At 40.1% G+C, this 144,179-nt stretch overlaps 1 protein-coding gene and 1 non-coding gene across 2 annotated transcripts; one reads left to right on the top strand and one right to left on the bottom strand.

Annotated features, from left to right (window-relative positions):
* The first annotated feature begins 79,626 nt into the window (after positions 1-79,626).
* LOC125080221 (U6 spliceosomal RNA) lies at positions 79,627-79,733 on the top strand. Its single transcript, XR_007121254.1, has one exon. It is a non-coding gene; the product is annotated as a U6 spliceosomal RNA (small nuclear RNA).
* A 4,498-nt stretch (positions 79,734-84,231) lies between these two features.
* Positions 84,232-143,755, bottom strand: RAB38 (RAB38, member RAS oncogene family). The gene is made up of 3 exons (XM_047693464.1): positions 143,386-143,755; positions 117,209-117,489; positions 84,232-85,123 (listed from the first exon to the last, which is right to left on the bottom strand). The coding sequence occupies exons 1-3, from the start codon at positions 143,585-143,587 to the stop codon at positions 84,971-84,973; spliced, it is 636 nt and encodes a 211-aa protein (XP_047549420.1). The 5' UTR covers positions 143,588-143,755; the 3' UTR covers positions 84,232-84,970.
* Positions 143,756-144,179: the final 424 nt, after the last annotated feature.

The following is a 144,179-nucleotide window of genomic DNA, read 5'->3' as shown; positions in this document are numbered from 1 at the left end:
GTAGCACCGAATTTCACACCTGGGTCTCTTTTCTTCAAGAGCTTATTTAGATCCTGTCCATATGCTTCCTTAGGTCTCCATTGGAATTCTACCAAACAGATAATCTCTTATGTAAAATGTGAGGTGAAAGGTGTTATTTGGCCCTCATAATTTCTTCCATTCTCAAAAGTTCCTGACTGAACTATTGATGCAGCATTAACAACAATATTATGAGCAATCTCCCTGAAAAGTATTTGTTGTTTGTTTGTTTAGGGGGTGGGCAAAAGGAAAAGGAGTGAATCTTAAGCAGGTTCCACACACATCATGGAGCCAGATGTGGACCTCCATCCCACAGCCCTGAGGTCATGACCAGCACTGAAATCAAGAGTCAGACACTCAACTGACTGAGCCACCTAGGTGTCCAAAAGCTCTTTTTTAGATAGATGAAAATCTCCGGGGATCTAAAAGACACTGAAACCCACCTCTGAAAATCAGGATGGAAAGCTTTTAGAGTGTAGTGTCGCTTCACTTGCTGGTTCTTCAGCCAATAAAAAAACAGGGTGCATGTGTAAATGTGAAGTATGTATAGGTGCCAGCAGTGCATCTGAGGAAACTATCAACACAAAAGTCACTGGAAAGTCGTGTCGATGACAAAGGTGCATTTCTAAAAACCAGCAGGAGCGTCATTCACATTCGTAAGAAAATTAAATTAGGGAGTTGAGGGAAATTGGAAGGAGAGGTGAACCATGAGAGACTATGGACTCTGAAAAACAATCTGAGGGTTTTGAAGGGGTGGGGGGTGGGAGGTTGGGGGAACAAGGTGGTGGGTATTAGAGAGGGCACAGATTGCATGGAGCACTGGGTGTGGTGCAAAAACAATGAATACTGTTATGCTGAAAAGAAATGAAAAAATAATAATAATTAAAAATTAAATTAAAAACCAAGTGAAACCAAAATATTAACCAATAGGATCCAACAGTACATTAAAAGAATTATTTACCGTGATCAAGTGGGATTTATTCTTGGGCCGTGAGGTTTGTTCAATATCCGCAAATCAATCAATGTTATACAATATATGAATAAAAGAAAGAACAAGAACGATATAATACTCTCCATAGATGCTGAAAGAGCATTTGACAAAGTACATCATACTTTCTTGATCAAAACTCTTCAAAGTGTAGGGATAGAGTGTCCATACCTCAATATCATCAAAGTCATCTATGAAAAACACACAGTGAATATCATTCTCAATGGAGAAAAACTGAGATCTTTTCTGCTAAGGTCAGGAACATGGCAGAGATGTCCATTATCACCACTGCTATTCTATGTAGTACTAGAAGTCCTAGCCTCAACAATCAGACAACAAAAAGAAATTGAAGATATCTGAATCAGCAAAGAAGAAGTCAAACTGACACTTTTGCAAATGGTATGATACTTTATGTGGAAAGCCCAAAAGACTCCACTCCAAAACTGCTAGAATTCATACAGGAATTCAGAATATAAAGACAATACACAGAAATCAGTTGCATTTCTATACACCAACAACAAGACAGAAGAAAGAGAAATTAAGACATCAATCCCATTTACAATTGCACCCCAATCCACAAGATACCTAGGAATAAAATTAACCAAAGAGGCAAAGAATCTGTACTCAGAAAACTATAAAGTACTCATGAAAGAAATTGAGGAAGACAAAAAGAAATGGAAAAGCATTCCATGCTCATGGACTGGAAGAACAAATTTTGTGAAAATGTCTATGCTACCTAGAGCAATCTACACATTTAATACATTCCCTATCAAAATACCATCAACTTTTTTCAAAGAGATGGAACAAATAATCCTAAAATTTATGTGGAACCAGAAAAGACCGCAACTAGCCAGAGGAATGTTGAAAAAGAAAACCAAAGTTGGTGGCATCACAATTCCAGACTTCAAACTCTATTACAAAGCTGTCATCATCAAGACAGTATGGTACTGGCACAAAAACAGACACATAGATCAATGGAACAGAATAGACAGCCCAGAAATAGATCCTCAACTCTATGGTCAACTAATCTTTGACAAAGCAGGAAAGAATGTCCAATGGAAAAGACAGTCTCTTCAACAAATGGTGTTGGGAAGATTGGACAGCCACATGCAGAAAAATGAAACTGTACCATTTCCTTATACCACACACAAAAACAGACTTGAAATGGATGAAAGACCTCAATATGAGACAGGAATCCATAAAAATCCTTGAGGGGAACACAAGCAGCAACCTCTTCGACCTCAGCCACAGCAACTTCCTCCTAGAAACATGGGCAAAGGCAAGGGAAGCAAGGACAAAAATGAACTATTGGGACTGCATCAAGATCAAAAGCTTTTGCACAGCAAAGGAAACAGTCAACAAAACCAAAAGACTACTGACAGAATGGGAGAAGATATTCACAAATGACATATCCGATAAAGGGCTAGTATCCAAAATCTATAAAGAACTTATCAAACTCAACACCCAAAGAACAAATAATCCAATCAATAAATGGGCAGAGAACATGAACAGACATTTCAGCAAAGAAGATGTCCAGGTGGCCAACAGACACATGACAAAGTGCTCCACATCACTCAGCATCAGGGAAGTACAAATTGAAACCACAGTGAGATATCACCTCACACCAGTCAGAATGGCTAAAATTAACAAGTCAGGAAATGACAGGTGTTGGTCAGGATGCAGAGAAAGGGGAATGCTCCTACACTGTTGGTGGGAAGGCAAACTGGTGCAACCACTCTGGAAAACAGCATGGAGGTTCCTCAAATTGTTGAAAATAGAGCTACCCTATGATCCAGCAATCACACTACTGGGTATTTACCCTACAGATACAAATGTAGTGACCCATAGGGGCATGTGTACTCAAATGTTTATAGCAGCAATGTCCCCAATAGCCAAACTATGCAAAGAACCTAGATGTCCATCAACAGATGAATGGATAAAGAAGATGTGGAATACTATGCAACCATCAAAAGAAATGAAATCTTGCTCTTTGCAATGACATGGATGGAACTAAAGTGAAGTAAATCAGAGAAAGACAAATATCATATGATCTCCCTGTTATGAGAAATTTGAGAGGCGGTGGGGAGGGGGTTGGGAGGTAGGGAAGGAAAAAATGAAACAAGATGAGATTGGGAGGGAGACAAACCATAAAAGACTCAATCTCACAAAACAAACTGAGGGTTGCTGGAGGGGAGGGAGGTAATGGAGAGGGTGGTTGGTTATGGACACTGGAGAGGGTATGTGCTATGGTGAGTGCTGTAAAGTGTGTTTAAAGTAAAGTTTATTAAAGTTTAAATGTTTATTAAAGTTTAAAGTAATGTTTATTACTGACTATTCACAAACCTGTACCCCTGGGGCAAATAATACATTACATGTTAATAAAATAATTAATTTTAAAAAATTAATAAAAAAAAATAATTAATAAAAAAATGGTATCAGGAGGATGGGACCATAAGACCAAGCCAGAGAACTTCAATAAATTTATCAAAGTAAGTCTGCCAAGGACAAATAGCCAGTTTTGTTCTCAAAAGGGTGCCATGTTATATAAAAGGGTTAAGCATTTTCTTCTCACAGCAAAGCCAATGGTGGCGCAGGGAAGGAGGATATGAATGAGTGGCTGAGATGAGAAAAACATTCCTATTTATGTCACTGCTCATATAGGGAACAAAGGTCATGTGGTATAGCAGAAAGCATATCCATCTTGAAATCAGGACTCTGTAAAGCTCTCATCTCCCATTATACATGAACTTAGGGAAGCCATTATCCCTCTGTCTTGAACTCACTTTCACAGACTGTGAAGGATGAAGATAGCATGCTGCCTCACACAACTGTTTTAAAAATTAATGCACCAGGTCCTACCTCTTTGAGCTTGGATATTCTGAAGGGGCCATATTTCTTGCACATGGATGGGCGGTTACCCTCATTTGAAAGACCTTTCATCTCTACCTTGCTTGGTGAGTCTTGAAGAACTAGGCTAGGATGAAACCAGATCTCTTTGAGTTCATTACATCTGGGTAGTTTCCTGCATTCCAACAGCCTCAAACCTTATATGTTATGTAGAGAAATAAAATAATACTTCCATTTCCTGGCTTTGAAATACTTCAATGAAGCAAATTGTTCACCTGGATAGGAGTATAAATTTTAGAAAAAAAAAAAAAAAGAAGGCAAAAGGGTAATATCACCCAGTTGTGCATCTAACACAGTTTTAAGTATAAGAACCCTAGAGATAGTCTAACTTGAGATTTACTGAGCACCTACTGGATAAGAGAGCCTTCTGTCCTCTAGCTTCCTCTAGCACACCTGAGGAGGCAAAAATCTCTCTAGATACTCCAGTGTGATAAATCCAGCAATGGAAAGATATCCAAGGAACAGAGGTGACATGCAGGAAGCCGCTAACTTTGTTCAGGAGAGCAGGTATGCTTCCCAGAAAAAGTGGTATCTAGACACAAAGGTGTGTAGGGTTTCTCAGGATAGAAATGGGAACAGGCTTTCCAGGCAAGAGGAACAGCTTACACAAGAGCACACAGCCAAGTGATGGCAAGGAGGTATCAGGAGATCTCCTTAAATCTACCATGTTCCCAGAGTGAAACCATTAGGATGAGAATCCATTTCCCCAGGCTCTGGATTGTCTGCTTCTAAATTTTGCCCAGCTGGGATAATCTGGGGGAAAATATGCAAACAAAAGACCTAGGCTAACTATTTGATCTTGGGCAAACCACTCTGGGTATTAGTTTCTTTATCTATCATTTGCTACTTCATACAGCTGTTGTGGGGTGGTGTGCTGATAGGAAAGCATTCTTTAAATGCTTATGTTTATTACTCTGGATATTACTTTAGATATGGTCACTTATAAATCAGTCATATTCAATTATTCTTAAGCAGTGACATTTATAAAGCAATAGATACACAGTGTCCTGAATAATAGTAAATAATATGAGGCTGCCACTGAAACGTACTAGGAATTGATGTAGGTAGGACAAGTCTAGATGTTTTGAATCACTTTCAAGATGTTTAGTGACTAGAAAGAGAAACATCCATCACTTACGACTTCCCATCTGCAAAGTGTGAGGGAAGAGATTTCGCATGAAAGAAGGATTATGATAGAAAAGTAGAATAAGGTGAGAAAGCTTAAGAAGATACTTGAATGCATGATTTATTTTAAAAACATGATAGAAAACCTTCAGAGTGAGACATCTCGTGTTCAGACATCAGGAGCTCAGAAGAGGTGCCAGAAGGCTTTAAGAAGAAACTTCTACAAGGAGAGATTATGGGGGAGGCCCGGGAGGTCCAAGGATAGATACCAACCTGTTCTGTTTCACTGCCTTTAAAGCCTCTCACACTGTTTCTTAGGTGCCATTTCAGAACTTTTGTGATTTTTTTTCTTTCCTTTGGGGTGTGTATATGTGTAAGGAGAGGGCAGTTTATATGTACTAATTTGCTTCAAGAATATGGCAAGGTATTTTTTTAGTTTTCCTCTGGATAATGACTCCCCCCCAAAAACTTGTAAATCATCCGACATGATAAATAAGAGCAGCTAAAATATTTAATTAATTGATAAATTAATTCTTTCTTTCTCTGTTAACACACCAACCCTACTTCACGCCAGCTCTTGGATGGATGCCATGAATAGGAAGGTGAGGAGGGATCCACTGCCTATGCCTGCAGCCTGCTTACTCTGGGATGCTTTGGGAGGAGCGGGAAGGTTGACCAGGTGACCAGCAATTACAAGATAGCTCAGTGCTGCTCTGATAGGAGACATACAATGTTGCAACAATCCTGGTAGAAATGTTGTGTTTAGTTTGGGGCAGGAGTGGATTGGAGTAAGCATTACTGCCTTAATAATGGATTTTTTAATGCAAATATATAATGAGTATTTCAAGTTTCATGCCTATTTGGGGTACATAGAAAGTACCAAATCTAGGGATGCTTGGGTGGCTCAGTCAGTTAACCGTCTGCCTTTGGCTCAGGTCATGGTCCCAGAGTCCTGGGATCGAGTCCTGCATCAGGCTCCTTGCTTTATTGGGGCCTGCTTCTCCCTCTGCCTGCAGCTCCCCCTACTTCTGCTTTCTCTCTGACAAACAAATAAAATCTTTAAAAAAGAGAGAGAGACTACCAAACTACCAAATCTAATGCATTAACTTCAAGTTTCTTCCATGATTCATGTGTTGATCCAGTGAATAGTTAATGAACGCCACTTCCTTCTGTGGACCAGGCACTGGGGTATACAGCAACAAACAAGACGGACCTGATCCCCTCCCTCACTGAGCTTAAGTGTAGCTCATCAAAATCTTCAGGGCACAACTAGAGAAATGCTTAAGCCGAAAGGAAAAGTTATCACTAGTTAAAAGTGGAGACCTTCCCTTCCCTGGGAAAGCGTGTCCAGCACACAAGCTTGAAAACAGCCTGAGAAATCATGGGGCCTTTTCCTCTGCCTGCACAAAGGACACAAACATTCAACCAGGTAATTCCTGGGTAGAACGTGCTTCCCTACTCCCCAAAACCAAGCACAGAACACGCAGGTTCACTTTGAAGGCCTCCTTAGACCTTCAGGGCCCTAATGCATGAGAGAAAGAGCATGTGTGAAGACTGAGTTAGGTTGAAGTCTCAGCCTCAAAGCTTCACAGCTGCGTGGCCCTGAGTGAAGAGTGGATTTCCTCTAGCCTTGCTCTCATCTGCCTGAAAAAGTGGGGCGGGTGGGGGGCGAAGCTCAGCAGTCTTCTGGACTTGTGGTGAAGATTCAGGAGACTAATCTAAATAAAGAACACCACATGCAGTGTTCAGTAAATGTTTCCTTGTGCTTCGAAATCCTGTCCAAGTGTCAACTCTTGTATTAAAACTTTCATTTCCCTTGGCCCGTGTATGTAACTGTACTCCCATCATGACTTGAATGCAATTTAAAAAAATGAAATTTGTATGTTTCCTTACCAAGCTATGAACTCCGGGAAGATACAAAGTATGTGTATAACTCTGCCCTTGTTCAGTGCTTGGAACCTTTTGATTGCTCTTTACCTCCCTCCTCTGCACCATTACCATGACTTTCCCATTAACAGGAGGTGGAAACGACAGGAGATCAGGGAATTCCTTCAAGCATCCTCTCAAATGGAAAAATCCCTTGGCAAATCTCTGACTCAGTCAGAGGTGCTTACCTGAGGTGTAAAGTTCAATAAACTTCCAGGTGAGTGGCCATACACTTCTGGCAGCCAAAACAAATCAGGAGCTCTAACTATTTATATAATTTGATGTGCAAAAGAGGAAAACAAACCAGAGGCATTAGTAAGAACACAATTATCTCTGGTATTAAAACCAGAGAACCATTTGTCTGGGGCCTCACACAGAGGACACTGCTTAATTTAATTAACAATGCCCACAAGACCATCCTTGCTGTAAATAAAACATACAACAAAATGAGTGTAACCGTGAAATCCAGGGACATTCCGCTGGTCCTTTGCAATCTAGAGATAGATTTTATAGTACCTAGAGGATCAAATGGACAGAATCGTCTCAGACAGTCCTGCATAAGCACTTATTTATCAGAGCCAATGTGATGTGCCTGGAGCATCCATGACTTTGAGAAGCTGTTCTACAAATAGTAGAGCAGCAGCATTGAACAGGGATTAAGAATCCAGGCTCTAGATTCATACCGACCTACTAGTCACAATTAATTCTAGAACCTTCGGCAAATCCTTTAACCTCTCTGAGTCTTGATTTTTTTCATCAATAGAATGGGGATAACAATAGGATCTATACCTTAGGTTGCTGTGAGCATAAAGCAAAATGTGTGAAAAGCACTTAGCTCAGTGTGTGGGATATGGGAAGCATTTAATAAATATTAATTATTAACACATGATTTGGAATGAAAAATCATTGATTCTCATGACTAGTTATTTCCTTCAATTGAGTTTGCTTATACTTTGCTCTGGTTTGTAATTCCTATTTATTCTAATAGGGGTTTCCTTCAGAATCACTGCTGATTTGAGGAATAGAATCTACTTGATGATGTACTTATCCCCTTTATGTGAAACCTTAAGACTTGAGTCTTGGAAGAGGCGTTGTCCTTCAGGAATGTTTCTATAGTAGACCTGACTCATGCAGCTCAAAGGCCTCCACTTATCCCAAACTCCTGTGGGAAGAGACCACCTTGGTCTCTGCCTAGAGTGCTCTCCCCCTCCCCACAGGGATCACAGTCAAATGTTACTAGACCCACTCAGGAATATTCTGCTTCAGATTTTCTGTGTATTCATCCAGTAATTATTTATTAAGCACTACTGTGTGTCTGGTGCTACATTTGGTCCTAAGTCTGTTACAGCGAATGAGATGGCATGCTTGTTCTCAGGCTCCCAGGACAGGATCCTTGGCTCCCATCCACCATAGTGGATATATTCCAAGAACCTGGTCCAGCTCATGACCAGCACTGGGGCTGGCCTTGAAGAGGGCCCAGTGGGTTGCAGTGGACGCACACAGGCATGCCCACCCACTGTATTGTGTCTTGATTTTCTGGATGCTCACATTCTTCTTTGCAGACTCTAGCCTCATTATAACAATCTTGGTAAAAGTAAGCCTTTGTGATTTCATGAAATCAATTAAGCAAACATTCAATTTTGTGGTACTCACCGAGCTCAGGAAATGGATGGAATTGACATCTTTTCTGTTAGCACTTTTGCATGCTTTGGTTTCTCTTAAAGCTATCTCCTTGAAAGGCAGAGGCTAAAGTGTTCAGAGTGGCCACAAATAAGCACAATATTTGTTTTTCTTCTCTTTCTGTAAGCACAATTTTGATGAGGACTTTATGTTTCCAAAGAACACGCAGATCCCTGAGTTTTATTAAGATCCCAAAATCCCTGGGTACTGTAACAAGAATCCTTGCTTTTATCTATCTCACTGGGTCTAGATTCTTATGACATTTTATGTCAGAAAGAACTTTTGAAAGCACAGAGGAGTCAAGCAACTTTTCCAAGGTCACAAAGCAAGTGAACAGTTGTTCACTTGGGACTTAGGACTAGAACCTAGGTCTGACCCCAAAGCCATATTTTCTGCTATACCAGGGTCTCTCAACCTTGGTAATATTATCATTCAGGGCCAGAAGATTCTTTCGTGTTGTATGTCTGACATATTTTAGGATGTGTAACAGCACCCCAGATGTATACTAACTAACTGCCAGGAGTACTCTCCATTTGTGAAAGCCAAAATTTTCTCCAGACATTGCCAAAAGTTCCCTGAGTTAAAAACCATGGTCCTGGTTTTTTGAGTTGGGGAAACCATTCATCCAACCTAAGTAGTGAACCTCCTGAAAATTGCTGAAATATCAAATTACATACAGTAATCTCTTAGAGACTATGGGGATGCCAAAGTGCATGAAAGGAACTTAATTAAAAAAGCTTTGGGATAAAGAAAACGAAGTTGGAATTGCATCTGAGAAAATTGACGCTAAGAGAAATAAAATTGCTTGCTTCGGGGGCAACTGGGTGGCTCAGTTGGTGAAATGCCTGACTTAATTTCCACTCAGGTCATGATCTCAAGGTTGTGAGAACAAGCCCCAAGTCAGGTTGCATGCTGGGCATGAAGTCTGCTTAAGATTCTCTCCCTCCCTTTGTCCTACCTTAACACCATTCACTTCTCTCTCTCTAAAAAATAAAATAAGAAAATTAAACTAAAATAAACTGCTTCAGATGAGGCAGCTGTAAAGAGAAAAAGCCAGGATGGGGACCCATGTCTGTACCATTCTGACCAGCATTCAAGGGGATCCCCAGTGGTGGACGTCACAGATGCTGCAAGAGACCCAAGTGTAAGCAATTGGCAGAAGCTTCGGGAATAAAGTGAAAATAGCAAATTAGCCATGAGTTGCAGTGCTGAACAAAATGAGAATATTAATCATACATATTTGGAAAAGACATCCCAGATGTCTTGTGCCATTAACCTATTTATATATCATAAATGAAGACATCACTTTATTCATGATCATCTAAGAATCAAATTGCAATATATGTGTGACTCAAAAAGAGGGCTGATTCTAACTAGAAATATATTACATTAGAGAAAATTAGAAACATTAAGACAATGCAAATATGCTTTTTTATTTTTATTATTTTTTAAAGATTTTTTAAAAATTTATTTGTCAGAGACCACAAGTGGGGGAAGCAGCAGCAGAGAGAAGCAGGCTCCCTGCTGAGCAAGGAATCCCATGCGGGACTACATCCCAGGACCCTGGGATCATGACCAGAGCTGAAGGCAGATGCTTAACCAACTAAGCCATCCAGAAAATGCACTTTTTTAAAACATAAGCTTAATTGCCTATAGGAAAAAAGCTTCAAATGTTATAATATCTTATCCTAGCTTGTTCATAGGCTGAATCCACTCTGGAGATTTTTCTGCCCTTTGTGCTTATGAGAAATGTCTGGCTGTAAAGACTTGCTCTGGGTGGTTTGGCACAGGGCTGAGGCCTGATTTCCTCTCACGTTATGACTCACACAGCATGCGTGGAAGGGTTGCCCATCCATTGTGCCAGGAGGTCCATCTGGCACCATGCAGAGCTGTAACTGTGAGAGTAAATGGTCAGGCTCACTTTGTTCTCATCTCATGGGTCTGCAAGTCTTCATTTTAGTGACTACACAAAGTCTTGATGCAGTCCACCCTGAAACAGGGTCTTTTTTAATTGAAATATTTTATAGTTTTGGTTAGAGGAAGATCTATTACCATTTAAACAGATGCCACTAAAAGTGTTTAAGGACTAAGGGGAATGTTTTAAGTATATATAACAGAAGGAGAAATATTGCTAATACATACAACAAAAAAGGACCAAAGATTTCTAATACATAAAGAGCTTTCATCAACCTGGAAGACAAAATGAATCACTCAATAGAAAGTGGGCATGTTGCATAAAGAAAACATTGACACATAAATACATGAAAAATATGTTTACCATCACAAATTTTTAAAGTTAAGATGAGGCACATTTTGTATGTAATAGGTTTGTATGAATTCAAGTTATACATACATATGAAAAAAGGTCTTTTGTTTGCTTTAATGCCTTTTCCATTTCACTGTTCTGGGATTTTTCTTTTTCCTTTTTTAAAAAGATTTTATTATTTATTTGACAGAGAGAGAGATCACAAGTAGGCAGCGCAAAAAGGGGAAGCAGGCTCCCTGCTGAGCAGAGAGCCTGATGCGGGGCTTGATCCCAGGATCCCGAGATCATGACCTGAGCCTAAGGCAGAGGCTTAACCCACTGACCCACCCAATCACCTCTGTTCTAGGATTTTTCATTCCAAATTTCCACCTTTTTGGAATTGCAGATTGACACAGCCTTTAGTTTTTCCTTTATTAAATATAATTTTAAAAAGAAGAAAATTTCAATAAATAAAGAAAATTAAAGTAAAAATATTTGAAGAAATGGATTGGGAGGAGGTGCCTAGCTGGCTTAATCAGAAGAAAATGTGACTCTTGATCTCAGGGTCTTGAGTTCAAGCCCCATGTTGGATGTAGAGATTATTTATATAAATAAAACTAAAAAGAAAGAAATATAGAAATATAGATAGATAGATGATAGATATTGGACAGTTAAATACTAACTTTATGACTTCAATTGTCATAAATACAAATTATTTCTGTTTTGTAAATCTCATCCCTCCAGAATCACCTTAAGGCTCCTTATGGAAGGTAGCATTTGCTTTTCCTAAAACAATGATAAACATATAGCAGTTTCCTAATTTAATCACAGGGCCAAAGTGTGACATAGAAGAACTAGACAAGAATCCCACGACTTCTGTTTCAAGTGCAGGGCTTCCCACTAATGATTTGTGATCTTTACCAAGTCACTGAGCTTCTCAGGTTGCATTTGTGTCACCTGGTAAATAAGTTTTGGGTGCATTAACTATGCATAACTTATTCCCCCTGAGTCTACAGTAATGTAAGGACTATAGAGTCACAGAGTTTAGTCAAACCTTAGCTATTAGGCTTTATTTAAACATATTTAACTTCAACTTGCTCAGCTGTTACATGAGGAGAATTACAGTACCTAATTCACAAGGCTGTCATATGACTTAAAGACTGTCACATACAGCATGCTCAGTCCATTCTAGTTAACAGCAGCAGTAGCAGAGACAGTTCTATTGAGAAGCTTTTAATATACATAGCAGTCCTGACCCCTATCACTTTTCCATACTTCCCCTCTTCCCTAAACACAGGACCACATGAGGAAAGATGATTTCCAGTGCAAAAGAAGTAAGGAGGAATTACCATTTCCATGGTATGTTATTCCTGACCAACAAGCGGGTGTTACTCATTATTGGCACTTCAGGACCTTCTTTCTATCAGACAATAATTTCATGATGAGGACCCTAGATAGGTTTTTGCTTTCAGTTATTAGGAATCCAGCAACAAAAGCATTAAGCATACATTTATTAAACACTGCATCTTACCACACATTTATCATTGTTTTAGGCAATGAGACACAATGATGAAAAAGAGAGAGAAGACTTCCTTTTTTATTTAAAGATTTATTTATTTATTTGAGAAAGAAAGAGCGCATGTTATGAGTGGGGGGAGGGTCAGAAGGAGAGACTCTTGAAGCAGACTTCCCATCGAGTGCAGAGCCTGACCTAGGGACTGATCCCACAATCCATGAGATCATTACCTGAATGGAGACCAAGAGTTGGATGCTCAACAAAATAAGCCACCCAGGTGCCCCAAGAGGTAAGATTTCTGACTTCATGTTGAAAACATCAAAGAGATACAGAACAAAAATAACTAATGGGTTTGTAAATTGTTGTGCCAGGAAGGGGGAAAAAAAAAAAAGCCTGAAATACAGTCTTAGGGAAGACCCACTGAAAAGATTGGTTGGTAATTCAATATACTCAAATACTATGTTAAATATTTAAAGTAAATGTCTATGGGATTTTCTTCCTCAAACATCTTACATGTTGCCTGAGAAAGAAAATTCTGTGTTCAAATAGTTGAAAAGACTGTAGTTAAGCAATATATACATTCCTTTTCTGCAGTACTTAGCAGAGCATATATTTATTCATTTACATTAGTTTTCCATAAGAAAGCTATAGGATACACTGCTTTCCCAACTTACTTGACTATAGAATCATATTCTCATGAAACATTTTTAATAGGACAAGTGACTCATTAACATATTCTGGAAATTATAGCTTTAGAAGTACCATATCAAACTGAAGAAATACATTATATTAAATGATGTTTTAAAAACTGTTTTTGAAACATTCTGAAAACTGTTTTGCTACTAACATCATAGAGAGACCACCAGACAGTTTGTACTCCAACATTGCATGTGAAATATTCTGGATTTGCTGCCTATGCAGTCTAACAAAATTCTATAACATAGCACCTTAAAACAGCACACACTAAACTATGTCATTGTTTCTGTGGATTGGGATTTAGGTGTGGATTAGCTGAGCTCAATGCTTAAGATTTCTCACAAGGTGTGGACAACACCAAAGACTACACTCCAAAACTGCTAGAACTCATACAGGAATTCAGTAAAGCATCAGGATATAAAATCAATGCACAGAAGTCAGTTGCATTTCTATACACCAAGAACAAGACAGAAGAAAGAGAAATTAAGGAGTTGATTTCATTTATAGTTGCACCCAAAACTATAAGATGCCTAGGAATAAATCTAACCAAAGAGGCAAAGAATCTGTACTCAGAGAATTATAGAGTGCTCATGAAAGAAATTGAGGAAGACACAAAGAAATGGAAAAACGTTCCATGTTCATGGATTGGAAGAACAAATATTGTTAAAGTGTCTATGCTACCTAGAGCAATCTACAGATTCAATGCAATCCCTATCAAAATACCATCAACTTTTTTCAAATAGATGGAACAAATAATCCTAAAATTTATATGGAACTAGTAAAGACTCCAAATAGCCAGAGAAATGTTGAAAAAGAAAACCAAAGTTGGTGCCATCACAATTCCAGACTTCAAGCTCTATTACAAAGCTGTCATCATCAAGACAGTATGGTACTGGCACAAAAACAGACACATAGATCAATGGAACACAATGGAGAGCCCAGAAATAGACCCTCAACTCTATGGTCAACTAATCTTTGACAAAGCAGGAAAGAATGTCCAATGGAAAAAAGACAGTCTCTTCAACAAATAGTGTTGGGAAAATTGGACAGCCACATGTACAAGAATGAAACTGGCCCATTTTTTAATACCACTCACAAAAATAGACCCAAAATGGATGAAAGACCTCAATGTGAGATAGGAATTGATCAAAATCCTTGAGGAGAACACAGTCAGCAACCTCTTCGACTTCAGCTGCAGCAACTTCTTTCTAGAAACATCACCAAGGCAAGGGAAGAAAGAGCAAAAATTAACAATTAGGACTTCATCAAGATCAAAAGCTTTTGCACAGCGAAGGAAACAGTTAACAAAACCAAGAGACAACTGACAGAATGGGAGAAGATATTTGCAAACAACATATCAGATAAAGGGCTAGTATCCAAAATCTATAAAGAACTTAGCAAACTCAACACCCAAAGAACAAATAATCCAATCAAGAAATGGGCAGAAGGGGGGCGCCTGGGTGGCTCAGTGGGTTAAGCCGCTGCCTTCAGCTCAGGTCATGATCTCAGGGTCCTGGGATCGAGTCCCACATCGGGCTCTCTGCTCAGCAAGAAGCCTGCTTCCCTCTCTCTCTCTCTCTCTCTCTCTCTCTCTCTGCCTTCCTCTCCGTCTACTTGTGATCTCTCTCTGTCAAATAAATAAATAAAATCTTAAAAAAAAAAAAAAAAAGAAAGAAATGGGCAGAAGACACGGACAGACATTTCTGCAAAGACAACATGCAGATGGCCAACAGACACATCACAAAGTGCTCAACATCACTCAGCCATCAGGGAATATCAAAACCACAGTGAGATATCACCTCACACCAGTCAGAATGGCTAAACTTAACCAGTCAGGAAACAACAGGTGTTGGTCAGGATGTGGAGAAAGGGGAATGCTCCTACACTGTCAGTGAGAATGCAAGCTGGTGCAGCCACTCTGGAAAACAGTATGGAGTTTCCTCAAAAAGTTGAAAATAAAGCTACCCTATGTCCCAGCAATCTCACTACTGAGTATTTACCCTCAAGATACAAATGTAGTGATCCGAAGGGGCATGTGCACCTGAATGTTTATAGCAGCAATGTCCACAATAGCCAAACTATGAAAAGAGCCTAGATTTCCATCAACAGATGAATGGATAAAGAAGATGTGGTATAAGTTTACAATGGAATATTATATGGTCATCAAAAAACCGAAATCTTGCCGTTTGCTACAATGTGGATGGAACTAAAGAGTGTTATGCTAAGCAAAATAAGTCAATCAGAGAAAGACAATTATCATATGATCTCACTGATATGAGGAATTTGAGAAACAAGACAGAGGATCATAGAGGAATGGAGGGAAAAACAAAACAAGAAGAAACCAGACAGGGAGAAAAACCATAAGAAACTCTTAATCTCAGAAAACAGGAGGGGCTCTTAATCTATGCTAAGACATAGATTTGTGCTAAGACAAACCATAAGAAACTCTTAATCTCAGGAATCCCTGGAGGGGTGGAAGGTAGGAGGGGGTGGCTGGGTGATGGGCATTGGGAAGGGTATGTGCTATGGTGAGTGCTGTGAATTGTGTAAGACTGATGATTCACAGACCTATACCCCGAAACAAATAATACATTATATGTTAATTAAAACACACACACACACACACACACACACACACCAAAAAACATGGAGTTAGGATTCAACTTCAAAAAAAAAAAAAAAAAGAGTTTCTCACAAGGTTGCAATCCAGGTGTTGGCTGGGCTGGGTTTTCATCTGGAGACTCAACTGGGGCAAAGCCTACTCCAAGATCATTCAAGTCTCTGACAGAATTTATTTCCTTGTGTATGTACAAATGAGTGGCTAGTTGGCAACTGGCAGTTTACTAGAGGCTGCCCTTAGGTCCTAACAGCCACCAACAGCTATTGGAAGCCATGTGTAGTGTAGTAGAGTTTGTCACACAAACTCTCTCAACATGGCTGCTTATGTGATTAGAGCAAGAAGGAGAATCTCTTACTTCTAGCCAGCTACAAAAGAATCTTAAATAATGTCACCTAATTACAGGAGTAACATCTCATCACCTTTACCATACTCTATTCTTTAGAAGTAAGTCACAATCCTTTGCACACTCAAGGGAAGGAAATTACACAAAGGCATGAGCATCATAAGGTGACAGCTATTTGGGATCACACTAGGGCCTGTCCATCATGTATTCCTTCCAAAAAAGTAAACTGAACTCTGACCAAGTCTCTTACTCTAATTACCAATTTACAGATGAACAAGTGATAAGGGAACATATTAAACATCAACACAGAGTTCCAAACAATACAACCAAACTATTAAAAAAATTTGCATAATGAAGGATCTCTTTCTTCACCAATTAAATGATGAGGAGAAAAAAAATTAAGAAGAATCTCAAGTTATATTAATCAATTGCAATGAATGAACCTCATTTTGACCTTAAATCAAACAAATAAGAAAAAGGTACCCAACTTACAAGATATTTGATATTAGGAAGTTACTGCTTTTTAAAGTATGAACATTCTTGGCTATGTTTTTTTTTAAATTCTCTCTTTATGATGCATATTGAAATATTTATGGACAAGCGATCTGCTATCTAAGCTTTGCTTCAAAACCATAATGTGTTGATTGTGGGATCTTGTGGGTAAGGGTATAGAAAACAAGATTGGCCATGTGTTAAAGATTGTTAAACCTGGATAATAGGATTAGAATGGTTCATTATGGTTCATTATTGATGAAAGTGTCCAGTAAAATTACTTAGTTGAATAAAATATCTTAAAGAATAGATCTATTCATACTTGTCTAAATGTAGCTCCACTTACATCAAGAAAGAGTCATGCTGGAATGGGAAGAAAAATAATAAAACATATTTTAAAATTATATCCATAATAGAACTTTCACTGTAGTTAGAAGCAAATGGAACATCTTGGAACCCAATATATCAAACCTTATTAAGTTTTTTAGGTAACTGTACTGTCAAAGAAAGCATCTCTCCCCTTAAGTCCACCCCTTCCCCTCCCCCCGCCAAAATCCTCACAAGGTTATTTAAGTTTTGTCATTACCCTTAGGTTCCCAATTTTCCATAAGTAGAAGGCAGATTTTGAAGTCTCTATAGTCCTCGAGGAGAGCACACACCCTGTATCCACTTGAGAACAGCCAAGGAGAAAAATATGCAGAGGATCTTCTCTTTAGTAAGGCCTCAGAGAACAATGGGCAAGAGAGCAAGAAAACTTCCATCAGAAAGCAAAATCAGGGCCTAATGAAGGATGACCCCTACTCTTAGGGTAGGGGGGCTTCCTAGCATGTGCTCAGTGAGATTTCACAGTTGATATGGATCAGTGACTGCTGTGTCCATTTTGAAATGGAGCTGTTTATTTTTGTTATCCTGGTCATGTCCCACCATTGCAAATGGCTATACTGGGAGCCAGTAACTATAAAGAGCCACATTAGGGACTCAGAGAAGGAATTCATCAATGGATATTATAAGCTTTGAGATGCATGCAGTGCTGTGATCAGAAGAAACTTTGGTTTATTGCCTTATGGATATGCTGAGAATATTCTATGTATGTTAGAAAAAGCTTAATGAGTATTTGGTGCTCAAAACAATGAAATGTAACACAGTGGATAAATGCTTACAATTTTCCCTTCTTCCTAATGGGCAGACAGGAAGAGTATATTCTCAGCTCCTCTTCTAGTTAGGTTGGAACCACATGACTGGCTTCTGGCCAATGGTATGTGGGAGAAAGTGATAAATTATATTTCTAGGACTGGCACTGCTATGACTTATAGGAACTTCTTTATGTTTTCTCTCTCTCACCCACACTACCGGAAGTGATGTGTAAGACTCTGAGATGGAAGGAGCTTGGATCCCTGAGTTATCAAAAGAAAAAGAGCAACACAGAAGATCCTTCTGCCCACATCAGTCTATAACATATATAAGAAAAAGACATTCTGCTAAGTCACTGAGATTTAGGGAATATTTATTGAAGCAGCTAGCATGAATTATCTTAGAGTCACTTCTGGAATGAAGCATATCTCTTTAAGTGGCTTTCCCAGGAGTAATACAGGAATGCCATATAATTTGAGATATTGTGTACTTGTGATTACCTTTGAACTAAACATTTGGGACATTCTTTGGTCACAAGCTTTTGCTTTTTTTCTCAACGTTTTGTCCAACAGACTTTCAACAAGCATTTTTGGAGTTTTTTCTATTTGTCAAACACTGTTGTTGGTGCTGGGAATTCCTAAGGAAAAAATCAGGTTGTTCCTGCTCATCTAAGGCTTACAGTCCAGTAGAGAAGTCTTCTGGATCTTATAAATTATCATTTTCAAGGATTTGTTGAAGTCTCTGGGATATGGTTTCTTACCTTGTGCTGTTGCATTTGTTCCTGGGCCCTGTGACTCTGGTCTTGTCTTTCCTAATATTTCCTTAGTGATTTTTAAATGGGCAGAGCTCTGTCAAGGCCACATTTAGTAGGCTTGCAGGATTTCTCTCTCAGATCCAGATACAAAGGGCAAATTTTTGTGTTTATTTCCCAGGTCCATGTGTGATGCCCAGATGTACACTTGCTTTATGAATACAGAATCTCTTCTACACAATGCCCACAATAGTGGGTTCTATAATTTTGATTGAAATTATGGTTTCACTTACAATTTTATGATCAGTCTAGTACAAGATAGATCACATGACCTGGCATCTAATACTGCTAATATTCTTCCTGCCTTAGACCCAGGTTTTAATGGCCTTGCTTCTGTCTGCAATGCTTTTAGACTCTGGGTTTGAAGGGATGTTTGGGAATGAGAGGGTGCTCAAAGGGACAGGATAAAATGACTAGCTCTAACTAGTTGACCAGGGCCAGTGCAATCCCAGAAACATCACAGTAGAGACAGGAGACTAGATCAACATGTTTTTCTCATTTGGTAGGGGAAGGGAGAGAATATTTGGCAATTGGGAATGGAGAGAGCAGTAAAAGAGGCCTGAATCTTGGCTCTCCCCTCTACAGTTGGGTGATGTGTGTCCTTGGGCAAATCAATTAACCTAGCTAACACATTTTAATTTATGAATGGGCATATTAATAGCAGATTTCTCGGAGGGTTGCTATGAGTATTAAATGAGCATATAAAGTGCTTTGCATTAATATTGGGTTTTAGAGGGTGAGCTACACAGGTGACAGCACAATAAGGCATTTTTCAGTTTATATTCATCATGACACAGAGGAAGAATGTCCCTTTGATTCAATCAATTGTCCTTCTGCTGCATTTACATTGCAGATTCAGTTTTCTGTATATTTATGGCCATTATGCTGGGAAGTTGGGAGGAGAAATACCAAGCAAGGTTATTATTGTCAATTTAAAAGCTGCTGCTTCATTTAAGGAAGAAATAACCCTGAAGTGACCCAAGCCCTCCAAAGACACTGCAGACAGCTTTGTTTTGCAATCACCAAAATAGCAAGAAACCTTTGCTGACATTTTTTATTTGGAAATTTAAACATATGCTTTGTAACCAAGGGTGAGATAACAGGCTTGCTCAATTGCTAAAACCCCATCTTAGAGATACTGCTGATTCCTTGCTGGTTCACTGCACAGAAGATGTTGGCAGTTTTCATACTACAAGATGCATGGACCTACCATGAATATGCTGCCTGAGGTTACCATCACTGAAACAGTGCTCTCAAAATTTCCCAAATTTCTTGGAAACACATGCTGACAAGGAAGAGGAACTGAGTCCACTAGATGGGTACTGGAGGGTAACATTGTCCTAGCTTAAGATTTTGGAATAGATAGGTTTTCTTTGTAGAGTTTTATCCAAAATATGGGATTCCTCTCCCCTGTCAGAAGTCAGGGCATTTGAAAACGTTTTTCTCTGCTTCAGTCTGTATGATACAGATACGAAGGATCAGATAAGTGAAACCACAAACCATGGGTTAGGATATACCTGCCTCAACAGAAGACGCATAGTGTGGTGGTGAGGGGGCTGGGCTGTGTGCTTGAACATGCCTGGATTTGATTTTGGTGCTGTCAGCAGTAAATGGGCACTTGAATAAATTACCTGAACATTCAGGTCCCTGGTTTTTTCATGTGAAAATAGTTTTAATTTTTTTTTCTATGCCACAGGATGTTTCTAAAAAGATTAATTTTTTCCTCTCAATTTTTCATTGAAGTGTATAATTTGGCTTTTTTTGAAATACCCTTGTTTTCTTTGGACAGTTGATGAGTTTTTCAAATGCTTTTAGACTTCTATCAAGATAGAGCCCATTTTCATTACCTCAGAAACTTCCTTTAGTTTCCCTCCCAGCTAAAGCCCTGAGTGTCCCACCTCAGAGGCAACAACTGGTCTGATTTCTTTTATTACAAGTTAGCTTTTCCTTTAAAGAAGACTAAGTTTGAAATGAAATAATGTCTGTAAAGAGCTTAAAATATTTCTGGGTATCTAGTGAGTATTCAATACATTATGACAATTAAGACAAGTAATTGTTCTGCACAGAGTCACCATTGGGATAATGGATGCACAGCAGACACTAGAGGAAAAAAGTCCAAACTGATTGGGGATGAGTTGTTTAAAAAAAAAAATTAAGAAAAGGGAAAAAGAAAGTTTAGAAGAAAATGTGAAAGCAAGATATTTCTTAACAGTCATTGAATTCTTTTGGATGCCAGTGTTATGCCAAGAGTTTATGCTATTTAATCTCCAGGATACTTTAAAAGATATCAGCCCTCTCCCCCATTAACAAAGAGGAAAGCAGTGGTGCCAGCAAGTTATGTAGCTTCCTAATATCACAAAGCACTGTTCACTAATAGGGCTGAAAGTGAAGATTCTGTCCAGCTCTAGAATTACACTCATTCTGATAGACCACCATGATCCCTATTTTAAAAGACACATAAAAGGAAAGAAAAATGACATTGATTCATAAAATGGCAATGTCTTAAGTTTGGTGCTTCTCACACATTATCTCATTTAATCTTCAAAAAGCATATTCCTTTTCCCCCATACCCACTATCAGCACACACACACACACACACACACACACACACACACACACACACTGTATATTTGAGGAGTGAGAATTAAAATTTTAGTCTAACTTCAAGTAACAATATCTTCCCAGTGTCTGTCAAAAGAAAATACTTGGGCTAAATCAGGCCACACATACTTAGATCTCCCAAACCATTTCACAAAAGGGCCAACTGAAATCTCAATATTTAGATTTGAGGTTAAAGAAGGTGACTGAAGACTAAAGTTGGAAAATATGGTATGATGTCTGGTCTAGGCAGGTACACTCCTACACACTGTATATACATTTCAAATCATGGGTGGGTTTGCATAAAATATCTTGATGTCGCTAATTGAACCATAGTTACTTTGGGTGCTCTATACTCTGAGTTTTTGTAGCTATTTTTTCTAAAGATTTCATTTATTTATTTATTTGAGAGAGAGAGAGAGCACATACAAGCACGGGGAAGGGCAGAGGGAGAGGGAGAGGCCGTCTCTCCATTGAGTAGGGAGCCTGACTCAGGGCTCCATCCCAGGACTCTGGGATCATGACGAGAGCCAAAGGCAGACACTTAACTGACTGAGCCACCCAGGTGCCCCTTTTGCAGCTATTTTTAAAATTCTGTAGTACTCGCTTTGGCAACACATATACTAAAATTCTGTTATTTCTTTTATATATGCAGTCTTTTGATCTTGGGATCTAGAAATAAAGCAATCGATAACTCAAAAAAAACCCCACATATAATCTTAAAAGAAATGCCTTTTAAAACAGTAAATTTCAAGGCTGGGATGCAAGTTGGAGAACGAAACAGAGAATTTGGGACTCTTAGACATCATGAAATGTCACTGCATAAACCATAAGTGTGTTCCTATTTATTCAACTGATATTTAATCAAAACAAAACATTGTGATACTTTCACACTGAAAGATTTTTATAAAGCTATTATAGAAATACATTGATCCAAATCAGCATCTTATAATCAAGCATACACTTCCCTTAAAATGACAAGTCAATCTTTCCAATCAGACTGTATAAACAAAGTACTGCTGTCTATAAAGGAATTATAAAGTCAAGTAATTTGGGAGACCAACTGAAGTCAAAGGGTATCCAACCCTGGCATCAACCCATTCCATCTGATGAAAATAAATACATTGAGGTAATTTTCTCAGTTCACACACAGTTATCTTAAGTAGGTCATTAGAAGGCAACATGGGCCTGACCTATTTTAAGAACTTTCTCAGAAATTAAAAATATGGATATCCTCCAGGCAATGTTTTCCTAAGTTTTAATACCAGAAAGAGAGAGAGAGAGAAATACCCTGAGGAACTGGGTCAAGAATGATATACTATTATTTTTTGATTACCAGACATCAGGATATCAAGATCAGTGCAATGGACAAAAATGTCACTTTTACTCTGGATGGAAAAAGCAGACAGAGAATGGTACTCCCATGCAAACAACAAGAAAAGAACAATCTACAAAATTATAACTTCTCTTGAGCTCATCAGATAGCAGAGGTTGCAAGACAGTAAGACCTGGAATGAATATCAGAGGGATAAGCTCCTTCAGGGAGAGACAGAACACATGAACTGTGTCAGTTTGTAGAACATGGGAAAAAGTAGTTTCCATAATGTTGGTAAGAAAACTTCAAAAGTGAGTTGGGGGAAATCGGAAGGGGAGACAAACCATGAGAGACTGTGGACTCTGAGAAACAAACTGAGGGTTTTGGAGGGGAGGGGAGTGGGAGCTTGGGTGAGCCTTGTGGTGGGTATTATGGAGGGCATTTATTGCATGGAGCACTAGGTGTGGTGCATAAACAGTGAATTTTGGAACACTGAAAAAAAATTAAAATTAAAAACAAAACAAAACAGAAAAAGAATTTGCTCTGCCAAATAAAAAGAAAGAAAGGAAGAAAAAAAAAAAGGAAAACTTCAGGTAAGATTTAATGGATTTCTAAAGGCCAACTACAGGCTAGCATGAAAGTTTAAAATAACAAGAAGCCCAAAAGACTCAGGAAGAGTTTGCAAGTGCACACTCAAAAGTTCATTTTTATGGGGCTTAACTAGATGCTCAAAGTAAAGATGGAGTTAGGTCAGGTAAGTGGAGACAGCCCTGCTAGGTGATGCAGGCATTCAAGTCATGATCCCTGCCATTGGAAGACAAGCCCAAAACATTTCCTGCCTTCCAGGACACATAGAAGGCAAATGCTTTAACCCGTTGAGGGAAGGGGCAGGGAAACTTCACACACACACACACACATACTCACTCACTTACTCACTACCTCCTGGTCATCAGTGAACTGTGAGACAGTAGCAGCGGTCTTATATACATGTAATTGAATTTCCAGGAGAAGAGAGATCTGGGTGGATCTGTTGGTTAAGCAACCAACTCTTTGTTTTGGCTCAGGTCATGATCTCAGGGTCCTGAGATCAAGTCTGGTGTGGGGCTCTGGCTCAGTGCGGAGTCTGCTTCAGTTTCTCTCTCCCTTTCCCTCTTCCCCTCCCCCTGTGCATGCTCTCTCTCTCTCTCTCACTCTGGGATAAGAATTTCCAAAATTAATTACAACAAGATTCTCTGGAAATCTAGATCCATCATATTCAAATTTTTGACAAAGATAAAAAGAAAATTTTAAAGCCATAGAAAATAAAGAGACATTACATAAGATAGAACAAATCACATATTAAGTGTTCTTACCACAATAAAATAAAAGATATGAGAATTAGAGTCAACTTCAGAAATCATTTAAGAAAACAATGGAAAAACATCTTTAAAGTACTAAAAGAAAAGAAAAAGAACTGCCATTTCAGAATTCTATACGAAGTAAAAATATACTTTAAAGATAAAAATAAAAAAATGTCTTAGACAAAGAGAGATTTAATTCATTGCTAGAAGATCAGTACTCCTAAGAGATGTTAAAAATAATTTCTTCAGGGGTGCCTGGGTGGCTCAGTGGGTTAAAGCCTCTGCCTTTAGCTAAGGTCATGATCCCAGAGTTCTGGGATCGAGCCCCGCATCGGGCTCTCTGCTCGGCAGGGAGCCTGCTTCCTCCTCTCTCTCTCTGCCTGCCTCTCTGCCTACTTGTGATCTCTGTCTGTCAAATAAATAAATAAAATCTTTAAAAAAAAATTTCTTCAGTAGGAAGGAACATAATACTAGGTGAAAATTTAGATTTATACAAATAAATCAAATGCCAGATACAGTAAAAATTAGGATAAATATGAAAGATATCCTTTTCTTATTTGTTGTAAAGGAAATTGACTTTCTAAAGCAGTCAGAGCAACAATATACCATGGAATATATATATATATATATATATATATATATATATATATATTTATCTATCTATCTATCTATATCTATATCTACATCTATCTATCTATATATATATATATATATATATATATATATGGAGAGAGAGAGAGAGAAATAGGATATATACCCACAATGGTAAAAAGGATGGGGGTAATGACTGTTGAGCATTCTGTTATGTTTCTGAAATGATTCAGGAAGTGATGAAATATAATTTGAAAGTAGATACTTAAGTTAAAGATGTGTACTGTAAACGCTGGACTAAGCACTAAAAGTTGAAAGCACAGAGATATAATGACTATGCTAATGCTAGAGATAAAACAAAATCATAAAAATATCCCATTACTCAAGAAGAACTGAAGAATAAGATAAAAAAGTAATAGGTGGAATAAACAAAAAATTTAGCAAGGTGTTTTACTTAAATGCAAATGTATCAATAATTTTGTTATACATAAATATTCTAAACAACCAAATTAAAAGGCAGATATTGTCTGATATTATGAAGAGATTCAACTATATATGCTAGTGTTCAGATTATAAAGAATAAAATTAAGAGTTCTTGGTAGTAAAATGAAGTCTTAGGAGCAGTATTAAAATATAGGTCCTATCCCAATGACACCTAGCCTCCTGATATTGTACCTATTATTAATAGGAAGCACAGTTCAATGCATACAGCTCTTAATAAATTTAAGAAGACTGAAATCACATGAAGCTTGTTTTCTGACCATAGTGGCATAAAAATAGAAATCAAGTATAAGGAAACTGCAAAATCTACAAATACATAGAGATTAAACAACATGTTCCTGAGCCACCAATGAGTCAAAGAAAAATCAAAAGAGAAATTAAAAAAAAAATCTTGAGAAAAATGAAAATGGAAGTGCAACATGCCAAAACCTTTGGGATGCAGAAAACACAGTCCTAAGGCGGAAGTTGAGAGCAATAAACTCTTACATTAAGAAAAAAGAAAAATCTCAAAATAAACAGTCTAATTTTACACTTCAAGGAACTGGGAAAAGAGGAAAAAGCTAAGTCAAAGTTAGTAAAAGAAAGGAAATAACAAAGAACAGAGCAGAAATAAATGGAATAGGAGTCAGAGTCAAGATGGCAGAGGGGTACAAGACTGAGATGACATCAGGTCGCAAGAGTTCAGCTACATAGTTATCATACCACTCCAAACACTTACAAACCCAACAGGAGATGGAAGAGAAAAAGAGCAGCAATTCTAGAAACAGATAATCAACCACTTTCTGAAAGGTAGGACATGCAAAGAAGTGAATATGAAGCAATGGGAAGATAGACTGTGGGGAGAGCGGTCGGCTCCTGGCAAGTGGCAGAGCAGCAGAGCACAAAATCCCAACTTTTAGAAGTCTGCTCCACTGAGGGACATCGCTCCAGAGGCTAAGCAGGGGTGGAGCTATCGCAGGGACAGTGTGGTCTCAGGTCCCATGGGGGTTACAGAAGGATTGGGGGTGTCTGAGTGTAGCAGAGCTCACAAGTATCAGAGCAGAGAAGCCGGCTACAGAGATAGAGCCAAGGAGCTCTCAACTTGGGGTTACCTTAAACTGTGAATCTGTGGCACAGTCAGATCACTGCTCTTTGAGCAGGGACCCCACAAGTGGCAGATCTGGGGAGACCCACCTTCATCCACTGGAAAAGCAGAGCAGCAGGAATCTCCTGGGTTTGGAGAATCCAAATGGCGCTGTGTGCCAGAGACAGAAATGCTTGGTCACAGGCCAGGTGAGCTCCAAGGAATGCCAGAGACCAGGGAGACAGGAGTGATTGAGCGCTTTTCTCTGAGGGTGCACTGAAGAGTGGGGACCCGAGCTCTCTCCTCCTCTGGGCTGGAGATTGGGAGGCTGCTATTTTCATTCCCATCCTCCAGAGCACTACAGAAATCAGAAATCGTTCAGGGAACAAAAGCTCCCAAGAGCGAACTCGAGCAGATTACTTAGCCCTGCCCCTGGCAAGGGTGGCGCGATTCTGTCTCCAGCAAAGAATTTGAGAATCACTATAACAGGCCCCTCCCCCACAAGATCAGCAAGAACATCCAGCCAAGACTAAGCTCACTGATCAAGGAGAACAGCGGAATTCCTGAGGAAGGGAAAGCAAAGCATGGAATTCATGGCTTTCTCCCCATGATTCTTTAACTTGTAAAGTTAATTAAATTTTTTTAATTTTATTTTTTTCTTATTCTAATTCTTTTGACTTTTTGTCTTTCCTCTTTTAACATTTTTTAACTAGTTTATCTTAACAATACCTTTCTTAAAAAAATCTTTTTAAACCTTCATTATTACAGTCATATTTTATCCCTCATTGTATCTAACTTTATTTTTTGTATGCATATAGGGTTTTTTCTTCTAAAAAATTTTGGGATACAACTTCTTCTAATAGATCAAAATGCACCCTAAATCTACCATAGGGCTTTGTTCCAGTCTCCAGCCTGAGTAAATTCTCTCCACTTTCTTTTTCTTTTTTTCTCAACCAACTTATCAATTCCTTTCTTATAGTTTTTTTTAATCTTCATCTTTACAGTCATATACCATTCCTTCATCATATTTACCCTTATTTTTTATATATAACATATATATAAATTATATTTTTATATATAAGTTATACATATATTTTTTATATAAACTTATATATATTTTTCTTTTGTGAAAATCTTGGGAGGTAGTTTTTTCTAAGAGACCAAAATACACCCAAAATCAAGTGGGTGGCTCTGTTCTATTCACCAGTCTGATATATATTTTTAAAAATTTTTTTTAAACTTCCTTTTACCCCTTTTCTTCTCCCCCAGATTTGGGGTCTCTTCTGATTTGGTTAGTGTACATTTTTCTGGGGTCCTTGCCACCCTTTTAGTCTTTTATTCTCTCGTTCGTATATTCTTATCTGGATAAAATGACAAGGCAGAAAAACTCACCACAAAAAAAAAAAAAAAAAAAAAAAAAAGAACAAGAGACAGTACCAAAAGCTAGGGACCTAACCAATATGGACATTGGTAATATGTCAGATCTAGAGTTCAAAATGACAATTCTCAAGGTGCTAATTGGGCTTGAAAAAGGCATGGAAGATATTAGAGAAACCTTTCTAGAGAAATAAAAACGCTTTCTGGTGGAAATAAAAGAACTAAAATTGAACCAAGTTGAAATTAAAAAAGCTATTAATGAGGTGCAATAAAAAATGGAGGCTCTTGCTGCTAGGATAAATGAGGCAGAAAAGAGAACTAGTGATATAGAAGCCCAAAGGATGGAGAATAAAGAAGCTGAGCAAAAGAGAGACAAAGAACTACCAGACCATGAGGGGAGAATTCAAGAGATAAGTGATACTATAAGATGAAACAATATTAGAATAATTGGGATTCCAGAAGGAAAAGAAAGAGAGAGGCAGAAGGAATATTGGAACAAATTATAGTAGAGATTTTCCCTAATATGGCAAAGGGAACAAGCATCAAAATCCAGGAAGCACAGAGAATCTCCCCCTCAAAAGCAATAAAAATAGGTCCACACCCCATCATCTAATAGTAAAACTTACAAGTCTTAGTGACTGCCGCACCCGCACCAGCGACTGTGCAGCATGGCAAGCAAATCGCTTCAATGGCTGCTAATCCAGGGGTACGTGCCTGAAGTGGCTAAGCCCTCTGGTATTGGGTCGCAGAAGCTCCCAAGAAGCTGTGTTCCACTCCTGGGGACCTGCCAGGCCGCATTCAGCACCTGGGTGCTTCTTATCACCATTGCTTTAGGCTTATTGTTTCTTGGCAATCGCTCTCAAACAACAGAACTGTTACAAATAAAGACTCTGATCTAGGTCAAGCTTTAATCATTATGCTTAAGAATTCTTTGGGGTCTTTTGGGGAAATTTTAGACGCCTTACAAAAGTTAGAACTAGGAAAACTTACAAGAAATAGGAATAAGAGATCCACACAAAGTGAAACTAAAAGTAAGCACGATAAGGATGAAGATTATTATAAACATTTAGGATTAAAAGTACGTCGGGGAAATCACACATTGCAAGTAAAGATTGAGGGAAAATGATGGACGCCTGGCACGTATACAAGTCCTTATAAATTGCAACCCACTAATGCACTAATTCCTTACACAGGAATATATGATTCAAGCCTCACGCGGTGGGTTACTCATAAGGGAAGGAAAGTAAAATATAGTTCCCTAAATAGATGGACAAAGGTACAATTAATCAATATCCGTTAGGTCGGTTCGCCCCGCTGAAGGGACTAAATAGACAATAGGAAACTAGTCAAAACCGCATGTCTAGCAAGTATAACCTCAGGCTAAAAGGTCATTACGCAATTCTGCTGAATGGCTATTATTTAGGCTAACTTTAGGCTAATACGTAACCAAATGTTAGGCTATTCTGAGTGAGATAAACATCATATTTGATCCTGTGCCAATGTTTCATGTACAATGCATATAAAAACTGATACTCACCGCAATAAATCGCAGCAGCTGATACACACCTTGAGTGTGCCTCTCTGTCTGTCGCGCCAAATCCACCCCATACCTGCTTATCCAAGGACCCCCGTGCAGACTCACCGCTGACAGTCCGCGGCAAGTGACAAAGAGAAAATCTTGAAAACAGCCCCAAACAAGAAGTCTGTAGCATACAATGGTAGAAATATTTGATTGGCAGCAGATTTATCCACGGAGACCTGGCAGGCCAGAAAGAACTAGCATGATATATTCAGAGTACTAAATGAAAAAATTATGCAGCCAAGAATACTATATCCAGCCAGGCTATCATTGAAAATAGAAACAGATATAAAAAGCTTCCAGGACAAACAAAAACTGAAAGAATTTGCAAACACCAAACCAGCCCTACAGGAAATATTGAAAAGGGTCCTCTAATCAAAGAGAGAGCCTAAAAGTAGTAAACCAGAAAGGAACAGAGACAATTTACAATAACAGTCACCTCCCAGGCAATACACTGGCACTAAATTCATATCTTTCAATATTTACCCTGAATGTAAATGGGCTAAATGCCCCAGTCAAAAGACACAGGGTATCAGAATGGATCAAAAAACAAAACCTATCTATATGTTGCCTACAAGAAACTCATTTTAGACCCAAAGACACCTCCAAATTTAATGTGTAGGTGTGGGAAAGAATTTACCATGCTAATGGACATCAAAAGAAAGCTGGGGTGGCAATCCTTATATCAGATCAATTAGATTTTAAGCCAAAGACTATAATAAGAGATGAGAAAGGACACAAGATCATACTCAAAGGGTCTGTCCAACAAGAAGATCTAACAATTTTAAATATCTATGGCCCTAACATGGGAGCAGCCAACTATATAAACCAACTAATAACAAATTCAAAGAAACACATAGACAATAATACAATAATAATAGTAGGGGACTTTAACACCCACATCACTGAAATGGACAGATCATCCAAGCAAAAGATCAACAAGGAAATAAAGGCCTTAAATGACACATTGGACCAGATGGACATATATTCAGAACATTCCTTCCCAAAGCAACAGAACACACATTCTTCTCTGGTGCACATGGAACATTCTCCAGAATAGATCACACCACAAATCAGGTCTCAACCGGTACCAAAAGATTGGGATCATTCCCTGCATATTTTCAGACCACGACGTTCTGAAGCTAGAACTCAATCACAAGAGGAAATTTGGAAGAAACCCAAATACACGGAGGCTAAATAGCATCCTACTAAAGAATGAATTGGTTAACCAAGAAGTTAAAGAAGAATTGAAAAAATTCATGGAAACAAATAATGAAAACACAACTGTTCAAATCTGCAGGACACAGCAAAGGCAGTCCTGAGAGGAAAATATATAGTGATACAAGTTTTTCTCAAGAAACAAGAAAGGTCTCAAATACACAACCTAACCCTATACCTAAAGGAGCCGAGAAAGAACAGCAAAGAAAGCCTAAACCCAGTAGGAAAAGAGAAATCATAAACATCAGAGCAGAAATCAATGAAATAGAAACCAAAAAAACCATAGAACAAATCAATGAAACTAGGAGCTGGTTCTTTGAAAGAATTAATAAGATTGATAAACCCCTGTCCAGATTTATCAAAAAGAAAAGAGAAAGGACCCAAATAAATAAAATAATGAATGAAGAGGAGAGATCACAACCAACACCAAAGAAATACAGACAATTATAAGAACATACTATGAGCAGCTCTACGCCAACAAATTTGACAATCTGGAAGAAATGGATGCATTCCTAGAGACTTACAAACTACCAAAACTAAACTAGGAAGAAATAGAAAACCTGAACAGACCCATAACCAGTAAGGAAATTGAAGCAGTCATCAAAAATCTCCCAAGAACAGATGGTTTCCCAGGAGAATTCTATCAAACACTTAAAGAGGAGTTAATACCTATTCTCCTGAAACTATTCAAAAACATAGAAATGGAAAGAAAACTTTCAAACTCATTTTATGTAACCAGGATTACCTTGATCCCAAAACCAGACAAAGACCCCATCAAAAAAGAGAATTATAGACCAATATCCTTGATGAACACAGATGTGAAAATCCTCACCAAAATACTAGCCAATAGAATCCAATAGTACATTAAAAGGATTATTCACCACAACCAAGTGGAATTTATTCCAGGGCTGCAAGTTGGTTCAATATCTGCAAATCAATCAGTGTGTTACAATACATTAATAAAAGAAAGAACAAGAACCATAGGATACTCTCCATAGATGCTGAAAAAGCATTTTACAAAGTATAGCATCCTTTCTTGATCAAAACTCTTCTAAGTGTAGGGATAGAGGGTCCATACCTCAATATCATCAAAGCCATCTATGAAAAACCCACCACGAATATCATTCTCAATGGAGAAAAACAGAGTTTTTCTGCTAAGGTCAGGAACATGGCAGGGATGTCCATTATCACCACTACTTTCAACATAGTACTAGAAGTCCTAGACTCAGCAGTCAGACAACAAAAAGAAATTAAAGGCATCCAAATCAGCAAAGAGGAATTCAAACTCTCACTCTTTGCAGATGATATGATACTTTATGTGGAAAACCCAAAAGACTCCACTCCAAATCTGCTAGAACTTGTACAGGAATTCAGTAGTGAGGATATAAAATCAATGCACAGAAATCAGTTGCATTTCTATACACCAACAACAAGACAGAAGAAAGAGAAATTAAGGAGTCAATCCCATTTACAGTTGCACCCAAAACTATAAGATACCTAGGAATAAACTTAACCAAACAGGCAAAGAATGTATACTCAGAAAACTATAAAGTACTCATGAAAGAAACTGAGGAAGACACAAATAAATGGAAAGGCATTCCATGCTCATATTGGAAGAACAAATTTTGTGAAAATGCCTATGCTACCTAGAGCAATCTACACATTTAATACATTCCCTATCAAAATACCATCAACTTTTTTCAAAGAAATGGAACAAATAATCCTAAAATTTATGTGGAACCAGAAAAGACCCTGAATAGCCAGAGGAATGTTGAAAAAGAAAACCAAAGTTGGTGCCATCACAATTCCAGACTTTAAGCTCTATTACAAAGCTGTCATCATCAAGACAGTATGGTACTGGCACAAAAACAGACACATAGATCAATGGAACAGAATAGAGAGCCCAGAAATGGACCCTCAATTCTATGGTCAACTAATCTTTGACAAAGCAGGAAAGAATGCCCAATGGAAAAAAGACAGCTTATTCAACAAATGGTGTTGGGAAAATTGGACAGCCACATGTAGAAGAATAAAATTGGACCATTTCCTTATACCACACACAAAAATAGACTCCAAATGGATGAAAGACCTCAATATCAGATAGGAATCCATCAAAATCCTTGAGGAGAACACAGGCAGCAACCTCTTTGACTTCAGCCACAGCAACTTCTTCCTAGAAACATAGCCAAAGGCAAGGGAAGCAAGGGCAAAAATGAACTCTTGGGACTTCGTCAAGATCAAATGCTTTTGCACAGCAAAGGAAACAGTCAACAAAACCAAAAGACAACTGACAGAATGGGAGAAGGTATTTGCAAATGATATATCAGATAAAGGGCTAGTATCCAAAATCTATAAAGAACTTATCAAACTCAGCACCCAAAGAACAAATAATCCAATCAAGAAATGGGCAGAGGACATGAACAGACATTTCTGCAAAGAAGACATCCAGATAGCGAACAGACATATGAAAAACTGCTCCACATCATTTGGCATCAGGGAAATACAAATCAAAACCCAATAAGATATCACCTCACACCAGTCAGAATGGCTAAAATTAACAAGTCAGGAAATGACAGATGCTGTCCAGGATGCAGAGAAAGGGGAATGCTCCTACACTGTTGGTGGGAATGCAAGCTGGTGCAGCTTCTTTGGAAAACAGCATAGAGGGTCCTCAAAATGTTGAAAATAGAGCTACCCTATGACCCAGCAATCGCACTACTGGGTATTTACCCTAAAAATACAAATGTAGTGATCCAAAGGGGCACGTGCACCTGAATGTTTATAGCAGCAATGTCCACAATAGCCAAACTATGGAAAGAACCTAGATGTCCATCAACAGATGAATGGATAAAGAGGTGGTATATATATACAATGGAATACTATGCAGCCATCAAGAGAAATGAAATCTTGCTATTTGCAATGACATGGATGGAACTAGAGGGTATTATACTGAGAAAAATAAGTCAATCAGAGAGACAATTCTCGTATGATCTCTCTCATATGAGGAATTTGAGAGGCAGGATGGGAGGTTGTGGTGGGTAATGAAGGAAAAAATGAAACAAGATGGGATTGGGAGGGAGACAAATCATAAGAGACTCTTAATCTCACAAAACAAACTGAGGATTGCTGGGGAGAGGGATGGTTGGGTTATGGACCTTGGGGAGGGTATGGGTTATGGTGAGTGCTATGAAGTGTGTAAGCTGAAGATTCACAGACCTGTACCCCTGGGGCTAATAATACATTATATGTTAATAAAAAAAAAATTTTTTTTAAAGAAAGAAATCGGGCGCCTGGGTGGCTCAGTGGGTTAAGCCGTTGCCTTCAGCTCAGGTCATGATCTCGGAGTCCTGGGATCAAGTCCCGCATCAGGCTCTCTGCTCAGCGGGGAGCCTGCTTCCTCCTGTCTCTCTGCCTGCCTCTCTGCCTGCTTGTGATCTCTCTCTGTCAAATAAATAAATAAATAATCTTTTAAAAAAATAAATAAATAAATAAAAGAAAGAAATGGAATAGACTATAAAGATAATGGAAAAGGTCAATAAGACTATGAACTGGTTTTTTGTTAATGTAAACAAAATACAAAAAAACTTTAACTAAACTTACCCAGAAAAAAAAAATGTTAGTGACTAAGTTAAATTATAAATAAGTGACTTTATGACTGATAGCACACAAATACAAAGGATCATAAGAGACTACTATGACAAGAAATTATCCCAAATCTGACAGCTAAAAATGACAGAAATTTATTCTTTCGTGGTTATGGAGGCCAGGAGGCTAAAATCAAGGTTTTGATAGAGTTGATTCCTCTTGGAGACTCAAAGGAAAATACATCCCAGCTCTCTATCCAATTTCTGGTGGCTGTCTATAATCCTTTGTACTCCTTGAATTGTAGATACATCACTCCAATCTCTGCATCTGTCTTTACTTGGCCACCTCCCCTCCGTGTCCCTGAGTGTCTTTTCCTTTTCCATCTTTTATAAGGACACTCATTATTGGACTTAGGGCCACCCTATCCAAGATGATCTTATTTCAATATAGTTACCTTAATTATATCTGCATAGGGCTTTATTCCAAATAAGTTCACATTCTGAGGTACTAAGTAGACATGCCTTTTGGAAGGCCACTACTCAATCTATTATAGTGGCTTTATTCATAATCACCAAAATCTGGAAAAGCCCAAATTTTCTTAAACTGGAGAATGGATCAATAAATTATGGAACATGCCTACAGCTCAGTAATAAAATGGAACAAACTCCAACTTACATGTAACAAAATGGATGGATCTCAAATCCTTAGCTAAGTGAGACATTCCAGACTCAAAAGCTATATACTCTGTGATTCCATCTTTACAACATCCTAGAAAAAGCTAAGATTTAGGGACAAAATCAGGTCAGTCATTGTCAGGGGATGACATGGGAGATGGGAATTGAGCACAAGAAAGAACTTTGGGGGAAGATAGAACACTAAAATGATCAACGTTTTAACTGTGGTGGTTACATATCTGTATATACTTGCCAGCACTCATAGTTTAGGCCTGTCAGTGGTCAGGCCAAGGAGAGTCAATTAAATTTAATAAGCAATGGCTAAAGACGTTTAAAGTTTTTGAACAAAGATGTTAATCACTCCTGTGGTATACATATAATGGAATATTATTCAGCCATTAAAAAAAGAATGAAATCTTGCCATTTACAACAACATGGATGGAGCCAGAACATATAATGCTAAGTGAAATAAGTCAAAGAAAGACAAATACCATATGATTACACTCATATGTGGAATCTAAGAAACAAATGAACAAAGGGGGAAAAAAAGACAAATCAAAAAACACGCTCTTAACTATAGATAGCTACTGTTACCAGAGGAGAGGTGGGTGGGGGGAGTCAGTGAAAGAGGTGAAGGGGATTAAGGAGTGCACTGAGTAATGTATGGAATTGTTGAATCACTGTATTGTACACTTGAAATTAATTTAACAGTGTATGCTAATTATACTGGAATTAAAATTTTAAAATAATAAACATGTTAATCACCTTAATCTTAAAATGAAAAAATAATAATTTGTTGAATGAATCAGGAAAAGCAAGGTCTAGGGAGAAGGAGACCAATTTTAAGAATCTAAGCAAGAAAAGTGTCAGTCCGGCAGAGGAAGTGTGAAGTAAACAGTGTCAGAAAACATAACCACTGGGATACCTAAAAGGAATTTCAAATCTAAGCTAGCCAAACCTAACCTCTTCATCCTCCCCAACAAACATGCTTCTCTCATAAACTACCTTATCTTGGGAAACAGCAGCTCCACTTTTCCAGGGTTCCTGATAAAAAACAGAGGTGTCATCATTGACTCTTTAACCTCAACCTCACATCTTGGTCATCAGCAAATCCCAAAACTCCATCTTTAATACTTGCTCAAAGTCCCCCATTTCTTAACTAACTTCATTGAAGGCATCCAGGTCCAAGCCACCAGCACCCCATTCCTGAATTTTCCCATTGCTCCCTAACTGGCCCCTAGCATCATCCTCTCCAATCTTTACTCCATCCATTAGCCAGAGTCATTCTTTTAAAACATAAGTCAGATCATTTAATTTCTCTGTGCAAAAACCTCCAACCATTATGTGTTGCACTAGTAAAAGCAAAGGTTCTACATTAGCCTACAAGATCTATATAACCTGGCCTTCTATTCCTCCTGACCTCATCTCCTACTACCCTTTAGCTTACTTCCACCCCCCTACCCCCAGTTATACTAGCCACTTCACTGTACCTTGAGAATGAATAGATATACTCTTCCCTCAGGGCTCTTGTATTTACTGTTCTCTTTGTTGATCTGCTCTTCCTTCAGATGTCTGCAAGGCTAACTTCCCTTGAAAATATCATCTCTGTAATGGAACATCTTTGAAGACCTTATTTAAAATTACAGCCCTCATTCCCAGCTCTCCTTATCCATTTTCTCTACTTAAATTTTCTCCTTGGCACGTTCCAATATCTGAGATATTACATGCATTTACATTACTGAATTTCATTGATCTAAAGATGCAAAAATTCATATTTTAACACATTTTAACATCTTGAAATCAAAAATATCTCATAATTGATAGTCTCTTATTTTAATTAGTAGCATTTTTGTGGTGATGCATAAATTAATGATGTATTTGATAGTTATTGGTCTCTTAGATTCAGTTACATATGGCAACATTTATTGTCTATTTATTTTCATTTGGCTATAAATTCTAAGAATTGTTTCTCTTGCTTACTACTATATCCCTAACTTCTAGAAATATCTCTGGCTAATAGTAAGTGTTCAATGAATAGTTATCCAATGAATACTGGATAAGAGTATTATATGAATGAATGGCTATTTCAGACAAGTGTACAGAGGAAGTATCTGGCAACAGATAACAAGTTGAAAGCAGTATTATGTGTAACAATAGTTAATGTAAGTCCTGCAGCCCAGGTACCTGGATATACAATCAGTTACCAGTAATAGGGAAGTTGGGAGGAGAAGCTTCCCTGTGGTTGAAGGGAAGGGAGTATAAGGAATTTTGTGCTATGTTGTATTGAGAATCTGGGGCTAGAGTTCAGACAAAAAGTAAAAGCTAGAGAACTGACCCCATCTGCTCAGAAAGGAGAGGAAATATAGAAGTGAATGGGAGCTCCCAGAGGGCTACAGTAAAAAAAGGGGGGGGGGAGATAAAATCACACTGAAGAATAACTGTTATAATGAGGAAAAAGGAAAATGATCTGGCAAAGGATTTAGAGATTGATCAGAAAAGAAGAAGTCAAGATTGCTTGGTCAGTGAGGTCATACTTCTACCTGAAAAATCCCTGGATCATTGTATCTATTTTGACTGAGAGTCTATTTTTCCCTCCAAGACCAGACTGCATAATCAGGATCCTGCTCTGAGCTTCCCTGCTTCCCTTACACATTTCCCTTTCTTGTTGTGTTGCTTTCTTCACCCTCTGATAGTAGCATTGTCTTTATAGCAATCTGTTATTTTGTGTGTTTCTTCTCAGCTCTTTGGAAATTTTTGAGGTTGCCACATCTTGATCATCATGGTAGCACTAGTGCCTACTACAGGGCCTGGAACGTAATTGTGCTGAATGGGTGTTTGCTTAACAAAGTATTATAAGAACAAACAAAAGTACAAAGAAACATATCCTTCTGGGCCTGGTGGGAAATAGATAACATACTCAAAATGGACAATTTGATAAGAGTGTAGTAACAGGACAATTTTTAAAGAATGGACAGGTGTAAAGAATCACAAGGGATACAGCATATACCTAGTGCATAATGGTTACTAGAACCAGAAGAAAGAGACTCTTAAAGGGACTGCCTTTACAGAAGGAATGATATCCTGGCAAGGCAATCCACCAGCCCTTGATGACCCTACAAGGAGCTAAACAACCTCACTCATCTCTCTTACTTTTATCTCTTCTTGATTCTCCCCACAGGTCAAATCCAGCTGAAAGCCAGAAGGCATGAAGTCTCATGAATGCAGTTATTAGAGGTAGCCCTCCAAGGGCAAGGAGCAGGTAAAGAGTAGAGGGTGTATCTGAAGGAGCAATGGGAAAATGCCACAAGAAACCAAGTGACTTTTAAAGTCACAAAGCTCAAATATGACAAATGCAGTACTCAAACTCAGATATTCTGGCTCCAAACCTAATTATATTTCTATTAAATTATGTCACCACTTGGTGCCAAATGCTATAAAGACATTAAACATTATGATGAAGGCTGAGAAAACTGCATTAACTTTAAGTTATGTCTCTGAGGAAAATAGTGTCAGCAATCCATAGGGTTATAAGGAATAAGTGGTAATTTCTTATTCTAAAAAGGAATAAGAGAGATCATTGGGCAAGATCATTGGAAGATATCTTTATACTAGTAGTCAACTATAGCCCACAATCCAAATTCACCTGTCACTTACTTTTAAAATAAAGTTTTATTGGAACACAACTTATTTTCTTTTGTTTATGTAATTTACTATGGCTGCTTTTGTACTACAGCTGTAGAGTTGAGTAGTTAGGACAGAGACTATAAAGCATGTGAGGCCTAGAGTATTTTCTGTTTGATTCTTTACAGAAAAAGTTTGACAACCCCTGTTTTACAGAGGATATGAGTTGAAGCTGTTCTTATCCCTGAACCTACCTTTCTTGGTAGACTCGGGGGTAAAGTCCAGAGGCAGGCATTAACTTTTAAGAAGGCAGGTTAATGTAGCATTGTAGCAACTAGAGTCAGGAGGCTGGTTGAATTCTAGCTCCACAACCTACTAACTGTACAATCTTGAGTAAACTACTTAACCTTTCTAGGCTTCTATTTCTTTATTTCAAAAATGTGATATAATATTAAGACTTATTTTATAAGGTTATTGTGAGAACTAAATGATACATGAATTTTAGGAAGTCCTAAATCATGATTGTGATTCTGCTGCCTTAGGAGATAATTAGAATAGGTAGGAATCATAAAGTATTACAAATATTATTTTAATAAATTTTAATTTCTCACTTAACAAAACTTCAGAAGCATACTAAAATCCAATGATATTTTGTTATACCAAGAATTAGCAGATGAGCCAATAAGAAATAAATCCTGCTTTACCATAGCAAATTCTTGAGTGAGTCAACTGAAGAGAAGTACGGCAGCCTAGAAGGTGAGAGGGAAGAAAAATACTATTAAGTGAAGCCTTAGTTGGGGACGTGGGCTGTCTGGTATACGCTCTCCTTATTGACTTCCTTCCTTCCTTATACAGCTTCTCAGCCTTTCCCAAAGAAGTTCAATAGCTGCTATGTCAATGGTCCAGTAAGAGTCATTAATATATCATCCAACAAAAGTCAAACTTTCAGTGAGGAAGTAAAGCAATCATTATGCAAGGAGGATATGTGAAAACAGGGGTTGATGCTGTCACTTCTTCCTAGACCCTTGCACAAAGTAAATGGTCCTCTGCCTCAACAGTTAAGTGTTAAGGTTTAAGATATTAAGATTTCCTAGTTCTGTTGAGTCTTGATGAGACCTGACATAAGCATACCAATTACTGGGCCTTAAGTTTTTCAAAGAGCTGGGTGTTAGAGTTGGGATATAAGCCAGGGTAAGATTCCGAGTCACAGAGTTTTTGGATTGATTAATCAAATGACCAATCCTGTGGTTGAACTTCCTTAACACCCTAGTAAACAGCACAGGAATTTGGTGTCAACTAGATTGCCAAGCAGGAAAATACAGATAAATAGTTAGATAAATAGAGTGTTTCTTTTGGCTTTTCCACTGTCTTTTTCTAGGAGTAGCTGTAGTTTAAGTTCCAAACCCTCTGAGATATGGAAGCAGGGCACTTTTTTATTTCTAGGTAACTCAGACTTTTCTGGGACAAAGTGAAGAGTTTGTCACAGTTCCAGCTCCCAAAACCTGGGAAGCATTCAATATGTGATATCTATTATTTTTACAGAATAAATGAAATTTTAAAAGTGGGCTAGACAATGTTATGGGAACAATGGGGAGGGATGTCCATAAAAAGATGTCGTATAATATAACTTTTAATACAGCTAAGGGTGTAAGAGTGGATGAAGAAGAGAGAGGAAGGACATTTGTCAATTTTGCCTTTCCTCTGAAAGGCATCATATGCTTTGTTGAGCAGAATGTGCCTAGAACATAATACCTAATTCTCAAGCCTCTTTTCTGAGGTCATCTGTCACATGATGAACTCTGGGTGAAGATCTACTTGCCACCAGGCCCAGAGCAAGGGAAAAGCCCAGGCTTTGCTATTTACTATATTGTTTCATGTTCTTTAAATACTTTATCCTAAAGAATATGTTATGTAGGTAGATGCTAGTTAATTCTAGTTTCATAGGTATCATAAATTAATAAAAGAATTCATCCCTAGTCAAGAATACACTCTTCAAGGTGAGTGATTAACATCTGACATCCTTTACTCAGAAGTCTGTATTTCAAAGGTAGTATACAAATGTGTAAATTTTAAGAAAAGATGCCTAAAGTCACAAGAGTTCATTTTAAGTATATATAAGATCACAAAAGAAGATAGGACTTTCTTTCACACAGCCAGACCTCATGAAGAGTGGAAGGATTCTAGAATTGGGAGATCACACAAGATACAAAGGATGTCTTGACACCTATTTTAGGGCTCCATTTTGTGGTTGAACAAAAAAAAAAAATTCTTTTGTTTCCAGCACCACCAGTTAACCAGCTTTCTCACTATACTTTTTAAGTTTAGACTTCTTCAAAGGAAATTTGATTGGTTTATTGAGACAGTTGATTGGGTCCCCAGGGCCCCTATGGCCAGTTTACTCACTAGGCAACCTCACAGACTTTGGGCTAGCCTAAACAGACTGACCACCTTTGGGTGAGATGTTTACCTCAGATCTATCTACAATAACCAGAAGAGTGAATTTATATGGTGCACATCAGTTCTACCTATAGCTAAAAATCTGCTCAGTTCTGTGGGCTCTGGGTATTGCAGGCATTCAGAATATAATAGGCTTCTCTCTATCACATACTGTATTTTCCTTGAAGTGTGAAATGATCATATGTGCTCAACATCCTTGGTGTGTTTAGCAACACCCACCTCCCATCTTCTCCTATACTTTGTCTCTAACTCTACTCCTGTGGGCCATAACAGTAAAGATTAGATATTCAGGGTTTAATGTTTAAACCCATGTTATGCCAGGGTTCAACTATAAAGAGCCCAGCTACTTCTTTCTTTTTGGAAATCTGCCATCCCCAGTGGTCATTTATGCTTATCCTTGCTTCCTGAACTCCCACACCTGTCACTAGCTTCTCTGTTTTATACTTGTGCCTAATAACATGATCTTGATTGCTACTAGTGTTTTTAATTTATATTGATCTTGACTTCTGTATTTCTGACTTTGGTCCTGAAGTCCTAACTTAGTTTAACTCCTTGTCATATCCTTAGAAGGAAGAGACATATGTCCCCAAGGCTCACTTTTCTTTTGATTCTTGACATGTTTTGAAAAATAACCAATAATAATAATTTTTAAAATCTGTATTGTTAAAATAGAAATCCACTTTGGATTTGGAAAGATTTTAAGAAATACAAACTTTGTATAAGGATAATTTTCTCAAAAATTGCTTTTATTTTCCAAAGGAACTCTAAATAATTTATTTTCATTTCCTCTAGGAAAATACTTACAAAAGATTCCATTTGGACCTTTCAGGAAACATGGGATGGATGATGTTGCACATTTTACATCCACCATCAAAAGTCAGCCTTAATTGGAGAGTCTGGAAAATGGCCATGGGATAGGAGGACCCTAGGCCCACCTGATCCCATGAATATAATTAGATAACTATCAAATCACCCTAAATACCCCAGAAATTGACCTGAAGACATGCAGAACAATCTCCACAACTAGAGGTTAGAAGAGGCCCTATCAAAGAAGGTGGGAAGTATGGAGACACAGTTTGGGAAAGAAACAGATTGTGACCGCTGGGGTGGGGAGGGAAATGCTGTCACAGAGAGGGGGGAGAGATGACTAACACATGGGGAAGCATATGGGAAAAATGAATCCCTATGGCAACTGGCTTGTAAAGTAAGAGGGTCTGAATTTCATGAGTTCTTGAAATTAGCAGGGTTTAAAGCCTAAATTTCTAAAGGTCAGCAGACTCAGCTCAGGGAGAACCTGGAGGATATTGTGCTGCTCTCAGAGAGAGGACAGGCAAAGAACCCATGGACATCCAGCCTAGAAAGTGATCTGAAGAGCACCAGGGGCACACAGTGGGAAGGTTATCTGCTCATCTCAGAGAATGATCCTGAGAGGCAACATTCATGGAGAGACCCCTCCAGGAAAAAAAGGAACTAACAGGCACCATTTCCCTGACCTGCTCCTCATCATAAATACAGATCTACCTGAAAGGACTAACACAGTGCTTACACTCATCACCTAACTTTTTACACCAAGCCCTGACCCCACACTCCAATGGAACTGCCCTTAGCTATTCTTGGCTCAGTCCCAGTATGGTGGGCCCCATGCCCCAGAAGACTGGCTCAAACCCCCTGTTCACACCACATCTCCTGACCCAGGAGTTTGCATAACCTTGGTAGCAGAGCTGGTGGCAACAAGACTCATTTCACAAGCAGACCAGAGCACAGCTAGTCAAAATGCACCACATTTAGGCCAGGGACCAAACACTGCCTACAATAGATAAAGAGAACCTCTGAAGATAGCTGGCCTAAAGGATAAAGTGGCCAGGACAGAACAGCAAAACACACACAACACACACTGGAGACACACACTAAAGTACCAGGCCCTAGGGAACAGGGAACTGCAAGGAACTACAGGATCTCTTTACCCTCACCAACAGGAGAAATTGCTAAATTTCCTAACATAGAGAAGCAGGCACAGAGACTTAGATAAAATGAGAAGACAGTGGAATTTGTTCCAAGTAAAAGAATAGGATGAGGCTGTGGCCAGAGAGCTAAGTGAAACATATATAAGTAATATGTCTGATAGAGACTTTAAAGTAATGATCGTAAAGATACTCACTGGACTTGAGAAAAGAGTGAAAGACATGTGTGAGACCATTAACATAGCAATAAGGAGTAACATAGCAGAAATAAAGGGCTCAGTAAATGAAATAAGAAACAAGCTTGATAGAATGAACAGCATGCTGGAAGAAGCAGATGAATGAATAAGTTACCTAGAAGAGAGAGTGATGGAAACTCATCAAGCTGAACAAAAGTGAAAAAAAAAAACAAAACCTATGCAAAAGGAGAATAGACTTAGGGAATGCTGTGACTCCATCAAGCAAAGTAACTTTCACATTATAGATGTCCCAGGAATAAAGAGAGAGAAAAGGGGACAGAACATGTATTTGAAGAGATAATAGCTGAACACTTCCCTAATCTGAGGAAGGCAACAGATTCCAGGTCCGGGAGGCACAGAGAACCCCCAACAAAATCAATAACCACAGATTCACACCAAGACATTGGTGAGAAAATTTTAAGAGAAACAACACAAAAGAAGACCGTTACATACAAGGGAAATCCGAAAAGCTCAACCAGGGATTTTTCAGCAGAAACTTTCCAAGCCAGAAGGAAGTGGTATGATAAATTCAAAGTATTAAATGGCAATAATCTGCAGCCAAGAATACTCTATCCAGCTAGTCTCTCATTCAGAACAGAAGGAGAGATAAGGAGTTACCCAGGAAAATGAAAACTAAAAGGGTGCATGACCACTAAATCAGCCCTGAAAGAAATATTTAAGGGGACTCCTTGAGTGGAGGAATTCAAAATAGAAGGATGTAAAATATTACATTATATACCTAACATGGGGAGAAGAGGAGTAAAGAATGTGCTCAAATGACCATCAACTTAATATAGACAGTAATATGCAGAAGAGGTTATACACAAACTTAAGGGTAACCACACATCAAAAACCACTAATAAATACGCAAATAATAAAGAGAAGGAAATGTAAATATATCATTAAAGAAAATAAGTAAACCGTAAAAGAGAGAAAGACAAGAAAGGATCAGAGAAAATCTTCAGAAACAATCACAAAACAAGTAATAAAATGGTGATTAAAAACATAGCTATCAATAATTACTTTGAGAAAAAGAAAAGATGAGGGAGGAGTCAAGATGGCAGAGAAGTATCAGGCTGAGATGACATCAGGTAGCAGGAGATCAGCTAGATAGTTATCAAACCATTCCAAACACCTACAAATCCAACAGGAGATCGAAGAGAAGAAGAGCAGCCATTCTAGAAACAGAAAATTGACCACTTTCTGAAAGGTAGGAGAAGTGAATCCAAAGCTACAGGAAGATAGACTGTGGGGGGAGGGGCCAGCTCCTGGCAAGCAACGGAGCAACGGAGCACAAAATCAACTTTTAAAACTTTGCTGCACAGATGGACATGGCTCCAGAGATTAAACCGGGGTGAAGCCCATGCAAGGACAATGTGGCCTCAGGTCCCATGGGGTCACAGAAGGATCATGGGTGTCTGAGTGTCAAAGAGCTCACAGGTATTAGAGAAGGGAAGCCGGCTACAGAGACGGAACTGAGGAATGAGCTCTCAACTTGAGGTTACCTTAAAGTGTGATCTGTGGCAAAGGCCACTGCTCTGTGAGTGGGAACCCCACAGATCCAGGGAGACACCCCTGGAAGAGTACAGGGATCAGCGGGGTTTGGAGACTCCAGGTGGAGCTGTGTGCCAGAGACAGAGATGCTCAGTCACAGGCTGGGTGAGCTTGGAGCACAGCCAGAGGCAGGGGAGATGGGAGTGATTGAGTGCTTTTCTCTGAGGAATGGGGCCCCAAGCTCTCAGCTCCTCCTGGCCAGAGATTGGGAGGCTGCCATTTTCATTCCTGTCCTCCGGAACTCTACAGAAAGCATTCAGGGAACAAAAGCTCCTGAAAACGAACCCAAGGAGATTACTTAGCCTGGCCCCTGGTAAGGGCGGTGCAATTCTGCCTCGGGCAAAGACACCTGAGAATCATTACAACAGGCCCCTCCCCCAGAAGATCAGTGAGAAATCCAGCCACAACCAAGTTCACTTGCCAAGGAAAACAGCAGAATTCCAGAGGAGGAGAAAGCAAAGCATGGAATTCATGACTTTCTCCACATGATTCTTTAGTCTAGCAAAGTTAATTAATTTTTTAAATTTTATTTTTTTCTTCTGTTAATTTTTTTAACTTTTACCCTTTCCTCTTTTAATGTTGTTTAACTAGGGCACCTGGGTGGTTCAGTGGGTTAAGCCTCTGCCTTCGGCTCAGGTCATGATCTCAGGGTCCTGGGATCGAGGCCCGCATCGGGCTCTCTGCTCAGCAGGGAGCCTGCTTTCTCCTCTCTCTCTCTATGCCTGCCTCTCTGCATACTTGTGATCTCTCTCTCTGTTTCAAATAAATAAATAAAATCTTTAAAAAAAAATTAAAAAAAAATGTTGTTTAACTAGTTTATCTCAACAATACCTTTCAAAAAAAATCTTTTTTGAACCATCATTATTATAGTCATATTTTATCATTCATTGTATCTAATTTTATTTTTATACACATAGGGTTTTTTCTTCTAAAAAAATTTGGGATACAACTTCTTCTAATAGATCAAAATATACCCTAAATCTAGCACAGAGCTTTGTTCTAGTCTCCAGCCTGAGCAAATTCTCCCACTTTCTCTTTGTTTATTCTCCCAACCAACTTATCAACTCCTTTTTAAGATGTATTTATTTATTTGTCAGAGAGAGAGAGAAAGAAAGAGAGCGTGAGAGCAAGCGAGCACAGGTAGACAGAGTGGCAGGCAGAGGCAGAGGGAGAATCAGGCTCCCTGCCGAGCAAGGAGCCCGATGTGGGACTTGATCACAGGATGCTGGGATCATGATCTGAGCCAAAGGCAGCCACTTAGGCAACTAAGCCATCCGGGCATCCCAGAAATTTTTTTTAAATTTTCATCTTTATAGTCATATTCCATCCCCTCATCGTGTTTACCTTATATATGTTCTTCATTCTTTAAAATTTTGGGAGGTAGTTTCTTCTAAGAGATCAAAATACTCCCAAAATTAAGTGGGTGGCCCTGTTCTATTCACCAGTCTAATATATATATATTTTTTTTTCTTTGTTAAAAATTTTCTTTATTTCTGGGGCGCCTGGGTGGCTCAGTGGGTTTAAGCCACTGCCTTCGGCTCAGGTCATGATCTCAGGGTCCTGTGATAGAGTCCTGCATCGGGCTCTCTGCTCAGCGTAGAGCCTGCTTCCGTCTCTCTCTCTCTGCCTGCCTCTGCCTACTTGTGATCTCTCTCTGTCAAAAAAAAATTAAATAAAATCTTTAAAAAAATTTTTTCTTTATTTCTTTTCTTTTTTTCTCTTTTTTTTTATTTTTTTTCTGAACTTATTTTTACCCCCCTTTCCCCCCACACAATTTGGGGTCTCCTCTGATATGGTTAAAGCACATTTTACTGGGGTCTTTGCCACCCTTTTAGCATTTTATTCACTCCTTCATATATTCTTACCTGGATAAAATGACAAGGCAGAAAAACTCACCAAAAAAAAAAAAACAAAAACGAGGCAGTACTGAAGGCCAGAGACCTAATCAATACAGACATTGGAAATATGTCAGATCTAGAGTTCAGAATGATGATTCTCAAGGTGCTAGCTGGGCTCGAAAAAGGCATGAAGATATTAGAGAAACGCTCTCTGGAGAAATAAAAGACATTTCTGGACAAATAAAAGAACTAAAATCTAACCAAGTTGAAATAAAAAAAGCTATTCATATGGTACAATAAAAAATGTACATATAAATAAAAAAACAATATCTTACTGCTAGGATAAATGAGGTAGAAGAGAGAATTAGTGATATGGAAGACCAAATGACAGAGAATAAAGAAGCTGAGCAAAAGAGAGACAAACAACTACTGGACCATCAGGGGAGAATTCAAGATAAGTGATACCATAAGACAAAACAACATTAGAATAATTGGGATTCCAGAAGAAGAAGAAAGAGAGAGGGGGTCATAAGGTATATTGGAGTGAATTATTGTAGAGAATTTCCCTAATATGGCAAGGGAACAAGCATCAAAATCCAGGAGATGCAGAGAACCCCCCTCAAAATCAATAAGAATAGGTCCACACCCCGTCATCTAATAGTAATATTTACAAATTTTAGAGACAAAGAGAAAATCCTGAAAGCAGCTTAGGACAAGAAGTCTGTAACATACAATGGTAAAAATATTAGACTGGCAACAGACTTATCCACAGAGACCTGGCAGGCCAGAAAGAACTGGCATGATATATTCAGAGCACTAAATGAGAAAAACATGCAGCCAAGAATACTATATCCAGCTAGGCTATCATTGAAAATAGAACCAGAGATTAAAAGCTTCCAGGAAAACAAAAACTGAAAGAATTTGTAAACACCAAACCAGCTCTACAGGAAATAGTGAAAGGGTCCTCTACGCAAAGAGAGAGCATAAAAGTAGTAAGCCAGAAAGGAACCGAGAAAATATACAGTAACAGTCACCTTACAGGCAATACAATGGCACTAAATTCATATCTCTCAATAGTTACTCTGAATGTAAATGGGCTAAATGTTCCAGTCAAAAGACACAGGGTATCAGAATGGATAAAAAAACAAAACCCATCCATATGCTGTCTACAAGAAACTCATTTTAGATCCGAAGACACCTCCAGATTTAAAGTGATGGGTGGAAAACAATTTACCATGCTAATGGACATCAAAAGAAAGCTGGGGTAACAATCCTTATATCAGATCAATTAGATTTTAAGCTAAAGACTACTAAGAGATGAGGAAGGACACTATATCATACTCAAAGGATCTGTCCAACAAGAAGATCTAACAATTTTAAATATGGATTTCCCTAACATGGGAGCAGCCAACTACATAAACCAATTAATAACAAAATCAAAGAAACACATGAATAATAATACAATAATAGTAGGGGACTTTAACACTCCCCTCACTGAAATGGACAGATCATCCAAGCAAAAGATCAACAAGGAAATAAAGGCCTTAAATGACACACTGGACCAGATGGACATGACAGATATATTCAGAACATTCCATCCCAAAGCAACAGAATACACATTCTTCTCAAGTGCACATGGAACATTCTCCAGAATAGATCACATCCTGGGTCATAAATCAGGTCTCAGCTGGTATCAAAAGATTGGGATCATTCCCTGCATATTTTCAGGCCACAATGCTCTGAAGCTAGAACTCAATCACAAGAGGAAATTTGGAAAGAATCCAAATACATGGAAACTAAAGAGCATCCTTCTAAAGAATGAATGAGTCAACCAGGAAATTAAAGACGAATTGAAAAAATTCATGGAAATGAATGATAATGAAAACACAATGGTTCAAAATCTGTGGGACACAGGAAAGGCAGTCCTGAGAGAAAAGTATATAGTGATATAAGCCTTTCTCAAGAAATAAGAAGGGTCTCAAATACATGACCTAACCCTGCACTTAAATGAGCTGGAGAAAACAAGAAAGAAAGTCTAAACCCAGCAGGAGAAGAGAAATCATAAAGATCAGAGCAGAAATCAATGAAATAGAAACCAAAAAAAACAATAGAACAAATCAAAGAAACTAGGAGCTGGTCCTTTCAAAGAATTAATAAGATTGATAAAACCCTGGCCAGACTTACCAAAAAGAAAAGAGAAAGGACCCAAACAAATAAAACCATAAATGAAAGAGGAGAAATAACAACCAATATCCAAGAAATACAAACAATTGTAAGAACATATTATGAGTAACTATATGCCAGCAAATTTGACAATCTGGAAGAAATGGATGTATTCCTAGAGACATATAAACTACCACAAGTGAACCAGGAAGAAATAGAAAACTGGAACAGACCTATAACCAGTAAGGAGATTGAAGCAGTCATCAAAAATTTCCAAAGAAACAAGACATTTAAAACAAAGAAACAAAACATTTAAAGAAGAATTAATTCCTATTCTCCTGAAACAGTTCCAAAAAATAGAAATGGAAGAAAACTTCCAAACTCATTTTATGAGGCCAGCATTACCTTGATCTCAGAATCAGATAAGGATCCCATCAAAAAAGAGAATTACAGACCAATATCCTTGATGAAGACAGATGTGAAAATTCTCACCAAAATACTAGCCAATTCTCACCAAAATACTAGGATTATTCACCACGACCAAGTGGGATTTATTCCAGGGCTGCAAGTTGGTTCAACATCCACAAATTAATCAATGTGATATAATACATTAATAAAAGAAAGAACAAGAACCATAGGATACTCTCCATAGATGTTGAAAAAGCACTTGACAAAGTACAGCATCCTTTCCTGATCAAAACTCTGCAAAGTGTAGGGATAGATTACCCATACCTCAATATTATCAAAACCATCTATGAAAAACCCACCACAAGTATCATTCTCAATGGAGAAAAACTGAAAGCTTTTCCACTAAGGTCAGGAACATGGCAGGGATGTCCATTATCACCACTGCTGTTCAACATAGTACTAGAAGTCCTAGCCTCAGAAATCAGACAACAAAAAGAAATTAAAGGCATCCAAATCAGCAAAGAGGAATTCAAACTCTCACTCTTTGCAGATGATATGATACATTATGTGGAAAACCCAAAAGACTCCACTCCAAATCTGCTAGAACTTGTCCAGGAATTCAGTAAAGTGTCAGGATATAAAATCAATGCACAGAAGTCAGTTGCATTTCTCTACACCAACAACAAGACAGAGAAAGAGAAATTAAGGAGTCCATCCCATTTACAATTGCACCCAAAACTATAAGATACCTAGGAATAAACCTAGCCAAAGAGGCAAAGAATGTATACTCAGAAAACTATAAAGTACTCATGAAAGAAATTGAGGAAGACAGAAATAAATAGAAAAGTATTCCCTGCTCATGGATTGGATGAACAAATATTGTGAAAATGTCTATGTTACCTAAAGCAATCTACACATTTAATGCAATCCCTATCAAAATACCATCCATTTTTTTTTTAAAGAAATGGAACAAATAATCCCAAAATTTGTATGGAACCAGAAAAGACCTTGAATAGCCAGAGGAATATTGAAAAAGGAAAGCCAAAGTTGGTGGCATCACAATTCCAGATTCAAGCTCTATTACAAAGCTGTCATCATCAAGACAATATGGTACTGGTACAAAAACAGACACATAGATCAAAGGAACAGAATAGAGAGCCCAGATATGGACCCTCAGCTCTATAGTCAACTATTCTTTGACAAAGCAGGAAAGAATGTCCAATGGAAAAAAGACAGCCTATTCAACAAATGGTGTTGGGAAAATTGGACAGCCACATGCAGAAAAATGAAACTGGACCATTTCCTTACATCACACATGAAAATAGACTCAAAATGGATGAAGGGAATGTGAGAAGGGAGAAGGGAATGTGAAAAGGGAATCCATCAAAATCCTTGAGGAGAACACAGGCAGCAATCTCTTCGACCTCAGCCACAGCAACTTCTTCCTAGGAACATTGCCAAAGGCAAGGGAAGATAAGGCAAAAATGAGCTCTTGGGACTTCATCAAGATCAAATGCTTTTGCACAGCAAAGGAAACAGTCAACAAAACCAAAAGACAACTGACAGAATGGGAGAAGATATTTGCAAATGACATATCAGATAAAGGGCTAGTGTCCAAAATCTGTAAAGAACTTATCAAACTCAACACCCAAGAACAAATAATCCAATCAAGAAATGGGCAGAGGACATGAACAGACATTTGTGTAAAGAAGACATCCAGATGGCCAATAGACACATGAAAAACTGATCCACATCACTCAGCATCAGGGAAATACAAATCAAAACCACAATGAGATACCACCTCACACCAGTCAGAATGGCTAAAATTAACAAGTCAGGAAATGACAGGTGCTGGCGAGGATGCGGAGAAAGGGGAACCCTCCTACACTGTTAGTGGGAATGCAAGCTGGTGCAACCACTCTGAAAAACAGCATGGAGGTTCCTCAAAAAGTTGAAAATAGAGCTACCCTATGACCCAGCAATCACACTTCTTGGTATTTACCCTAAAAATACAAATGTTGTGATACAAAGGGGCACGTGCACCTGAATGTTTATAGTAGCAATGTCCACAATAGCCAAACTATGGAAAGAACCTAGATGTCCATCAACAGATGAATGGATAAAGAAGAGGTGGTATATATATATATACAATGGAATACTATGCAGCCATCAAAAGAAATGAAATCTTGCCATTTGCAATGACATGGATGGAACTAGGGGGTATTATGTTTAGCAAAATAAGTCAATTGGAGAAAGACAACTATCATATGATCTCCCTGATATGAGGAAGTGGAGATGCAATGTGGGGGTGTTGGGGGCTAGGAAAAGAATAAATGAAACAAGATGGGGTCAGGAGGGAGACAAACCATAAGAGACTCTTTATCTCACAAAACAAACTGAGTGTTGCCAGGGTGTGGGGGGGCAGGGAGAGGGTGGTGGGGTTATGGACATTAAGAAGGGTATGTGCTATGGTGAGTGCGCGAAGTGTGTAAACCTGATGATTCACAGACCTTTACCCCTGGGGCTAATAATACATTGTATGTTAATAATAATAATAATAATAATAATAATAATTACTTTGAATGTAAATGGACTGAAATCTCCAATCAAAAGACATAGGGTGACAGAATGGATAAAATAAGAAGACCCATCTCTGCTGCTTATAAAAGATTTATTTAGACCTGACGACAACTGCAGATTGAAAATAAGAGAATGTAGAAACATTTATCATGGAAGTGGGTATCAAAAGAAAGCCAGAGTAGCAATTTTTATTTTTTTTCTTTAGATTTTATTTATTTATTTGAGAGAGAGAGAGAAACAGAGTGAGAATGAATGGGGGGGAGGGGCAGAAGGAGAGGGAAAGCAGACTCCTCACTGAGCAGGGAACCTGAAGCAGGACTTGATCCCAGGATCCCAAAATCATGACCTGAGCCAAAGACAGACACTTAACTGACTGAGCCACCCAGGCACTCCTGGAGTAGCAATTCTCATATCAGACAAAATGGATTTTAAAACAAAGACTGTAACAAGAGACAAGGAGGGTCACTATATAGTAATAAAGAGGTTGATCCAACAAGAAGATTTAACAATTGTAAACATTTATATACCAAAAAAAGGCAGCACCCAAATACATAAAACAATAACAAACATAAAGGAACTAATCAGTAATAATGCAATAATAATAAGGGACTTTAAATCCCACTTACATCAATGAACAGATCATCTAAACTAAAATCAAAGAAACAATGGCTTTGAATGACACACTGGACCAGATGAATTTAACAGATAAACTCAGACCTTTCTATCCTAAAACAGCAAAATACACATTCTTTTGAAGTCCACAGGGAACATTCTCCAGAATAGATCACACATTAGGCCATTAAACCAGCCTCAACAAGTTTAAGATCAAAGTCATATCATGTGTTTTTTACCACAAAACTATGAAACTAGAAGTCAACCACAAGAAAAGCTCTGGAAAGACCACAGGTGCTTGGAGGTTAAATAACATGCTGCTGAACAATGAATGAGTCAACCAAAAAATCAAAGAAGAAATCAAAAATCAAAAATTATATGGAAACAAATGAAAATGAAAACACAGCTCTTGGGGCAACTGGGTGGCCCAGTGGGTTAAAGCCTCTGCCTTCAGCTCAGGTCATGATCTCAGGGTCCTGGGATCGAGCCCCACATGGGGCTCTCTGCTTGGCAGGGAGCCTGCTTCCTCCTCTCTCTCTCTCTGCCTGCCTCTCTGCCTACTTGTGATCTCTGTCTGTCAAATAAATAAAATCTTAAAAAAAAAAACAAAAACACAACTCTCCAAAACCTCTGGGATGCAGCGAAAGTTCTTCTAAGAGAGAAGTTTATAGCAATACAGGACTACCTCAAGAAGCAAGAAAAATTTCAAATGAACAACCTAACTTTACACCTAAAGAAAAAGAACAACAAACAAAACTAAAAGCAGCAGAAGGAAATAAATAATATAAAGACTGGAGCAGGAAAAATTATATAAAAGCTTTAAAAAAAGAAATAGAGATATCAAGCCAGGACTTGGTTCTTTGAAAACATTCGATACAACTGATGAGTCCTTCACCAGACTTATCAAAAATAAAAGATAAAGGACCCAAATAAATAAAATCACAAATGAGCAAAAAAAAAATAAAATAAAAACCAACACCATAGAAATACAAACAATTATAAGAGAACATTATGAAAAACTGTAGAGTAAGAAATTTGACAACCTAGAATAAATGGATAAATTCCTGGAAACATATGACCTACAAAAACTGAAACAAGAAGAAATAGAAAATTTGAACATACCAATTACCACCAAAGAAATTGAATCTGCAATCAAAACTTTTCCATTAAATACGGGTCCAGGAGTAGATGGCTTTACAGGAAAATTCTACCAAATGTTTAAAGAAAAGTTAATACCTATTGTTCTCAAACTATTCAAAAAAAATAGAAAGGGAAGGAAATTTCCATATTCATTCTTTTTAAAGATTTATTTATTATTTTAGAGAGAGAGAGAGAGACTGGGGAAGGGACAGAAGGAAAGAAAGAGAGAGAATCCTCAAGACTCTTCCTGAGCACAGAGCCCAATGCAGGCTCAATCCCAGGACTATGAGAGCATATATGACCTGAGACAAAATCAAGAGTTAGGTTTCTAACTGACTGAACCACTCAGGTGTCCCCCAAATTCATTCTATGATGCCAACATTTACCCTGATTCCAAAAGCAGATAAAGATACCACAAATAAAAGAGAAGTACCAGTATAAAAAGATAAAATATATAAAAGATAAAAAAGATAAAAATATTTAAAAAGATAAAAATTTAAAAGAGAAGGCCAATATCTCTGATGAACACTGATGCAAAAAGCCTCAATAAAATACTACGCAAACCAAGTCCAACAATACATTTAAAAGATCATTCACCATGATCAAGTAGGATTTATCCTAAGTTACAAGTGTGGTTCAACACTCACAAATCAAAGTGACACATCACATCAATAAGAGAAAGGATAAGAATCATATGATCATTTCAATAAATGCAGAAAAGACATTTGACAAAGTAAAACATCTATTCATGATAAAAAACCCTCAACAAAATAGTTTTAGAGGGAACATAACTCAACATAATAAAGGTCATATATGAAAACCCCATAGCTAACATCATATGTAATGTGGATAACCTGAGAGATTTTTCCTTAAGATCAGGAACAAGACAAGGATGTCCACTTTCACTACTTTTATTCAACATAGTACTGGAAGTTCTAGCCATAGCAATTAGACAACAATAAGAAATAAAAGGCATCCAAATTGGTAAGGAAAAAGTAAAACTTTCACTACTTGCAGAAAACATGATACTCTATCAAAACCATAAGGACTCTGCCAAAACAAACAAACAAACAAACAAACAAAGCCTGGTAGAACTGATAAACAAATTTAGTAGAGTTATAGGATACAAAAATCAATGTACAGAAATCTGTTGTATTTCTATACAGCAATAATGAACCAATAGAAAAAGAAATCAAGGAACCAATCCCATTTACAATTGCACCAAAAACCATAAGATACCAAGGAACAAACCTAACCAAAGAGGTAAAAGACCTGTACTCTGACAACTATGAAACACTGATGAACAAGACTGAAGATGACACAAAGAGGTGGAAATATATTACATACTCATAATTGGGAGAACAAACACTGTTAAGATAATTATACTACCTAAAGCAATTTACACATTTAATGCAATCCCTATTAAATACTAACAGCATTTTTCACAGAACTAGACCAACAATCCTAAAATTTGTATGGAACCACAAAAGACCCCAAATAGCCAAAACAATCTTGAAAAAGAAAACCAAAGCTGGAGACACCACAATTCTAGACTTCAAGTTATATTACAAACTGTAGTAATGCAGACACCACAATTCTAGACTTCAAGTTATATTACAAACTGTAGTAATCAAAACAGTATGGCACTGGCACAAAAATAGATGCAAAGGTCAGTAGAACAGAAAACCCAGAAATAAACAATTATACGGTCAATTAATCTTCCCAATGGAGGAATGAATACAGAATGGGAAAAAGATCATGTCTTCAACAAATGGTGTTGGAAAAACTGGATGGCAACATGCAAAAGAATGAAACTGGACCACTCTTATACCATACACAAAAATAAATTCAAAATGGATCAAAGACATAGATGTGAGATGGCTAACTATAAAAATCCTAGACAATATAACAGGTAGTAACTTCTATGACATTGGCTGTAGCAACTATTTTCTAGATAGGTCTCCTGAGTCAAGGGAAAGAAGAATAAACTATTGAGACTACATTAAAATAAAAAGCTTCTGCACAACAAGGGAATCAATAAACAAAACTAAAGGCAATCTATGGAATGAGAGAAGATATTCGTAAATGACATACCCAATAAAGGGTTAGTAATCCAAAATATAACGAACTTATACAACTCAACCCAAAAAAACAAATAATCCAGTTTAAAAATGGGCAGAAAAATGAACAAACATTTCTCCAAAGCAGACTTCTAGATGGCCAACAGACATATGAAAAGATGCTTATCATTGCTTATCATCAGGGGAATGCAAATCAAAACGACAATGTGATATCACCTCACACATGTCAAAATGGTTAAAATCAACAACACAAGAAACAACAGGTGTTGGAGAGGATGTGGAGAAAGGAGAACCCTCCAGCACTGTTGGTAGGAATGCAAACTGGTGCAGCTACTGTGAAAGACAGTACAGCAGTTCTTCAAAAAGTTAAAAATAGAACTACCATATGATCCAGAAATTGCACTACTGGGTATTTACCCAAAGAATACAAAGTTATTAATTCAAAGGGATATATTCACCCATATGTGTATAGCCATTATTTATAATAGCCAAGATATTGAAGCAGCCCAAGTATTAACTGATTTATAAATGGATAAAGAAGGTGTGGTATATATCTGTAATGGAATATTGTTCAGCCATAAGAAACAATGAAATCTTGACATTTACAATGACCTGGATAGAGCCAGTGAGTACAATCCTAAGTAAGTCAGGCACAGAAAGACAAATACCATATGATTTCACTTGTATGTGGAATTTAAGAAATAAAATAATCAAAGGGAGAAAAGAAAAAGAGGAGAGACAACCAAGAAACAGACTCTTAACTATAGAGAACAAACTGATGGTTACCAGAGGGGGAGTGGGTGGAGATGAGTGAAATTGGTGATGTGGATGAAGGAGTGTATTTGTCATGATGAACACAGAGAATTGTTAAATCACTGTATCATACACGTGAAACTAAAATAACACTTTATGCTAATTAACAGGAATTAAAAGAAAAACTTGAAAAAAAGTGAGCTTTAACCAAGTTTATAGGTTTCACCAGAGGAAGAGTCAATCATTTTCAATGGTTTTCAAGCTGTTTTCTAACCAAAGCAAACTGATTTTGGTGGAAGCAGTACTAATGAAATTTGTTCAAAATAGAGTATGGGGCCAATACAATTTACTGATTGGATTTTCTCAAGGGTCAGTTTGTGGAAAAGAAAAGTTATGTTATGCTGATTAACAGAGACCATGTGTTACAACTTGAAAGAGGTCATCCCTTGGGCCAGCAAGGGATTGGGAGGAGAGGCTTTAGATACCAATATGGAGTGTTAGGAGACCTGGACATATTTATCTCCTCACTGGATTTTCACAGTTATGTTTGGGAAAGGGGAGTATCACCTACAAAACTTGAAAGCTCTATAGAAAAAGAGCATCTAATAATGATCTTATAAAACAAGACATTTACTAATGTCCTTTTCCATAACTCTAGCTTAATGAGTTGTACTCACTTGCATTTGTGGCTAGAGAAGCAGTAGGATGTTATAGAAAGGCAACATCTTTAAATTTACAAATACCCAGAATTGATAGTTGGTTCAAACAGTTAATAGCTCTGAGACCTTGGGAAAATTGCCTAATTTATTTGAGACTCTAGTTTCTCACAAAATGGGACTATACTTATAGACTTTCATAGGATTAAATGCCCATCTCTTTCCCTGGAATATCCTGTCCTTTTTCAGAGGACTGGTTCTTCTCTCTTTCCTAACCTTGCTTAAGCTACCCATCAGAGTAGCTTTTCTTGTATCCCCAAAGGACCCTGTTCTTAAGTCTATCTAAACTACTATCTAGTGAGTAGCTGAGCAATGTAATTTTCATAGGCTGTAAATCCAGGTCTCAAAAAAAATTAACTTTTATTTTTCTATATTGAACATACTTTGTCTATCAAGTCTTAATCCGTCTTTTAACAGAATCCTAATTTCAAAGTCTTCAGAGTCTTTTAAGTAAAATCAGCATTTGTCACCCCCATTTCTCTGGGTTTATCTAATGCTACCATTGTGTGTGTATGTGTGTGTGTTTGGTGGGCAGAGGATTTGTTTGAAACCTTGGTATAAGCATATAACCATAAGGTAATAAGTCAATCAGAGAAAGACAATTATCATATGATCTCACTGACATGAGGAATTTGAGAAACAAGACAGAGGATCATAGGGGAAGGGAGGAAAAAATGAAACAAGATGAAGCCAGAGAAGACACAAACCATAAGGGCTCTTAATCTCAGGAAACAAACTGAGGGTTCCTGGAGGGGAGGTGGGTGGGAAAGATGGGGTGGCTGGGTAATGGACACCGAGGAGGGTATGTGCTATGGTGAGTGCTGCGAACTGTGTAAGACTGATGAATCACAGATGTGTACCCCTGAAACAAATAATACAATATATGTTAACTTTAAAAAATAAATAATTATTTTTTAAAAACGGTAACATCACAAAAAAATATGTCTTATTCCAACATCTGATGGTCAGTCTGTTCAAGACACATCATTCCCAGACACAGTACTAAAACAGTTGGCCCCATTCAGTTCTGAGATCCTGTCCCACAGCTGTTTCTGCTTTATTGATCTCCCAACACAAGAGATTCAGGAAACCCTAAGAATTCACCCACAGTACTTTCTAATGGAAACACAGGGCCCTGTGAACTAGAATCCTCCATTGGGCAATCAATGTGCAAAACCCTTCTTCCTGGAACTGCCCATCTTTGATGAATGAATTCCCGGAAAATGGGATCAACAGCTCCTCACTAGAGGGATAAGTGTTGAATTTCATAACAGAGCTTTTAGTCAATGTGACCAATTAATACAAAGGCCCTGAGGACTAAACCTCTGGAATTCTTTCCCTTTCTTCCAATTCAAGAGCTGATTTTACTTAAGAAGTTTACTCCATCATTGGGAGAGTAAACTGTGTATCATGCAACAGGCAGTGCTTTGTAAAATGGTTTTCATGTGAGGTAGTTTGGTTTAATAGTTGAGAGAAAGAAAAAATTCAGTCTCAAATCTCTGCTTTCCTTCTCACTAGCTGTGTCCAGTGACACATCTCACCTTCCTGCATCTCAATAACCTCATTTTAAATCAGAGTACTGGGCTCACATCTTGGTATTGATGCAAGGATTAAAAGAGATGATGTATATAAATAAAGTTCTAGCAGCACTATTTGACATATAATAAATGTCAATAAATGGTAATATTAATGTTAATATAGATGAAAACAAAATATTAATTTTTGACAAAATGAAAAGTCACTAGATGTATCTTCTAAATCCTGCATTCCCCAGGCTTAGTTTTCTGCCAGTTCATTTAAAGTATTTAAATTGTAAACATTTGGGGCGCCTGGGTGGCTCAGTGGGTTAAAGCCTCTGCCTTCAGCTGGGGTCATGATCCCAGGGTTCTGGGATTGAGCCCCACGTGGGGCTCTCTGCTCCTCAGGGAGCCTGCTTCCCTCCCTCTCTCTGCCTGCCTCTCTGCCTACTTGTGATCTCTGTCTGTCAAATAAAGAAATAAAATCTTTAAAAAAAAATAAAATAAATAAATTGTAAACATTTTACCTACTGACGTTTACTTCATTGGGTTAGATTTGCATTTTAGGTATGGTAGACTAGCTAATGGGGAGTCCATGCTCCTGACAAGAGAAACTGGGGAGAAAAACAATCTTAAAAGCTTAGAAAATATGTTAGAGGGCACCTGGGTGGCTCAGTGGGTTAAAGCCTCTGCCTTTGGCTCAGGTCATGATCCCAGGGTCCTGGGATCGAGCTCTGCATTGGGCTCGCTGCTCAGCAGGGAGCCTGCTTCCCTTCCTCTCTCTCTCCTTGCCTCTCTGCCTACTTGTGACCTCTGTCAAATAAATAAATAAAATCTTAAAAAAAAAAAAAAAAAGAAAAGAAAATATGTTAGAAAGTAGCTGAAAGGTTCAGATGCAGCCAGAACTGAAGGGATTGAAATTCCAGAAAGGAGGAGACTCATCATGGGGCCTGAACTTCTCCACTTCTCTTCTTTACCCTAGGGGCATTTGTTGGTTCTTTCTTGGACAGGAGTCTGACAACTTGGGCTTTGAATTTGTGGTGGGCACAGAAAACCTGGTGGAGTATTTGGAGGAAACTTGACAGGGCTTCAAAGCCACTGCTAGCTTTACCCTTGAGACTTCTGCTGAATCCTTTGGCTACATAAGGCAGGTGGCTAAACTCAAGTGAAAAGCTTTTTTTTTGTTTTGTTTTGTTAAGATTTTATTTATTTATTTGACAGACAGAGATCACAAGTAGGCAGAAAGGCGGGCGGAGAGTGGGGGGAAGCAGGCTCCCCGCCAAGCAGAGAGCCTGATGCGGGGCTGGATCCCAGGACCCTAAGATCATGACCCGAGCTGAAGGTAGAGGCTCAACCCACTGAGCCACACAGGTGCCCTCAAGTGAAAAGCTTTTTAAGGGCTGAGCAGGTTCAAGAGTCTCAGGAATTGAAGAGCACATTTCTGTATCCATGAGGAGGAGTAAGGAATATGTTAGTTTATTAGGCTCCTTGTCGAAAGGGGGATAAGTAGAACCAAGATAAGCTCACCCCTGATAGGGCTGCACCTCAGCCTTGACTCAGAGCTGCCCATGATTTGATTCAGGCCACCACTCTTCTGACCTACAAAGAAAAGGATGAAGGATATCATCTGAAGTCTATTTTTTAAAAAGATGTCATTTATTTGAGAGAGAGAGAGAGCACACATGAGAGAGAACACAAGCAGGGGGGAGGGGCAATGGGAGAGGGAGAAGCAGACTCCCTGCTGAGCGGGGAGCCCCAATATAGGGCTCCATCTCAGGACCTTAGATCATGATCTGAGACAAAGGCAGACGTTTAACCAACTGAGCCACCCAGGCACTCCAAAGTCTATTTTTTTTAAAGATTTTATTTATTTATTTGAGAGAGAGAGCATGAGCAGGGGCAGAGGGAGAAGCAGACTCCCCACTGAGCAGGGAGCCAGATGTGGGACTTGGTCCCAGGACTCTGAGATCATGACCTGAGCCAAAGGCAGACACCCAACCAACTGAGCCACCCAGGTACCCCTAAAGTCTTTTTTTTAATAATAAAACTTTTTTAAAAACTAGTAAGACCAGAAAAGTAGAGACTGCATGATGAAAAAAGCAAAATAGAAAACTAAAACAGATAGCAAAGACAGACCAACAAAGTCATTCAGCTGCTGGAGTTAGGTAATGGAGACTACGATTAATAGGACTAAGTTGTGGGAGGATGATAAAAAGATTAAAACGTTAGCCAAAAACTGATCTTACAAAAGACCATTAAATGCAAATTGCAGAATTAAAATACATAGCATCTAAAACATCTGAAATTAATTATTGTATTAAATTAAAATTTAAAAAATGGAATTGGTAAGATAATCTTCTTTTTTTCATCTATAAGCAGTAAAATTGAGATACTAGTTTCATAATGAATGATGATGCTCTATCATTTTTGTAGTGTTCCTTCTCCTAGCCTCTCTCTCTCTCAGGCTCTGAAATTAAATCAACAACATACACAGCACTGAGTGCCATATACAAAAGGCTCAAGAGGGGGAGCTGTGAGTAGAAAGGGCAACTGAGAATTCAAGAAAAAAGACTGATAAAGCATGGTCAGTATCGTCAGAGGAGATTACTGAATAATGTATTGCACGGAGCACTGGGTATGGTGCATAAACAATGAATCTTGGAACACTGAAAAAGTAAAATTTAAAAAAAGAAGCAAGAAAGAAATTCAGGAGAGTAGCTTCTAGTCCAAGCTTCTTATTAATCAACTGTGAAGCTTTGGGAAAAACTTTCTCCTCTAAAACTCAATTTCATCCTGTTAAAAATTAGAGGGCAACCCAGTATCTATGTCTAAGATTCTTTCCAATTATGAGATTTAAAGCAAACTGAGACAATAAGACATAGGTCAGAAATCCCCATTTTAATTATAGGAAAATCTGTTCATGGATTTCCTGAAGATTTTTAAACATTTGTTTAAATGTTTGTTGTTTGTATAGGTATATTTTTTTGTTGTTGAGGTATAATTTACATAAAATATACTTCACTCCCTTTAGGTGTGCAACCCAATACTTTTTGACAAATACACATATGGTTATGTAACCACCACCATAATCAAGATATAGAACATCTCCAATGGCCCCGAAGTCCCCATATCTCTTTTTAGTAAATCCTAGCCCCCGATAACCACTAATCTTTTTTATTTTTATTTTTCTGTTTTCGTGTTCATCTCCTTTGCCTGGTATTTTATCTTTCAACTTAAAATCATATTCATTTTATATCTGTCAGATAGGTAGCTATTCAGCATTCTTTTATATACGTATACACTCAGGCATACATAGTTAATCCTGTCAAGCAGCAACTTATTTGTACAAGTTCTTCTCACCAGGATTTTGTCTTTTCTCTACTGCCTTCTCAGTCTTTGACAATATGATAATGTTAAAATATACCATTATTTTATTCTAATGGTGGATTATTACATTGGGTTTTTTCCTTAGAATGAGTTAACATTTTTTAAGTTTTTATTTTTTAATTTATGGCTTACGTATATTTTTATTATTATGCTATGTTAGTCACCATACAGTACATCATTAGTTTTTGATGTAGTGTTCCATGATTAACCATCCATTTGTGCGTAACATCCAGTGCTCCATGCAATACATGCCCTCCTCAATACCCATCATTGGGCTCACCTATCCCTTCACTGCCCTCTTCTAAAACCCTCAGTTTGATTCTCGGTCCATAGTCTCTCGTTTGTCTCTCCCTCTGACCTCTGATACCCCCCCCTCATTTGACAAAATACAGCACACCCTTCTGATTAAAACTCTTCAGAATATAGGGATAGAGGGAACATTCATTTCTCAATTTCATAAAATCCATCCATGAAAAACCCACAGTTAATATCATTCTCAATGGGGAAATGCTGAGTCTTTCCCTTAAGATCAGAAACATGGCAAGAATCCCCACTCTCACCACTGTTATTCAACATAGTACTAGAAGTCCTAGCAACAGCACTCAGACAACAAAAAGAAATAAAATGTATTCAAATTAGCAAAGAAGAAGTCAAACTCTCTCTTTAAAGATGACATGATACTTTATGTGGAAAACCCAAAAGATTCCACCCCAAAATTACTAGAACTCATACAGCAATTTAGTAATGTGGCAGGATACAAAAATCAATGTACAGAAATCAGTTGCTTTCTTGTACAGTAACAATGTAACTGTAGAAAGAGAAATTACAGAATCGATTCCATTTTATAATAGCACCAAAAACCATAAGATACCTTGAAATAAACCTAACCAAAGAGGTAAAGGATCTATACTCTAGGAACTACAAAACACTCATGAAAGAAATTGAAGAAGACACAGAAAGATGGAAAAACATTCCATGCTCATGGATCAGAGGGAAAAACATTATTAAAATGGCTGGGCTGCCCAGAGCAATCTATACTTTCAGTGCTGTCCAGATCAAAATACCAACAGCAATTTTCAAAGTGCTGGAAGAAACAATCCTAAAATTTGTATGGAACCAGAAAAGACCCTGAATTGCCAAGGAAATATTGAAAAAAACAAAGCTGGGAGCATCACATTGCCTAATTTCAAGCTATATTACAAAGCTGTGATCACCAAGACAGCATGGTACTGGCACAAAAGCAGACACATAGACCAATGGAACTGAATAGAGAGCCCAGATATGGACCCTCAACTCTATGGTCAAATAATCCTCAACAAAGCAGGAAAAAAGACAGTCTCTTCAATAAATGATGCTGGGCAAATTGGACCACTATATACAGAAGAATGAAACTCAACCATTCCCTTACACAATACACAGAGATAAACTCAAAATGGATGAAAGACCTCAATATGAGACAGGAATCCAACAAAAACCTTGAGAACATAGGCAATAACTTCTTCATCATTGGCCACAGCTACTTCTTTCAAGACACATTTCCAAAGGCAAGGGAAACAAAAGTGAAAATGAACTTTTGGGACTCTATCAAGATAAAAAGCTTCTGCACAGCAAAGGAAACAGTAAACAGAAAAAAGAGGCAACCCACTGAATGGGAGAAAATATCTGCAAATGACACTCCAAAGGGCTGATACCCAAGATCTATAAAGAACTTCTCAAACTGAATACCCCAAAAAACCCAAATAATCAAGTCAAAAAATAGGCAGAAGACATGAACAGACACTTCTCCAATAAAAGAAATACAAATGGCTAAAAGACACATGAAAAAATGTTCATCATCATTGGCTATCAGGGAAATTCAAATCAAAACCACATCAAGATACAACCTTAAACCAGTTAGAATGGCAAAAATTAACAAGGCAAGAAACAAAAAACATTGGAGAGATTGTGGAGAAGGGGTACCTCTTACACCATTGGTGGGAATGCAAGTTGATGCAGCCACTTTGGAAAAAACAGTGTGGAGGTTCCTCAAAAAATTAAAAACAGAGCTACCTTATGACCCTGCAATTGCACTACCAGGCATTTGCCCCAAAGATACAAATGCAGTGAAAAGAACGGTCATATGGACCCCTATTCATAGCAACAATGTCCATAATAGTCAAACTGTGGAAAGAGCTGAGAGTCCCTTCAACAGAAAAATGGATAAAGATGATGTGATTCATATACACAATGGAATATTACACAACCATCAGAAAGGATGAATACCCAATTTTTGCAGCAACATGGTTGGGACTGGAGGAGATTATGCTAAGTTAAATAAGCCAAGCAGAGAAAGTCAATTATCATATGGTTTCACTTATTTGTACAACATAAGTTTTTATTTAAATTATAGTTAACAGATAGTGTAGTGATTCATCATTTACATATAAAGCCCAGTATTGATCACAAGTGCCCTTCATAACACCCATCCCCTATGTAGCCCATCCCCACATGCACCTCCCCTCCAACAACACTGTTTGTTCTCTATAGTTAATAGTCTCATAGTTTGCTTCCCTCTTCCCCTCCTTCCACTATGTCCTTTTGTTTTATTTCTTAAATTCCACATATGAGTGAAATCATATGGTGTTTGTCTTCCTTTGACTAACTTATTTTGCTTAGCATAATAATAACCTCTAGTTTATCCACATCATTTCAAATGGCAAGCTTCCATTATTTTTGATGGCTGAGTAATATTTTATTATATATTTATACCACATTTTAATCCATTCATGAATCAATGGACATTTGAGCTCTTTCCATAATTTTGGTAACCACTAATCTGATTTAGGTCAATATAGTTCTGTATTTTTCTAAAATGTCTTATAAATAGAATTGTTGTAGTCCTTTGTGATCTGTTTTTTTACATTTAACAAAATGAAATTTTAATCCAAGTTAATGAATTTATCAATAATTCATTTTGTATATTGCTGAATAGTATTCCATCATATATGTATATGTATGGCACATTTTGTTTATCAGTTCATCAGCAAATAGCTAATTGTTTTTTTTGCATTTTGGGCTACTTTAATATGATCAATTATGTACAGTTTTTTGTCTAGACATGTTTTCATTCATCTTGGGTAAATACTTAGCAGTAAGATATCTGGCTCATATGACAGGTCTATGTTTGACTTTTATTTTAAAAAATCTACTGAACTATTTTCCAAAGTATCTGTACCATTTTGCATTGCAGCCAGCAATAAATGAGAGAGAGCTCCAGTTGCTCTAAATCCTAATACATTTATCCCTTTTAATTAGCTTTTCCTAATAACTAATGACGTTAACTATCTTTGCATGTATTTTTATATGACGTGTATTTTTGGTTAAATAAAAGCATGTTAAAATCCTTGGCTTAATGTTCTTACTTTTTAATTGACATTTTTACTGAGATAATTATAGGCTCATATACAGTTATTAGATATAATAGGTAGTGATCCCTTGTAAAATTTGCTCAGTTTCTAACAATGTAAAAGCTTGCAAAACTATAGAATAACATAGATAGGGTCCATTAATCTCATTCAGATTTCCCATTTTATTTGTATGTGTGTATGTGTGTTAAATCCAATACAATTTCATTTCCTGTGTAGGTTTGTGTATCCATCATCCCAGTTAAGATAGTGAAGAGTTCCAATACCACAAAGATCACTACTCTTGCCCTCTTAAAACAGTTCCTACCTCCCAAACCCCCCTTTCTCCTAACACCTGGCAATCACTAATCTGTCCTCCATTCTCTAAAATTTGTCATTTAAGAAAGTTATATAATTGAAATCGTACAGTATGCAACCTTTTGTGATTGATTTTTTCACTCAGTACATTCCATGAATATTCATCAAAGTTGTTGTGTGTCTCAATAGCTTGCATCACTGAACAGTATTTCATGGTATGGCTATACCACAGATTGGTTAACACTCATCCAAAGGACATCCAGGTTGATTACAGGTTCCAGCTACTACGAATAAGATTGCTATGAATAATATTCTTGTACCTAAGGGCACCACTGGTAGAGGGATTCCATAGCACTCCTTCCCCACCAGGTGGCCCAGTGTTGTGAGTTCCCTTCCATCTCCTCAGGCAGCACCAGCAAGGTTTCCGTCACCTACCTACAGCAGTACATGTTGTAGAGGGTTTTAATTGTCTATTGTAGCAAGAGTTTTTCTTAAGATTTTTTGTTTATTCATTTGAGAGCAAGAGAGCGAGCATGTGCAAGAGTGTAAGCAGGGCGCGTGTCAGAGGGAGAAGCAGACTCCCTGCTGAGCAGGGAGCCCGATGCAAGACTTGATACCAGGACCTGGGATCATGTCCTGAGCTGAAGGTAGATACTTAACCAACTGAGCCATCTAGGTGCCCACAAAAGGTTTTTTTGTTTGTTTGTTTTTAATCACAAATTCATTTTGCTCTCTCTCCACTCTTGCCTCATACCTGAAAATTATCCTGAAATAGATCATAGATCTAAAAATTAAAGCTAAGATTGAGTAGACATAAAAGAAAATCTTTATGAACTTGGCTATGTAAATATTTCTTAGAACACAAAATATATGAAACAAAAGAAAACAGTAATAAATTTCAACTAAATCTAAAACTTTTGCTTTTCTAAGAACACTGAAAATAATGTGAAAATGCAAACCACATATTAAGGGGAAATACTTGAGGGGCACCTGGGTGGCTCAGTGGGTTAAGCCGCTGCCTTCGGCTCAGGTCATGATCTCAGAGTCCTGGGATCGAGCCCCACATCGGACTCTCTAGTCTGTGGGGAGCCTGCTTCCTCCTCTCTTTCTGCCTGCCTCTCTGCCTGCTTGTGATCTCTCTGTCAAATAAATAAATAAAATCTTTAAAAAAAAAAAAGGGGGAAATACTTGCAATCTATAAAAGTGTTAAAGGACTTGTTCATAATATTTAAAGAATTCTTACAAGTCCAAACACTCAGCCAGTTAAGCATCCGACTCTTGGTTTTGGCTCAGGTCATGATCTCACAGTGGTGAGATTGAGCCTTCAACCACAGAGTCTGCCTGAGGTACTCCTCTTTCTCTCCCTCTGCCCCTCTCCCCCAACTCATGCACACACTATCTCTCTCAAAAAATTAAATATTTTTTAAAGATTTTTATTTATTTACCTGACAGAGAGAAAGAGAGCTTAAGCCAGGGGAGTGACAGGCAGAGGGAGAGGGAGAAGCAGGGTCCCCACTGAGCTGAGAGCCTGACATGAGACCTAATCCCAGGATCATGACCTGAGCTAAAGCCAGATGCTTAACCCACTGAGCTACCGAGGTGCCCCAATAAATAAAATTAAAACAAACCAAAAAATTGGGCCAAATTAGGGTGGACATGTGAAACAGGAAATAGAACCCAGTTATAGCAAGGACCTCATCTAGGAATCTCTTTCACCCTCTGCGCTGAAAACGGTCTCTTCCTATATAGAGGCGACTTCTCCATCTCTGAAAGGATGGAGGATCACTGGAGCTTGGGTTTGCACCATTAGCTCCATTAATGTATCCTAGTGGTGGATGGTCATCATGGAATCCATTTCGTTCCATAGTCATCTATCTTCTGGGCTAGTGCCCTCTGCACCAACCCAGAAGGAGGAGAGAAGTATGGAGAGGGTTACCCTGAATGTGGTCCCTTTTCTATTTTGCCCCCCCCCCCCTTATTTTCAATTCTTCCAATATTTCCTTGGAGCAGTAGAATCCCCTTGGGCCATGGGAGGGAAGTGGCCTCTGAGAATATGGAGGCAGTCTACACAATGGTTCCCAGCCCTGGGAGTCAGGCCTCAGTTGAGGCTTAGTCTCTCAGGCAAAATCAGGTGCCGGCATAGTCTTTTCAACAACTATTGCTTGGACGACTGGAGAGCCACATGCAAAAGAATGAAGTTAGACCTCATCCTCATAGAATACTCAAAAGTTAAGTAAAAATGGATCATAGACATAAATATAAGAACTAAAAGTAATTTAAAATAGTCTGTCTTCATTTTGTGTCTTCTTAATAGGCATAATACTAAAAAATTTTTAAGAAAATTCTTTTATGACTAAAATCAACAACACAAGAAATAACAGGTGTTGGTGAGGATGTGGTAAAAGGGGAACTCTCTTGCACTGTTGGTGGGAAAGCAAACTGCTTTGGAAAATTAGTACGGATGTTCCTCAAAAAGTTAAAAATAAGACTACCTAATGACTTAGGTAATCTACCTAAACTACCAGCAAGCACACTACTAGGGATTTAGCCAAAGAATACAACAACACTAATTCAAAGGAATACACACAACCCAACGTTAATAACAGCAATACCTACAATAACCATTTATGGAAAAAGCACAAGTGTCCACTGATTGATGAATAAATAAAGAAGGCTTGGTGTATGTATACAATAGAATATTAGCAGCCATAAAAAGAATGGAATCTTGCCATTTGCAACAACAGGGATGGAGCTAGATTATGCTAAGCAAAATAAGTCAGGCAGAGAAAGACAACTACCATATGATTTCACTTGTATGTGGAATTTAAGAAACAAAACAAAGGAACAAAGGGAAAAGAGAGAGACAAGCCAAGAAACAGACTCTTAACTATAGAAAACAAACTGACGGTTTCCAGAGGGAAGCTGGGTGGGGGGATGGGTGAAATAAGTGATGGGGATTAAGGAGTGCACTTGTGATGAACACCGGCTGATGTATGAAAGTGTTGAATCAATATATTGTACACCTGAAACTAATATAACACTATGTTAACTAATTGGAATTTAAATAAAAACTTTTAAAAAATTATTTTCAGGTAAGCTAATTCTATCCTAAATCCTTTTTATTCTGAATTGAGCATATGATGGACCAATGAAAATGGAAATGCTTGCTTTTTTTTTTTAATTTTTATAAACATATAATGTATTTTTATCCCCAGGGGTACAGGTCTGTGAATCGCCAGGTTTACACACTTGACAGCACTCACCATAGCATATACCCTCCCCAGTGTCCATAACCCCACCCCCCCTCTCCCGATCCCCTTCCCCCCAGCAACCCTCAGTTTGTTTTGTGAGATTAAGAGTCACTTATGGTGTGTCTCCCTCCCGATCCCATCTTGTTTCATTTATTCTTTTCCTACCCCCCAACACACCCACATTGCGTCTCTACTTCTTCATATCAGGGAGATCATATGATAGTTGTCTTTCTCCAATTGACTTATTTCACTAAGCATAATACCCTCTAGTTCCATCCACGTCATTGCAAATAGCAAGATTTCATTTCTTTTGATGGCTGCATAGTATTCCATTGTATATATATACCACCTCTTCTTTATCCATTTATCTGTTGATGGACATCTAGGTTCTTTCCATAGTTTGGCTATTGTGGACATTGCTGCTATAAACTTTTGGGCGCATGTGCCCTTTCGGATCACTACGTTTGTATCTTTAGGGTAAATACCCAGTAGTGCAATTGCTGGGTCATAGGGTAGCTCTATTTTCAACTTTCTGAGGAACCTCCATGCTGTTTTTCAGAGTGGTTGCACCAGCTTGCATTCCCACTAACAGTGTAGGAGGGTTCCCCTTTCTCTGCATCCTCGCCAGTATCTGTCATTTCCTGACTTGTTAATTTTAGCCATTCTGACTGGTGTGCTGTGTTATCTCATTGTGGTTTTGATTTGTATTTCCCTGATGCTGAGTGATGTGGAGGATTTTTTCATGTGTCTGTTGGCCATCTGGATGTCTTCTTTTTTTTTTTTTTTAAACATTTTATTCATTTATTTGACAGAGAGAGATCACAAATAGGCAGAGAGGCAGGCAGAGAGAGAGGAGGAAGCAGGCTTTCCACGGAGCAGAGAGCCCGATGCGGGGCTCAATCCCAGGACTCTGGGATCATGACCTGAGCCGAAGGCAGAGGCTTTAACCTACTGAGCCACCCAGGTGCCCCCTGGATGTCTTCTTCTTCTTTTTTTTTTTTTTTTTTTTAAGATTTTATTTATTTTTTTGACAGAGAGAAATCACAAGTAGGCAGAGAGGCAAGCAGAGAGAGAGAGAGGAGGAAGCAGGCTCCCTGCAGAGCAGAGAGCCCGACGCGGGGCTCGATCCCAGGACCCTGAGATCATGACCTGAGCCGAAGGCAGAGGCTTAACCCACTGAGCCACCCAGGCGCCCCCTGGATGTCTTCTTTACAGAAATGTCTGTTCATCTTCTCTGCCCATTTCTTGATTGGATTATTTGTTCTTTGGGTATTGAGTTTGCTAAGCTCTTTATAGATTTTGGACACTAGCCCTTTATCTGATACATCGTTTGCAAATATCTTCTCTCATTCTGTCAGTTGTCTTTTAGTTTTGTTAACTGTTTCCTTTGCTGTCCAAAAGCTTTTGATCTTAATGAAGTCCCAATCATTCATTTTTGCCCTTTCTTCCCTTGCCTTTGGCGATGTTCCTAGGAAGAAGTTGCTGTAGCTGAGATCGAAGAGGTTGCTTCCTGTGTTCTCCTCATGGATTTTGATGAATTCCTTTCTCACATGGAGATCCTTCATCCATTTGGAGTCTATTTTCATGTGTGGTGTAAGGAAATGGTCCAATTTCATTCTTCTACAGGTGGCTGTCCAATTTTCCCAACACCATTTATTGAAGAGGCTGTCTTTTTGGAAATGCTTTTCTATGTGTTTTATTTCAAATAAAACTCTTTAACAATTTCTATTTGTTTTAATAATTAGTAAAACACAAATAGAATTATAACTGCTATAAGAATATCAAACACAATCTCCACAGAATAAGAAATTTGTCTATGCAATTTACTCTTATGCAAAGTGATTATATGTAATATATTTTTAATGCAATGAAATTATGAAATATAGACTCTGAGATTAAAATCGAGCCTGGTTTGTTATTAAATATTCAGTGATGTTTATGCTCTAGAGCTCAAGGAAATCCCTTTCCTCGTCATATTCTTATGTTTTTCAATTTTCACAAAATCCATTACCTCTTCTTGAGTCTCTCAGTCTCTGTGCGACATTCCGAAATCAAATGGAGGGAGGGAGAAAGAGAACTTAAAACGGGCACAGGTGTGAATTCTGCTTAAATTATATTAATATTCCATTGCTATCAATTAGAATCTCCTGAGGAGAGTAAACTAATCTAGAGTATGAGTGTAGTTGAATTAAAACACGAGAATTTTCACATGTGCATACCTCCACATACACACAGTGGGCTCCCTTTCAAGGAACGTATGTTTAAAAATGCCACAACGGGGCGCCTGGGTGGCTCAGTGGGTTAAGCCGCTGCCTTCGGCTCAGGTCATGATCTCAGGGTCCTGGGATCGAGTCCCACATCGGGCTCTCTGCTCAGCAAGAAGCCTGCTTCCCTCTCTCTCTCTCTCTGCCTGCCTCTCCGTCTACTTGTGATCTCTCTCTGTCAAATAAATAAATAAAAAATCTTAAAAAAAAAATGCCACAATGCTTCTAGTGATTGACATTCTCTTAGGACAAGAGTGTTGGATCTAATCTCTCTAAATCTAAATGTATGGTTGCTACAGTAAAACCCATGGCATGTAGGTCTATGCGATACTTGTCTTGCCTTGTGATAATCTGAGTTATACTTCAGATATCAGAATATCTGATCAGAATAATAACAGCATTTACTCAAGTTTAAGATTCTAGGGACTCTTCTAAATGCTTCAAATAGATTACAGCAGTTCTCCCTTATCTGGCAGAACAGGTTCCAAAACCCAGAGTGGATTCCTTAAATGAGAAACCCACATCGACTGTTTTTTTCTATACATACATCTCTATGACAAAGTTTAACTTACAAATCAGGCACAGTAAGAGATGAGCAACCGTAACTAATAATAAAATAAAACCATTATAACAACATACTGTAATAAAGTTATGTGGATGCAGTTTCTCTCTCTCAAAATTTCTTATTTTACTGACTCCCCCTCCTTGCGAGGACGGGAGATGATAACAAGCCCTTGAAATGAACTGAAGTGAACTGTGCGACACAGGCATATGTGAAGCACCGGGGTTAGGCTCCTGAAGGAGGGTCATCTACTTCCAGACCAGGGTACCTTGGGAGTAACTGAAACTGCGGATGAGGCAGGGACTACTGTAGATACTTAACAAGCATTTATGGTAGTGGTTCTCAACTTCCCTTAACCCGAGCTTCCCTCTCCTCTTTCTCTTAAGTAGGCTACACGCCCAGCATGGAGCCCAACGTGGGGCTTGAACTCTTGACCTGGAGATCAAGACCTGCACTGAGATCAAGAGTCAGAGGCTTAACCACCTGATCCACCCAGGCGCCCCAACCAAGCCCCTTTTAGTAAGTCTAAATCATCACTCTCTTCTCTTCCCATCCTCTTTTACTCTCAGACACACACCGGTTCTGACATGACATTTCACCTAGCACCTTTCCGCCTTCTACATTTTACTCCCATCAGCCATGGCCCTCTGTTGCAAATCCAGCCTGTGAAATTAACTTCTACATATCCCATCCACAGAACATTTTTAAATCATCTGAGATTTGTATCTTGAAAATATTAGGTATTTTCGTTTTCCAAATATAAAACTGTAAGATTGAATATTTTCCTTCTTGTCACCACAGCTTTGAGATTTTAATATATAGCCCATTCCCTCTTTCACTCTTGAAAATTTTTGATTTAAGGAATCTCGTATTTACTCAATGTCTATGTATTGGTCCTGTTTTTGTGCTTTATATACTATTTCTTTAAATTCCACAGCATTACTTCAAGGCAAATTTATAATTTTCTATTAAAGATGGGTTATTTAAGACTCAGAGGTACAAGAACTCACTTCAACAGTAACAAGAGCCAGGCCAAGCATTTGAAATCTAGTGTGGCAGAGACAAGTCTACCCGCTCACCGTCCATTTCATTTTCTGACAGTACATTTCCCAGGCACTCTTACAACTCAGTGGAAGGTTCTAAGCTCTGGTCAGTTCAATGTGGACAAATGTTATAGGATGGGCTTTAGAGAATGTTCTTCAATCTTTTATGTTCTCTCCCTCCCCTACTGCGCATCCAGATATAGGAGTCTCCAAATACAGGAGACTTATGGCGACATAAGGGAAGAAGCCAAAATAGTTGAATTTCTGCTTATAGAAGGGGAGCATTGTAGAGTCATCCAGGGACAAGATCACGACTTCATTTAAATAGAAGTGATCCTTCATTATGTTGTCATTAATGGTTTGTAGTTATTTGTTTCCACAGTTATCATGACGTCTCCTAATTAACAGACTTGGCCAGTTATCAGCTTATTGCTGCTGTGTTCCAAATCCACGCTCTTTTCCTGGCATTTTGATTCTACAGCTGGACACTACAAAGATTTCTCCTTTGCCAGCAGGCACAGTGTAATGGCTTTGCCAGTGCAGGGTGCTAGAGGAATACTGTAGGAAGGAGGGGACTGTTTTCCTAGAACCGATGCTGCCAGAGGTCACCCTCCTACCAGCAGACAGGTTTCTTGCCAGAGGCCCTGACAGTGACAGAGATCTACCAGTGCACACCCTCCAATGAGTTTCAGCAGCACACCATCAAGCAACTTCCCAGAAAGTGGTTCTCTACTCATCAGCCAAGGCAGGAGGCACCCAAGTGAACTCCTCCACCATCCAATGGGGCTCAGCAATACCTTCCATAACGAAGTCTGGATGTCAGCCTCGGGCAAGAGGTGGGAAGTGGGCAGGCTCTGCCAAGCCTTTTCCTTCTTTGGATGCTCTCCTTCAGCCACAGAAGTGGTGGTTTTTCCCTACACCTGCTATTCCTGTAGAGTTCCTTCAAACTCTCTTCATAATTAATTTGCTTTTACTAGTTAACAATTCCTTATATTAAATGTTCCCTACTCACTGTATAATGTCTGTTTCCCTACTGAAACTTAACTGATACATACATGAAATGTACTTCTTAAGAAATGGTGCCAGCTAAACCTATAGTCACATAAATTATGGTCCCATGGAAGCATATTGAAAATAAAGTCTTTTGAGTGAGCTAGTCTTGAGTTTGAGGACTGGCTCTGTCACTTGCTAGCTGTGTGACCTTTGGAGACTCTCTAAATATCTCTCTGATTTGGAGTCTCTAAATATCTCTGTTGCTATGGAGATTAGGTAGTGTATGCACATCTTTGGCACGAAGTAGGTACCAGATAAATGGTATTTCAAATAATAATTCACTATGAGAGTTTTTCAGTACCTGTGATTGAGCATTATTTCTGTCTCTTATTTTCAAGTGACTGTGTCCCCCCAACAGTCTCACTGTAGATCTTTGTGTACTTATGTCTAAATAAAGCATTTTTTTTTAAAGATTTTATTTATTTATTTGACAGACAGAGATCACAAGTAGGCAGAGAGGCAGGCAGAGAGAGAGGAGGAAGCAGGCTTCCCGCCAAGCAGAAAGCCCGATGCGGGGCTCGAACCCAGGACCTGGGATCATGACCTGAGCCGAAGGCAGCGGCTTAACCCACTGAGCCACCCAGGCGCCCCTAAATAAAGCATTTCTAAATGTAGCTTAAGTTTTGTTCTCTCACTTCATTTCTTTTGCCAAAGATTATAGTTGAATATCACTTCCCTTAAAATTAATCAGTATTGGGGTGCCTGGGTGGCTCAGTGGGTTAAAGCCTCGGCTCAGCTCATGATCCCAGGGTCCTGGGATAGACCCCCGCATCGAGCCTGCTTCCCACCTCCGCTGCCTGCCTCTCTGCCTACTTGTGATCTCTGTCTGTCAAATAAATAATAAAATCTTTTTTAAAAATTAATCAGTATTTAAGGAGTTTATCAAATTCTTTCTTATGCTTCTTTTGGTAGATTCTATGACCCCACATTAACATTTTCACAAGTTTTTTATTTCCCATCCTTCTTTGATCCCACTCAATATTCTCTCTCTTTCTCTGAAAAAGAGATTCCCAGATCATACTTCATGGACTTTTAAGAATAACTACGTCCTGATTTTCACAGGCAAACACCATCTGGTTAAAGCATTTTTTAAATTAATTTTTAAATGTTAATTTAAATACAACATGTGGTATGATGCGTCCATTAGAACTTCCTCTACAGTAATTTCACAATGTCATCTAGTCCCCAAAAGTATTTATGTGCTTTATTTTTATTCTGTAAACGACTTGTCACTATTTATCTATTTATTTTGGGGATACTGACTGTTTAGTTATTATTAGCATAAAGCACCTGTTCTTCCCTCAACTATGTCTTTACATATTTCCCTACTAGAGGAATATTTGAAGTAAAGCTTCCAATGCCTATGAAAGTCTTCCATTTAAGTGGTAGCTGTTGTTGTAAATAAACATTATGGTCAAGAACATGGACTGGGACAACCATGTACAGACACATTGGGTACAAGACACATTGTGTACAGACACATTGGTACAAGTCTTAATTCCCTTTTTTTATTCAAATATAATTAACTTACAGTGTTATATTAGTTTCAGGTACACAGTATGATTTAACAATTCTGTACATTTCTCAGTACTCATCATGATAAGTAAACTCTTAATGTCCTCTATCTATTTTACCCATCCCCCACCCACCTCCACTCTGGCAACCACTACTTTGTTCTCTGGGTTTAAGAGTCTGGTTTATTTATTTGTTTGTCTCCTTTCTTCCTCTCCTTGTTCATTTATTTTGTTCATTAAATCCACATACCGGTGAGATCATATGGTATTTATCTTTCTCTGACTATTTCACTTAGAATTATACTCTCTATGACTCTCATCGCTGTCATTGCAAATGGCAAGATTTCATTCTTTTTGTGGCTGAATATATTCCATTGTGTGTGTGTGTGTGTGTGTGTATACATACATATATATGTATATATATATGTATGTACATATATTGCATCTTCTTTACCCATACATCTACTGATGGACAGTTGAGTTGCTTCCATAATTCGTCTATTATAAGTAATGCTGCAATAAAGGTGCATGTTATCTTTTTATATCAGTGTTTTCATTTTCTTTGGGTAAATACCCAGTAGTGAAGTTACTAGAATCAAGTGATAATTCTTTTTTAAATTTTTTGAGGAAACTCCACATTGTTCTCCACAGTGCTGTGCCAGTTTGCATTCCTACCAATAGTGCTCAAGGATACCTTGTTCTCTACGACCTTGCCAACACTTGTTTCTTGTGTTTTTTGAATTTATCCACTCGGAGAGGTGTAAAGTGACATATTGTTGTGGTTTTAATTTGCATTTCTCTGATAGTTAGTGATGAATAGCCAAACCAATCTTTTTTTTTTAAAAGATTTTATTTATTTACTTGACAGAGAGCGATCACAAGTAGGCAGAGTAGCAGGCAGAGAGAGAGAGGGAAGCAGGCTCCCCACCAAGCAGAGGGCCCGACGCAGGACCGGATCCCAGGACCCGAGACCACGACCCGAGCCGAAGGCAGCGGCCCAACCCACTGAGCCACCCATCTTAAGAAAGAAAAACAAAGCTGGAGGTATCACAATCCCAGCTTTTAAGATACACTACAAAGCTATAGTAATCGAAACAATATAATATTGCTACAAAAATAGACACAGAGATCAATGGAACAGAATAGAGAGTCCATAAATAAATCCATAATTACGTGGTCAATGAATCTACAACAAAGGAAGCAAAAAATATACAATGGAAAAAAGTCTCTTCAACAAATGATGTTGGGAAAACTGGACAGCTATATACAAAAGAAAGAAACTGGACCACTGTCTTACACCATACACAAAAATAAACTCAAAATAGATTAAAGACCTAAATGCGAGACCTGAAACCATACAATTCCTAGAAGGAAACATAGGTAGTAATTTCTTTGTCTTCAGCCATAGAAACATTTTTCTAAATTTGTTTCCTCTGGGAAATAAGAGAAAAATTAAACTATTGGAACTATATCAAAACAAAAAGCTTTTGCACAATGAAGGTAGCCATCAACAAAACAAAAAGGCAGCCTACTGAATGGGAAAAGATACTTGCAAATGATATATCCAATAAAGGGTTAATATCCAAAACATATAAAGAACTTATATAACTGAACACACAAAACCACACAAATAATCCAAATTTTAAAATGGCAAAGAATCTGAAGGGACATTTTTCTAAAGAAGGCACACAGATGGCCAACAGACACATAAAAACTGCTCAACATCACTAGCTCCACTTTTAATGACCACATGGGCATATTAGTTGGGGGTGCTTGAGTTACAAGTGGCAGAAAATCAACTCAGTCTGCCCTGAACAGAGGAAAAAAAGAAACTAAAGAGAAATTTATTGCATCACACACTTTAAAGGTTAAGTCAGGCTTCAGACACAGCTGGGCTAAGGGACTCTGATCAGGTTTTCATTTGTTCCTGCTCTCCTTTCTCTCCTTCTTAACTCTTCATCCATATTGGCATGTGCTTACTGAACTGTCACATCTTGTGGTGTGAGCAAATAGTGATTATTTCCCATGGCCCTCTTTCTTAAAGCTCTGGAGGGGAAGGCACAAGAGAGCTTCGACTGGTTTAGTGGAATCACCAGCACAACCCTAGATCTGTTACTTTAGCCAGGAAGAATGAGGTGCAGGTGCTCTGATTAGCCTACTGTGGCCAAAAGGGCAGATACACTGACTAAAAGTTCCATCTAGAATCATATGATATATGTGACCATTGTTCTCTATCCTGTTTTCTGACCCATAAACCGTGAAATCACCTGCCGCCCCATAGGGAGATCATGTTGATGAAATGGCATTTTGTTTGAGAAAGATACAAGACTTGAGCAATAAATATTAACATTTATTATAATAATAAAAAATGAAGAATATCATGTAGTAGAGACAGAAAATGACCTTTTTTCTTTTCTTTTCTTTTTTTCTTTTTTTTTTTTTGATCCATAACTGTATCTTTTGCCTGTCTTGTTAACTCTTACCCATCTCCCCGAGGAAATAGCAAAACTTAAAAAGCAGGGACCCATGATTTTTAGTTCTCATGTTTCCATGACAACAACCATCACAGAGAAAGGAAAGACACTAACATATAGTAAGCACTATGCATTTTAGTAGAGACCTTGACATGGGATCCACTTAAACTCACCAAATGCAGCAACTTGTTCAGAGCAGTCGTCACTTGATAGCTGTTTGATTTAAGGAGCTCGGGGAATGCAAATTGACTGATGTTATACATTTGGTATAAAGTAACTTCTTAACAGTGCAGTCCAAGAAGAAAACAGAAGACAGTGTATTGTATTACAAGCAATAGAATGCTTTGATATTTCACATTTGAAAAAAAAAAACACTTTCATAAGCTTTCTTTAAGTCCTTTTGTAAGAACATTTTGTTCTTTTTTTTTTTTTAAGATTTTATTTATTTATTTGACAGACAGAGATCACAAGCAGGCAGAGAGACAGGCAGAGAGAGAGGAGGAAGCAGGCTCCCTGCTGAGCAGAGAGCCCGATGCGGGGCTCGATCCCAAGACCCTGGGATCATGACCTGAGCTGAAGGCAGCAGCTTAACCCACTGAGCCACCCAGGCGCCCAGAACATTTTGTTCTAATAAAAAGCATCATCTGGGCCAGTTGGCAGTTTGAATTCCAGAGTCTTGTGCCTACCATTAATTACAATTTCAATGAGTACATTGCACTTAGGAATATTCTAGAGCCTGCGCCTGGGGATTAATATTCTGAAAATCAATACAATTGAACAAAATAAGTTGGTTTGTTGAAACGAAATTTTCAGACTCATCAAGTGTGATGGTGTGTATAAACTTCTCAGACATACTTGGCCCCCCTCTTTGACAGTTACGTAAGCTTAGCCCATCAGCACCTCTGACATTTATGCTGGGATTCCTTACACTCCTTTCTAATGTTGGAGAATTCTCTGTGCCTGGGGTGCCCAGAAAACAAAGAATATTCTCAGACCCAAACAGCTCAGATGCAGCCGAATCCAAATCCAGGTATAGTACTCCTTCCAACATCTGAAAGCAAGTCATGAATTCAGAAGTGATGACTACCAGGACAGATGCCAACAGTGGTAAAGGACAACTTGTGAGATTCCTTCCCGGGGACTAACAGCAGGACTAGTCTCCATACGAGGGCAAGATAATGCATTGGGGGAAACGATAACCCCATACCGATTTCTCCTATGGCCCTAGTTTTTTATCACAACTTTATTATTTATTTGCATATCATACATTGCACCCATTTAAAGAATAACATTCAATGGATTTTCATAAATTCACAATGTTGTGCGAGCATCATCACAATCAATTTTCAATCACTACCATCACCCCTAAGAGAAAACCTATACCCTTTAGCAGTCACGCCTAATCCCCTCCAAGCCTGGGCAACCACGAATCTCCTTTCTATCTCTATAGATTTGTTGTTCTAATTTTGGTACCTCCAAAAATATCTGCCATTTTTATCTGGCCGTTTTATTTCCACTACTTGGATTTAATAAATAAGCAGAAAGAACAATATTACACGTATCAATTACTTGCTATGGTCTCAGCGCCATGCTAAAGTGTTCTTCCTGTATCACCACAAGAGGACACCACCTCTCCCAGTAGGTAAGAGAGGTGGTTGGCAGCGTGCGGCATATGGTAAGGTCCATTGGCATTTCCTGGGCTGACTATGGTGCTCTGCACTCAAACAGTGCCCCCTCCAGAAATCTAAGAGGAGAGGGTTTTGTGTCACAGTTCAGAGCAGGGACATTGCGATTAGGCTCTCAGGGGTAGAATCCTTGCCTTGCCAGTCTGTAGCTGTGTGAGTTTTGGCAAGTTGCTCAGTATCTCTGTCCTTCAATTTCTACATATATAAAATGAGGCAATGCGTAATTCTTTGTAGTGTTGTTGTGGGGATTAAATGACATAATAAAGGAAAGCTTACATATCAGTGACTACCCATGGTGTGTATTCTATAAATAACAGTGACTGTATCACTATCATACAGCATGTGACAAGAGCTAAGCAAATGTGGAAAGAGATTTGAGTTACTTAGAGAGACCTACAAGGCTGCAGGGCTGTGCCATTAGGCCAATCCATGAAGAAAGGGTAGGATTTCCAGGCCAGAACAGGCAAAGAATATTGTCAACAGAAGGAAGTGTTAGCTGAACAAAATAGTCTAGTGTGGCTAGATCTGGTGTTTCAGGAAGAGAAGAGTAGACACATATAGTCTATTTCCTCAAACACAATTGGAGCTGCAGTCTCTACATTTAAAAATAGCCGATTTTTTGAAAGAGATATCTTGGTTTGGACATTTGACTTCTCTCTTGATACATGGTAAACTGTTTACATATTTGAATTCCTACCTTAAGATCTGAGACCATGGTGCTCACCTCAGTGGCACATATACTAAAATTTAAATGATACACAGAAGATTAGCATGGCACCTGCGGAGGCATGACATGCAAAATTGTGAAGCATTCCCTATTTTTAAGGTTATAGGATCCTCTTGCTGAAAAAATAAAAATAAAAGATCTGAGACCACAACTTAGTTACTTGCATATCCAGAGAAGTATCTAGTTGAATGCTGGGAGTATAGTCATTGTTCAATAAATATTTGTTGAGGGAGTAAGGGAGTCAATAAATCAATAGATACTCATTTTGAAGACTGTGTAAGTAACAATTTTCTGTAGTGGATTAGGGCAGTTCTAATCTTACCATGCATATTTTAGACACCACATTTCAGTGGAGGTTTAGAAAGAAAAGCAGTGAATTAGAGACTCCATGGTAATGAAAATTACTGCCTGGATGACCTGATGTTTTAAGAACTATTAGCAGTTGAAGCTCACTCAAAAATGAAAATCCCCTGGGGTGCCTTGGTGGCTCAGTCAGTTAAGAGACCAACTCTTGATTTCGGCTGGGGTCATGATCTCAGGGAGGTGAGATCAAACTCGGTGTTGGGCTCCGTGCTCGGCATGGAGTCTGCTTGTCCTTCTCCCTCCCTCTGCTTGCTCTCACTCTGTCTCTCTCAAATAAGTAAGTAAATAAAATCATTTTAAAAATGAGAATCTCTTCATTGGGAGATGATCCTTAGAAGTACTGGCAGAGGAGTAGAGAAGCAGGGCAGGAAAGGAAAGCAAGAAGGTTGTGATAATGAGCAGGTCACCACTGTGTGAAACTTTGCCTCATCCCGGGGCGGGGTTGCAGGGGCTCTGAGAGTTCCTAGAGTAAGCTTCAGATTTATCCCACCTGAGGAGGGGAGGACGCTGAACTACTTACCTCTCTGTCAGCCTCAGATGAGACTGCTCCTGGCAGGGCTAACTCCGCAGCACTCTGGTCTGTCCAGCATGCATGGCAAATACAGCCCATGCTTTTGGAGAATGCTCAGGCAGAGCTGCAAGGGATTACCATTGGAAGCCGCGTGCTGAGGAGACGTGGGCATTTCCTCGCTATGCTTTGCATATCTCAGATTCACTTACGCTGCATGTTAAGTTCAGTCTGTCCTTTCACTGATTTTTTTTTTAATAGGGAAATTATCTGTCATAGTTCCAAGAGAGAGACAGAAATAGAGAACTTATAATAAAGGCTTGGTAGGACAAGCTATAATCTCCACTGCTGTAGTTAATCCTGAGACAGTATTCGGTACCCAGCCTTTCCCTCCTTTACCACTTCCATTCCCCTGACCTACCTGCTCCTAGGCTAGGGTCCCTGCGTCGGGCAAGAACTGATAGTTTTATTCCTGAGAGTGGGAGGCCCTGGTTACATGTCCTCCTCAAGATGTTATCAGGTCACTTGCCCTGTCAGTTCTCACTAAGCAGGGAAGCATCAAGAGGCACCCCCAGGAGTCCCCTGATTTCCAGACACACCCCTCCCCGTTCTGTTATTTGGCAGCAATCCTATCCTCTTGGTAATCAGGACGAATTACCCCTGCCTGTGTAGTAACCGCCTTCTCTGACAACAGGCCTGTGGGCACGAGGAGCCAAAAGTAATCAGGCAGCCGCTGAAGCTGTAGATTCAGCCTAACCTTGACCGTGTCCCCTGGTGGAATTATCAAGACCTCTGACTCTAAGAAGCTTCACTCCCACTTTGACCTTGGATGCTCTCCAGGACCTAGCCCTGAATATACCAACGCCGGGTCAGAGGAGCACCACATGGTGAGTCTTAGCCATGTCGGTGTCATTCCCAGTGAAACACAGCAACATACTTACAGTCTCAAACCTGCCACAGAGAAGAGCCACCGCTGACCTTCTCATCAATGCTGGCATCCCTCTGGTGGGGACACTTCTTACTGTCTTCATGAAGGGGGTGTCTTTGGGCTTTCCTGAGGAACATAATGAACTGATAGTTTCTCTGACATCACAAAATAAATACATTATCATATGCCCACCTCTCGGAGACCTTGGAATTCTCCTCTAATACTTTGCCAAGGTAGTTCTGGCATCTCCACATCATTCATTTTAGGCCGACATTGTTTCCAAGCTTCAAAGAGCTATTTCTAGTAGTACATTGGGATCAGCTCCAAGTTCACTTGCCAGAGTGTTAAAAATTAACTCATTAAAGAGTGCTCTCCTAGAAATAGATTATCCATCATCTGGTGCTACATTCTGTCCTCCCTGATTGCATCTCAAGACCAAATCGGGAACATTTTTCAGATTCCTACCAGTACTTACTTATTAGCCAGGCTCTGTGGTTCATTTGATTAATAATCCATCTCATCCTGCAACACAGAACTTTGCCACTTTTGTACTCAGCTTGTACTGAGACTTGATCTTAGTTATTTGTCTAGAAGCAATGAGGGCAGATGGGAGCAGAACTTGAGAAGGAATATCATCACCTTATAAAACATCCTCCTCAGGTTGGAGCGTTGATGTGTCAAGTAGCTGTTCTCCCCTAGGGAAGGGTAAGGGCCTTTTTTTCTGGGCCACAGTTTCGAAGACTCTTCCGGGTGAAGACTCCTAAGAGCATCTACCCAAATATCTCCTTTTACATTTCAGTGTCTATCTCCTGTCCTACAAGAATTCTGATTTTAGTGGAGGAGACTTGCAAGCTCTGTGAAGTCGGTCTCCTTTAAAAGTCTGCTTCTCCTTGGGGCGCCTGGGTGGCTCAGTGGGTTAAGCCGCTGCCTTCTGCTCAGGTCATGATCTCAGGGTCCTGGGATCGAGTCCCGCATCGGGCTCTCTGCTCAGCAGGGAGCCTGCTTCCCTCTCTCTCTCTCTCTCTCTCTCTCTGCCTGCCTCTCCATCTACTTGTGATCTCTCTCTGTCAAATAAATAAATAAAATCTTTAAAAAAAAAAAGTCTGCTTCTCCTAGAATCAAATCTTGGGCCTGATTTTCAGTATATCCTCTCTATCCTGTAGCTGAAGGAAATGAAGATCATTTTGATTATTGTTTGGAGGTCTTAAAGCTTTTACACCAAATCCTGAGATGACTGTTGGCTGACTCAAGACTTTAAGGTTTCCTCCTACAGAGTTTCTGGAAGTTAACTGACTCTACAATCTCATGTCTTTCAAACACAAGAGCAATAGACTTTCTTTCCTTCCATATTCTATCCCAATCCACCTGATGAGTCTTACTAGTTATAGTGTTACTGTTTACTAGGGATTAGCTCCACCTCATTATTTACTAGCAATGGGGTCCTTGTGGCCACTCAGGTACTGAATGATTCAGTTCAAGAAGCTGGTGCTGAAAATCTGCTTCTTAGGCCATCTTTGTCTCAGCTAACTTAGGATAGGTTTGGGCTCCCATAAGATCCTGATACAAGGACTTGAATGAAAGTAGCTTATTTGGGAAGTGAACCCAGTTAGGACCAGTAGAGGAAGTGAAGAAAAAAGAAAAGGAAGCCCATATAAGATGAGTCACATGGAAGGTTTCCCCTGTGAGAACCAGGGGTGTAACCCCACCGGGGACTTTTGTGAGCCTTCATAAAGCATGACTCAGAATGTTGTTCTTGAGGGACAAGGAACCTAGGCTACTCAACCCCCAATTCCTACTATCACTGGTTGAGAGCTGCTCCTGGAGACATTCACTCCTGGAATTTCTCACCTACCTGCCTCATGTGTCAAGTGCTTCAGAGGCCAGAGAATGCCCTCAGCAAATGAGTCACAAATACTTATAGTAAGAATCTGAGTGGTTGGTGCTTATAGAAACAGTGCATGCCAAGATAATATCTGGACGGAACACTCAAGAACATCTGTTACAAAAGATAAAGCTCCTGTGAGTGTATTATGTCAGTGCTGCCTTTTTTTTGGAAAGAGAGAGAGAGCATGAATGAGGAGAAGCAGAGGGAAAGAGAGAATCCCAACCAGACCCCATGCTCAGTGTGGAGCCCAATGTGGGGCTCCATCTCGTGACTCTGAGATCCTGATATGAACTGAAATCAAGAGTCAGACACTAATCCCACTGAGACACCCACGTGGCCCTCAATGGTGCCATTCAATGCCATTAAAAAGTGGTAGCTAGGGCGCCTGGGTGGCTCAGTGGGTTAAAGCCTCTGCCTTCAGCTCGGGTCATGATCTCAGGGTCCTGGGATCGAGTCCCGTGTCGGGCTCTCTGCTCAGTAGGGAGCCTGCTTCCTCCCCTCTCTCTGCCTGCCTCTCTGCCTACTTGTGATCTCTCTGTCAAATAAATAAATAAAATCTTAAAAAAAAAAAAGTAGTAGCTACCCACAGTGTATCAGCACCATAGCCCTTGTGTAAACCAAAATGGTACCATGCATATTTAAGTTGTTTCTTTGCATGTCGATGGGTGTGGTATCTTTTTTGATCAGAGAATATGAGAATATATTCCTCTGCTTAACCAAGAATATATAGATACAATGCTTGGCCTAGAAGCTGATATGAACCATAGATAGACTCAACTCAGTCTAACAGTGCCCAGAAGTTCCTTCAAGTGTATGTTTCTCATCCCCTTTCTGAAGCAAAATTTTAGAAATGGGTCTTGAGAACCATGGACACATAGTCAAAAAAAAAATCACAACACTAAGACACTTACAGCCTTTTCAGAAATAGGGAAACAGCATCTTTTAATGTTTTCTTTTCCACTTGTGAAAATATATATAATATATATTACATGAACAGAAGAGTCCCACAGCTTGAGTCAGAGAAAGCTAGCAGAAAGGCACATATGGAGACAGGTCTGTTCATACAGTTTTCAGTTAAACCGACATTTAGGGCAGGGCGAGTGACAATAAAAGCCACAAAAGCACAGGAAACCTATGTCCATGACTCTGAAAGGCTACATCAGAGATGACTCTTCGGTCTGTTGAAAATGGAGGTCATCTCTGGAGAAAAAAACTGTTTCTACTTAATAGGCCTGTCAGCCCAGCAGAGAATGCATTGAAATCTGGACAAAGGCACCAGAGGCAAAGTGAATGCCAGTGCTTAACTTGATAGCTAGTCTGCTCCTCTCCCCCTTCTCTTTCGGACCTGAGGCCTTGGCTGATTTCAAGAAACAAGTAACAGGGCCAATGCTGGCCCTACAGAATTGCGGTTGGCTACAAGACAGAATTTTGTAACAGACTAAATATTTAACAAGCCTGTAAACACTGTGCTGATGCTGGCAGAAACATAAAAAAGAACATTGGCTATTTTTCTCTCTTTTAGGAAAGGTACCAGCATAGGTCTTTGGCTTGCCACGTGTGTATCCCCATCCTGACATTTACTCAAATTGGTAAGAATTGAGACATGAGATACTGAAATTATTTCCATCAGATGCCAGCAAAGAAGCCTACTAGGATTTAGCACAGCTGGAGCAGCTGACAATCTTGGGCGACGTGAGATGGGGCTTCACGATGTCAGGCTCGATGGACTCCATTAGGTCACACTCATTTGCAAGTATATGTTTCACCAGGCATCTGGAGGCTTCATCAATGTTGATATTCTCCTACAGATGGGAAAAAAACAAACAGCTTTTCTTATCAATATGCTAAAATAATGGCAGAGCAGGGATCTATAAGTGACAAAGGACAATATTTTTTTGGCAATTCCTTTAAATACCTCTTTTATACCCTATCCATGTATCCTCTATCTAGTCCCCTCACTCTCATTCCTTCCAAGGCCTGACTTTTCAGTCCTTCACAAAAAGAAACAAACTTATTTTGTCCTTCAGGAAAAATCATACTTAGTGGGTTCACCTCCTTTTAGTAGGTTGAATTTAAGTTAGAGGTAGATTTTCTAATTTTACATACTCTTACACTGTAGCATAATTTTACGTGAGGCACATAAGTCTCCAGGCTGACTTAGGTTCATAACTGCCCTCTGCCACATACTACTTTTGTGACCTTGATAGGAAATAAGAATAATAAGAAACCTCTTCTAGGGGTCAGCAGTGATTTCACAAGTATTTTCTGGCTGGCTGCCTTTAGATCAAATGGTAGGAGCGCACTGCTCGTCACATCTTTGGAGTGAGTCATGGACATGTGACTTTCAGCGGACAATGAACTGGGAGGAAAAATGACGTGTCTCACTTTCATATAGAAGTAATAAAAGGCAATGCTTAATTTGCCATGCTCTTTTCTCCCTGCTTCTGCAATCACAGAAGCACAGAGATGGAAATTCTCTTGGCCTGGGTCTATGAATGAGGATCAAGAGAAGCCAAGTATTCCATGAGGATGTATGTAGCACGAGTAAAAGTTACGACCCTGTTGTTTCAGGCCACTGAGATTTAGGGCCATCACTATTATATTCCCTAGACAATCCAGATGGATGTAACTCTTCAAAGGAAAATATGAAATCAGAAATTTGAATATGCTATTCAAGAATAAAATAAGCTTCGATTTGGGGAAAATATGGAGCAAACATTTAAATCTAAAATACATTGTTTATTGAGGGGCCAGGATGGCATTATCAGTTAAGAATCCAATTCTTGGTTTCAGCTCAGGTCATGATCTCAGGATGGTGAGATCAAGCCCCACGTCGGGCTCTGTGCTCAGCACAGAGTCTGCTTGAGATTCTCTCTCCCTCTGCCCCTCCTGCTTGTGCTCTCTTTCAAATAAATAAATAAATAATCCTTTAAAAAATAAAGTACATTGTTTATTCAGTTACTCTAGATTAATTTTTTCCCCCCGCTAATCAGAAAACTGTGAAATACAGAATATTCACTACTGGCATACTAAACAAAAACACCTTCATCTCCAGTAAAGTCAAATTGCTGATCTCCAGTAAAGTCAAAGTCAGTAAAGAACATCTCTGAGTGTTTCCTCATAGTTAATATAAAGAGATAAGGACTTTATAAAATTGTTTCACTACAAGACCTTGTCCAATCTGAAGTATAACTACTTATCTCTGAATTCTGCATGTATGTTGAGGTCAATGCATGAAGCCATACTACATGGAAAATATAAGAGGTAGTGATGGTTTTCGATTGGTATGTATGGCTAATGGCACTAGATGTAAACATTCATTATCATGTTCCCCATCCTTTAAGTCCAGTCCTGAGTTCACCTGCTATAAAAGCTTAAGGTAATTTCTGGAGTTCCAGGAAATAAGACTGATTATTTTCTCTCATTTATGGAGCCTTAGAGAAAATGCTTTTTCTAAATCTAAAACAAGGTAAAATTCTAGTTGCTTTTTTGGCTTGTTTGTCATGTCCTGGTTGGTGGTGGCTTTTATACCAGACCAGAATTCATGTCTCTGAGCCCTCCATTCCTCATCTACACAACACTCTTGATGACAATATGTACTTAATGAAAAACTGCCTCTCCTCACAGGGGACAGGTCATTGGTGCTTGTATAATGTATACATGCTGGGTACTTTATACACATAATCTTACTTAATCCCATTTAAAGCCCTGTAAGGTAAGAGTTTGTTTTTTCTTACTGATTCTTTTGTTATTGTTAGGCTGGGCCTGGGGATGGCCTTGCTACCTTTGGCTCAAATATGTACCTCATTCCATTGAAGCCAGTCCACAGAGATCAGCCTCCTTCTGCCCTATTTCCTACTGGGTGGGTTACTGGGCCTTCAAGTCATTGCCCACGCTTGGCAAGCCTCCTGCCACTCTTCCTGGTCCTGGTGTCATGCCTGGGGGGTTCACACTTGAACTATCAGCTCTCAGGCAGTAATCTGATCTAGATAGGGCCTGGCTCTTTGGGAGAGACCCAGCTCAACAGCTGCTCTTGAGCCCAGTCGCTTATGTGACCAACTAGAAGCCTGGCCCAGGTTCTCTACTGCCTCCAATTCTAGGAAGTGCAAATGGGCAGCCTCACTCAGCCTTCCAGGCCTTGGCCTCATGGGCCAGCTCATCTCACCGAAGAAGCTCTACATTTGAGTGGTTTTAAGGTGCTTGCCCAACCATTAGTAAACCAACACTTGGGTTCCAATTTGGCTATTGCTTGCGTTAGGGAAGGAGACAACAAAATTTCACCTCAAATACCAAACATAGGATGTCAATATATCTGTTTACAGATAAGAAAACTTAAGTTTAGGTAGATTAATGAGACAGGGAAACCAAAGGATTCCATAAAAATCTGCTTCCCCTGCTCCTTTTCCTGCTTCTATTCTTGATAAGACATGCACCCCACCCCACTTTACACATGCCTCAGGATGCATAAAGTGTATGTCCTTGTAAGGGACAAGGAGTTAATGATTTCTCTAGAACAGATCCCACCTAAGGAAGGACCAGGTGAGGATGACCAGTCAAAGCTATCACATATGTATTCCAGACATCTTGACACGAAGGAACCCTAGCTCCAAGGAATGACACCTGGGCCCTCATCTCTGTTCTAACCAAGTTCTGGACGCTTCGGAGGGCATGTACACCAGATCACTGACCTCAGTAAAAACCCCCAGACCCTGAACAAACACAAGACTCATGCTCCTTTCCTTTCTGAGTCTCCTGGATACTCCATCTATATCTGTTCTCTCTGTATCTTCAATAAACACTGCTCTCATCTCCTGCTGGCTCACATTTGATTCCTATCCTATGCACAGCCAAAGACACTCTGGGCTAGTCCTGAAGGACCTTCTCTGGGTCCCTGGACCTGGCCTGCCAGCACCGTTAAGGAACTTCCCAAGATCACGAAGTGCCTGGGTTGGGGCCAGAACTCACACCTACATCTTCCTAACATCGAAGCATGGCTCTTACCATGCCATACTCCTCTCCAAGATTGTTTTGAAGATCAAGTGCAATAACAAATAAAAGTTCTTACCATGGTGTTAGGCCCAGTAGGTGCTAAATAAATCTTAGTTCCTTGCTCTTTCATATATTAGAAGAAAAACACGTGCATGTGGTAGGAAAAACACGTTTTAAGCATTAAAAAGGCCCCCCTACACATACAATGTTAAGTTAAACTAGTCAGTAGTATTCTTTAAACCTCCACTCATATTAGCATGCCATTTAAGTAGGGTGCTCTTTCCTCAGTGTGCACCTTGGCAAACTGTACTAATGAGGTGAGTGAAATGCGACTGTGGACAAATGTATGAAAATTCATCAGCATTAGAGGAAAGACAACAAAAACCTAAGCCCAATTAGTGGCAGCCTCGCAGGAATGTTTTAGTAAAAGAGAAGACGATGCTGCTAAAGTTGTTTGTGAAGTTTAACACACCTAGTAGAGGCTAACTGGTGTCAGGGCTAGGACATGAGGTCATGGGGGATGGGGCTGTTGACAAAGGAAACCATCAGAGCCACTGACCGTCAGTGCCTGCTTTCAGGTGCATATATACGAACAACATAAACAACGCGGCAGCTCAAGATGGCGAGTGACATTCATTTGCCCGTCCAATTGATATTAATCAGATTCCCACTAAGTAGTAGACATACCAAGAAAAAGGTGATAAAAGAAGTCCCATCCTTAACTGAGCTTAAACACTAGCAAGGTTCGTGTAAACGGCGGAGGTACGCGGTGAGGCGGAAAAAGCCATCCTGCGCTGGACCGCTGTGGAGTCTTGAATGCTAAAGGGGTCAGGTAGAATCACTGAGGGTTTTCTTCAGGTGAAGGGTCAACAGACACAATATAATATGCATCCGTGACTACACAGAACTGGAGAGGCCCTTAGCACTCCATTTGATCAATTAATCTATCAGTAAGTATTTAGAAAATACCTATGGGACGAACCATGGTGTTTTTGCCATGGCATACCTAGTTTAGATTAGAAATTGAAAGAGGACTCTCTCTCTCTGTTAAAGAAATAAATAAAATCTTTTTAAAAAAATGGGGCAGGGAACTCCCTCCGAACCCTGGCTGCGACGGCTCCCAGATTTCGGACTTCCAGCCTCCAGAACGGTGAGAAAATTAATTTATGTTGTGTAAGCCTCCTGGGCTGTGTTATTTTGCAGTGACAGTGTGTGCTGGTGAACCCATCTTAGGTTAGCTTTGAAACACCTATTTGCCTGCAAAGATAATTAATAATTTTACAGCTAAAAAAAATAAAAATAAATTTAAAAATTTAAAAAAAAAATGGGGGCGCCTGATGGCTCAGTTGGTTAAGTGTCTGCTTTTGGCTGAGGTCATGATCTCAGGGTCCTGGGATTGAGGCCCACATCAGGCTCCTTGCTCAGCAGGGAGTCTGCTTCTCCCTCTGTCCCTGTCTGCCACTCCCCCTGCTTGTGCTCTGTGTGTGTGTGTGTGTGTGTGTGTGTCAAATAAAATCTGACAGAAAGAAAGAAAGAAATTAATTGAAAGAGGAAGCCTGAAAGAGGAGCAAACACTGTCATTTACCACGTGCATTCTACGAAAAGGCCTGGTATGTAGTGTTTTGAGCACAGGCAGGAAGCCAAACTTGACCTTGGAAGAATTACTTTAACCACTCTCCGTGCCTTAGTGTCCTCATCTGTCAACAAGGAATTAAGAAATCTACTTTACAGGTGATTGTAAGTTAACACACATTCATTATTTAGAACACGTGAACTACTTAGACAAATACTCAGACAAGGGCACAGCATACAGATTCAATAAATGTTATCACAATATTCTCATTGAATCATCAGAAGAACATAAGAGTGTGTGTATTCGATTTCTTCATTTTGCACCTGAGGAGACAGGGTGATTGGCTGACCTCAAGACACACACTAGTTAGTCATGGGGCCATGAGTGAGTCTAGGGAGAAGAGTCAACAAGAATACCTACCACAATATTTACCATACGCTCACAAAAAGCAAGGTATAAAATGTTGAGAGCACATGCTTGGAGCCAGACCCTCATCTCAGCTCCTCCAAAATAGTTCCCCAAATAAATAAGAACAGTATGTCTGAAGAACATGTTTCCAGCATAAGAAAAAAAAAAAGTAAGAGCCCTCGGTCAGGGCCTCGAGCAAAGCTGATTTGTACTGCTGGTCCTACTGTCTTTCTACACACCACTGAGGTCACAGCCAAGGGCTTGGAAGAATGGCAAGACAGAGCAAACTTCCTCTCTCCTTCTGTCCGTGGCTAGCCTGGATAATCAAACCTGCCTGGCACAACTACAGGCTCAGACCCTTTGGACGATTATATTGCAATGTAATTGCCTGAGCTACTTGGCATCCAAGCAGACACAGCCAAGTCCACGTTTTCTAGGTGCTGTGAAGACACACCACTGCGGGCTTAATTGCAAAATACGACCTGGGGGTTTTTATTTGCATTTTTTCTAGACGCTAGTAAAGTCTCCAGGAGGAAATTTATATATTCCATGACTTTCAGGATATGTACACTTAGACTGAATCTGACTGACTTATTTACAGACTGCAGTGTGACAAGATGTTCTATTGCGCGGACTGTGTTAGGTGTATGTGTCCCCGTCTTTGTGTCTCTGTTCAGAACCTTTTCATTCGTCTCAGTAAGCATGCCTCAGAAAAAGGCTTAAAATTCCTAACAAAGCATTTTAGTGAAAACAAATGGTAGTAACTATTATTATTGGTGTTGAGTGTCTACTCCATGCTGGGCATATAGTGGGTGTTATGAAATATTAGTTATGAAATAATGCTCACATCCAATCCTCATAAAAAATCTATTAAAAAAACTAATAGCCATACTTTATTTTTTTAAAGATTTTATTTATTTATTTGATAGAGAGATAGAAAGCACAAGTAGGCAGAGAGGCCAGCAGAGGGAAAGGGAGAAGCAGACTCCCTGCCAAGTAGGGACCTCGATGTGGGGCTCGATCCAAGGACCCTCGGATCATGACCTGAGCCAAAGGCAGCTGCTATTAAGCCATATCTTAAAGGTAAAGAAACTCTAACCTTCAAAAGGTTAGGTAACTTACCCAGAACACTATGTGATCTCAGTCAATCTGTCTTTCCAGCCAAGATTGGCCGACCTCCACTTCCTATCCTGTTCCCATACATTACACTGCAATGTCTTCCAGGAATAACACAGATATTAAAATAATTTTATTTCTAAATCAGTAGTTCGCAATCCTGGCTACATATTCAAATCATTTGAAGGGTTAAAAAAAAAATCTATTGCCGGGGCCCTCCTCCTGGGCATTGAGATAATTGGTCTGGGATGGGGCCCCGCATGGATATTTGTAAGAAGATTCTCCATTTCTTTAAAATGTGCATCCACATTTGAGACACACTTGTACAATTAAAAATGTCTTTAATGACACTGCTTTTTATTTCAGTAGTGAACTTTCTGGAAGTACCATTTAATACAGTGATTTTAAGCTGCACTGATTGTAATCTTCCCGTAGAGGATGGCATATTAATCTAACTATCTGAGGTCTTGGGTACTTGTCAGTTTTTTAATTAGCTCTTCAGAACATCTGTCTGGTGGCAAATTATTTAATCTCTGACCTCTGGTGCCTGAGAGCAAAAATATTCTAGTGGAAACCCTTCACATCTGCCTAGTTAGGAACTGGCAAAGAATTCATCCTCCTCTAATCTTTCCAAATGCATCAACCTCAAACAAAACACCAAGTGTACCAGAGGCTCTGAGGTTAGGGCACTAAATTCCTCAGCTCTGTGAAGTTTTAATTAGAGCAGATGGCCCCCAGGATAACACCACCTCTGGAAGAAGTCTCACGCAGAACGGGGGTTTTCAAATCCTTTCTCTAAGAGTCAGGGCTTGTTTATTGAGCACATAAGTGCTAAACAGTTTGTGTGCTTTCATTTGCTTTAGTTCACATCTAGTATGGGGCGGGCACAGCAGACACCTGCACCTTTGTCTGCTTTACGCTTCTTTCCTCCCCCACACCTAACATCGCTCCCCGCATCCTTCCGGTAACTGCTTCTTCCCAATCATGAGCTTCTACTGGGGCTCCTCTAACCTGAGCCCTCTCTTTCAGATGTTGCTCTCAGAAGTTGGCATTTCATTTAATTTTCACAAAAAAGCCGAGGCAGGAGGCATTGCCCTCCTTATACGGATGAGAGTGAGGAGCACAGAAGCTAAATGACACACTCAAGGTGTCCGGGTCAGGAAGGGGCAGAACCCCGCTTCCAGCTCCAACCCTCCAAGCTTCTGTCTTGTCTTTTCCTTCTCCCTGCTGACTTCTTAGCAGCTATGACCAACAGTTGGTTAGTGCCCAAGCAAAGGTCTGCCTGAACCAAAGCCCAAGGTTTTACACTGGAGAGGGCGCTTCGGATAAACCAGGTCCTCGTGATGTCCTGTTGTCTGAAAGTTACTTTTAGTCTACCTAACAGGTGCTGGGAAGGACAGATTGAGCCATGTTAACATTCACTTCAACGACAGGACAGAGTCACAGGTCCGCAGGTAGATACTGGTGAAGAAGAGCCAAGTTCACAGATAAAAGCAGTTCCAAAGGCTGTGTCCCTCTGACAAGCTCCCCCCACCCCACCCCACCCCAGGCTTGCCTCAGCCCTGTCCAGGCACTCGATGTCCAATTTCATTTCTTACCCCGTTTCTCCCCTCTCCTCTGTAGCCCCAGGGCCTCTTACCTTACAGCTCTCTTCCCTAATCTCTCCATCATCCTTCTAGCAGCTCGGGAACGCTGCCTCAGCCGGGAAAGACCTCCAGGCTTGCCACTTACCAGGGAAATCAGATATTGCTAATTCAACCTGCTCTCTTTGACACAACCAGAAATCCAGGCAACAGAGAAGGAAAGTGACTTGCCTGGCATCACACAGACTGCCTCTTAGCTCTTGCTGTTTCCATACTTAAGCCTGTTTCCAGAAGCCCTATCTCTTCCGAGCAGCCTTCTCTCAGCACCATGAAACGTATCATCAGGGCTCCTTGGCACTTTCTACCCACCTGGCACTTACCAGAGCCTATCCTCCGTGTCCTTAAAAATGGATTTTATCTTATTACATTTGTGTTCTAGGCTCCCAGCACAGTGTCTGGTGCATAAGAGGTCCTTAAACAAAATTACCAAGGTTAGCTGACACCTGTGGAAACTTAGTGACCATCATGTCATTCACCCTATGAACTAAGCTAACCCTCATGAAAAACTCAGGTGAGGAAACCGACATATGGAGGGTTTAAAATTTTTCCCAGAGTCACACAGCCAGCAAGTCAAACTTTCGGCACCTGGTTCCCTAGCCAACGCTTGGACCCTTCTCCTCTGACCTCGGAAAGGTCAATGCTATTAAACGGCAAAGCCTGACTGGAGCCCAGAGCCCTTGCTCCTAACCCAGGGCACCACACTCCTCTCCATAAAGGTCTGGGGAGGAAATGACACACATCTCTGTGCTTAAGAGCCACTGCTTTCTTCCTGCATTTCAGAAACTGTGAACAAGCCATTGCCACGTGGTACATCTGGCCCACAGGTATTTATTATTTATTTTTAACTGTAAATGTCTTTCAGTGACACACGGGCACACTCTCCAGTTTGCCACCTACCCTACTCATTTCCTTAACTTCCTGGCTTCTGGAGGAATCTGAGTTTCCCCATCCCGGTCTCTTCTCCCATAGTGGACTGCCAACCCTAGGACCAGGCAGAAACAGTTCCCAAGATCTTTCATAGAGTTTACCATTCCTGGGACACATGGGAAAATGCAATATGCAATGTATGACTTACTACTAAATGGCTATAAGAATTAAAACCTTCCTAGATTTTGCCTCAATCAACATTTGGCTTTAATACAGTGTTTTGTTTTGTTTTTTAATTTCCCTCACTGTGAGTCCCATACTGAAACAGTGATAGAGTACCCAATAATCAGTCTTGAAAAGAAAACAAAGAATAAACATAAGCCTAAAAACTATCATTTAGCCAGACTTCATAAACCCCATTAATAAAGACACAGCAGCCTTCAGTTACAATACTTGCCTGTACATCAGTTGAGAGGATAAATGGCCCACCAGACACAAAATATTAATATTATGCTAATAGTTATGTATGTAGCACACTGACGATGGAACACTTACTCAGGTACGTTGCTATGCAAGCTTCACGAATGACCTAATTTCACCCTGAGTACACGCTGGGAGGTGGATTTATTATTAATCTATTCCACAGACTAGAAGCCTGGGACACATAAAGGATAAGCTGGGTGTCCAAAGGATTTGCTGGACTTACTCAATTCAAGTTCAAGTCTCATTTATCGAGTGCTAGCTGTGAGCAGAAATTATCTATTTAATAATTCGTTTTTGTGATAATTAGATGGTTTCATTCTGGCACGTCCATGTACCAAGTCTGAGGCTTGAGACTGGAACATCATCATCCCAGAAAGCAGCAGGATATAATGGAAAAAGCAAGATTTGGAGTCAAGCTTTAAACCTGATATTGCCCCTGTCTGTGCGACCAAGGGCAGATCCAAATCCTGAGCCTCCCCTGCTTAATCTGTAAACTGAGGCTAAAGATAACTACACATCATAGGGTTCTTGTTAGAATTTAAGAGTTAAATGCTTCACACGGAGGAAGCACTTAGACATTACGTATACCTCCTCAGATACACACAAGCCCCCCTACAAAGTCTGCTTCTTTCATCTTCTCCCTTCAGGTCATTCTTCTGTGATCACCTTTCACAAGAAGTTGCCTCTGACTCCCCCAGGCTGGGGACAAGCACCCCTCTACTCCAGCACCTGCCACGGGTCAGTATGTAATGGCTCGTCAGTCTGTAACCTCCACTGCGCTGAGGCTTCTGTGGGCTTCCTGGTTGCAGCCCAGTGGCGAGCCCAGAGCCCGCAGACAGTAGGCACATGGACAATACCAGGTAAACATCTTTGGGTAGACACCTTTGGAAGATATTGGTAAAGATAATGGGCAAATGCATTCATTCTAACACACGAATGAATAAACAAATTAACAAGGGCCCTGCAAAGAGTAACAAGACCGGTTTCAACCTGAAAACAATTTTAGGTGATTTCTGCAGGGAGTGAAGAGGAAAATGTGTTCACCACAGAATTTATTTCTCAAGTCAAACTGCCTGTTCTTATCTTGTTTTCCAGGGATGATTTGACACCATTCTTTTTGGGTGAAATGGAAGGAAGACTGACTGAACCATTTTATAAAAATCAAGCTGAACTTCTAAAGGCTTTGCAGTTGAACAGACCTACATTGGATGCTGATTCTGCTGCTTGAAAAATAAGTCTTTATATCCCAATGGTTCAAAACCTATTCCAGATGATTTCCACGAGTTAGTAACTAGATGATGAACCTGGGCAAAAGAGTCACTTTTCTTGGGTGTCACCTATAATATAAAGATAATAGCACCCACCCAACAGAATTAAGAAGGTTAGATATAATTATATATGGGGCAAAAGTAGAAACGGGGTAGTATCATACATATTTATGACTATATGTTATATATTAATATTTTAGTATCATTTTTTCTTAACAACGTTTGTGAAACTGAATGAATGGTCAATTCAAACTTCACAATTACTTTTCAGATCTGTCCTTTACCTTTTTTTTAATATACTGCCCTTTTGTCTAGCCCTCAACTATCTAGCAGAGAGTTTGAAACCTTTGCTTTTCCAGATAGCATAAATGAAGCTCTTTCCACCACCATTGTTAGAATAGCATTAGCTTGGGTGAAAATATATAGCGACAAAAACTATGTGTAAAAGGTGATCTGTTGATAATACTAAACAAATCCATCTTTTAGCACCTTTTTTTATGTTTCAATGTCATGCTACTAGCAAACTATCAGAATTCTGGCCTCAAACCTAGGACCCAAGTCTACACTTCCCTACCACATCTCTGATGTCTGACTCCTAAATTCCACACTCAGCTAACAAGTCATTCTTAGACTGGGCAACCTCCCTGCAGTAGCACTCAACATGTGCTAAATAATTTTCTTTTTTCCGATGTGGAATAACCCTACTCTTTTCTTCATTCTATAAACTTATAGTAGCAAAGAAGGAGGAAATACATCACAGTTCCTATCATGCAATACTGAAGCATCATATAATCAAATGAAATAATTTATTATTCCACAAATAATCATCGATCCCTTTTCATGGACAAGGTACTATTCATCAGAGTCTCTACCATCTTCTCGTTAACACACTATGGCGCCAGTCATTATGTGATTATTTTATTAGTCCAGGCCTCTCCTGCCTCTGCTTAGAAACAATGATAGTGAAGTGCTCCATCTCACGGTCACTGTGACCTACATAGCCAGGACCTACAGAGTCTCTTCTATGATCTCATGCCTCCATTTTTCTTCCCATGGCAATTGTCTTCCATGTTCCTTCCAGACTGTCTCCTGACTACTCTAACTCAAGTGTATGACAGTCATACCTCACCCTAATTCCAGTTCAAAAAACTTTGCTGGCTCACATTGCCTACTCAGAATCAGTCCAAAGCACTAAACTGAGGGCCAACCAACAGGGCTCCAACTTAATTCTCCTGGCTCATGCCTACCGACGCCCCTTACATTAGATGGGCTTCAACTGAACTGTGCCAAAGTCCATTCCCTCAATATGCTTTGCTTGGCTTGTTCTTACTCCTTCTCTATCTGTAGGCCCTCTGTCTACACAGTGAACGTATCTCATTTGGAAGCAGTTAGCTACTGAAATCTAACCGATTCACAAGTACTTCATTTTACTCTGCTTTGAACATTCAAGTGAAATTTGGATACACTTCCCAGTTTCAGAATCTTCTCGGTATCTTGGATTTTTACTTTTTGTGTATTTACTTATTTAAGAGTAAAGATGCAGTAAGAGGACTCAGAACTAACCTAGTTGCTAGCTACATAACCTCAGGGAAGTCAGCAAAAGTCACCATGCATGCAATTGTGCATGACTGCTTCCTCCATTTCTTCACCTATAATTGTGGTAAAAATAATGTCATTTTCACAAGATTGTTGAGGATGTTAATAAAACCTGGTGAGCTATGTGAAAGAACTCAGCAATTGTGTCAGTGTATAAAAGCCCTTCAAAAAAAAAACAAAACACTTGAGGAATAGCACAACATTGCTTAAAGATTAAGTTATATATGAGAATGTTTGGAAGGACAGACATAACATACTTCTTTATTAGAGTAAGGTATGTCAAAGTGGGTTCTGAAGTTTCATAACATGGTACAGGGGGGAAAAAAGGCATCTTATGGTTAAGTAAGTTTAAGAAAAGTTAAGTTAAAAATGATTCAAAGATGTTTTGTGAACCCTGGATGCCTCAGAGTCCTAGTAGCTCACAGAACGTGGCGTGGGATTCAACTTCTTGCATTAAATGGAGAAGAGTTTTGGCATCTTGAGTGGGAAGATGTGAGGGGAACAAAAGCAACACAGCAGACAGGAGAACAGAGGGTAAAGGTCCACAACAATAATGTGGATCTAGGAGAGGCGGATTCACATGGGGATGAGAGGGTTGGAAAGAAGCAAGCAGCTCCCCTTTCCTCTTCCATCTCCAAGGAGAGAACAAGTGTGCGTTATTGCATCAACGCATCTGATCAGAGAACTCTCATCTCATGCTCTGTCTTACAAAGCTGGTGTTGCCCTACGCCCAATCTGGCATTACTGATGGGGAGTAGTGGCAGCATATCTAGAAGCAGTTGTGGATGGCCGAGGGGTGGAGTGGATAGAGACATCTAATAACTGACTCTCTGTTCTACTTGTGGTTTTCTACCTTTACCTAGGTGGCACAAGGTATTTTTACCTTTTCTTGTTTTTCTGAGCCTAGCCCCAGATGAAGTTTGTGTATTTTTTTTTTAAATGTGACTAAGAGAGTTGAGAGAGATAAGGCTAATGATAAAGTTAGAGACAATGGGCCTGGTTGGTGATGATAAGTTCCTGACATTATCCTCTCTGGGAGCTTTCCCCAGCGGATGTTGGGTAGGGCTCTTTGGTGCTTCCATTGCAACCTCCGTGGTCGCTTTAATCATGCATGGCTGCAATGACTTCCAGCAGCTTACTAGATATTAAACTTCTTGAGAGCAGAAAGTGGCCCTTTTATGCACTCGGAGTGTAACCAGCAGCTTATATAGGGCCTGTTGGCACATACGTGCTCATCAAGTAATTCGCGAAAGAACTGAGCTGTGAAAGGGCAAGAGAAATGGACCAATACCAATTAAAATCACAAGAAAATATTGTGATCTCTTTTCTGTTGCTGTCTATTACACTGAACTTCCTTTAAACTCAGGACAGCTTTAGACAGATAATTAAGGGAGTTGGGTCCTAGCCCTGACGTCACGACAAACTAGCTCGGTCACTCTGAACAGGTCACGCCTTCTCTTTGGCATCAGTCTGATCAGCTGTGAAAGGAGAGAATTTATATTCTGCCTTCCTTTCAAACAGGATTGAAGGTGACTCGAGACTATCTTCAGCCCTTGACTAATGCAGTTAAACTGGTGGAAGTTCTAAGAATAATGTTTCTTTAAATGGGAACTATTGCTCAAATTGAGAGTTTAAGAACAAGACACTTACTTAAGCAATCACTTACTACAGCAAGTGCACTCTATCAACATGATTAGCCATAAATTTTTGGTTGCAAAAAATCAGAAACCCATCTAAGGGTAGCTCCCAGGAGTGACGGAACTGCTGAAGGATCCAGACAACTTCAAGAACTTTTGGAAACATAATTGGGCTTTCAAACACCATCAGCTCGGCTTCATTCTTCTCTATCTGCCCAGCAGCTTTTTACGTAAAAGGTGGGAGAGAGCTTCCAGCAGCTTCTGGGCTTACATCCTCATAGCTTTGCCCCCCAAAAGGAAAAGGCCTCTTAACCCCAAACTCAGCTGTAGGAATGCTGGGGAAGACCCCGAATGAGCCTGGCCACCTGTTCAGACTCAAGATTTTGAGACTAAAACAATTCTAAGTCCAGGAGAGAATGGCCCAGGACCAGCCCCACTCAGGTCATGTGGACATGATTAGCCAATTACGATGGCTTAAAGACAGACAGTATGCAGGAAATGGTAACTTCCATTTGGATAACCCGTGGGGGGACCTGAAAGGGGACGTTTGGAAGCAGAAGCCCAAAACTTGTCACAGAGGAATCAAGGCAAAATCAGGAAACTCTCTGTTGTATTTACTTTACAGCTTTTTGGACATTTATAATCTCCTACAATAATGTGTGTTCGTACTGTAGACAGACATAAGTAAGGCATGATTTTAAAAAGAAACAGAAAAATATTTTTTCCATAAAGTTGCACATTATTAAACAGATACAGCTCTAGTGGCATCTGATAACTTTCACATATGCAGAATAAGTGGACGACTAAAGCTCTTACATTGACCATGCACAAAGAAGTCAGTAGAGTTGAAACATACATGATCTGAAAAGAAGTACCTCTTCAGAAAGGTAGGAAGTAGTTGCTTAATAATTTTTTTTGAAAAGGAATAGAAGAGGCTCTTGGAACTTAAGACTTAAACTTAGTTCTGATTTTCTGGTTATTTTTATAGATTTCCATGGAATTAAGTCAATTTAAAAGGACGATAACTTTGCCAGGTAAAGCAGATTTCTGTTTCAAATGCAAACTTTCAAAACCTTAACTGTGTTCCTGAGAACCATTTAAGATGTACTACATGCTTTCCTCCATTACAAAATATGATTCAGAAGACAACTTAGCTTTTCTTATGGACCCTGGGTTCCTTTTACTTTTTCTGTCTTCCTTCTTTTGCTGGTGTTGTGTACATGTAGCTTTAGGTCTACAGCTATAAGATATAAGCCAATTCTGTGTGTTGACAACTTAAGAGTAAATATAGCCTAAAATGGAGAGAATAGAGTACTTTTTAATAGACCCCTATTTCTGATTAATAGGGACATTAAAATGTTAACAGTGAAATCAGTTGGTGGTTTAATTACAGATAATTTTTTCCATCTATTTTATAATTCTGGTTACTTTATAAGTTATTTATAAAGTGTACATACCATGTTAGCATCCACATTCAGAGGAGTGATTAATCTTGAATCATGAATAGTGTAGGTCCTAATATCTTTATTCTACTTTCAAAGCCCAGAAAACAGGAAGGAAACAGCACATCTATAAATATTTCATGAACTGGAAAATAAAATTATGGAGTATGAATGGAAACTTGTGTAGGTTTTACTCAGAGATGTAAAGCAATCCATAAGATTGAGTCTAGAGAAAATTAAGGATGAAAAGCTCAGATACAGAAATTCTAACTCTACAGTCATGAGTAACCCAGTGAAGAAAAAAGAGGAAGGAGATCAAAAAGAAACCAGTTTGACTACAGGAACATCTCAGTTAAGATTAGGTTTTAAAGTAACATGTATAATAGGTAGGGGAAGGGAAGTAAACTCAGAACAGATTCGAGGGGGGCCTGAGTTCATCCAGATAGGGTCAGGATGCACAAACCAAGTCTAAGGACATGCCTGGAGAAATAGATAAAAGTAGAAGAAGACAGTACGGAGGTTTAATCAGAGCCAAAGAATTGATCGCAAAGGGAAAACCTAATGCTGAAATAATGCGACGTGAGGTTAACAGATGACACAGAGAAGGCCAGGCTAACATAACAAACTCACTTCCCTCTCTTCTAATAATAATGATTTCAGATTGAGCAATCAGGAGCCTGCCTTTCAAATGTTTTGTTTAGTAAATGCCTCTCATCACGTCCTGTGAACAGGGGGCTGTGGACTGGTTCCAAAGTAAACTGAGTAGATAGTGCCACAGAGCTCAAAACCCTGTTGGGAGCTAAACGCATTTTTATCAGAAGTTTGGATGAAGTCGTAAAAGGCATTATGAGCAAATTTTTGTTAGTCCCACAAGTAAGACACAGAAGTGACGTGATGAAGTGTGGATTTTAGAGTGTTCTCAGAGAGATATAAACACTTGGCAAGTATAAATTAGCTCATCATTTTTCAAAATCTATATGAATGTATGTAATCAGAACTGTACAAACATCTATTCCCTTTGATCTAATAATCTTTTAAGAATAATACCCCACTTAAAAAATCTTAAATACATAAAATAATTGATATATAAAGATATTCATAATAACATTATTTATAATAGTGACAACTGAAAACTGTCAAAATACAGAATAAGAAGAGGAGGGTCAAATAGAGGGGATGCTATGGTGCATCCTTATGGTACAATATGATTCAGTTACTAAAAATGACATCTACAGAGAGTTCGCCATGGAAAATGTTCATGATGAATTTTAAAGTTGTATATGATATGACGTAATTAGGAAATATGATGCTAACAGTGATCAATCCTGAGTGGGAGCTTCTGTGTGATTTTGTTTTTCATTATCAAGTCCCATTTTTCTAAACTAGGTAAGATTTACTTTATCCACATTGGCATTTCCACTCATGCCCTGATTATCTACACATTATACAGTATCTCCTCTTCCTTTCTAACAGAATCCTGATTAGTCATAGGTAGCAAAAACTGGATTTCCCTGGCTTCTCTGTGCTAAGGGTAGTTATGATTAATGAAATATAAGCAGAAATCTATTTAGTAAACTTCTGGTAAAACTATTGTTTCCTAAACTTTAAAAAAGAGGAGGTGGGGTGGGAAAACTCCATTGTTTATAGGTCTTTGCCCTTACCCTATCCAGACTATTTGCTCCTGTCTAGAAACCAGTATAACAGGCATTAAGTCTAAGCTGTTCCCAACATTTCCACCTCCCAGGGTCCATGACCACTGAGTAGAGATAGGACCTACGAATCTAAGAGGATACTCACTCCTCTAATTAGATTACCTTACATAAGACTCCATTATATGGGGTGCCTGGGTGGCTCAGTGGGTTAAGCCTCTGCCTTTGGCTCAGGTCATGATCTCAGGGTCCTGGGATCAAGCCCCGTAGCAGGCTCTCTGCTCAGCAGGGAGCCTTCTTCCCCCGCACTCTCTCTGCCTACCTTTCTACCTACTTGTGATCTCTGCCTGTCAAATATATAAATAAAATCTTTAAAAAAAAAAAAAAAGACTCCATTATAGATGACTGGGGAGAGATTCTCCCTCTGACCTTGAAGAGGTAAATTGCCATCTCGTGAAAGGCCATGTGGCTAGAAACTGACGTCAGCCTCTAGAACCTGAGAGCAACCCCCAGTCAACAGCCATCTGTCATTGTTTTTAGGGTCTTTTCCAAACGTGTATGGATATAGCCTTAACTGAATTTGACATTTTACTTTTAGCAAAAGTAATAGATTAAAATGAAACTGGAATCACAGATTAAAACCTCAGAAGAGAATTTACTAGATAGTAGTACAAAATCCAACACTTGGGCCTAAATGATCAGCAGCTTAAATCAGTAGTCTAAGATCTTATTTGACAGCTTACCAATTGCAAAACTAAGGAGGCTTTTCAATGACCATGAGTGCAGCATGTGTCAACAATTTGCTATGGCTGTTAAAATAAATTAAAGCAGCATAATACTACAAAAAATTAAAAATGTGATCAAAGTAAGGTAGGTTAAAGCCTCATTATATCATGCTCTGTCTAGTCTGTCTGGTATATTATCAACAGCCCTGGCCACTACACTAAAAAAAGGCAGATGGGCCAATTACAGAGCACCCAGGTAGGGAATCAGAATGACAAGGTTCTCAGAGCCACTTCACATGAACAAGGAGCAGGAGTTCTTAACAAAGAATTTCACAAAAGAGTGAAGAATCAGAGGATTTGTGAAAGTCATTAAGAAACTCAATATTAGAAACTTCCAAAATGCAAGTATTCTTCAAATGTTAAATATCATCATTTTGAACATTGTTGGCAAATAAAAGCTGACTTGCAGTCTACATGATGAACTTAATTTACAAAGTTTGTAAATGAAACTTAAGTTTGCATCACTGCTCTCAGAGGTCGATTTGAGTATCTCCCACCTCTCTAAAACCAAATGAAAGCCATGCTCCAATCATATCCTGGAGACCGGTCTCCGTGAGACCACCCAGGGACTTGAAAGAAAGCGCACTGTTGATAGCATTGAGGGAGAAAACTATTTCATCACTTTCCTACTTTGCTGTTTAGACACCCCAACTAGCAGAAAGGCAGCAAGTAAACCCAAGTTTGATGCCTTCAAGAGAGAGCCTATGCTTGTGTAATCTTTTCTTGTCCATCATTTTCCCACTTTATTACTGAGAATAGCACAGGAAAAGAAGATGAAATTTCAGGCTACTTACATGTAATCTTATTTAGGTTCTACACTGAGAAGAGTTCACCGAGTTCCAATCTTAGCTTTTCCGGAAAATACCTGGGCTGTCTACTACTTCCGCTCTCCCTGGTCTCTTTTTCCCATCCAAATGTGGGAGTGCCCTGAGATCAGTACTTGGTCCTTTGACCTGCGACCTGGACTTTTCTCCTCAACTCCAGAAGGATGCACAACCGTTTGCTGGACATCTGCTCTTAGGTGTCTTCTAGATGTTAACATACACAAAACTAAGTCTAGCTATCTCCTCACAGACCCCTCCACACCTCAGGATTCCTACCTCAGAAAACGGCAACTCTCTTCTAGCGGCTCAAGCGAAACACCATGGAGCCCTGCCCAAATCTTCTCTTTCTTGCAGAACCTTCCCTCAGATGGTCGGGAAATCCTATCTGCTACCTGTTCAAATCTACGTGTAGAGTTTGACTACTTCCCACAATTTCTCTTTTGTAGGTGCTGCAGTCGAGTCCCAGCTAATGTCCTGCTTCCAGTTTTTCCCACTACAATCCAGGCTCAACATGACTACCCAAATGATTGCTTAAATCAAATCATATCACAACCCATCTCACTGGAAGCAAAACCCAAAGTTGTTATAATGCTCCGAACACTCAGAATGACCCCGTCACCTCTCTGACAAAAAACAAACAAGCAAACAAAACAACACCTTTGAGTAGAGTGAAACCTTTCCTCGTCACCTGCCTGAAAGGGTTACCCTTTCTTTGAACTCTTTCCTGTATCCTGTGCATATGCACCACACTAGCTCTACACTCCTTCCTTGCTTGAATTTTCTTCTCAGCATTTAGTTCCACAGACAAATGATACGTTGCACGTATTCATCTTTTTATTACCTGTCTCCACCATGACAATGCAAGCCCCAAGAAGGCAGGGATTTTATTTGTCATGTCCCCTGGTATAACTCTGCTGCCTAGAATGGTGCCTGTCACATAGAGGAGAGGTACTCAGTGACTATTTGAAGAATGAATGAATCAAACTATAAAATAAGTAGTTAGACCACAAGATCATTCCCAAGTCCTCTCCAGATCTATTTTCCTGTGTTTCTGCTCAATGGTAGAGGAAGATATAATGACATGACAATCTGGGGGTTAAGTGTGGGCTTCTCTTACTGTGGTAATAGTAGACCTCTTTAGACCTTGATGATTTGACATTATTGCTCACATCTGTCCTTTACAAAATCTGAAACACAAGAACTAAACTTATAACCAGATGAACCAGAGGTGATAATTCTCTTTCCAAAGAACTCTTCCTCTTCAAAGGGACTTACCCAGGGAAAGTGGTTATAATGAGCTTTTTGAGGTATTGCTAAAAAATGGGACTTACACACAGTGTTTCAGAAACATACTGTATGCGTAATGCTAGGCACCCCATTGCTGACACCCCCTCTTTTACCTTGGGAACCCTGGGGAACATGAAAACCAGAGGACTTGCCCTATGGTTCATAAAGATTGTGCCCATCCTAGAAAATTCAAAGGGATCAAGAATTAGAAAAGTTATCCATAGAGAAATTCCTTCCCCTGGAGCAACCTTTGACAGGCAAGTGATTCTCAAAAGATGATTCTACCTCATTTAGTTCAAGGAAATAGATTTACAACCCTTGATTTTTCTGTCATTGGCTTTTCTACCTTATACCTGGGACAATCTAATCACTTCAGGATATCCCTGAACACGCCAGGCTAACCTAGTCTTCGAACAGTGTCCTAGCATGTCAGGTCAATGGACAGGCTGCTGAGAAGCAGCTGCAGCTTCTCATTTATATCTAATGGATATTGCTTTTTCCTCCAATCCCAGCAGGCTAGCCCAAGAAATCAATACCTCACTAGTCAGTGAGGCAGACGGAGATGAAATAGGAAGCCTTGGGAGCGCAGGGCTGCCGCCCACAAATCTAAGGCCATTTGCTTCAAAGATGGCAAACAAGACACATCAAAGAAGGTAAAGGACCACAAAACAGGGACAAACAAAATCAATACTGAAAAAAAATGAAGTAACACAGAGAGGGGAGAAGGCAAATATGTTTTAGTAACAAAACCCCTCCGACACAGGAAGCAGCCCTTCCCAAAAGGTTCTGGCAATGGTTCCGACAGAGGAGACGCAGCTTGTGCCTGTTGTTTTTCTCTTCAAGGTGGAACACGGTACAGAAAAAACCAGGCAGATCCAGAATCAATCAGACCTGACTGTAAATCCTAGCTCTGAGACTCAGAGTTGTGCGACCTTGCGTAACTTACTCAAATCCTGTCAGGCTTTAATTTCCACATTACAAAATGCAGATAAAGTCACCCTAATGTTCAAAGAAACTCTAATGAGTTAAACTATATAATGACTAAGATTGTGTCAGAAATGAAGTAGACAAACAACAAAAGGCCAAAGAGTACGTGTACCTTCTAGGTAAACATGACAGACTTACCAAAAATGCTGAAAAACTGATTTCAAGGAAACAAAATATTTCACTTAGAATCTCAAGAATTAAAAGAATGTGAAAATGTGCAGCAGCATTCAAGAGATTTCAATGCACTTTTAAAGGAATCTGAACATAATGAATAATGTAGTCGATTTATAAGAACAAGGCCTTTGAATAGAGAGATCTGGGTTCTAATTCTGACTCTGCCCCTTGCTACCCATATGATCATGGGTAAATCATTCAACCTCTCTAAGCCTCAGCTCCTTAATTTGTAAAACAGGCATCATAACAGGATCTCTTTCATAAGGGTTTGTGAGAAGTAAATGAAATAAAGCATTCAGGACAAGGCCTGTTAAGAAGAGTAAGGGTGGGCTTCATAAATATAAAGTTTCACTATTATTCTTAATAGTAAGATTTTTTTGTTGTCCTGTATTGACAATTTTCTGGTGAGTGATAAAGCTATTAATTCTGCAGCAGTGACAGAGAACTTAAGAACTTAAGTTCTTACTTAAGATATCTCAGAGGGGCGTCTGGGTGGCTTAGCTGGTTGAGCCTCCACCTTTGGTTCAGGTCATAATTTCAGGGTCCTGGGATCGAGTCCCACATCAGGCTCCCTGCTCAGTGGGTGGCCTGCTTCTCCCTCTCCCTCTACACCTTCCCTCACTCATGCTCTCTTTCTCCTTCTCGGTCTCTCAAATAAATAATAAAATCTTTAAAAAAAAAAAAAAAGATATCTTAGAATAAAGACAAAAACCTTATCTTCACTTTTAAGAATACCCAGGATCTCCTAACGGTGGCTTCTAATGTCCCTCTGCACAGCATCCCTTGAAAAGGAATTCCTCTCACTAGTCCTCCTTGGACTTTCCACTGGGGACATTCTCATCCTTGGTGACAAGGAAGCTGTCTCGCTCTCAGGCAGAGGCAACAGCCTTTCCCTCAAGTGTCCCCACAGCTTGCGTAGAAGTCACCAATTTTTTATGGATATTGATACTGTATTATAACTATTTGTCTTTGTGAGTTTCCTTCCAGGAGACTCACAACTTCTTTTTTATTTTTTAAAGATTTTATTTATTTATTTGTCAGAGAGAGAGAACATGCACACAAGCAGGGGGAGTGGCAGGTAGAAGGAGAGGGACAAACAGGTTCCCCGCAGAGCAGGGGGAGCCCGAAGTGGGACTCAATCCCAGGACCCCGGGATCATGACCGGAACCAAAGGCAGTTGCCCAACCAACTGAGCCAGGCACCCCGACACTGGAAACTTCTTAATGGGAAGAACCTGTGCCCTTAAGCATCAGGGCCCCACTGCTTGGCGAAGCAGTCTACATAAATACATAGTAGCTATCCGAGGGATGAATGAATGAATGAATGAATAAACAAGTGGATAAATTAACAAAATATAACACAAGTCATCTTAACTAGGGTGCTTATCAAAATCACCGGAGGACTATTTTCCAAAGACATATTTTGTGCCCCTCCAGACACCTCAGAGCAAGGCTGAGCCATGTGCAATCTTGGCATGCTCCTCAGGAGTTCCTGATCTACACCTCTTTAAGAATCATTGTCACTGGGGCACCTGGGTGGCTCAGTGGTTAAGCCTCTGCCTTCGGCTCAGGTCATGATCTCAGGGTCCTGGGATCGAGCCCCGCATCGGGCTCTCTGCTCAGCAGGGAGCCTGCTTCCCCCTCTCTCTCTCTCTGCCTGCCTCTCTGACTACTTGTGATCTCTGTAAAATAAATAAATAAATAAATAAATTAATTAATTAAAAGAATCATTGTCACTGGGGCACCTGGGTGACTCAATTGGTTAAGCATCTGACTCTTGATTTCAGCTTGGGTCATGATCTCAGGGTGGTAAGATCAAGCCCCACATCAGGCTCCATGGTCAGTGGGGAATCTGCTTGAGATTCTCTCTCTCTCCCTTCCCCAACCCAACACTTGTGCTCTCTGTCTCTCTAAAATAAATAAACGAATCTTTTTTAAAAAGTCATCGTCACTGGATTGAGTTCTGGACTAGATCTGAAGTCTCAGCCTGGTTTCTCCACTCAAAGTCATTCAAAAGCTTCTCTGCAACTCCATTTTACTAGTAGTAGAAAAAAACAGTATGATAGCCGTTGCATGTGGCTCAAACGACAATTACTGAAGAAAATGAGAGATGACTGTAAACAAGATGACAGGAATTTCAATGAGGAGAAAACTGCTAAATTGTGATCCTGGGGTGTGAAGGAGGAGTACTCTGGATAATAAGATCCACAGGCTAATGGGAGATTCTTGTGGGTTCTTATGTGGCATGACCAAGCAAACAATCCTGCAGTTCCCAGTCTAGGCCCTAAGGCATGAAGGGAGGGGGGCTGTTTCCCTCATCTTCATTTTTCTTCTCTGCTCCCCCTCCACACTGCAGGGCACTACAACCTCCCTGCTGTGCAAAGTGTCTAAAGAGCTTTCTGGATGAAAGGAGTTATATAATGGAGAGTCCTCCTGGGAAATACAGCAGTAAATTAATTTTTCTGCTTCTGCACAGCTCTCTAAGGACAGAAATACCCCAACAAGGGGAGGGAAAAGAATAATACAGTAAAAGAATTTCCTGAAAGAGTCCTTGAAAAGCAGTGCAGCAAAATGTTCTGTCCTGTCCAATAACCACCGGCCAAATGACCACTCTGCGCATGCGATCCACTGAGTTGGTGGACAAGACAGAGGGTTTCCCAGTGCAGCGCAGGGACCAGGCACCTAAAGAAAGAACCTTAACATAACTGTGATAAGAGATGGGGGAAACTACCTGAGAGTCGGTAATGGAGAGCACTTGAGCCGAGTCCTGAGGGAAGACTCGAGAGAGACAGGTGCATAACTGTAGGAAGCATGGCCCAGACAGGGGGAATAGCAAAATATGAACAGGGGGTGTGATGCAGTTTAGTGTCACTAGGGGACAAATGGAGGGACAAGGTAACCAGAGACAGAGCCTGGAGGGGCAAGAGAGAACCTCACTGTGGGGTTTTCTGTGCTCAGGAATGGAGGGGTTCTGAAGGGTGAGTAACCTGGTTCTAAGGGACCATGAGTTAGAGGTCCAGGTGGATGTGTGGTCTCCACATCAGATGATCTGAGGGGCAGAAAAGCTAATGAATTTAGTTTCAGATGTATGGGTTTTGAAGAGTTGTCTAGGCAATATCCAGGTAGAGATCCAGAAGGGAATGAAACCTGAAGTTTGGGAAGGAAGTCTTAGTTGGAGATCAAAATCCAGGAGGAAAAAGGACTCCAGAAATGTAAATTAATGAGCATGGCTGTGCTCCGATAATACTTCATTTACAAAATAGGGGGCAGGCTACACCTGGGCTGCAGGCCACAGTTCACTGAGCCCCGCTCTAAGGTGTCTAAATTTGAGTCAAGTTGAGCCTACAGAAGATCTTGGATTATCTTGGGTAGGTTGAGTTTTTAGCACCATACAGTATAGACTACCTACCATGGGCAAGTTTTTAGAACCATACAGTACATGTGCAAGTTTTTAGCACCATATAGTACAGACTACCATGGCACAGACTACTATTTAAGGCCATCATTTCCTCTCTTTTTTTTTAAATGATTTTAAAGATTTTATTTATTTATTTATTTATTTGAAAGAGAGAGGGCAGGGGGAGAGACTGGGAGCGAGGGAGAGAAATTCTCAAGCAGAGTCCCTGCTGAGTGCAGAGCTTGACACGGGGCTCAATCCCAGGACCCCGAGATAATGAGCTGAGCTGAAACCAAGTCGGCTGCTTACCCAACTGAGCCACCTAGGCGCCCTGCCATCATGTCCTTTAAATGATGTCTTCTAACTTTGCTCTGATTTCAGATTGGGCCCTTCCTTCAATGTCCCTAAGTACAGACAGCTCTCATCAAATCAGCTAAAATTCCAAGGGTAAATGTGCTGGGAGCAAGTAAGTCAGTGAAGGCACACCTTACAAGCTCATCTAAATTCTTTGGCAACGGATGCCTAAAATCTGGAATATCTATTTCCTATAGGAAATTCCGACATTTTAAGAATAAGAACTGGCACCTCTAGCATGTCCTGAACTCAGAAAGGCCTTAATATACATCATTCCCCACACAGACCTGGACAGTCACTCAATACAAATTGTGTTGAATCAGTGAATGCACCAGTGACTGTCGAGAATTTTCTCATGGTTTGACATTTGAAAAATGGGAATAATCAGAGATGGCCTACTACCCAATTTAAAAATAAAAGTTTTTTTTTTAATGGTGTTCTATATTTAAAGACTTATTTATTTATTTGACAGACAGATGACAAGTAGGCAGAGAGGCAGGCAGAGATAGAGAGAGGAGGAAGCAGGCTCCCTGCTGAGCAGAGAGCCCGATGTGGGGCTCGATCCCAGGACCCTGAGACCATGACCTGAGCCGAAGGCAGAGGCTTTAACCCACTGAGCCACCCAGGTGCCCCTAATGGTGTTCTATATTTAACCCACTAAAAAATGAATTAGAATGATTCTCCACCCATACCCAGGTAATTATCTATGCATTTCCAATTTGTATAAGGACATTATGTTTCTAAGTGCCTATTTTCCAGAAGCCTATAAAATAAATGATAGGTGATTCTACTCTTCAAGCAGCTTCCAGAAAAACTAGCCACTTCTTAACTGCTGCATATTTCAGCCTGCAGGGTAATCATAATAATGATAATAATAACAACAAAGAACTCAGTAAACAAGGAAACACAGAAAACTTTTCCCTTCACTGAGAATTCCAGGCCAGCATTTCCTAAGCATGCCCCACTACTGTATTAAGTATTGCACATGATCAAACGTATTTAGGCACTTCTGCCTGGTGTCGTCTCCTCTTGGAGAAAACACTAGAAAAAGCCATTATTTGTATGGCACACCATCACTTTAGAAATCTACACCGGCACTGGGGCATATTTTGATTTTGAAATGTTAACATATGAAAGAACAAAATGAGTATGTTAGAATAAAAAAAAAATAAGATAGTGATTATACAGCTTTAAAGAAGTCACCTACATCTCAACTTTTTATTTCTTGCAAAATGGTAAATAAGAATAAAGCCTAGGGCGCCTGGGTGGCTCAGTGGGTTAAGCCTCTGCCTTCGGCTCAGGTCATGATCTCAGGGTCCTGGGATCGAGGCCCGCATTGGGCTCTCTGCTCAGCGGGGAGCCTGCTTTCTCCTCTCTCTCTCCATGCCTGCCTCTCTGCATACTTGTGATCTCTCTCTCTGTTTCAAATAAATAAATAAAATCTTAAAAAAAAAAAAAAAACTTAAAAAAAAAAAAGAATAAAGCCTACACCATAGGCTCAGGCTAAGGCACAAAAATCTTTGCATGAAGGTCCCATATAGCAACCAGCAAGAAATAGAGCCACAGTTCTTACTGGAGATTCAGAATGCATATTAGAATAGCAAAGTCCCAAGAAATCCCACAGCAAGGGAAGCTGTAGTTCAGGCTGGTTTTCTCAAATGTATTTGACCATGTGTATTAATCCATATTCTCGGTTTCAAGACGGCATCTGAAGCTAGCTAAGTATGAAGTAGTTTATTCAAGAGATATTGTTTGTGTAGTTTGCAGGATTATTCAATAGTCTAAAGAAATGGGCTCAAGCCTAAGCTTCCAGAAACTCAAACCCCACAGAGAACAGGCCTGATGAGGACACAGCTGCCAGCCACCATGGAGCACTGGGTCCTATAAATCCACAAAGCTTCAAGGAGCTCAGCTTGAATGCAATTGAACCTGGGACCAACAGTGTTTCTCTTTCTGGGTCAAGCACGGGACCTTGCAGACTCTGCTGCTTCCCAAGGATGCAGGCTGCTCTTCTTAGACCTACTCCCCACCCCCCACCAAAAAATGGATTTGGTATTGCACCTTCTTCTTCTAGTTGCCCAATCAGTATGACTGGTAAAATCTATGTCATATGCCTGTGCTCTGACTGCAAAGAGAACCAAAGAAGAAAGTTTTATGGGTTCTTCCTGGGGAGGTAAGCCAGCTGTGGCTGGAAGTTCCCCAAAGAGAGCAAATGTGCCATAATCACTAGAAATCCAAAAACATGAAAAATATCCACTATGCTGAGGACTACCACCTCTTCCCTACAAAAAATGAATAATTTCTTACAGAAAGCCCTGCTGAGTATACTCCTTCCCCCAGAAGGACACACATCAACATTTTTCTCTTTAACTGCAGGGAAGACACTAAAACTGAGTGGAGTTTAATGTAAGAAAGTTTCTTCCTGGGGTACCTATTGATTTTAGAACATTCTGAGAAAGAGGGTGGGCCTAAAAAGTCACTATATCTAGGATAGAAATCTGCCAGGAGTAGGACACGAGGTGGAGGGGAGCATGAGCCAGGGGCACTGCAGGTCTGTGATCTTGGCTCCTGTCACTACCATTGGAGAGATATTACTGTTCCATTATTTCCCATCTACCCAGGCATTTTCCTGGTGTCCTGTTTCTAAACATAGCCACACATTAACCACTGCACCATAAAAGCAGTATGGAATAGTCTGGAAAGGACGGAGATACAGAAATAGACTCTTCCACTGAGTGTAGCTGCTATGTGCACCAGAGCTGAGTATGGATAGTGACATCCAGCCCTGTGGATGGGCGGAGGAAACAAATGACAGGGATGTTATGTTTGAGGGGTAGCTTTGGTGTATATGTGTAATCAGGCATAATGTATATATTATGTCACTTAATGCTCTCGACAACCTTAGAAGGTGGGTGGGTGTGGCCATAAAAGCGAATCTTAAAGGAGCGACTGGAGGATATTCAGGCCATGGCACAACTATATACCAGGTAAATGGGCCAGCAGGTAGCAGAGCCCCACCGGCCACTGAGAAGGTCCCAGAAGATAGGACTCCCAACACTGGGGATGGTCCAACAAGAACAGACCAAGGCTCTCATCCTAAAGAAACAAATCTACCAAAATGTATTTTGAGGACTGGGTTTGGCCACAGAAATACATAAAAGAGACATTATTAGACTTCAGGTATGATGCATTCAGGGAGAGGTTCTGGAGCTCCTGATCTATAGGATGATTGTGTAAATCTAAATTACAACCCAGGAATGGGGGTGTTACAATAACTATCCTACGACAGCAGAATAAACCAAGAATGTCCTTGGAAAATGGGACATGTGATCACTACAAGAATCCATCATCTGGTTCTAGTGAATCCACAGGTGGAATTCAAGCAAACACGGCTGAGAAAGGGAGAGAATGCCAAGGTTGAACACTAAAAGAAATTCGACTTAGGAGAGACAGTTTTCCCTTTTATTCCTTTGGTTTTAATATTTGAAGAGATGGTGTAAAAGTGATTGTGTAAAAAGTGATGCCAGCTAGCATACGTTTTATTTTTTTTTTGCTCTTAATGCACAGCCAGAGGTTACCATGAGTGTTCCAGCAACAGCAATGAGACAGGAGAACTCTCATGGAAAGTCATTCCAGAAGACTGAAGAACAAGAGGGCAAATTTCCTTTAGCAGTAGGGTCAGCAGCAAGATGGATGCTAGTCCTAGTGAGTGAAATTCAGCTTCAGAAATGGCCAAACCACAGTGCTGTTGCAAGACATGGCCATGGAGACAAAGCCAAAGGTCATGGCCTTTGGTGAATTTAAGTTGTAGAGACGTGAAAAAAAAGGAAATCAGATGTTTATCACCAGACAGAATGATTACTCCATCAACAAAAGGACTTTAATTATTAGTAGATTCACTTTCTAAGAGAAAGGTCTCTATGGGAAATGTTCCCCAATCCCAAACGTTGTAATCAAAGAAGAGGTGGACCGCAGTCTCCAAATGCTGCCATCTTGTCTTCAGGTAGACAGTCTGATTTGAAGATTTTATTTATTTGAAAGAGAGATAGAGAGTGAGAGAGAGAGCACAAGCAGGGGAGAGGGAGAAGCAGGCCCCCTGCCAATGGGCTCCCCCGCCAGGGAGCCCAATGTGGGGCTCGATCCCAGGACCCTGAGATCATGACCAGAGTCAAAGGCAGATGCTTAAATGACTGAGCCACCCAGGAGCTCCCAAAGATCTTTTAAAAAAGACTTTTGGAGCAGTTTGACACTCCAGCATCCACGCTGCAGTACTGTTCCAGAGATTCAAGATGCTGACTTTGCATACTAACCTGGCACCGGGGAGACACGTTCGTTATGAAGACATTCAGGACAATCTCTATAGCAGTACGTTTGGAGGGAAGAAGATGTTGAATGCAGTACAATGAGGCCTTGTGCCCTCTTTAGCATTTCAGCACACTTCAGGCTTGTGAAATCCCTCCACCCTCTCTCTGTACAAAGCTTCTCTTTAAAGTTTACACTGGCAGGGATTTGGAGGATTAAAAATCCCATATCTAAGTACCGTGGGTCAGTCAGGCCTTAAGTTAATGAACCTCATGCTCTTAAGCAGAGTTTGACTGCCATGGTCAAGCAAGAACCGTCAGAGTGAGGTGAAAGGAAACATCCAAGAGTTTCTTCGGTCCACAAGCAATTCTAGCTCTCCCTGCAAATTCTAAGTCTTTTTCTCTCTTTTCTTCTCCTTTTTTTTTTTCTTTTCCTAACATTTTCCCCCTAACACCGTATATATTTACTTATACTTTATTGTTAGTTATCATTACCCACAAGGTCAGGATTCTGTTTTATACATTTCTATATTCCCAGAGCTTGGTATATAACAGCTGTTCAGTAACATTTGTTGAATGAATGAATGAATGAATGAATGAGTGAGTGATGGAAGACTCCCTCACCATAAAGATATGAATCATTCATTCCAGTTTGCCCTTCAGATGGAAAGTAACCTATTGAGGGAAGGAATTCTCGAAGGAGAGCAATTCTTTTGAAAGAAAGGAATTTGAAGGAATATGCTGAAGCCGTATAAGGAAATTCAGCATGGAGCTAAGAAATAAGAATGGGCAAATTCACATGCATTTTTTGCCATGTAAAATGAAAAAAGCCAGGCTAACATCCAAAATCAAACTATAAAAAATGTCATATTTCTGGGGCACCCAGGTGGCTCAGTTGGTTGAGCGTCCAACTTTTGATCTCTGTTCAGGTCTTAATCTCAGGGCCATGAGTTCAAGTCCTACATTCAAAAAAAAAAGTCCTATTTCTCAAATTTCTAAACCTCAACAGACCTTTGAGTTTTGCTCTACATTTTTCTCTTTATAGGAATCATCCCTCAAACAAAAAAACCAAAAGGGTTCACTGACAAGAAAAGTAGAAAGACAACAGTAAGTGATGGATACCCTGTTGTGAATCAAAGAAAAATCCTAAGAAATAGGGGGAAAGAAGGGTTTTGGAAGAGAGGAGAAAAGCATACTAAAAGTGCACCATGGCTCTAAGAAGGAAGGCAAAAACCCCAGGAACTTCTGGAAGTAGCAACTTCCATACACAGGCCAGCTCACAGATACCATTGAGACAGGAGGCAGACACTGAGACTGTCCAGGTCTGCAGCTGGAACAAAAAAGCCTCCCAACTATGACCAAGAAAGTGGCACCACCACCCTCTTCTCCGTCTCTATCATCCCACAAACCACTCAGTTGCTTAATCCCCACTGGTGTTTAAACTTCAGCGAAGGATACCTGGGTGGCTTAGTCAGTTGAGTGTCTGCCTTTGGCTCAGGTCCTAATCCCAGGGTCCTGGGATCGAGCCCCATGTTGGGCTCTCCACACGGCAGAGAGCCGGCTTCTCCTTCTCCCTCTGCCCCTTCCTATGCTTGTGCTTGTTCTCGCTCTCAAATAAATAAATAATTACCTTAAAAAAAAAAAAAAACTTCAATGAGAGTCTCAAATCAGGTTTTTCTTTCCAATCCCTACACCATTTACCCTCATTCAAAGCCTCACCATTTTCCCATAGGAATGTAATAACTACCGTGTTACTCTGCCTCCTATCTTTCCCTAGTCCCTAGGGAAAATTTGACCATCCTGCTCTCCAGCATAGAACAGGTCAGAGACTCCTCCTCAGTCTATGTGAATGACGTCCACTCACATTATATTTTCAAACCATTCTCTAATGATTGCTTAAATGTTTACAATAAGGCCTTCATGTGATTTCCATAAGTAGAGAGACAATGCCTATCTTTTTCACAGCTGAATCCCAAGCAACTAGCACAGTATTTGTGCTCTGTCTTTAATATGATTTCCACAAATAAATAAAAATGGGAAAATTATGATCTAAAACTATGCAGAATGCATTCCTAATGTTAAATTTATATATTTATATGCAAATACATACATATTACATAAATATACAATATAGATTTCAATATACAATTCATTTATAAATATAAAACATATAAATTATTTCATATATTTTATATTTATATTTTATTTCATATATGTATATATTAAAATATATTAACATATAATATATGCACACAGGAAATAGAAAAATACAGTAGAACATTTTTTTTAATTTATTTTTTTTTAACTTTCAAATTTTACCATATAAGCTTTTTTCTCTCTCTCTGAGATAAAAACATAGGCAAAAACAAAAAGGAGCAGAGCAAAAACCATGCCTCTGACAAATCAGATAGCAGCATGGGGCAGAATGGGAAGAATAATGTCCTGATCATGCCACACTGGGTTCTTCATCTTCCCGCCTTGAATCTGCCCCATGCCCTGCTACTCCTCTGCCCACCAGAAAAGTGAAAAGTGAAAACAACATAGTGTTCTTCACAGTTACACTTGCTGCCTACTCTCTAATTCTACTGTTCCAGTATTTCCAATGTGATAGTTCCACATTCTTGCCACCTTTTCATTTTTAGGGCAAAGCACAATTCCCGCATGCAGAAGAACACATTAAATATTGATGGAGTAAATTAATTAATACATGGATAAGGCAGTGACATTGAATGCGAGACCCATTTCTTTCATTGACTCTAAAATTGTACTTACCTAATAGGATTGTGTGAGGACTAAAGGAGAAAATGCATATAAAACATGCCTAACATATAGTAAGCACTTGATAAACAAACACAGTTATTAACCATTATCACTGAGACCATGTACAAGTTGCTTTTTACTCTCTTAGGCAAATACATCTTAAATTGTGGATAGTAATTTCTGCCCTGCCCACTCATCCCCTTGAGATGAGAAAGAGCTTCAAGCCATTTGGGAACCACAAGTCTCTAGACAAACACATATTAATATCATGATGATGATGACAATGATTACATGATTATTTTCTTTGTGCATCTTGCCTAATACCTTTCTCCTTTTAGGTCACATTACCTTTGCTGATGTTTCAAACCATCCTACGAAACCGTGCTCCTTGCAGAACTGGTCCATCTTGAGGCCATTGTTCATGAGCACGTCCTTCCCCTGGTCACACTTGTTGGCCAACAAAACCACTGAAACTGGTTTGCCATTAGGGAGACTCAACTTTGAGTCCAAATCATTCTTCCACTTTGTCACTGCTTCAAATGTAGCTGGCCTGGTGACATCGAAGACAATAAATGCACCCATTGCTTCTCGGTAATAGACCCTTGTCATGTTCCCAAATCTTTCTTGACCTATCACCAAAAAGAAACAGAAATCAAAGCCTTATTACAATTGTAAAGAGAAGCACATCTTGGAGCCTCAGGAGGCCTCCAGGATGAGCAGACCGCTCAGGAAAGCGCTTCAGTGCCTCACTGTACAGAGTCAGCTCAATACACAGTCGCATACCTTTGTTTTTGATCTTTGAGTCCAGAAGGGATTCAATTATTTAACAAGTATTTTATTTACTAAAACTTCCGTATACCATATAATGTTCTAGAACTGTGCTAGCAGAGCATGCCACTGGCCACACAGAGCTACTTAGGTTTAAATTAATTAAAATTAAATTGACTTTAAAATTCATTTCTTCAGTTACACTAGCTACCTACATTTCAAGTGTGTAGTAAATAAAAAAAAAAAATTTTTTTTAAAGTGTGTAGTAACCACGTATGGCCAGGGGCAACAGGATCAGATGACACCAATATATCATATTTCCATTACTCCTGTATGTTCTACTGGACAAAACTGCTCTAAGCACTTGAGATATAACAATTAAAACATGAAAATCCCTGTCATCGTGAAGCTTATAATTTAGTGGGGTGACAGAGTATAAATGATAAACATAATAAACATAACTAAACTATGTAATATCTTAAAAGGCACCCACAGTCAATACAATTAAGGGTAGTAGGAGCTAGCATTTAGTTCTATTTACTAACCGTCAGAAATGCAGCTTATATAGATAATCATGAAGGTCCGATTACTATCACCATTTTACAGTGAGAACGTTGGGACCTCAAGAGCCTAAGAAACTTGTGAAAATTATACAGATAGTGAGCTTCAGAAGTTGGAATTCAAATCTGAACTTTCTGATTGAGAGCCCATAGTCACTTGCCAACATTGAATCCTCTCAACTACCAAACCATTAGTCTTAGACTATCTCTCCTCCAGGCTTTTGTGCCAAGAGTGACCCACTCAACTCCACTGAACAGATAACAGATATTTCTATTGGTGCCAGTCTCCAGACTACATGCTTGAAATACAACAGTAAACCAGATGGCCTTAAGTACTCTACAATCTATTGGGAGAGAAAAGCCCTCTGACAAAGAAAGAGAGAAAGGCAGGCATGCAGGCATTGGTCTTATTCAGTCCAGTCAACTAGAATCACTTTTGTTCTGATTCTTAATTTTTAAGTGAGTGTTGGCCATTTTGTTAAACACTCTAAGGTTAGTCTTCCTCATCCGCAAAATGGCAGCAATAATGTGTACCTCACAGGGCTGTCAAGTGGATGAAATGAATGAACATATAGAAAGCATCCATTATGGGACCTTAGAACTTACTGGTCCTTGAGGTTTCCACGCTTTTCTTCAGCATGTTAAAAATTATGAAAGACAATAGGATGTAGGTAGTGAAATCAGATCCAGAGCAGGGTTTACAGCAAAAAATTACTGGACTTTCCATCGATTAACAAAATGAAATGAATCCTATTGTTTGTAACTCTAGCCACTACTAGTAGCAGAAGACAGGTGCTTAATGAAGGCTGGGTTTGTATTTTTTGAACCCTAAACTCCAGAAGTGTAGGATCAGACAAAGGCCTTTTATTCTGATTTGGTCACTTATTTATGGTAAGAGTCTAATAAAGTTATGTAAATTAAAACAAAGCAAGGTGTGTATTTAATAAGCCAACATGTAGCAAAAAGAATAAAATGCCAAAACTAGTAGGTATCTCAGAAGATCCAGGTCAACATCTCGAAGAACACTTCACACTTAACTTTGAACACAAGATGTTGTGGTGGTGAGTTTGAATTCATGTTAACAAACTCTTTTGCAGGCACTTGAGTGGCTCAGTTGGTTAAGCGTCTGCCTTCAGCCCAGTTCATGATCCCAGGGTCCTGGGATCCAGCCCTACATCAGGCTCCTTGCTCAGCAGGAAGCCTGCTTCTCCCTCTCCCTCTGCAGCTCCCCCCTGCTTGTGCGTTCTCTCTCTCTCTCTCTCTCTCTGTGTCAAATAAATAAGTAAATCTTAAAACAAAACAAAACAAACAAACAAAAAACCCTTTGCAGATTGTTATAATCACACGAGCATACACATTGCAGAGCACTGCAGATTTTGAGGACATGATCCATGAGCACTGAGTGAAAACGGATGCAGGTCAAGGTTCTGTCTTAGTGGTCCTAGTGGACAAGTGTTTGTGTTCACACATGTATCAGTGGAAAGAAGAGCATTCTGTAAGGGCCAGCACATGACAACCCTAAAACATTTCTTACACGATTTTTTACCACAGAAGCCTTTCTTTGTCCCCCACAATCTAGCCGATGAAAGAAAGCGGCTTAATACTCTTCATATGACACACAACCCGCAGTTGAACTTTCATTTCTCCCAAATGAGTTTTAGATTTCTTTTATTTCCTTTCCTTTTTTAGTTCCTAACACAAACAGTGATCCCCTTTAATACTGCTCAGGATGGCCATGACATTTCAAGAAGAGAGGGGAAAAAAAGCCCTCTGTGATCATTCAGGACTCCAAAAGCCTCTGGGCTTTGGGCAGTTGTCTTATGATCCCTTGCAGGAACTAATCAGATGAAAGGCAAAGTCATGGGTTATTCAATAATCTACTTGTCCAGAGTTTTCATAGTAGAGTAAGGAGGTCCTCAAGAATAAAGATTTTTACAGTTCCAATACATGGCAAAAGGTCGTTTTGAAGACCATGCAAGTATAGGCTTAACACCTTCATAGGAATTCAAAAAGGACAATCTGTGTGTTTGTGTGTGTGTGTCTGTGTGTGTGTGAGTTTGTGAGGGTAAATGTGCCAGATCAGGAACAAGGGGGAGAAAGTGATCTTTGTAAATTGAGGTCACTGAGCCCTCAGACTTGAAAAGTTTGTATTTCCGGGGTTCCGGCAAGAGGTCATGTTCAGACAAAGGCATTTCCAGTGCTCACATTTTATCCTTCCTTTGTCAGCTGATAGCTCTCTCTCTGCTGCTTCTTATGAAAAGAATGAGAACCATGTGACTTTTCATGAGTGCCTACGTATGGGCAACATAGAGACCTGGTGAATTTATCACAGGTAATTTACTTAAAACAAACAAACAACAAAAAAACACAGTTCAAAAATTTCCAGTGGGGTTAGAGCACTCGTTCAACGTACATTTACTGAATAGCTAATATGGCCCAGGCTCTGTGTTTTCTGCTGCAAATACATAGTTTTTTGCCCTTGAGGAACTTCTAAACTAAGACATGTCCTATTGGATGCCTGCTCTGAAAATGACCCAATTCACCATGTAGGCTCCCATTTCTCTTGGACTCTACACACACATCCATGGCCATGTCAATGTGACTCCCAGCTCCCAGACAAGTTCAATGACAAAGCAACGAACTGAATCACAAGAGTTAACACTGTGGCTGCAGCGATCATTTGGAAAATCTTACTGCAGAAGGCAATAAATTGAATGGGTCTTAGTCTTAATCACTGGTTACCAATGCAGCCTTAGACAAATGCATTTCTCTCTTTGAGACTCAGTTTTCTCACCTGTAAAATGAATTTGTTCTAGCTGACCTCTAAGGTCCCTGCCTGCTTTCCTGCTTCTAGAGTTAAAATATTCCTAGTAAATCAATGCTTGGCCTCTATCCCAACAGCCTTCAGTGGTCCGTTTGGTGTCACAGACTAGGCTAAAAATACACACAGGTAACAGAGTCATAATGTGTATTTAATGGTATTTTCTCTTGGTAATTAATACTCTAGAGATATTCTCAGTGGGCACAGCCAAGCCAGGAATTTTCTACATAAACATAGAAACAATGGGAGGAAGCAACCTGGATGTTCTATTAATCTGGGCACATTCTTTTTACCACTCCACCACTAACCTACTGGCTCTGTGAGTTCAGATTAGCGACTCCACCATTCTGAGCCTGTTTTCCTCATTGCTAAAATAGTGGTTTGCATACCTGAAACTAAATTCATGACTGCCTCCGGCAACCCTTCCAATCACCCTCCACGGATGCAGGCTTCCAGCTCTCCACTTGCTACGCCCCAGTGTTCCCTCCAGTGCTCAACATCACTAGTCACACTGCCCCTCTGAGTGCTACCTTCAAGCCATCTTCTGACTCTTCCCTCACCCCTCTGCCTAAAGGGTCTCCAACATTCTACCAATGCTTCTGTTTTAGAAGCAGGTCCGGATCATCACCCCCCCCCCACCATCAGCACTGTTAATGCTCCCATTTAAGCCCTCCCCTGGAGCCCTGACAGCTCCCCAAGGACGCTCTCAGCATCTCAGCTCTCATGGCTCCTGTTCTCCCTCAAAATAAAGACAGACACAGGTCTTCGGACATTTTGGCAGTGTAAGAGATCACCAGATGGGCATCCACTGGAAGGAAATGAAAACACTATCTTCAAGAGCTATCTGCACCCCCAGGTTCACTGCAGCATTGTTCATAAGGACTGAGACATGGAAACCTCTTAAGTGTCCATCAGTGAAGGAATAAAAAAAGAAATGTGGTATACACATGCAGCGGGATATTATCAGCATGGAAAGGAAGGAAATCCTGCCTTTTGCAACAACATGAGCAAAAGCAATGAGAACATTATACTAGGGAAATAAGTCAGAGAAATAAAATACTGTAATGATCTTACTTATATGGGGAATCCAAAAAAGCCAGACTGGTAGGGGCACCTGGGCGGCTCCATTGTTTAAGCATCTTTTTCTTGATTTCAGCTCAGGTCAGGAGATTGGCTCCGCGATGGGCATGGAGCCTGCTTGGGATTCTCGCTCTCCCTCTCCCTCTGCCCCTCCTCGCCCACCCCGCCTCACTCATGTGCTCTCTCTGTCTCTTTCTCTCTAAAAAAAAAAAAAAGAAGCCAAACTCATAGAACAGAGAGTAGACAGGTGGTTGCCAAGACAGGGAGTAGAAGATATAGGGAGATGTTGGCCGAAGGGTATAAGCTTCCAGTTATAAGATAAATAAGTTCTGGAGATCTAATGTACAGTATGGTGATTATAGTTAAAAATGCTGTATTACATACTGCAAGCTGCTAAGAGAGTAGCTCTTAAGTATTCTCACCACATACCCAAAAAATGGTAATTATGTGAAGTGATGAAGGTGTTCAACCTAATGTAATCATTTGAAGATATATAAGTATATTAAACCATCACACTGTACAGCTTTAATCTACACAATGTTATATACCAATTATATCTCAATAAAGCCAAAAAAATATCCTCTTAGGTATTTAGAGAATACTCATTCCTGGGTCCTGCTCTTCAGAGATTCTTACCCTGCTAGTTTTGTGTGGGGTCCAGGAAGCTGTTTTTAAGGCCTCCCTAGGTGAAGTCTTTAAACTCTATTTTTATCAGAATCCATGTTCAAAAGGCAAACATTACCCGTATGCTCCACTGCCTTAGCGCTTCAGTGACACCTGCTTAGAAACAGACACCTTGGGGCGCCTGGGTGGCTCAGTGGGTCAAAGCCTCTGCCTTCAGCTCGGGTCATGATCTCAGGGTCCTGGGATTGAGCCCCGCATCGGGCTCTCTGCTCAGCAGGGTGCCTGCTTCCTCCTCTCTCTGTGTCTGCCTCTCTGCCTACTTGTGATTTCTGTCAAATAAATAAATAAAATTTTTTAAAAAATAAAAGAATAAAAAAAGAAACAGACACCTTCATTATTAACAGTGCACAAGGAGAATTTGGCTCCAACCACCTTTCCAAACTCCTCCTGTCACTCCTTCAACAAGCTTCATGGCCATGCCACAAGGGAATACTTACTCTCTCTAAACACACCCTCCATTACTGCCTCGAATTTTCTTGCCTTTTTATACCTCTGTTCCCAAAGCCTGAATTCCTTCCTCATCTTTCCTCCCACTCTGTTCAGTGAAAACATATGCATCCTACAATTGTGCCCTGAAATGAAATGTCATTTCATATATATATATATATATATATATATATTTTTTTTTTTTTTTTTTGAGCAGGGGGGGTTGGGGGACAGGCAGAGGAAAGGGAGAGAGAAAATCTTTTTTTTTAAATAATTTATTTATTTTTTAAAATAAACATATAATGTATTTTTATCCCCAGGGGTACAGGTCTGTGAATAGCCAGGTTTACACATTTCACAGCACTCATCATAGCACATACCCTCCCCAATGTCCATATCCCCACTACCCTCTCCCGTCCCCCCTCTCCCCAGTAACCCTCAGTTTGTTTTTTGAGATTGAGTCTTTTACGGTTTGTCTCCCTCCCAATCCCACCTTCTTTCATTTTTTCTTTTCCTACCCCCCAACTCCCCTACATTGCATCTCCACTTCCTCATATCAGGGAGATCATATGATAGTTGTCTTTCTCCAATTGACTTATTTCGCTAAGCATAATACCCTCTAGTTCCATCCACGTCATTGCAAATGGCAAGATTTCATTTCTTTTGACGGCTGCATAGTATTCCATTGTGTATATATACCACATCTTCTTTATCCATTCATCTGTTGATGGACATCAATAGTTTGGCTATTGTGAACATTGCTGCTATAAACATTCGGGTGCATGTGCCCCTTCGGATCACTATGTTTGTATCTTTAGGATATATACCCAGTAGTGCAATCGCTGGGTCATAGGGTAGCTCTATTTTCAGTTTTTTGAGGAACCACCACACTGTTTTCCAGAGTGGTTGCACCAGCTTACATTCCCACCAACAGTGTAGGAGGGCTCCCCTGGGAGAGAGAAAATCTTAAGCTGGCTCCACTCAGTGGTGCAGAGCCTGACACAGGGTTTCATGACCCTGAGATCATGACCTGAGCCAAAATCGAGAGTCAGATGGAGCACCTGGGTGGTTCAGTCAGTTGAGCATTTGCCTTGGCTCAGGTCATGATCCCAGGATCCTGGAATTGAGTCCCATATCAGGCTCCCTGTTCAGCGGGGATTCTGCTTCTCCATCTCACTCTGCCCCTCCCCTCTGCTCAGGCACACATGCATGCTCTCTCTCTCAAATAAATAAATAAAATCTTAAATTAAAAAAAAAAAAGAGTCATATGCTTAACTAACTGAGGCACCCAGGTATCCTGATTATAATTTAACGTTGCAAATCTGAGGCCTATTCTATACTTGTATGATATAGTAAATACTGAAGATACTATTGTAGAAATAAGCTGAAATTAAAGTTATTTCTTTCTCTAAAATACATCACCATGTGTTCATGAACTAGTGTTACATACTAATGCACTTACTCTATATTATACTCTCACTTCCAATAAGTAATCAATAGTGGAGAAAATTAACATTATGCTAACAGGGTTATGCACATATCTGTTGCAACAAGTTTCACACTGGAATGTTATGTTTTTGTTATCATTCTCATCTTCTTAAGAAATAATCCCAAATCAATTTACTTTATTCAAAATAACGTAAGTTTTGGGTCACGCATAATCCATAAAGCTAAAAGTACCAAGATACTCTCTTTGTTTCCAGGGAATAATAGTATGAAAAGCAGGAGGATGAAACCAAAAGTATGTATGGATCTTGGACAAGGAACTAGAGGAAAACAAATCCATCTGATTACTGTGATGGCCAATAGGACACTATTAAGCTAGTTCTGAAGACTCAGGGAAACCCCACAGAGTAGGATCAGAGTCTGGTTAACATGCTCGTGAGTAGGTTTTCTCCAGTTTTTAGGAGCCCATCTGACCCTGCAGCCATATTTTTGAGACTCTTTCCTCTTCCCCCTTCCCTACTTTGCCCCCACCAAGCCAGCGACAGAAGCACATCAAAGCATCACTCTTTTTCCAAGTCCCCTGGACTAATAAACTGGCATTAACCATGAGCAATCTTCGCTCACAAAATTACAAGTGCCCCTAGCCAGAACCACCTTTCAGCAGTTCCCATGACACGTATTGTGCACATCCGAGTGCACAACAAGGTCTCCTTACTGAGTGAAGGAACAGGCCCTAATTCCCTCCCCGCTCCCGGCAGATACATGCAGGCTTAACAAGACGGTAAGAGCCACCCTCTGCCATGTCCCTTCTTTCATCATCGTCATTCCAGTGAGGATCGCCCCATCTCGCTTCATTCATTCACTGAACAACTAAGTTTTGAATGCTTGTTATTTTTCAGGCACTCTTCAAGCAATGAGCAAAAAGAATTAGAGGTCCTTGTTCTAATGAATCTCATGTTCTAGTGGAAAAGATAAAAAGCTGGTAAGGTATATGTAACACTACATTAGCTGGTAAAGTGGTAGGGAGGAAAATAAAGTAGGAAAGGAGAAAATGGTATGTGCGGGTGAGGGCCAAGTTACGCAGGATGGATAGTGAAGGTCCACAGGGAAGTGGTCACTTAAGTAAAGACCTGAAAGAGGTAAAGGAGAAAGTTGTATGGATATTTAGAAGTGCGTTTTTGAAAGAACAATACCAAAAGAGAAAGACTCCGAAGCACAAATGTGTCTGCTAAGTGTTTAGAGAAGAGCAAGGAGTCTATCTGGAGAGGATGGAGCAGGGGAAGAGGAACACGCGGTGAGGCAGGCAGATCTCGGGGTCCAGACTGGAGCCCATTTCAGACCATCGTAGGAAGGCTGCCTTGTATTCTGCAGGAGAGAGAAAAGCACTGAGGACAAGAAGGAGTCCTGAAGGAGAAGATGAGAAACATGAATGAAATGGACACCGTGGATGCTACAGTAAGGAATGATCCACAGAAGTCAAGGTTGGAAGTGGGGAGACAATCATCCCGGCAAGAGAGAATGATGTGGATGGATGTGGTGATGGTGAATGCTGGTAAAGATGGGTTTCTTCCTAAATACATCTGGAGGTCAAGCTGCTGTGGAGACATTGTATATGAAATGATTCGAGCAGGACTCCAGAACTTTTGGCTTCAAAGATCAAAAGTACGGAGTTGCTATTAGCTGAGATGGAGAAGATTTTGGAGGTGCAGGTTTTGTGGAAGTAGATCAGGATTCTGATATGTTAAGTCTGAGATGTCTGTTAGGCTGAGATGTTGAGGAGGCAGCTGTGTACATAAGGCTGAAGTTCCAGGGGGCGGTCAGCAGTGGAGATTGAACTGGTACTTTAATTTCCATATGCCTCTGCCGAATTCACCTGATCATTTCCCTAATTAAACACTTTCAGGGATCCACTACTGTTTACAGAAGATGCCACAAACTGGAGGTTGGTTGGGCTGCTAATATATTCTGTGACCCATGCAAGATTTAAGGCAATTTGAACAATTTGCCAACAGTTATAAATTGGAAGATCTCTAGGGGTGCCTGTGTGGCTCAGTCGGTTAAGCCTCCAACTCTTGGTTATGACCCAGGTCATGATCTCATGGGCAGTGAAATAGACCCTGTGTCAGGATCTGAGTTCAGTGCGGTGTCTGCTTGAGATTCTCTCCATCCGCCCCTCACCCCACTCACACGTGCCCTCTTGCTCTCTCTCAAATAAATAAATAAATCTTTTTTTTTTTTTAAGATTTTATTTATTTATTTGAGAGAGAGACAGTGAGAGAGAGCATGAGCGAGGAGAAGGTCAGAGAGAGAAGCAGACTCCCCGTGGAGCTGGGAGCCCGATGTGGGACTCGATCCCGGGACTCCAGGATCATGACCTGAGCCGAAGGCAGTCGTCCAACCAACTGAGCCACCCAGGCGTCCCTAAATAAATCTTTTTTAAAAATTGGAAGATCTCTGGGGTACCTGGGTGGCTCAGTGGGTTAAAGCCTCTGCCTTTGGCTTAGGTCATAATCTCAGGATCCTAGGATCAAGCCCCACATCGGGCTCTCTGCTCAACAGGGAGCCTGCTTCCTCCTCTCTATCTGCCTGTCTCTTTGCCTACTTGTGATCTCTATCTGTCAAATAAACAAATAAAATCTTTTTAAAAAAACTGGAAGATCTCTAACAAGACAGATATTGGAATGTCTTGAAAACTCAGAGCATTTAGAGTTACAATGTCCACATCATATGAGTAATGTTTGGGAGTTAATTAACTTGAGCCAAGTAGTACCAAATACCCACTTTTAAAGGCAAAATAATTTGCTCACAAGCCATTTCTTTTTTTTTTTTAAGATTTTTATTTATTTATTTGTCAGAGAGAGAGGGAGAGAGAGCGAGCACAGGCAGACAGAATGGCAGGCAGAGGCAGAGGGAGAAGCAGGCTCCCTGACAAGCAAGGAGCCCGATGTGGGACTCGATCCCAGGACGCTGGGATCATGACCTGAGCCGAAGACAGCTGCTTAACCAACTGAGCCACCCAGGCGTCACTCACAAGCCATTTCTTTTGCATTGTCACATACCACAGAACACTGCCTTACATTTAAATGTGTGTAATTTTATCTATTTTATAAAAATAACTCCAACAAAATATTTAGAATTTAATGAAATTGATATGACTTTATTTTGAAAAAATTATTGCTACTGATCCGTTTTTCTTATGGCTCTTGTAGGCTCTTACAAATGTTTACTTAGGATCCCATGTTTGTTCATTTTTGCATCAAAATACTCTTTAGCACACTGGGCCTGTTCCAGTAGATCCACCTAACTACCAGTAGAGTTTTACAAAGAAACAAAATGTGAACCAGGATTATGGGAAAGCTGTGTTCCCATTTCCTAGGGAAGCAAGGACCAGTAGCTTCAGTGGTCCTAAATTGGAAAAAGATTTTTCAGAGAGAAACTCATCAAAATAGGAGCAAGAGTTTGCCAGGCAGAGAAAATAGTTCATTTACTTTACCACTTGGGCTCCCAGAGATTTCTTACTGGGGAGGGGGCACCCCAGGGAGAGGAGTGAACCGAATAAAGCAAGATCTTGATCCCACCCACTTATTTGCTATGCCTGCTTAAACTCCTGCTCATTCTTAAGATTCACTTTGAATAAAACCTGTCCCCGATTCAGAACCACCCAAGCTCTTTCTGCAACTTCTTCAGTTTCCCCATTTCACCTCACTACTGGTTGTCATCTCTTATAGGAAATCTTACCTCTGTTCAACAAGATGGTAAAGCTAGAGGCACTGTACTGAATTAAGCTGTACTGAATTAAGCAAGAGTGAGATGACATAAAAAATAACAATTGGTTTTTCAGGCGTCCATAAGGGTGGGTGAATTGTAGTCACCTATTTTAAAAATAAATTTCAAAATATTCCAATTAAATTCTATATTTATATTTAAATTTTAGGCAGTGCATGGGGTGGGGGGAGAGAAACAGAGACAGAGAGAGACAATTAATACCTTAGTACCCAGATTTTTTTGTCAGAATTTATTTATTTTTTTAAAAGATTTTATTTATTTATTTGACAGAGAGATCACAAGCAGGCAGAGAGGCAGGCAGAGAGAGAGGAGGAAGCAGGCTCCCTGCTGAGCAGAGAGCCCGATGCGGGGCTCGATCCCAGGACTCTGAGATCATGACCTGAGCCGAAGGCAGCGGCTTAACCCACTGAGCCACCCAGGCGCCCCTGTCAGAATTTATTTTGACTGAGGTCTGACACTACTCAGCTTAGATGAAATAATTCACTTGAATAGAAAATAATGTAATGTCAAATACTGGATAGTGGGAGGGAATGAAACCAAGTCACAGATGAGAGGTTGGCATGAATCAAGATAAAGCAATCAGCATCCCATGTTGTTAATTTAACTACAATTTAAACAAATACCTAACAAACAACCTAAAAATACCTCCACTGAACTATAAGCTCAAATGTGTTAAGAAAAAGGTATGTTTGAATTACTTAGCATTTGAGACATCATCTCTAAGTAACCTTTAAAGATTCTTTTATAAGTAACTCACAAGACAGTAAAAAGTCAGGATTTCTAACACTTTTACAAATAACTCACAAGTCTAGAACTCAGAACCGGACTCTAAAGGTTTCACTCTTGGGGCGCCTGGATGGCTCAGTGGGTTAAAGCCTCTGCCTTTGGCTCAGGTCATGATCCCAGGGTCCTAGGGTCGAGCCCCGTATCGGGCTCTCTGCTTGGCAGGGAGCCTGCTTCCCCCTCTCTCTGCCTGCTTCTCTGCCTACTTGTGATCTCTGTCCGTTAAATAAATACATACATACATACATACATACATACATACATACTTCACTCTTAAAGAATTTCCAGATTCCTTTAGAGCTGTAGTTCCCAAAATGTGTACCAAGGTGCTCTGGGGTGTGTCAGTGAACTCACAGGGGTGCAAGTGGATAAACAGGATATCTTAAAATTTTAAGGTAAACACAGAGGTACTCAAGCTCAGTCAAACACCTCAGGAACTGCTAACTTGAGATAGTTCACAATTTTTACATTAGACCATGCTACATTCCTTCTAATGCGATCCTATCTTTTTGAAACAGGTTTTCATAGTTTGTGTGATAAAAAGCAAGAGTCATGTGAAAATCAAGGTGAAACAGGAAACGAGGGGGATGATATCTACTCTGACTCAAAATTCTATTCCATGGCCCAAAGGCACACATATACCAACAGTAAATAATTATAGTTATTAAAAACGAAATTCAAAATCTTTTGTCTTCCAATTTCTTTTCAAATGGCTACTAAGTTGTTAGAACATAATACTTATTCAATTATTTGGTGCTAACCACTTAATAAATTGAACTTGGTGGGAGGGAGGGAATCCTGGGTGGCTCAGTCAGTTAAGAGTCTGCCTTCGGTTCAGGTTATGATCTCCATTCAAGTGAATTATCTCATCTAAGCTGAGTAGTGTCAGACCTCAGTCAAAATAAATTCTGACAAAAAAATCTGGGATACTGGGGTATTGTCTCTCTCTGTCTCTGTTTCTCTCCCCCCACCCCGTACACAGCCTAAAATTTAAATATAAATACAGGATTTAATTAGAATATTTTGAAATTTATTTTTAAAATAGGTCACTACAATTCTTCCACCTTCCTTTCTATGATGTTATTGTTTCTGGATACTTGAAAAACCAATTGTTACTTTTTTAAATAGAGATTTTATGTATTTATTTGAGAGAGAGAGTGGGAGTCTGGGCAGGGGTAGGGAAAGGAGTCTGTTTCTCTTGCTCCCTTTCCTCCGGCCACCACCCCTGCCCAGGCTCACGCTCTTTCTCTCAAATAAATACATAAAATCTTTATTACAAAAAAAAAAAAAAGATGGTTGTTATTAAGCCAAGCCAACCCCATGGTCTCAGCAGTGATGTGTGCAAAGAATTCAGCTCATTTAATTCTTAGCTCTATCTAAAAATATCAAGATTCAAGGGCGCCTGGGTGGCTCAGTGGGTTAAGCCGCTGCCTTCGGCTCAGGTCATGATCTCAGGGTCCTGGAATCGAGTCCCGCATCGGGCTCTCTGCTCAGCAGGGAGCCTGCTTCCCTCTCTCTCTCTCTCTCTGCCTGCCTCTCTGTCTACTTGTGATCTCTCTCTGTCAAATAAATAAATAAAATCTTTAAAAAAAAATAAATAAAAATAAAAATAAAAATATCAAGATTCAAAACATAACTTTTCTTTTAAAATAAATAATGTGTATCTTCTAAATGCCACTTAATCTCTGGAATGGGAAAATGACTGCACTGTTGTATCACACTCAGGAAACAGTAGAACAGAGTAGTCAGAAAACAGCAAACAGAAAACATCTCTGTTCCTACCCAGCACCATCCCTCACGACCTGTATGACTTTTGAGAAGTTTTTTGTGTTTTTTTTCTTCCTTGACTATGTTGTTTTCTAGCTTGTCTAGGCAAAGTTCTCTCGGCTCTGGGATGGGGCTAGTGACAAGACCTACCAGATCCACTCACTGTGAGCAATAAATGAAAGGATACATAAAAACACTTAGTACTGGGCGCCTGGGTGGCTCAGTCGTTAAGTATCCGCCTTTGACTCCATCCCAGGATCCAGCCCTGCTTCAGGCTCCCTGCTCAGCGGGAAGACTGCTTTTCCCTTTACCACTTTTCCTGCTTGTGTTCCCTCTCTTGCTATGTCTCTCTCTCTCTCTGTCAAATAAATAAATAAATATTTTAACAAAACAAAACACATATACAGTACCATGCCCGACACTCCATAAATGTTGGCTCTTTTTTTTTTAAGATTTTATTTATTTATTTGACACAGAGAGAGAGAGAGAGATCACAAGTAGGCAGAGAGGCAGGTAGGGAGGGGAGGGCAAGCAGGCTCCCTGCTAAACAGAGAGCCCGATGCGGGGCTCCATCCCAGGACCCTGAGATCATGACCTGAGCTGAAAGAAGAGGCTTAACCCACTGAGCCACCCAGGCGCCCTAAATGTTGGCTCTTAATAACACATTACATTGTACGGAAAAAGTCTTCCCAACAAATAATTTGTCAATTTCCTTTAAATTTTGCATGAAATTAGACTGCAAATTGCGTGGATCCCTCTCACTACGGATATTCTCTTTGTCCACATTAGGCTGAGGGGCTATATAAGAAGCTAAGTTGTTCATCACTTTTCTTGAGAGAATAGTTTTGTGCAAGGCTGATGAGGAAGAAAGGTTAATAATATATCGGGCTACGGGCACTTGGGTGGCTCAGTGGGTTAAGCCATTGCCTTCAGCTCAGGTCATGATCTCAGGGTCCTGGGATCGAGTCCCGCATTGGGCTCTCTGCTCAGCGGGGAGCCTGCTTCCCTCTCTCTCTCTCTGCCTGCCTCTCTGCCTACTTGTGATCTCTCTCTGTCAAATAAATAAATAAAATCTTTAAAAAATAACAATAACAATAATATACAAGGCTAAAAGAGGCTACAATAAGTAGGGACTCGGAGCAAAAAGAAAGAACTCTGACTTCTCTGAAACTATTGACCATCCTCTCCTAAAATTCTTTCTCCTTTGCTTCCCAAAAAACCCACACTTGCTTGGTTCTCCCCACAGTGTAGTACTTTCTTCTTCTCTACCTCTTTGCTGACTTCACAGTCATTTCATTAAATCATGTCACAACCGTGGCAAGGTCTGCTAAAGCACACCAAGGATATGGGAAAGGTGGGAAATAACTCTCAATACAAGGCTAAAGGAAGAAGTGCTACATGGAGGAAAAAAAAAAAAGGTTGCATAAGATTCAAGAGAAGAATGAGAGAATTAGGGAAGTCTGCAGAGGAGTTGCCCTTCTAGATGAATCTTTTTTTTTTCTTCTAGTGAATCTTAAACATTAGATAAGATTTGGGTATGTGGAAACAAAGGGAAGGGTATGTGAACCAGCAAGAAGGGAAGGAGCAAGGCAACGAACACAGGGTGTAAGCAAGGAAGCAAGAGGTTCAAATGGCCAAATTTTCAGCCTCATGATGGAGAGCAGAGGAAATAATATTAGGAATGTTATCTGACCCAGACCTGGAAGTCTCTGGGTATTCCCAATCTCATCATCCTGTCTTCTGCATTGCATAAATTTCCAGAGGGCTGGATGTCCATAAAATTCAATTATTTTTGTGTCTCAGTGCTTAAGACTACACCAAAACATCTAGTGTTAAAAAATCAGCTTTTAGGGCGCCTGGGTGGCTCAGCGGGTTAAGCCGCTGCCTTCGGCTCAGGTCATGATCTCAGGGTTCTGGGATCGAGTCCCGCATGGGGCTCTCTGCTCAGCGGGGAGCCTGCTTCCCTCTCTCTCTCTCTGCCTGCCTCTGTCTGCTGTGATCTCTCTCTGTCAAATAAATAAATAAAATCTTTTAAAAAAATCAGCTTTTAATTCTTCAAATTTCATCATTAATAACCCAGAGATGCCTGCATTCTGGTTCCAGTTCTACTATTAACTAGCTCTAAAAGCCTGAGAAACGAAGGCAAACCCTCTCTCAGAGCACTGCTTTCTCTTCTATAAAAGGAAAGGTTGGGTTTGATTAGCCCTCAAGATCTTAACTCTGTGAAAATTACCCTTCAAAATTATTACTTCTTCTAATGTGTCAAAAATTCATTACAATAGTTTTGCCACTTGACCTTCAAATGAATGACACTTCATTCCAAATTATAAAGACATAGTTAAATGATGAAGTGCAGCTTTTAAGAATGGTCTTTAAGGTCACTCCCCAGTTTTTATGATGAAAAAATGAAACAGAATGCTACTTTCAGAAAAGTGACTACTATATTTATCAGATTTATAGTGTCTATATTTTTAATACATTAATATTCATAAAATTATGAAATCTTTCAAGCCTAACAAATTAAGGGATTTTTTTTGTTTTGTTTTAATGAAGAAATTTTTAGGTCAATGATAGACCTGGGAATTGAAGCCATGATGAAATAGTTGACTAGAAAACTTGAATGAACAAGCACTTGAGGCCCTGCTAACTACCAAGAACAATGCTGGGAGCTAGGGTTATAGATTGGAAAGGCATTCCAATAGAGCAGTAGAAGGCTTCTAAGCCGGGACAAGCATGGCTATTACAGGAAGAGAGAAACAGCGCCTCCCATGCACACATGAGCTCAACAGACATTTCTTAAAGGACGTGAGGTGGGCTGAGTGACCAAGAATCCATAGGAGTTATCTAAGTGAAAAAGAGGAAAGTATATTTAGCCAGCGACTGTCATATGAGCCATAGCACAGAGGGGGTGAGAGGTGAATTGAAGCCACCGAAAGAGATCTGGAATGGTCAAGAGTCCGAGGTATGAGAGATGAGGCTGGAATGGGTGACCTCAAACTTCACGGTAAAAAAGTTTAGCCTCTAATTCTGAAAGAGATGGTGATCCACCAAAGAATGCCAAACAGGAGAATTTCTGATTGGAGAATGAAGCCATGCTCAAAACTCTCACCTCTGTGGACTACAAACCGATGGGTGGGGTGGGGGGGAGCTTGGGGAAGGGACGGATGTTAGGAAGCTGCTACAGTGGTCCTGATGAGTCATGAAGACACAGGCCACCACAAAGGGATAACACAGAGTTAGTTTTCAAGACAGAAGAGATAGAATTTGATTAATACCTGCGAATAAGAAACTAAAAGGAGTGGGGAATGCTGGAAGTTAAAACCTGAGTTATTTTCAAAGAGTAATTTATGATCATATTGTTTCTTTATTAAATTTTCAAACAGTTAAAGAAAAAAAGTGGAACTCAGTAATGTAAAACCCAGGCTACAGAGTCTTGACCTTGCCAAGTCAGACACTACTCTAACACACTAATCTAGAAGATGAGGATCTTGCCTTGATGGAATAAACATGACTTCTACCCCCAGGAGAAGCAGGGCCAGCATATACCTCTGGGACTCTCCATCTCAGAATCAAGAGAAAGAAAGAAAAGTAAAGAGGGGCAGGGGCAGGGTGGATCTTAATGACTTGAAAGCTTTGCAGGATTCCCTAGAGTGAATCATAAGAAGATGGAGAGAAAGGGCTCTAAGCCTTTCTATAAAGCAACTACTCTCAAAAACTCTTCAGGTGAGTGATGACTCCAGTATCCAACCACTGTCACTGAGTGGCCACTGTGGGCCAGGCGCCATGTTCTACTCAGGCTTGGTCCAGTTTCCTCACCTCCAAAATTAGAAATAATAAGACCTATTTGTCACAAGCAGGGTGGTGTTTAAATTGCAAAAACTGCCTTGGCAAACTGATCAATGTAAGAGATTACCTTTGACCTTTAGCTTGCATATATGTCCTTCCATGGTTTGTGTGCTCCCTCACCAAGCCCTCCTCCCATGTTGTAACCTGTAGCGATGCCAGATTACCACTGACCACACCATGTCTCCTCACCTTCACACCACAGCTAGGGTAGGTGTCCTGTTTTGACTTTCTTTTAACACTTGCCCTTCAGAACAGTCATCAAAACAGTGATCAAATAATTATCTCTCTGCTTTATGTCCCACCAGGCTATCATATTCCATAATTGCAAAAATTGATCCACTTTGTTTATCCCTAAGTCCCTCTGCTCACCAAGAGAATGAATAAATTTTCCCAGGCAAAATCTTACACCTCTCAAATGCTCAAATTTTAAAATGACTTTGTAAATAAAATTCAGTATAATAAAACAAAAACAAATATTTAAGTACTGCTTCAACACTCAAAGACAATAGCTGTATTCATGACAAGCCACAATGACATGGATCCTGTGTTTCCTCTTGACCTGGTCAGGACTCAAGGACTCCCTGCTGGACCTCACCCACTCTTCCCTCAATGGTTCTGTGACTTGAAATCTGTCCTCTTTTTTGCCATCAGCCTTCCTATCACCTCATCTCTAGTGTTTTAATTCCTCATTTCATGACATGCATAATCTATAGGCAATAGGGAGCCACCAAAGCAATGTTCCAGAAAGATGAACTTGACCTTGGGACACATAACAACTGAAGGAAGAAGAGACTAGACAGATGGCTATTACAGAAGAAAATCAGGGAAGTAATAATAGCGCTGTCCTTGGTCTACAGCAGTGGCAAGAGAAGCATAATCACTACCTGAGTTGGAGGGTCAAAGAAGAAAATATGGCAGACGTTTCAAGTCCAAGTGACTAATGGGAAAGGTATATATCAAGTCCAGCGAATGGGGAAAGATGCCTAGTTTAGACATATAAAATATCGTCCTTTACTACTTATCATTAAGAGGGATGATTGTGCATTGGGGAGGGTATGTGCTATGATGAGTGCTGTGAAGTGTGTAGGCCTGACAATTCACAGACCTGTACCCCTGGGGCAAATAATACATTATATGTTAGTAAAAAAAATTTTTTTAAAAAGAAGGATGATTGCAGATGTTCTCTGTATTCTTCTGTTGTTGTTCTCTGTATTCTCTGTTGTTGTTACTGTCATTTTCTACTTTACAATTTTGCTACATTCAGCATATTTTACTTCACTAATAGAGAAAAAACAACAATCTGCTTTTTCATGCCACTTTGCTATGACATATTGATCCTGCCAGATATATGAGAGATTGTGATGGAGATGGCCAGCAGGAAGACCAAACTGTAGGTCTGAAGGTCATGGAAGTCAAGGTTAGATGCACGATTTTGGAAACACCTGCATGGAGTTTAAAGCCATGGGAACATGTGAGACTCTCAAGAGGAGGAGACAAAACTGAAGAGAGCCAGAGGATGAACTTCAGCCTCAAGCTGTAGAGCCCTGAAATCACTGATCACAGGGAGTAACAGGTTGTAGGTAAGAGGACTGGAAACATTCCACGAGCCAGAGGCTTTATCCTACCTGCTCAGTTGTTGTTTTTTGTTTTTTGTTTTTTAAAGATTTTATTTATTTATTTACTTGACAGAGATCACAAGTAGGAAGAGAGAGAGAGGGAAGCAGGCTTCCTGCCGAGCAGAGAGCCCGATGCGGGGCTCAATCCCAGGACCCTGGGATCACGACCTGAGCCGAAGGTAGAGGCTTAACCCACTGAGCCACCCAGGCGCCCATACCTGCTAAGTTTTAAGCTCAGAGAATGGACAGATGTGGTACAGGCAGGATCTCTGTGCTACCAGAATATTTTGGAGTGTCCTTCTTGATACAGTTCATTCACTGTTACAGTGATTTGCTTTGGTGCCACCACACCCATCAAACCGTGAACTTCTTGAGGTCAGCAACCACGCCTTGTTTGCTTCTTTATCCTTCTTTGTCTTCCCCCCACCTAGAACTGTCTCTAACACATACCACCCATTTCATATACATTTGTGCTGAAGAAACCAGCCACACACCTTAGAGCTATTCCTCCCCATCCCGTCCTTCTCTCAAATGACTTAGCTTTGGTCAGACTCCTATGCGCTCTCCTGTCAGAACTAGCCCTCTAAAACGCAGAGGTCGCACATGCCTAATGCTCACATGTCTGTGACTGAGATTCTACTGACTGCCCTGCAAAAAGCCCCAGGGTGCTTTGCCCACACACCATTCACCCTACTTAGAAAGTTCCCCATCTTACTGCGTGTACACACTGCTTACCTCTAAGCACAAACCATGTTAGTCCGGATGGTATTTAGAAAATCTATAATTAGCCAGGCTAGAAACAAGGCAATAAACTGCCCAGCAGAGAGTAGCCCAGACTTGACACACATTTTTGTTTATTTGTTTGACATGTGGTTGCCAAATTTAGCTCATTCTACATTTCTAGATCTATTATGTTGACATTTAAGACCCTTCTTCTAAAACTCCTTGGAGAATTACAGTCTTTAAGAACTAGACACTGAAGAGAGTCAAATCTAAAACCTGCCTTCTCCACCCCACCGCCACCACCCCCCATCGAATTTCACAATGCGGAAGCATTTCATAAACCCTAAAACAACAAAGCACCGTGATGCAGATGAATCTCATGGCTACTGGCATGGGGACTCCATGTCCCAGGGCTCCTGACTCTAGGCCCTGGCTGCCTCCCCATCACTCTGCCTGTTAGATAATGTCCTCCAATGTTTCTTTGTCACACAGTTTAGGCAGGGAAAGTTACCACAGAAGTGCCTGATGGAAATACTTTTCCTTGGCCACTTGCTGACTCTTGCAACCCTGGGCAAGTCCCTTACCTCTGATTCTTGTTTTTCTCTAATATAAAATAGGTGTAATACTACCTGATCTGTGTATACACTCAGCAATGCTGGGCAGAACAAGCAGGAAAATGTACGTGAAGGTAGTTCGTACTAACGGTTAAGAACAAGATTAAGAGCTAACATTTATTCACCAGGTGTTATACGTCAAGCAGGCACCACTTCCCAGGAATTACCTCATTTTATTTTTTTAACAACTCTAAGGAGCAGGTTCTGCTACTGTCCTTGGTTTACAGACAGGAAACCACGGCTCAGACATGTAAGTGACTTGCACCCGTCCCAAAGCTGGCAAGGGAAAAAGTTGGAAGAAGCTGGCCCATATAACCTGGGCACACCGAAAATACTTTAGAACTGGCAGAAACTGCAAGAGATTACATAATACAAATATGAGATATCCCAGGAGAATGAAACAAGAGCCTTTTTGTAGATGAGGCATCTGAGGTCGAGCAAGGTCTAGCAACTGAGGTCCCATAGTTTGCCCAGCGTCAAGTAGTATATTTTTAAACATATTTAGAATATGTCTAGGGATGCTTGGATGGCTCAGTCGGTTAAGTGTCCAACTCTTGATTTCAGTTCAGGTCCTCATCTCAGGGTCATGAGATCAAGCTCCACACCAGGCTTGAGCTCAGCAGGGAGTCTGCTTGAGATTCTCCTCTCCCCCACCCTCGCTGACCCTCCTCTCCGCTCTCATGCACTCTCTCTCTCTGAAATAAAGAGATAAATCTTTTTTTTACTTATTTTTTATTTATTTATTTATTTTTTTTATTTCATTTATTTATTTGACAGATATCACAAGTAGGCAGAGAAGCAGGCAGAGAGAGAGAGAGGGGGAAGCAGGCTCCCTGCCAAGCAGAGAGCCCAATGCGGGACTCGATCCCAGAACCCTGAAATCATGACCTGAGCCGAAGGCAGCGGCCCAACCCACCGAGCCACCCAGGTGCCCCGATAAATCTTTTTTTAAAGAAAGAATGTGTCTAAAGTATTTTATTTTGAGGGCACCTAAGTGACTCAGTTAAGCATCTACCTTCAGCTCAGGTCCTGATCCCAGAGTCCCCCGATCAAGCCCCACACTGGCCTCCCTGCTGGCGACTGGAGCCCGCTTCTCCCTCTACCCCTCACCCCACTCCTGCTCTCTCTAATAAATAAAATCTTTAAAAAAGAAATAAATAAAGTATTTTTTAAAATTTTTTAAAGATTGATTTATTTATTTGTGAGACAGGGAGCAAGAATGGGGGGGGAGAGAGAGAATCCTAAGCAGGCTCCATGCCCAGTGTGGAACCTGATGTGGGGCTCCATCTCACAATCCTGAGATCATGACCTGAGCCAAAATCAAGAGTCAGATGCATAACTGACAGAGCCACCCAGGCGCCCCCGAAGTATTTTATTTTTAAATTGTGGGAAGTAGAGCAAAGCTGTTAGAAACCTTGGTACTGGATTCCATGGCCAAATTTTAAATTCCAGCACTACCACTTAACCAACTATGTTACTGGGGAATTAAAAATTAAGTATGTGTATTATACACATAATAATAAACGCTTAAGAAATGTTAGCTGCTATTACTACGACTGTCCCAAATCCTCCAGCTGTGGTCCCAAAGCACACAAAGAGTTCTAGACAAAACTGTATCATTCTCTTTGAAAATGCTGATGGAATAATTACAGTAATCAGATTTGGAGAGGAATAGAGAGTCTCAAATGTGAACCTTTTGCTTACTTTTTTTTCCTGATAAATCTATTTTAAAAACTCTACAACCAAGAATCAAATTTTCAGAAATAGATATTCATTCTATTTCATCCCACTACCTGTAAGGTCATTCTGATTAATATCCAGAAACATGTTAGAAATAGGAAGAAGGCAAGGATAACCTTAGGTAAATCTAAAGAAGCAACACAGGAAGAAAGAAAGAAAGAAAGAAAGAAAGAAAGAAAGAAAGAAAGAAAGAAAGGAAGAAAGAAAGAAGTAATACCTTTCAATGGGAGGAGGGTATAATCCCAGGGGACCAACTATGCCCCAGGCACTCACAGGCCGGTGGTCTCTAAGAGCATGGCTTGATTCCAAGTCACATAGAACTGTATTAATTGGGCTCTTCCACTTAATAGGTAGGTGGCCTTGGGCGGAGTGACTTAATTTCTCTTGACACTGTCAAGAGCTCTGGAAGCCAGAGCTGACCCAGCTGCTCCTCCGTGATAGAATCTTTGGGACTCAGGATGATTGCCATTCCCTGTGAGGTTTGTGGAATTTACCATGTTGGTTTTCAGCCTACTTCACAAGCCCTGAGAGGTATTTAAAAAAAAGAAAAAAAAAGTTTTCTGTTTTTTGTTTTTATTAAGTAATCTCTATGCCCAATGTGGGGCTGGAACTCATGACCGGGGAGATCAAGAGTCACATGCTCTACAGGCTGAGCCAGCCAGGCACCCTCTGAGAGGTATTTTTTGGAGTCTTTCAGGAATAGATTGGTCAGTCAAAGTGGCTACAAGAGACATATCACAGAATTTAGTTGGACACGTACAGACCATGAGTTGGCATTGAATCAAATGAATATCAAAAATCTCATGAGCAAAGATTCCCTCCATTGCAGATGGATATGATATTCTATCAATGACAGGGCCTGTCCTCTTTATGTCATCCATCCTCTCAACCACCTCAAAGTGTGGCCCTCCTGTTCACACTTTAGCCTCACCTGTTCTTTTCACACACATAGCAGAGTTGAGCCCAAAGGAGAGAGAGAAGCATTCTTAGGTCTGGACAGACAGGCTGATCTGAAGGTGCTGTAAGGTATGCTTAGCTGACTAGAGTCTGAGTGGGTACTTGAGGTTGGATTTCGTATGAATTCACTCCTCACAGGGCTACCTATGTAGTTTGAAATATGCTACCACGATGTTCCACTCAACCCTTCCACAAGGGCCCAACTTCCCCACAACAAGTAGGGCCTGATTCCCAGCTTCTAACACAGCTCATGAGGGCCTTTGGGCTGGAGGCTGCCAAAGGCATGTTACCACTGAACATCAGAGCCCTGGGAAAAAGTAGTTCCCCTCCTGAGATACTACACACCACTACAGCTGTACAACCGACTTTCCAAACTCCTCAGATTTCTTATTTGCACAGACTTCTGTGGCTATAGCCTCCCCAACAACTTCAGTCCAGAACCACAGCTTCAGAGGCATTTCTTCTTTTTTTTTTTTTTTTTAAGATTTTATTTATTTACTTGAGAGAGAGAGAAAGCACAAAGGAGAGGGGGAAGCAGGCTTCCAGCTGAGCAGGAAGCCTGACATGGGGCTCCAACCCAGGACCCCAGGTTCATGACCAGAGCCCAAGGCAGACACTTAACCGACTGACCCGCCCCTGTGCCCCTGCTATGCAGTCTCTTAAAAAAAAAAAAAAATTGACAAACGATTACTTCATATGAGACTAGAGAGAAAGCAAGAAGCTTAGTGAGGAGGTTAATGTAATAGTCCAGGTGAGAAAAGAGGGTGACTTAAAATGAGGGTGACACCCAGGTGCCTCCTCAGGAGGCATTTCGAAATTTGGTGCTTAAATTGTTCATGACAGCATGCTGTACCACGGATAAAGCTGAAAAATGGTACTGGGTATTTTGGACCAGATTATAGATGTAATATAGGACTCCTCATTTATTATAACTTAGCACATTCGTATGTCTTCTTGCCTACCATTATACATGTTATTGTCACAATAATCCCTGAGGTTCTCCTGGATAGTAGGTACTGTCACCTTTAGGTGGCATTTGTTGGTTGCCCATTTCTCATTTACTGGGAGAAAGCATCCTGCCTAATTTATAGATAAGGCAACTGAGATCAGGAGGTTAAGAAACTTGCCTAAAACAGCTCAGGACATGTGGGGTAAAACAGGGATACAGTCAAAAGTGGTTCGCCTCTGGAATTTGGACTCTTAATTACTATGCCTTTCTACCTTCTCTGAGATTCACGGACATTCTCTAACATGCTAAGGTCACATCCGTACTTGCGTTTGACACAAAAGTCTAAATGACAGCTACATCCCCTTTGAAACAGTAAGTTCCTTCTAAACTTGAGTTCTAGATATATCAGCACAGCCAGAAGAGTTTTCAGACATTAAAACATCCAACAACGGAAGTGCAGAGACTTACAGTGGTTTTTCTAGATGAAAAGCCCAGTCAGTGGCTGATGGCATCATCTGGTCCCTGATAACCCCCTATGCCACCAGAGCTGCTGAAGATGACTCCAAATGTAGGAATCTGTTCACATGCCGAAAGTTTTATCATAAGACTCATGCTTCGAGCCATGATTAAGTGCTTCCCAGACAAATACACCAGCTAAAGAGGAACCTGTTTTCTGAAAGAGAAGTGGCAGGTTTGGGTCCAGCACTTAAGCAAAGGCTCCTGGTACCACAATGAACAGCCAGAGGTGAAGTGGCACTGTTTACACAGAATCCCAGAGGACCTTGAAACATCGGAGCAGGAAGATTCCTGAGCTGCCGTGGCCAATCCCTTTCCACTTAACAGGGATGCAACTGAGCAGAAGGGACCTGTCTGGAGCCACTGGGCAGGTTGGTGAGTGACAGAGCCAAGATCTGTAATGAGGGGTTGGACATGCCCAGGTTGCAAACAGCTTCAGTCCAAGGGCTCACACATTTGCCTCACATTTGCCTGACTCCCCCACCCAACTTGGGGGACAAACCCTCAGAAGCAAACTCTGGTTTCAAACATTGTAATGAAGCTTCTCATTTCCCAGATCTCTCAGTGAAAACTTCATGGGCAAATCAAGAAATCTTAGGGCTAATGTCATAGACTCTTTGACAAAAGTGCCCCTAAGGTAGGTGCATGGCTCCTTTTCTTTTTTCTTTAAGATTTTATTTATTTATTTGACAGGGAGAGCACAAGCAGGGGGAGTGGCAGGCAGAGGGAGAAGCAGGCTCCCCGCTAAGCAGGGACCCCCCCATGCGGGGCTTGATCCAATACCAGGGTCCTGCTCAACCGACAAAGCCACCCAGGCGCCCCACCGGCTCCTTTCCAAGGACCACAGAGAGCCAGAGAGAAACACAGAAATAAGACTTTGCCCCAAAAACATATACACGAGGATCCTTGGCTTCCTCAAAGCTGGACCTCAAACTCGCTTCACTGAGAGGGGGTAGGAGTTGGAATGAACTAAGTAAGCAGTTAAAAACAGCAGTTGGGGGACAACAGGTGGGTAAGAGCCCTTCTAGCCCGGAACGCTCCTGGTTCCCACTGTTAACCGGTCTCAGGGCTTCCCCCTTGGTGGCTGGCATGACACTAAGGGCCGCGTCACCGGCAGCGTCGCCCACGCCCGGAAAAAGAGCCAGAGACCAAGAACTCCAGACAGTCTCTCCCTGGGTCCCTGGGGAGACCCGCACTGGGTCGAGAGATCCCAGGGGAGGGTGTGCGAGGGAGTTCGAGCAACAGCGCCAAAGCGCCAGGGAATGCACTTGAAGTTTCAGCGAGGAGACAGAAAAACTTTTGTTTCCTCGGAAACCAAGTTTCCAACGCACCAGGAAAAGTCTCGTGCGGTGCGGCGCCCGGGACCGGCCCGCAGCCCCTCGCCCCGGAACTGCAGGGCTGCTGCGAGGCCCCCGTGCCCTCGCCGCTCCCCCGGGGCCTCACCTGCGATGTCCCAGAGCTGCAGGCGCACCACCGTCTCCGGGTCCCAGTGCAGCACCTTGAGCGCGAAGTCCACGCCGATGGTGGCCCGGTAGTGCGAGGAGAAGTTCTGGTGCACGTAGCGCTTGATGATGCTGGTCTTGCCCACGCCCAGGTCGCCGATCACCAGCAGCTTGTACAGGTGCTCCTTGTGCGGGGCCTGCATCCTGGCGGGCGGCCCGCGTGCCGTGCCGGACCAGGGAGCGCAGCCGGGGCCTGGGCGGGAGACCGACTCCGGGAGCACGACTGCGGGCGCCGGGGAGAGGAGCGGCGGGGCGGGGGCGAGGGGCGGAACTCCTCCCCCGCCGCCTGGAGAAACGCCCAGACAGGCGCCCAGGGGTTAATCCTCCTTCCTTTCCCGCGGCCGCGCGCCGCCTCGGAGCAGGGTGGAGAAGGGAGCGTCTCCGGGAACTGGCAACCAGGGGGCTCCCGTCTTAATGCCTGTTGCAAAGGTTATTCGTGCAGCACTTTACAGTCTCAGAAGCACTCTCCTCGCCTGTGATCCTGAACACAAAGCTTTGAGGTGTGGGCTTTATTTTCCACGTTTTCCGTGCGGGAAAACTGCGTGTGGAAAAGTTCAGCGCATTGCAGGACATGGAAGTGACAAGCCCGGGGGATCCCAGGGCTCCTGAGCTCAGAGACCCGCCCCCAGCCCTCACTGTAGGGAGAGCTTGGAAGAGAGGCAGCTGAGAATACAATTTCAGGAGGAAGGTCGGGGTCTGGGTCCCTTATGCACTGTTTTTTTGAGGTGAGTGGCC

This window comes from Lutra lutra, chromosome 10 (assembly GCF_902655055.1).
Source record: "Lutra lutra chromosome 10, mLutLut1.2, whole genome shotgun sequence".
Classification (NCBI taxonomy): domain Eukaryota; kingdom Metazoa; phylum Chordata; class Mammalia; order Carnivora; family Mustelidae; genus Lutra; species Lutra lutra.
Note: the sequence above shows the minus strand (reverse complement) of the source record. Positions and strands in the feature narration are given on the sequence as shown.

Excerpts from the sequence above, each read along its gene's own strand:
- RAB38 (XM_047693464.1), bottom strand. The coding sequence starts at position 143,587 with ATGCAGGCCCCGCACAAGGAGCACCTGTACAAGCTGCTGGTGATCGGC. Across the intron at positions 117,490-143,385 it reads GCAGCTCTGGGACATCGCAG|GTCAAGAAAGATTTGGGAAC; the intron begins GTGAGGCCCCGG and ends TTTTGGTGATAG. Across the intron at positions 85,124-117,208 it reads GGTTTGAAACATCAGCAAAG|GAGAATATCAACATTGATGA; the intron begins GTAATGTGACCT and ends TCCCATCTGTAG.